Source organism: Hippopotamus amphibius, chromosome 1, assembly GCF_030028045.1.
Source record: "Hippopotamus amphibius kiboko isolate mHipAmp2 chromosome 1, mHipAmp2.hap2, whole genome shotgun sequence".
NCBI lineage: Eukaryota > Metazoa > Chordata > Mammalia > Artiodactyla > Hippopotamidae > Hippopotamus > Hippopotamus amphibius.
In genome coordinates, this window is record NC_080186.1 from 6,557,407 (window position 1) to 6,700,072 (window position 142,666).

At 49.1% G+C, this 142,666-nt stretch overlaps 3 protein-coding genes across 7 annotated transcripts; all 3 read right to left on the bottom strand.

Annotated features, from left to right (window-relative positions):
• Positions 1 to 20,139: 20,139 nt before the first annotated feature.
• SLC2A7 (solute carrier family 2 member 7) lies at positions 20,140 to 38,807 on the bottom strand. Its single transcript, XM_057730509.1, is given in 17 exon segments — positions 20,140 to 20,653; positions 21,219 to 21,296; positions 21,298 to 21,347; positions 23,188 to 23,279; positions 26,383 to 26,609; positions 27,476 to 27,583; positions 27,701 to 27,807; positions 28,540 to 28,627; positions 29,252 to 29,382; positions 29,385 to 29,444; positions 29,936 to 30,061; positions 31,619 to 31,771; positions 32,568 to 32,692; positions 34,971 to 35,131; positions 38,214 to 38,272; positions 38,348 to 38,464; positions 38,768 to 38,807. Coding segments are annotated over 17 exon segments (1,947 nt in total). The 3' UTR covers positions 20,140 to 20,428.
• Positions 38,808 to 47,041: 8,234 nt separating this feature from the next.
• Positions 47,042 to 81,044, bottom strand: SLC2A5 (solute carrier family 2 member 5). Of its 5 annotated transcripts, XM_057695512.1 has the most exons (13): positions 81,026 to 81,044; positions 80,745 to 80,909; positions 63,064 to 63,162; positions 62,122 to 62,282; positions 57,905 to 58,029; positions 52,915 to 53,067; positions 50,027 to 50,152; positions 49,716 to 49,903; positions 49,491 to 49,601; positions 48,864 to 48,965; positions 48,483 to 48,558; positions 47,883 to 48,010; positions 47,042 to 47,790 (listed from the first exon to the last, which is right to left on the bottom strand). In XM_057695512.1, the coding sequence occupies exons 2-13, from the start codon at positions 80,799 to 80,801 to the stop codon at positions 47,587 to 47,589; spliced, it is 1,530 nt and encodes a 509-aa protein (XP_057551495.1). In that variant the 5' UTR covers positions 80,802 to 80,909; positions 81,026 to 81,044; the 3' UTR covers positions 47,042 to 47,586. The 5 variants fall into 5 exon arrangements, with proteins under 5 accessions (XP_057551495.1, XP_057551488.1, XP_057551503.1 ...); XM_057695505.1 differs by lacking the exon at positions 81,026 to 81,044 and having other exon boundaries at positions 80,745 to 80,928; XM_057695520.1 differs by lacking the exons at positions 50,027 to 50,152; positions 81,026 to 81,044 and having other exon boundaries at positions 80,745 to 80,928.
• A 7,128-nt stretch (positions 81,045 to 88,172) lies between these two features.
• Positions 88,173 to 109,053, bottom strand: GPR157 (G protein-coupled receptor 157). Its single transcript, XM_057695553.1, has 4 exons — positions 108,565 to 109,053; positions 95,283 to 95,496; positions 91,444 to 91,638; positions 88,173 to 90,989 (listed from the first exon to the last, which is right to left on the bottom strand). The coding sequence occupies exons 1-4, from the start codon at positions 108,945 to 108,947 to the stop codon at positions 90,771 to 90,773; spliced, it is 1,011 nt and encodes a 336-aa protein (XP_057551536.1). The 5' UTR covers positions 108,948 to 109,053; the 3' UTR covers positions 88,173 to 90,770.
• Between the last annotated feature and the right edge of the window lie 33,613 nt (positions 109,054 to 142,666).

Genomic DNA, 142,666 nt, shown 5'->3' on the forward strand with positions numbered 1-142,666 from the left:
CTCTCCCATCTTCCCTATTGGTAAACTGGGGTCCACAGGACCCCTAAAGGTCTGTAAGTTACAGGATATCAGTGCATTCCCTGGACTGCCATCCTTTCTAACACAATAAGTCGTGGGGCTGCCTTGGGCTATGGTCCCTGTTGCCTCCACATCCTGCTTTCAGAATTTCAAAGCACTGTCACCCCTGGATGATAGATTCCCAACCCTTCCCATCTACCTTCTTGTCACCTGGGGGGCCACCTCCCCTTCCCCTGCTGAATGGACAGGCCAGCCACTCAGATGCCTCCTCTCAGGCCTGAGTTAGTGACTTGAGCCCAGCTGATATGAGGCTGTGCAGAAGGGCCCAGGACTGGCACCTGGCAACCCTGAACTTCACACAAGTGGATGTTGGAGGAGCAGATGCCCCGCCCTCCCAGGGACAGCTGCTGTCCAGAGAGAAGGAGGCCGGTGCTGGAGAGAAGCAGAGAAGGACCTCCAGGCCTCAGAGAGGGTGGCAGGTGATGACCTGCTGGTGACCGCTGGATCAGGCTGTACTTCCAGCCCTTGGAAACCCTCCCCAGGCCTCGACTGAGCAGGTATGATGGCATTTTTTGCCCTCCACAAACACACAATCCCCAATGAAGACACAACACACCTCTGATTTTGTTGGCATCTCAGAAGCAACCAGGGATGCTGGAGGGCCTGGTTTGATCATCTCCAGTTGAGGAAACTGGGACCAGAGAGTGTGCTCTGACACACAGCATCTTAGTGGGGAAGCAGGAACTCGACTCCAAGTCCTGTGCTGAAACCACTTTCTCGTTGACCCCTTGGACTGCTGGAACTGGCCTAAGGAACAAGTCAGGAAGAGGCAGGGGGTTCATTTTTGAGGGTGCAGCTCAGTAGCCTCAGCTCCACCAAGAAAGATCCCTGGGCTGAGTTTTAGGATGTCAGGACCCCAGCATCTTCCATAAGCATGGCAAATGTCCCACTGGCCCCTGCTCCAGAGTTCCTCACCACACCAACCTGGCAGCATAATAGGCTCCTGGGGGTGCAAGCTGAGAGAGAGGGCCCCAACTGCTCCAGGGTGGGCTGATGAAGCACTGGCCCCTCTTTCAGGGAGGACATGGGAAAAACCTGCTGATCACATCTCTCTTAGAGGCAGACACACATGGGCAAACAGAGCCATCACTAGGCCCTGGATCAAAAATACCAGACTAGGGCTTCCCTGGTGGCACAGTGGTTAAGAATCCGCCTGACAATGCAGGGGACATGGGTTCGAGCCCTGGTCTGAGAAGATCCTACATGCCGCAGAGCAAGTAAGCCCATGTGCCACAACTACTGAGCCCACCTGCCACAACTACTGAGCCCACGTGCCACAACTACTGAAGCCCATGTGCCTAGAGCCCGTGCTCCGAAACTAGAGAAGCCACAGCAATAAGAAGCCTGTGCACTACAATAAAGAGTAGCACCCCACTTCTGCAACTACAGAAAGCCTGTGCACAGCAACGAAGACCCAATGTGACCAAATAAACTAAAAGAAAAAGAAAAGAAGACCCAGACAAGACTACTAGCCTTTGTCAAGAATGAAAAGACCCACCATCCATTGAGGTGCCCCCCTAAGGCGGCACCCCCCCCCCCATGCAGAAGAAGGAAGGTGTCACATGTGCTGCTTGCTCTATCATCCCCTTCTCTTCACCTGGTGAGCTCCACTTCATCCTGCAGGATGCGGTATCCTTACCCATGAAACAGGGCACCCATGTGATGTACATTTAAGAGCAAGGAACAGAGGTGAGGAGGTTAAGTGACTTGCTCCAGGTGCCTTGGGTACCAAATGGCAGAGCAAGATTTAGAACCGGGTCTCCTATTTCTTACGTTAGTTATCTTTCTACCTATTTCCCATTTGAGGAAAACCGTAGGGCTCCTGTCAGAAGTTTATACCATCAGAGATTAAAAATCCTTTATGGTCAACAAGTGTCTCTTTGAAAATGAAAATACTATGGGGAAAGTTCATAGATTAGGCTATTACCAGTTATTTAAATCTTAGTGTGAATTAAATGGTACAGCTCAAGCCCAGGAGGTATTTGCAGGGTGGATTGTGACACCTTTCCTTTGGGTTTAGAATGGTGGTTTTGATGAGGAGGGACAGATAGGAGTAATTTGGAGTATCACAGGCTGCTGGAGGGCTAGGATTGATTGGGTGAGGGCCTGAGGTTGTTGGCTTGAGGGTTCACAAACACAGTGATGAAAGAGGGTCTGGAAGGTGAGAAGGTGCTGGAAACTATGTTTTCTGTGGTGGCCCATGGTCTATCAGTCAAGCCAAGGGTTTAGAGGACTTCAAAACTGAACTGAAGGGACCTCCACCCGAGCCTGGTGGGCAGTGAGGCCACCATCCTGAGCCTCATCTCCTTATTGGGCTCTGGATCTGAATCTAGGGACCTCTGGGGCCACAGAAGGTTTGCTAGGGCATCAGTTGGGCTGTTCCTGGAAGGATGGTGGGGGTAGGGGAGGTACAAAGTGAAATGGATGTGAAGACACAGCCAAGGTCAGACAGCTCAGGCATCAGGCTCTGTGGGCAGAAGCAGGGTTGTCTGTGGCTGAGGGGGCCTGGCGGGACCTCTGAGAGCCCTGAGGGCATGAACCAAGCTGTAGATCCTACCATCCCTCACAGGAAGAAGGAACCACATCTGGGATTTTGAGCACCTATGTGGGCCTCAGGGGCTCTGTGGGCATTGTTAGTAAAATAAAAAAAGGAAGTAAGACTTCCAAATTGTGGATATAAAAATGAAGCCAAGTTAATCAATATAGCAAAAGAATAGAAATTGAAAAAAGAAAATAGCAAGAACATACAAGAAGCAAAACATAAAATAAGATGCCAGAGAACAAAATATTGATTATAACAAATATAAATGGATTAAACTCTGATATTCAAGGACGAAGATTCTCAGATTAGATCAAAGAACAAAAAAATCCAGAGCATGTCTAAAACATAAGACACAGAGAGGTTAAAAATACAGGGGTGAGAGCTCACATACCAGGAAAATGCAAACAAAAAGCAGGTCTTGGTGGCAATATTCATGTAGAATTCAAAACTAAAAGTATTTTTTTTCCTAGTTAAAGTATATAATTCAATGGTTTTAGTATATTTACAGAGTTGTACAACCACCATCACAATCAACTTTAGAACATTTTCACCACCCCAAAAAGAAACTCTGTACCCATTAGCAGTCATTCCCCATACCCCCATTCCCCCCTCTCTCCAGCCCCTGGCAATCATTAATCTACTTTTTTCCCCATAGATTTGCCTATTCTGGACATTTCATTTATTTTTTAAATATTTTATTTTTTATTAGTTATGTATTTTATACATATTAGGGTATATATGTCAACCCCAATCTCCCAATTTATCCCTCCCCACCCCCCACCCCCCTGCTCTTCCCCCTTGGTGTCCATATGTTTATTCTCTACATCTGTGTCTCTATTTCTGCCTTGCAAAAAAGTATTAAATATAAGTTGAAAGAGTAGATATAGCATATATTTGAGATGCTGCGGTGTGATCAAGTTGGGTTTCAACAGCACTGGCTGAGGAATACCCAATCCCAGCCCAGAGTGCCCTTCCTTAGAGGTCTCTGTGGGGAGCAGCCCAGTGCTTTGGTTGGCGTGCTCAGTCAACGTGCTCTATCTTGTTGGCCATAAGGAATGTTTTCAGGGATAGATGGTTCCAAGTGGCCCAGACAAAGCCAATCCCAGAATCTTGGGGAAGCTCAACCACGACACACACAAAACTAAACTCATGGCTTTCCTCCACAAAACCCAGTGTTCTTCTTGTGACCCCAAACTCTAAATGGTAGCACAATCCATCCAATGAAGGATGTAAAACAAAAACAAAACAAAACAGCAAACATTTAAAATGTCTCCCTCTTCCTTACCCGCCATCCAATCCATTACTAAGTCCTGTTGATCTTATCTCCTAAATATCTCAACTCTCTCCGGTTACCTCTATTTTTCACTGACCCCTCTCAAGTCCATTGTCCCTCCCTGGGCTGATAGAGTAAACTCCTCATTACTAAAGTTGATTGTGATGGTGGTTGTACAACTCTGTAAATATACTAAAACCTTACATTCACACCTGATTGCTCAATTCCAATCCAGCTGCAGTCAAAACAACCTTTCTAAAATGGAACTCCTGGGACTTCCCTGGTGGCACAGTGATTATGAATCCGCCTGTCAATGCAGGGGACATGGGTTCAATCCCTGGTCTGGGAAGATCCCACATGCCATGGAGCAACAAAGCCCACATGCCAGAACTACTGCGCCTGCGCTCTAGAGCCCAAGAGCCACAACTACTGAGCCTGTGTGCTGCAACTACTGAAGCCCGAGAGCCTAGAGCCCATGCTCCACAGCAAGAGAGGCCACTGCAACGGGAAGACCATGCACCTCAACAGAGAGTAATCCCCACTTGCCACAACTAGAGGAAGACCGTGGGTAGCAAGGAAGACCCAACACAGACAAAAAGTAAATAAAATAAAAGAATTAAAAATGAAATAAAATAAAATAAATAAAATAAAGTGGAACTCCTAGGGTGAGATCTGAGTGAGGTCCTTGGGTTAGGTTAGGACCATCAGGAAGGCTTGTTAAGACACAGATTCCTGGGATCCGCTCCTGAGTTTCTGATTCAGTGGGTCAGAATCTGTATTCTAACCAGCTCCCAGGTCAAGCTGATGCTGCACTTGGGAATCGCTGGTGTCACTTACTCAGTTTACCAGAAGTCCGCGTTGGGGTGTGGGTCTAAATCTCTAGCGACCCATGAAGAATTTCTCTGACTTGCTTTGTTCCTTAAGAAACTATTTCATTTGAGACTTTTGTTTTCAGAGACAGAAAACCCAAATCAAGCAGGTTTCAGCAACAAAGGAAATCTATTGGTTCACTGAACTGAAAAATTCAGGTGAAGCACTAAAAAATTCAAGCTCAGTGGGATCCCGGCTCACACCATGTTGTCAGAACTGAGTTCCTCCATCCTCAGCCCTGCCCTCCTCCCTCTGGCCTTGCTCTCATGTAAGTGGTCCCTCTTGGTGGGTGCCGGAAGTGCCAGAATTCTGTCCTCTGGGCTCAGCAACCAAGAGGGAGAATTGGAATAGGGACCCCTGTCTGAAGTGGGATTCTGGGGAGAATACCTTCAGCAAAAGGGAGAGGGGGACAGAAGCCCACCCCATAAAGGGAATGACCAGGAAACCCAAGTGTCCAGGTCTCAGATCTAGGCAGAGGATGAGAAGGTGGACCTGGCCCTTCCTTGGCTTTAGGGTTCAAATTCATATTATCTGTATGTTAAAAGGATACAAAAATAAAAACAAAAGGGAAAAAAACACCCACAGCTAAACAAGCAACGAGAAAACGAAACTAAAAACTCAATGGCATCTCCTGCTGCCTGATAAGTGTAAACACAGAAATATTCTGGGGGCACTGCAGATATTTGAATATGGCAGGAATATGAGACTATACAAAGGAATTATTTAAAATTTTTTATGTAAAATAAAAGTATGTAATTTTTTTAAAAAGATCCATAATGAGATATTTGTAATTTTTGAGATATTTAGGGATGAAATGTCATGATGTCTGTAATTCACTTTATTTATTTATTTATTTATTTACTTATTTATTTTAAGCTCTTTATTGGAGTATAATTGCTTTACACTTGTGCCAATTTCTGCTGTACAACAAAGTGAATCAGCTGTATTTATACATATATCCCCACATCCCCTCCCTCCTGCGACTCCTTCCCACCCTCCCTATCCCATCCCTCTAAGTCACCACCAATCATTGAATTGATCTCCCTGTGTTATGCAGCAGCTTCCCACTAGCTATCTATTTTACAGTTGGTACTGTGTATATGTCAATGCTACTCTCTCACTTCGTCCCAGCTTCCGCTTCGCCCCCCACCCCATACCCATATTCTCTGCATCTGCATCTTTATTCTTGCCCTGTCACTGGGTTCATCAGTACCATTTTTTTTTAGATTCCATATATGTGAGTTAGCATACAATATTTGTTTTCTCTTTCTGGCTTACTTTGCTCTGTATGACAGACTCTAGGTCCATCCACCTCACTACAAATAACTCAGTTTCATTCCTTATGCACTTATATACAATAGAATAGAATAATATTCTATTGTATATAAGTGCCACATCTTCTTTATCCATTCATCTGTTGATGGGCATTTAGGTTGCTTCCATGTCCTGGGTATTGTAAATAGTCCTGCAGTGAACATTGTGGTACATGTTTCTTTCTGGATTATGGTTTTCTCAGGGTATGTGCCCGGGAGTGGGATTACTAGATCATACGGTAGTTCTACTTTTAGTTTTTTAAGGAACCTCCATACTGTTTTCCATAGTGGTTGTACCAGTTTACATTCCCACCAACAGTGCAGGAGGGTTCCCTTTTCTCCACACCCTCTCTAGCAGTTATTGTTTCTAGATTTTTTGATGATGGCCATTCTGACCGGTGTGAGGTGATACCTCATTGTGGCTTTGACTTGCATTTCTCTAATGATTAGTGACGTTGAGCATCTTTTCATGTGTTTGTTAGTCATCTGCATGTCTGTTTTGGAGAATTGTCTATTTCGGTCTTCTGCCCATTTGTGGATTGGGTTATTTGCTTTTTTGGTATTAAGCTGCATGAGATGCTTATATATTTTGGAGGTTAATCCTTTGTCAGTTGCTTCGTTGGCAAGTATTTTCTCCCATTCTGAGGTTGTCTTCTTGTCTTGTTTATGGTTTCTTTTGCTGTGCAAAAGCTTTTAAGTTTCATTAGGTCCCATTTGTTTATTTTTTTATTTTATTTCCATTATTCTAGGAGGTGGGTCAAAAAGGATCTTGCTTTGATGTATGTCATAGACTGTTCTGCCTATATTTTCCTCTAAGAGTTTTATAATGTCTGGCCTTACAGTTAGGTCTTTAATCCATTTTGAGTTTATTTTTGTGTATGGTGTTAGAAAGTGTTCTAATTTCATTCTTTTACATGTAGCTGTCCAGTTTCCCCAGCACCATTATTGAAGATGCTGTCTTTCTTCCATTGTATATTCTTGCCTCCTTTGTCAAAGACAAGATGCCCACATGTGCTTGGGTTTACCTCTGGGTTCTCTATTCTGTTTCATTGATCTATATTTCTGTTTTTGTGCCAGTACCGTACTGTCTTGATCACTGTAGCCTTTTAGTATTGTTTGAAGTCAGGGAGCCTGATTCCTCCAACTCCATTTTTTCCCCCTCAAGATTGTTTTGGCTATTTGGGGTCTTTTGTGTCTCCATACAGATTTTAGGATTTTTTCACTATGTTGATTCTTCCAATCCAAGAACATGGTATATCCCGCCATCTGTTTGTATCATCTTTGATTTCTTTCATCAGTGTCTTATAGTTTTCTACGTACAGGTCTTTTGCCTCCTTAGGCAGTTTTATTCCTAGGTATTTTATTCTTTTTCTTTCAATGGTAAATGGGAGAGTTTCCTTAATGTCTCTTTCTGCTTTTTCATGGTTAGTGTACAGGAATGCAAGAGATTTCTGTGCATTAATTGTGTATCCTGCTACTTTACTAAATTCATCAATTAGCGCTAGCAGTTTTCTGGTAGAATCTTTAGGGTTTTCTATGTATAATATCATGTCATCTGCAAAAAGTGACAATTTTGTTTCTTCTTTTCCAACTTGGATTCCTTTTATTTCATTTTCTTCTCTGATTGCTGTGGCTAAAACTTCCAAAACTATGTTGAATAGTAGTGGTGAGAGTGGGCACCCTTGTGTTGTCCCTTTTCTTAGAGAGAATGCTTTCAGTTTTTCACCATTTAGAATGATGCTGGCTCTTGGTTTGTCATATATGGCTTTTATTATGTTGAGGTAATTTCCTTCTATGTCCATTTTCTGGAGAGTTTTTATCATAAATGGATGTTGAACTTTGTCAAAAGCTTTTTCTACCTCTATTGAGATTATCATATGGTTTTTATCCTTCAGTTTGTTAATATGATGTATCACATTGATTGATTTGCTGAGACCAGCTCAGCAACTTTGGGCAAATGATGAGTGCCACAAAGCATAAAGAAACACACAGACAGACTTAAGAGAAAGATGGGACCAGGGGACTCAAGATCTCTAGGATCGAGAGCCCTGCTGATTTGTCCTACATCGCTTTTATTGACCTCTCGGCATCCAGGAAGTAATATAGCATAAGGTTCCCATGCTCCCAGTTATGTCCCACAATTAATGTTTTCTTTGAAGTAACCAATTTTCTCCTTGTACAAAGGGCCTCACATGACTGGGGGCAGTGGTCCTTGCAAGAACAGCAGAAGAACAATCAGTGTGTGCGCAAGCAGCATTCTAACTTGCGCTGACCTGGCATTCCTAAGTCCGCACCCCTTGCTCTTCTGCTGCACAAGCAAGACATCCTGACCCCAGTTGATCAGCCCAAGTACATTAACTACTTTTAGCCATATTTTCTGTTACATTCTCAAGGCTTCAGAAAAACATCTGAATGTTTTCCCACATTGATTTGTGTATATTGAAGAATGCTTTCATTCCAGGGATAAGCCCCACTTGATCATGGTGTATGATCTTTTTAATGTGCTGTTGGATTCTGTTTGCTAGTATTTTGTTGAGGATTTTTGCATCTATATTCATCAGTGATATTGACCTGTAATTTTATTTTTTTGTGACATCTTTGCCTGGTTTGGTTATCAGGGTGATGGTGGCCTCATAGAATGAGTGTGGGAGTGTTCCTCCTTCTGCTATATTTTGGAAGAGTTTGAGAAGGATAGGTGTTAGCTTTTCTCGAAATGTTTGCTAGAATTTGCCTGTGAACACATCTGGCTCTGGCTTTTGTTTGTTGGGAGATTTTTAATCACAGTCTCAATTTCAGTGCTTGTGATTGGTCTGTTCATATTTTCTGTTTCTTCCTGGTTCAATCTTGGAAGATTGTGCTTTTCTAAGAATTTATCCATTTCTTCCAGCTTATCCAATTTATTGGCACATAGTTGCTTGTAGTAGTCTCTCATGATCTTTTGTATTTCTGTGGTGTCAGTTGTTACTTCTCCTTTTTCATTTCTAATTCTTTTGATTTGCATCTTCTCCCTTTTTTTCCTGATGAGTCTGGCTAATGGTTTATCAATTTTGTTGATCTTCTCAAAGAACCAGCTTTTAGTTTCATTGATCTTTGCTATTGTTTCCTTCATTTCTTTTTCATTTATTTCTGATCTGATCTTTATGATTTCTTTCCTTCTGCTCACTTTGGGATTTTTTTGTTCTTCTTTCTCTAATTGTTTTAGGTGTAAGGTTAGGTTGTTTCTTTGAGTTTTGTTTTGTTTTGTTTTTTGTCTCTTGAGGTAGGATTGTATTGCTATAAACTTTTCACTTAGAACTGCTTTTGCTACATCCCATAGGTTTTTGCTTGTATTTTCATTGTCCTTTGTTTCTAAATATTTTTTGATTTCCTCTTTGATTTCTTCAGTGATTTGTTGGTTGTTTAATAGCATATTGTTTAGCCTCCAGCTGTTTGTATTTTTACAGTTTTTTTTTTCCTGTAATTGGTATCTAGTTTCATGGCATTGTGGTCAGAGAAGATGCTTGATATGATTTCAATTTTCTTGAATTTACTGAGGCTTGATTTGTGACCCAAGATGTGATCTATCCTGGAGAATGTTCCATGTGCACTTGAGAAGAAAGTGTATTTTGTAGTTTTTGGATGGAATGTTCTATAAATATCAATTAAGTTGAGATGATCTAATGTGTCCTTTAAATCTTGTGTTTTCTTATTTATTTTCTGTTTGGATGATCTGTCCATTGGTGTACATGCAGTGTTAAAGTCTCCTACTATTATTGTGTTACTGTTCATTTTACAGCTGTTAGCATTTGCATTATGTATTGAGGTGCTCCTATGTCGGATGCATAGATATTTACAATTGTTATATGTTCTTCTTGGATTGATCCCTTGATCATTATGTAGTGTCCTTCCTTGTATCTTGTAATAGTCTTTACTTTAAAGTCTAATTTGTCTGATATGAGCATTATTACTCCAGCTTTCTTTTGACTTCCATTTGCATGGAATATCTTTTTCCATCCCCTTACTTTCATTCTGTATGTGTCCCTCAGTCTGAAGTGGGTTTCTTGCAGACAGCATATATAAGGGTGTTGTTTTTGTATCCATTCAGCCAGTCTGTGTCTTTTGGTTGGAGCATTTAATCCTTTTACATTTAAGGTAATTATGGACATGTATGTTCCTATTACCATTCTCAGTTGTTTTGGGTTTGTTTTTGTAGGTTTTTTCCTTCTCTTGTGTTTCCTGCCTAGAGAAGTTCCTTTAGCAATTGTTGTAGGGTTGGTTTGGTGGTGCTGAATTCTCTTAACTTTTGCTTGTCTGTAAAGCTTTTGATCTCTCCATCAAATCTGAATGAGATTCTTGCTGGGAAGAGTATTCTTGGCTGTAGGTTTTTCTCTTTCAAGACTTTAAGAATATCCTGCCACTCCTTTCTGGCCTGAAGAGTTTCTTCACAAAGATCAGCTGTTATCCTTATGGGTTTTCCTTTATATGTCATTTGTTGTTTTTCTCTTGCTGCTTTTGATAGTTTTTCTTTGTGTTTAATTTTCATCAGTTTGATTAATATGCCTTTGTGTGTTTCTCCTTGCATTTATTCTGTATGGGACTCTCTGCACTTCTTGGACTTGGACTTGATTGGCTTGATTCCTTTCCCATGTTGAGAAAGTTTTTGACTATAATCTCTTCAAATATTTTCTCAAACCCTTTCTTTTTTTCTTGTTTTTTTGGGACACCTATGATACAAATGTTGGTGTGCTTAATGTTGTCCCTGAGGTCTCTGAGACTGTCTTCCATTCTTTTAATTCTTTTTTCTTTTTCCTGCTCTGTGGCAGTTATTTCTACCATTCTATCTTCCAGCTCACTTACTTGTTCTTATGCCTCAGTTATTCTGCTGTTGATTCCATCTAGAGTATTTTTAATTTCAGTTATTGTGTTTTCATTACTGTTTGTTTGCTCTTTGGTTCTTCTAGGTCCCTATTAAATGTTTCTTGTATTTTCTCTGTTTTGTTTTTGAGATTTTGGGTCATCTTTACTATCATTACTCTGAATTCTTTTTCAGGTAATTTGCCTATTTCTTCTTCATTTACTTGGTCTTGTGGATTTTTATCTTGTTCCTTTGCCTGCAGGGTATTTCTTTGTTTTCTCATTTTGTCTAATGTATAGTAGTTGATGTCTCCTTTCCCTATGCTGCCTATAGTAATTCCTCTTGTTTCTGTTCTCTGACCCCTGTGGTGGGGTTGGTCCAGTGTCTTGAGTAGGCTTGCTGATGGGAGGGTTTGTGTTCCTCTTTTGTTTGTAGTTTGGTGTGAGGTATCCAGTACTGGCAATTGCAGGCAGTCAGGTGGAGCCAGGTCTTTGACTGTAATAGAAGCCTCTGTGAGAGTTCTCTGCGATTAATATTCCCTGTGGCTGAGGACTCTCTCTAGTGGTCTAGCATACTGAACTCGGTGCTCCCTCCCCAGAGCCTCAGACTTGACTTCTGGTCGAGGAATCCAGACTCCACATGTCACTTATCCTGGAAATAAAGAAGATTAAAAAAGACTGCCAAAGCCCCAGACTAATGGTAAAAGTTTAGGTCAAACAAACATACTGAATCAAGGAAACACATACATGCACAAGAAAAACAAAAACAGAACCCAATAGAACAGAAAGCACTAGAACAATCTGACAGAAGAACCCCAGAATGAATCAAACAATTAAAGAGAAAACCAACAAAAATTCAAAACCAAACCAAACCAAACCAAACAAAAACATAACCTCAGCAAAGTGCCAACTAAAGACTGATGCAAATAAATAAACTGACAAGGATGGTAGGGATAAAAAAAGAAAAGAACAGAAAAGAAAGAAAAGAAAAAAACAAACCCAGAGGAATTGTGGAAATGAAGACCAGATATAACAGGGACCAAGTAGAAACAGGGACTAAATATAACAAAGAGCAAGAGAACAACCAGATAGACTGAAGATCCCCAAAACAAAGTCAAACAATTATAATTAGAACTAAGATAAAGACAAAACCTAATAACAAAAACCAAAGCAGCGTGTCACCTGAATAATAAAGCAAGGAAACAGAGCAGACCAATAACACTGATTAAAAGTATAATAAGATAAAATAAAATAAAATAAAATAAAATAAAAAGGGATAAAGCACAGAGCAACAGAAGAGCATAGTATAACTGGAAATATAAAAAGAAAAAGAAAAAAAATAGAAATGTATTTAAGAACAAAAGAAGATGGGGAGATAAACTCAGTACTACAGAAAAGCTAGCTAGAAATAGAAATGTAATTTACTTCGGAATATATCCACAAAGAAGGAGGAAAGGAAATATGGCAAATTTATGGTTCGTTTATATATATTTATTTATTTATTTATTTATTTATTTATTTATTTATATCAGTGTCTTGCAGCCAAGGGGTCTTTTATATTTTTTAAAAATTAATTAATTAATTGATTTAATTTTTTTGGGTTGCGTTGGGTCTTCATTGCTGCGCATGAGCTTTCTCTAATTGCAGCGAAGGGGGTTACTCTTGTCATGGTGCGCGGGCTTCTTGTGGAGCCTTCTCTTGATGCAGAGCATGAGCTCTAGGTGGGCAGGCTTCAGTAGTTGCAGCACATGGGCTCAGTAGTTGTGGCTCATGAGCTCTACAGTGCAGGCTCAGTAGTTGTGGCACATGGGCTTAGTTGCTCTGCGGCATGTGGGATCTTCCCGGACCAGGGGTAGAAATTGTCCCTACATTGGCAGGCAGATTCTCAACCACTGAGCCACCAGAGAGGTCCTGGTTTTTTATTTTTAAAATCATTACTGGGACGTGTCTAAGAGTTTGAAGAGACTGGACCCTTTTAAGACCTAAGAATGTGGAGTACGGGACTGTGACAGGCGGAGTGGGGAACAAGCACTGGAGTCTGGGACCCTCTTAGTTGGTCATATTCTCTGCCCTCACAGGGAAGCAAAGACTCTAATTGAAAAGTGAGAAAAATCAACAGGAGTCCTGACCCCTGTCCACTCCTGTTTCCAACTTTGGCCAATGGTGTTCACCTGTCCCTCTGAGAGACCAAAGCACACAGATCCTCCTTCAACTGGTGATCTGAACACAGGGCCAGGGTGCCAGCAGCCACCAGTCAGTGCAGGTACAGACTGCCTGCATTGCCCAAGAAAAGTCATTCAGCTCAAAGGCCTGGACCACTGTGAGGCTCCCATCAGGATGACGGGAATGGTGGTAAGAATGTTCTTGATCAGTGGGGCTCCTTTCTGGAGCAAGGGTGTGGCTTTGGGTCAGACTCTAGGTGGTTGTGATGGTGGTATCTCTTTAATTTAAAGAAAAAAACATTTATTTATTTATTTATTTATTTATTTATGGCTGTGCCAGGTCTTAATTGTGGCATGTGGGATCTTCATTGCAGCATTTGGGCTTCTTAGTTGAGGCATGTGGACTCTTAGTTGCAGCATGCAGGATCTAGTTCCCTGACCAGGGATGGAACCCAGGCCCCCAACATTGGTTCCACTGGACCACCAGCGAAGTCCCAGAGATGGTGGTATCTCTTTGACATAAAGAATGCAACGAACTGAATGACAAGGGGAAATATAATGGGTGAGCATCCTTATGGAGATGCTGGGAAGGTGTCCAGGAGAGGACAATGAATGGGGCAAATGCAAAAGTGAGGACCAAGGGGCCCAGCTGCAAGGAGGAAGGTATGGGATCAACGTATGAAGAACATTTTATGGGATGAAACTGCTGACATCAATCGATTACAATGAATACACATGCATTTCATGCCAGCCACTATGCAAAGTGCTTTCAATGTTGGCTTAGTTTGGCTTCCCAGAAGCAGAATCAAGGGCAAGTAGTTCATTTGGAAAGTGGAGGAAAACATGGCAAGGGAGTGGAGAAATGAGCCCGGAAAGAGAAAGGAGCCCATGAAGGGTGTGTGATGGGGCCAGCTACCAATGGGCATGTGTTGCTTTACCCCTAAAAGCTACAGGAGTAAATGGGTAGAACACACTCAGATTGATCCCGTTGTGGGGCAAGGAAACTAGAGCATCTACACACCACCTCCATCAGCCAGTGGTGTGGAAGTGTCTACTTCGCAGCTCTTCAGGCTCACCTGGGCTCAGAAAAATGCCTTCGGGTGAAAAGAAGGAGGGCGGGCACGGACATATAGAGACAGCCAGAGCACCTGGAAGGGTGTTTGTGCCACCCACACGTTGACACGCATAATACTCTCAACAATCCTACAGGGCTTCCCTGGTGGTGCAGTGGTTGAGAATTCGCCTGCCAATGCAGGGGACACAGGTTAAATCCCTGCTCCGGGAAGATCCCACATGCCGCGGAGCAACGAAGTCCGTGTGCCACAACTGCTGAGCCTGTGCTTTAGAGCCCGTGAGCCACAACTCTTGAGCCCATGTGCTGCAACTACTGAAGCCCACATACCTAGGGCCTGTACTGCACAACAAGAAGCCACAGCAATGACGAGCCCACACACCACAATGAAGATTAGCCCCCACTCACAGCAACTGAAAAGAAAGCCTATGCACAGCAAAAAAAGACCCAACACAGCCAATAAAATAAATAAATAAATTTATTAAAAACAAACAAACAAAAACAATCCTACAAGGCAGGTGCAAATACTGTTATTATCCCCATTTTTCAGATGGGAAAATGAGACAGAGAAGTTAAATAACTTACCCAAGTGCAGAGCCAGGCAGTCTGGCTCCAGTCCACCCTGGAATGGGCTGTCTTTGGAGGTGGTGAACTGCCTGTCAATGGAGGCATTCAAGCAAAGGCCTGGTAACAACTGTAGGGATGTTGAATGAGGGATTCCTGTTGGGGACAGGGACTAAGAGACAGCTAAGATCCCTTTCAATGTCAAAATTCAAGATCTCATGAAGAGGCAGGGGGAGTATCTCAAAATCTGGTCCAGGCAGTCAACCTAGGAGGCTCTGATGCCAGAAGATGGGGGTGGGTGGGAGGCCTGAAGAAATCTCTGTGAAGTGGGTTTTCTAGTGGCCACATGGCTCCACACCTTGAGGAGAGAACCCTGGGGCGCTGCTTAGCAGAGCCCAAGTCTTGCTAGCTGCGCAACCAGCCAGCTCTTTCTGATGACCAGGAGTGTGTTTGCCTCAGGCAAGCTCCAATCCCACTTGCACAAGGTTGGCTCCACCCCGTACCTGCTAGGCTCAGGGTCCTCATCTGCAAGATGATGGAGGTGATGGGACCCATCTCTGCCTTCTCCACCACCAAGGTTCCATGACTGTGGGTTCAGACAGGGAGGTGGGAGCCAACCTTCTAGATCAGTCCAGTCACTCTTGGTGTAGCTGAGAATGGCACAGTCTGAATTATAAAAAAGCCTGGATTATGGCATAATTGCAATACAGTGAATATTTCCCTAATTCAAATACACAAAGAATGGCAAATTAATTGTTAATCAAGTATCTATAAGAAAAGGTCCTATGAGTCCTGCTTTAAAAAATAATTAATATTCAATTGCCAATATTTTCTTTTATGCATGAAAACTGAATTGATGTGGTTCTTTAAGAGCTAGATTTCTTGAGAGGACTCCCCACTCCTCCCTACAGACTGCCAGCCATGGCACCTCCAGTCCACGTGTAACTGTGAATTCCAAAGAGTGGGATCCAGCCAAATGGAATTCTGCAGGGCCTCACCCTGAGACCCTGGCTCACTCCCTTCCTTCCTGGGAACCTTGAGCTGGGCATCCCTCCTTATCTGCAGAGTCACGTGTTTGAAGCAACTGGGTTTAGGCGTAAAGATTAGTGAGTCCGTGCAAACCAAGCAAAGTACAAGCACTATTCTTCATTCTCAGACAAGACTCGAGCCAGGGGCACGTGGAGTGACTCGGTGTGAACCCCAAACCTCAGAACAACATGGATGAGGCTGTAGCTGTTACAGCGTGGAGCCCCGGGTCACCTGGCCTTGAATTACACCCAATCAACAAGCATGTATTGAACACCTGCTAGAAGTGCTGACAAGGCCCCCCTGCTGAGCACCCTCCAGACTTTGCTGTCAGAGGCTGATCCCCCTCCCCCGGGTGGACCATGGAGGGGCTGCTGTTCCCATGCAGCTGACGAGGGGGAGAAATCCCAAGAAATTCAAGGACTTGCTTTAGGGTCAGGATGTCTATGGCAAAGTGGACTTTAGACCTCCTGGTTTTCAAGGTCACATGACTCCCTACCTCATGCACAATTGCCAAGAGAGCGCATGGTTTACTAAGGTGAGTTTTGAAATTATTTTTATTAGCCATTTTATTTCCTATGTAAAATGCACAATTTGATGTTTTGACATATGTACACATCCGTGATATTATCCCCATAATGAAGATAGTAACAATTTCCATCATTCTAAAAGTTTCCCCCAGGCAACCACTGACTGATCTGTTTCCTGTCACTATAGATTAATTTGCATTTCCTACAATCATACGTAATTGAAATAACAGAGTATATACTTTTTTGTCTGGCTTCTTTCATTCAGCCCAATTACTGTGGGATTCATGCATATTGTAGTACATGTCAACAGTCATAGCTTTTCATTGCTACTTAGTACTCTATCGTATTGATATACCACAGTTTGTTTATCCATTCACCTAGCAATGTGCTTTGATAGTGTGTCCAGTTTTGGGTGATTGCAAATAAACCTGCTATGCACATTCATGTAGAAGGCTTCGTATGGACATATGTTTTAATTTCTTTGGGTAAATACCTAGGAGGGAATGCTGCATCATATGGTAGATGTATGTTTAACTTTGGAAGAGACTGGCAAACTGTCTTTGAAAGTAGCTGTACTATTTGCATTCCTAACAGCAGTGTACCAGCAAGAGTTCCTCCACATCCCTGTCAACACTTGATGTAGCTGGTCTTTTTAATTTTAGCCATTCTAACAGGGGTGTAGTGGTACCTCATTGTGGTTTTAATTTGCATTTCCCTATTTACTAGTAATTTAAGCATCTTTTCATGTGCTTACTCACCATCACATGTATTCTTTGGTGAAGTATTTATTCAAATCTTCTGCCCATTTAAAAAAAATGGAGTTGTTTGCTTTCTTATTATTGAGTTTGGGAGTTCTTTATACATTCTACATCTAGATGTAAGTCTTTGTCAGAGATCTGGTTTGCAAATACTTTGTGCCAATCTGTGGCTTTTCTCTTTATTTTCATAACAGTGCCTTACAAATAGCAGAAGTTCTTAATTTTGTCCAAATCCAATTTATCAACATTTCCTTGTATGGATTGTGATTTTGGTGTTTTTCTGTGCAACTCAAGCTCACAAATATTTATCTCTTATGTTCTATTCTAAAATTTTTATAGTTTAAGGTTTTAATTTAAGCCTATCATCCATTTTGAATTAATTTTTATATATGATGTGAAGTATGGATAAAAGTTCTTCTTCTTCCTGTTCTTCTTCTTCTTCTTTTGCATGTGCATATACTTGCTCTAGAACATTTGTTAGAAATACTATCCTGTCACCATTCAATTGCTTTTGTCAAAGATCAGTTGTCTATATCTTAATTTGTTTTGATTACTGTAGCTTTATAACAATTCTGACATCAGGTAATGTTAGTCCTTCAACTTCATCTTTCTCAAAGTTGTTTTGGTTATTCTAGCTTCTTTGCATTTCCACATAAATTGTAGAATCAGCTTGTCAATTTCTGTCCGCCCAAGATATTCTGCTGGGATTCTGATTGGAATTGTGTTGAATGTATAGATCCACTTGGGGAGGATTAAGCCAACTTTGCATCCCTAAAATAACTCCCTCCTGCTCAAGATATATTATTGTCCTTATAACACATTATTGTATTCTATTTGCTAAAATTTGGTAATTAGTTTGTAATTTTCTGTCTCTAGTTTGGTTTCTAAAATGAGTTAAGAACTATTCCTTCCTCTTAATTCTCTGGAACAGTTAGTGTCAAATTGGTATTATTTCTTCTTTAAATGTTTGGTAAAATATTCACCAGTAAGTCCATCTGGACCTGGAGTTTCCTTTGTGGGAAGGTTTTTAACTACAAGTTCATTTCTTTAGTTGATGCAGGACTATACAGGTTATCTATTTCTTGAGTGACTTTTGGCACTCAGTGTCTTTTGGGGAGCTTGTCTATTTCATCTAAGCTGCCAAATTATTGGCATCAAACTCTTCATAATATTCCCTTCTTACCCTGTCACCTTGCTATATTCTATTGAGCAGAAGTGAGTCAGTTTTGTCCAGGCTCAGACTGTACATACACTCCCATCAATGACAAATGCACCAGACCATCTTATATTTCACTTCAGAGGCAGCGAATGTGTTTGGATGATCTTGGACTCACCTGGCCAACATCGTGGTGGGTGTCTCCTTTATGGTTTGAGTGTCTTGCATCACTAACTGGACCCAGCACCACGAGCCCTGGGCTTCCCCTTCAGGACAGGCTGATCTGTGGCTCATGGGAAAGGCTGGTGGAGAAGACCTCTAGATGGGGTATGTTATGTAGGAGGGAGGAATCCCCATTCTGGGGAAGAATTCTGGTGAGCTCCTGGAATTCCTGCATGAAATACCTGGGCTGGATGAGACACAGGACCTGTGGCGGCCACACCTTGAACCTCCTGAAGATTTGGTCACTGCCACAGGGCACTGAACACATCCTTGTAAAGAGAATGAGGCCTGGGGGGTGGAGCTCTGGGATGAGCGTGCTGGGGGGGCGGTCAGCTATCAGATAGGTTATAATAATAATCATAAAATAACTCCTGACATTTGTAGAATGCTTCTTAACTTACCAAGCATTTCCACCTGGTTTATATGAGGCAAGAATGATCAGCCTTGGGACTTCCCTGGTGGCACAGTGGTTAAGAATCCACCTGCCAATGCAGGGGACGTGGGTTCGAGCCCTGGCCCAGGAAGATCCCACATGCCACAGAGCAACTAAGCCCGTGCACCACAACTACTGAGCCTACGCTCTAGAGCCTGCAAGCCACAACTACTGAGCCCACGTGCTGCAACTACTGAAGCCTGTGCTCCACAACAAGAGAGGCCACCACAGTGAGAAGCCCACACCACAATGAAGAATAGCCCCACTCACTGCAACTAGAGAAAGCCCATACACAGCAACAGAGACCCAACACAGCCAAAAAAAAAAAAAGTTTTCTTAAAAAAAAAATGATCAGCCTTAACACAGAGATGCAGAAACTGAAGCTAAACAAGATTAACTTACTCTATGAAGGACCAGAATAGGCAAAAATGCTGGGGCCCAAAAAAGATCCTAAGATGGTTTTAAATGATTTCTGCACATTTTTTGACATGCCTCTGTGTAAAAGTTGCAGTCTGATTCCACCCACCCTCAGTGTGGGCTGGAATTAGTGACTGGTTTCTAAAGAACAGAATGTGGCAGAACTGATTTTATCTATGTGATGCCCAAAGCTAGGGGTGTGAGTGTGTATACAATTTTGTTTCTCTCTCTCCTTCCCCCGCACGCAGGAATCCAACTACCAAGGTATGAGGAAGCCCAGATCATGCCAGCGTCAACCCTCAATCATCAGAAATGCGAGTGAGCGACTCCTGCAATCTGTAAACACTGACCAGGGTTAGCTGTGCAACCCACAGCCACCGGGAGAGAGGAAGCCACCCCAGGAAGGCAAAGGAATCCAGAGCCTTTGGCTTCTAGTTCTTCAATTCTCTAACTTTGATCAGGATTCAGCCTCCACATCAAATGCTGAACTTGAAAAATTTTACTTTAAAAAAGTCTGTCGGGACTTCCTACATGGTGCAATGGTTAAGAATCCACCTGCCAATGCAGGGGACACGGGCTCGATCCCTGCTCCAGGAAGATCTCACATGCTGTGGAGCAACTAAGCCCAAGCGCCACAACTACTGAGCCTGCACTTTAGAGCCCGTGAGCCACAACTATTGAGCCCGTGTGCCCCAGTTACTGAAGCTCACGCGCCTAGAGCCCATGCTTTGGAACAAGAGAAGCCACGGCAATGAGGAGCCCGCGCACCACAACGAAGAGTAGCCCTTGCTCGCCCCAACTAGACAAAGCCTGTATGCAGCAACAGAGACTCAACACAGCCAATAAATAAATAAATAAATTTATTTAAAAAAATGTGTGTCCATCCATCATTTGCGTTTTGATGCTGATGTAGAATCGGAGAATCTACTCTTGCCAATCGATACTCAGGTACCTGCCCGTCCTCCTAGGTCACTCCTCCCAGGTCATTCCTCCCAGGGTTAGCGTTGGAAGCTACTTGCTTCTCAACTAAATCAGGGACCAAACTTTCCAAAGTCTTCCAGTTGCCACTGTGGGCACAGAAATCTTGCAGGGGTTATCCTCCCTCGAGATCCGGGGCAGGGAGTCCCTTCCTCAGAGAAGGAAGCCTTGAACACGGCGCCTGGGGGACGTGTGGAGCCCCTAAAAAAATGAAGTCTCCCTGGCAGGCAGAGATGGTACGTGAGGCCCAGCATCTGTGATTTCTTCTTTCTTCTCTGGAAGCTCCACTCTGTTTCTCTTGGCAAAACTTCTATTTATCTCCATAAATGTTCAGCCCTTGGTCTCGGGAATGACCATGTAGATGTAAATAGCAGTGAGGAGGCAGATTCCTGCAAAGATGATGAAACTGTAGGCACCAATGATCTCCTAGGCCAAGAGACAAGAAAACAGGGGGGACGGAGGAAGAAAGAAATGCCACGGACCGCTCTGGGTGAGGCCTTTGTGAGTCACACAGGAATTTCCCAGCGGCCAGTTCTACTTTACTCCCAGAGGAGTGGAATAGCTAGAATATTGGGTCCTGCCCTCACATCGGAAAGGACTCAGCCTTTTAACGACAGGGACAGAATGTCTAGACTTGACTGCACACCTTCAGAAAGAGAGGAAGCAGGTGGAGGCCGGGGACTTGCTCCCTCACCCTGGCTCTAGCTTGCTTTGCACTCTGCCCACCCGAGCCCCTCCGTAATTACGTTCATGGTCTGAGTGCGGGACCTCCCTTCAGGAAGTGGGAAACTGGCGCAGTTAGTTTGGCTGGTGTGGTACCATGTGTATTTCATGGACCTCGTCGAATTAGCAGATGTTCTTAGTAGAAGGGGGATCCCTGCCTATTTCCTGGAGCACTGCTGCCTGCGTGGGGGACAAGATGGAGCGGGGAGTGGGGGCAAGGGGCCGCCCCTCCCCCACCCCGTGCTCTCCACCGCACGTCCCCGCTCACCTGAATGGATGGGAACACGAAGCCCACGATGAGGATGGTGAGCCAATGCACAGCCCCGTCCACCAACAAAGGTGCCCGGCCGCGAGCACTGCAGGACGCTCTCGGTCCTCACCACGGAGGGGACGGGACCTCGGGGCAGAGAGCACAGGACCAGCAGAGCGGAGAGGGGCGCGGAGGGCCCTCGAGGGGCACAGTCTGTTCCGGAGGGATGGCCGAGGGAGGAAGCTCACATCTCCCCTCCCAGCCAGCTGCTTCCCCCGCCCCCGCCCCCCCCCCAGGGTGCACCCAAAGCTGAACTTTGAGCTGAGCCTCTGAGGGCCTCAAGGTCACACCAAGGCCACTCTACCCCATGTCGGTGTCATTTTTATATTCGCCGTCGGGGCAGGGGGAGCCGGGGGAGCCGAGCTTAGTGAGCGCTTGTGCCTGGGAAGTGCTGCCCCCTGTGGCAGGTCTGGGGAATGGCAAGCTCCTTGCCTTGGGGCAGTTTCTCAACCTTTTTTTCCTTGAGGAGATTTGTCTGAAATGCCTAAGGCCATTTTCTCCCCTTAATCACTATCCCTCATGCAATTTTAATACAACATGTATGTTGTATCTACGTCTATCTATGGCTTTATATATTAACATATTATCTATACTCTTTATAAAAAGAATAAGATTCTGTCTCTCTCTCCCCAGTTAATTTCCAACTCTTGGAGATGGGGAGGAACTCGGAGCCTCGGAATGAGCTGCCCTTGGGACGTCAAATGGGAAACTCCTACAATCTAGTGAGGAGGGGGCCCCTTCCTCAGGGCTTCGCGCCCCAAAGGGGGCAGAGGTGAGGGAAGTTATCCACGCCGCCCACCATGCCCTCCTCCCTCCTGCCCCCCCCCCCCCGGGCCAGGCGGCCACGCAGCCCTTTAGGAGCCGGCTCACATGTCATATCAGTCCGTGATCTGATCCGGTATCTGGTATCTGCCCGCACAGCTGATGACTCATCTTCCAGGAGGGGCCCGAGGCCCGGAGGAGCACAGTGGCTTGCTTCAGGGAACGCATGGACAGTAAGGGGCGGAAGGCCCAGAACCCAGGTCTCCTGACACAAACACCAGCAATGATCCCACCAGGCCCTCCTGCCTCCACATTGTGGGTGTGCCGGGAAGGCTTCCTGCCAAAAATCCCACTTAAATAGCCTTCAACACGACCATGTGGCTCTGGTTCACAGCTGCATCCCCGGTGCCTGGCGCAGCACAGATGAAGCAGGTGTTTGTTCCATCCCTGTGTGTTCAGTGCATCAATACCTGTAATTTGGTTTATGGACAGCTGTTTCAAAACCAAGATTCTGCAGGGAATATTCTAGTCTTAAGTCAGAGGGGTCTTTCCCCAGACAGTGAGAATGCATTTGATCCTCAGGAGGACACACAGGGCAGGGAGAGCCTGGAGTCTGGAGGGTGCCCCTGAGGAAGGTGGGGATGAAGGCCCAAGGCTGCCAGCACATGGACATGGAGATAAAGCAACATAGGACTGTAGCTGGAGGCCAGGGGACCAAAGACAATTGAGCCTGGGGGGAAGGGGGGGGGAGGAGGGAGGGGGCTGTGGGCTTCAAGGCTAAAGTGAACATGTAGAGGGTTTGAATGTGAACTGATGGGCCCCCAGTGGGGTCTGGCTGATAAGAGCTCCCTCTTTGCAGAAGCTCTTCTCCTTCTTGGGCACTGGACCTGAAGCTGGGCATCTCCGGAAGCCACAGGAGATTGGGGGGGGGGGGGGCAGCCTGGCCGTGGCACTGGTTGGCACTTAGTAAATGTTGAATGAAAGAACGTGAGCTGGAATGACCTTTCAAGAGACAAGCAAACTGAACTGAGAATCCCAGTGTGGGTGGGGCTCATGTAGGAACAGGGGGAGGGTGGAGAGAACATGACGGGAATCACCCACCGAGGGCGTCCATTCACTCAGCACATCCGGGCGCTTCCTATGTGCTGGCCCTGCAGGTGCTCACTGGACCCGCTGGACTGTCCCGCGACGTAGGTGAAGACGCAGATGATGCCAAGGTAAGACATGCTCAGTGACAAGAGGCAGGGCTGTCTGTGCCTGAGACGCCCGGACCTGGGACCTCTGAGAGCTTGAGGTCAAGAGCTCCACCTGCAGACGAGCCCAACTGCGGGCCCCACCTTCCTGCCACAGGAAGGAGCCACACCTGGATTTCTGAGCACCTGCATGGGCCTCCAGGGCTCTGAGAGCAAGAGAGGGAAGATGGGACCAGGAATGACACCTAGCATCCTAGTCGACAGGGGCCTTCAGGAGCTGCACCTGATCAAGAGAATGTAACAGGAGGAATGTGATCACGTATTTATTCTCTGCCCTTCGCAAACCTTAACCCACCGAATCTTCTCGGCACCCCTCTGAGTGAGGATACTATTGTTTCAATCCTACAAATGTAGAGTCAGAAGCACTGAAAGCCTGAACACAGACCAAGAGGACACCGGGTCCCTTAGGGGTCAAACAATGGCCCACCTTAGATGATCAGCAAGGATGGAGCTGGGACCCAGATTCTGCACTATCTGACAGAATCCTTCTAGAAGCCACCAGACCAGGAGAGCTGGAAGAACCCCATCTCTGCTCCCCACAACCAGGGCAACGGATGGCATAAACTCAGGGTGAACAGACTTCAACCAAACTATGCAGGTAAGTGTTTCACTACAGTTACGAAAAAATGCTGTAAAGATGGGGTTGGTGCAGGGCTGGTGGTGGAGGTGGGCCAGGAATGGCTCCTTCAATGAAGTTGTTGCCTCTGAGTGGCAAGGTGAGAGATGTGGGGCAGGGTGGGGGGAAGGGGCAGCCTCCTGGAATGGGTGACTTGGGGATGAAGAGCCAGGTGGGCTGCTAGCAGAGGCGTGACAAGCTCTGGTTCAAGCAGGCAGGCAGGGTGGGCTCCATGTCAATACTCGAAGCCAAAGAGAAGTTGGCTGCAGCTGGAGGGGCTATCCTTGGCCTCGTGTCACCTGGGCAGCTGCTGGATGTGTTTTCAGGCAGAGCCTATAGGACTGGCCAATGGGTTGGAAGGAGAGTGAGAGCAAAACAATTGCCGGGGATGCCACTGAGGTTTCCAAAAGGCAACCGGCAACTATCTCTGTAGACAATGTCCAGTTTTATGTACTTCTTTTCGCTTGTCTGAAGTCCCTAAATGTTCTAAGAACTTAGATTGGTTTTCAAATGAGAAAATAAGGTCTTTAAAAAGGAAACTTTGATTAAACTGAAAGAGGATTTCCTCGTCAGCGGCATCATCACCCTCCACCTCGCCTGTTCCTCCACAGCCCCCTCTTGCGCCCCCCCCTCCGCGGCTCCCCCCCCCCCCCCCCCCCCCGCCCGCCTTGCTGTTCCCTGAACACAACCAGCTTCATCCACCTGCAGGTCCTTGTGCTCACCCAGGAATTAAGGAGGGGGCCATGACGGAGAGGACAGCTTGGCAAAAAAGGCAAAGAATGAAGACATTGTCTCCGAATTACAAGAATAATCTCTCCGCATATTCTCACCCTCACATATGATTGCGTTTTCAACTACAGACGGTCCCCTGATTTAAGAAGGTCCGACTTACAATTTTTCAACTTTACGATGGTGTGAAAGTGATACACATTCACTAAAACTGTATTTTGAATTTTGGTCTTTTCCTTGGCTATCGACAGGCAGTAGGATCCTCTCTCGTGATGCGGGGCAGCTCCCAGTCAGCCACGTGATCACGAGGGTCAGTAACAATCACTCTGTTTTTCACTTTCTGGACAGTACTCCATACCTTACACGAGGTAGTCAACACTTCATTATAAAATACACTTTGTGTTAAATGATTTTGCCAGACAAATATAAGTTTTCTGACCCCATTAAATGTAGGCAAGGCTAAGGGATGATATTGAGCAGGTTAGATGTATTAAGTGTATTTTTGATTTACAATATTTTCAACTTATGATGGGTTTATTGGGGACATAATCCCATTGTAAGTCAAAGAAGATCTGTATATAGTTTTTTTTAAAAAAAAAACCAGAAGAAAATAAAAGTTTAATAATGTGTATATATGGCAGAGACCCAAGAAAACTAACTCACTCCATCTGTGTATTGTTTGTTTGTTTGTTTTGGCCATGCCATGCAGCATGTGGGATCTCGGTTCCGCGACCTGGGACCAAACCTGCACCCCCTGCAGTGGAAGCCTGACATCCCAACCATTGGACCACCAAGGAAGTCCCCATCTGTGTACAGTTTTAATTGTAAAGGCGCAGTTACTGCAAAAGCAACAACAGGGCAGAAACAGTAGAGGATATACAAAATGCTGGCTGTTTTCCGAATATTTCATACTATGGCCATCCTAAGCATTTTCAAAATTTTTGTAGAACACAGATAACAAATAGACACTAAGAAAATCACAAGTTAAAGTGATACATTTCTTGTTTGGGTGGTCTTTGTGTTTTAATCTTACTCTGCTGCTATTTCCAGTTTACTCCATAGCCTCTGTTTCTTTTCTTACTTCTTCCTGACCTGGGCTCCAAGACATTTTTAATAGCACAGACTGACATACATGTTGACCCATGTTAGGATTTCAAGATGAGAGCTCTGCCCCATTTTATACGCTGGGGGTTATTTCCGCAGCGCACTTATGAACCAGACCAACCTCACCTGTCACGAACCACGTCCTCCATCCTAACCTTCCGATTGGCCTGTGCGCGGTGTTCCTGCTTCAGTTAAGGGATCTTCCTCTCTGTCTTACCACATACACATACGTTTGGTCCCCGGTCATCACTAATCCTTACACTAGTGTCGTTGGCCGTCCACGCTGACCTCTGTTCTCACTTTCTTCTGCTTGTTGAACTGAATGACGTCTGATCTTCCGTCTCCTTGCTTTACTCCACATCACGGGTGCTGGGCACCTTCTAGTGCCGGGCGCTTAAATATTTGCATATTGAAATACGTTTTATGTAACGTCTCGCTTCTTTTTACTTTATGGTTAGGGTATTCGATTTAATTATTTCCTTGCACGTGCATAGGTAGGTAATTGAAGTCACCCACGAATTCTGCTTCAGGACCGGGCAGTACGTCGCTCACGAAGGGGGCGTGGAGTTTGACACGTGGAGTTTGAGACCCCCGGGTCCAGCGGTGCGGGTTCAGTTACAGGGACCTCCCACCCCCCGCTTGTCCCCCGTCCCCCCACCTCCCATCCCGTCGAGGGCGCGTCCGCGGGAGGCAGGCCGAGCCGCAGGTGCCGCAGCCGACCAGCAGGAGGCGCCGCCGCCCCAGCCGCTCCGCGGTGCCCGCGGGGAGGGGAAGGGAGGGCGGTGGGGAGCCGCGGCGCAGGGGGTGGGGGCGTGGGGAGAGGGTGGAATTCTCGGGCCTGGGCCCCCGCTCCCTCTTCAGCCTCTCCTGAAGTGCCGTCTTGCCCTGCCGCCCGCTCGGTGGAGCTTAGGCCCTTATCCCGACGTGAGCGTAGTGAACGTGATGATCGTGCAGCACACGCTGCACCGCTGCCCTTCCCTGGCTCAGGCATCTCAGAGCCCTATCTCGGCTCCCCCCCACCGCGCCGTAATAACTAGTTTTCTAGTTTCTGCGTTTGATGCTTTGACATCTGGGGGCCTTGCTGACGCTGGAGGGACTGCCCCTCCCAGCGTTAGCCAGTTTCTCAGCCGTGTGCGCGCCTTTCACGTGAAACCAACCCAGAGAGCTCCCCACCCCCACCCCCTGCGCCATCAGGCTCTCCCCACCCCCACCCCGCCCCTCCCCACCCCCACCCCTCCCCGCCAGTGTCCCGCTGCCCTACAGGGCACGCACCAGACAACCAGGACCGGCCCAGCACGGATGCCCTGGAACCCCTTGAGATCCTTCAAACCAGACAGCCCTAAACCTGCTTGCCCTGCCTTGCCTGTTCCTTCCCACGGAAACCACGAGAAAGGCTCTTCCCCACGTTCCCCCCCCCCCCCCCCAGTGCTTCTCCATGTGGCCCTGTGTGCCCCCTCTCTCTCCGGAACGGTGAGCAACACTGTCTTTTCAGTGGCAATCATCTCACCCCCCCCCCCAATAATAATAACACTTACATTTTAAAATAGCCTCTTCCCATTACCTGCTGCTTCAGTTCACATCCATGCCGCCCAGGACCTGGCCTCACATCACGAGGGCCCCTCTCCCTCCCCCACACTTCCCTTTCCAAGGCCTGGACACCACCTCCTGCGCAGCCTGTACCTTCTACATATCCCAGGCTCGGGCCATGCCTTCCTTCCTTGCGGTTCTAATGCCTTTTCATCCCACCCCACCCCCCGCAGCAGCAACCACAGCAGCGCCATCATCCAGGCCGCACCATCACTCCATGCCAGGCCCTGTAGGGTCATGGTACTCATGTTGCCTCTGTCCTCCCAGCGGCCCTACAGAGCGGGATTATCACTGCCACTCGGTAAGGGCCCAGCAGGAGCCAAACGGCAATCCCGGGACTGGATACACTAGTTAGAGGTGAGACCAGCGTTTCCTTCTATGCTTAGTACCCAGACGCTGCTCCTCAGGGAGAGAGAGGGAGGCGCCCCTGTCGTTCTGGCTTGGGTTTCTCCAGGTAGGACGATGGGGAAGAGGGTCCTAGGTGCGACGATGTAGCCTAGAAGAGGAGGGCTCGGAGGACAGAGGGTGGACCCTGCCCTAGAGGAAGCAGGAGGGGCTAAAGGAATCCGCGGGAGGAAGGGGTGCGCAGACTCCAGGAAAGTGGAGAATTGGGCCTAGGGGCCTCCCAGCTGCTCCCATTTCCGGCTCTTTTCCATCACGTGGCCCTCCCCACCCTGCTAAATCCTCTGAAAGTAGGTTGGGGCTTAAACCGGCTCTGGGGAAAGTACAGATTAGTAACAAATAATTTTCTAAAACACCTTTAAGTTCCAAGGCAACTCAAGAAACAGGAACCAAAATAATACTGAGCTAAGTTGGGAAAGTTCTAGAGAAAGGACCATCGTGGTCACTTGACCTTGTACATGAGCTCACCTCTGTTGATTCATATAGGCATAAGTGGTTCAGATTTTAAATACAAAACTCTGAAATAATAGTTTTATGCCAACAGTAAATAACACCTACATCGGTATACTGGGTATTGCAATCGTCGTAACCATTGTACAAAGGAAGAAACTTGAATTTGAAGGTGTTTCAGTGGCCTGGTCAAGGTCATGCAAGTAGTAAGTATGGGCACATTTGAAAGTCTGCGTCCCTCCAGTGACCCAGGACCAGTGCCATCAGCACCTCTCAGTGGACTCTGGAGGGGGCTCTTGTCTGCCTGTGGGGCACTGGCTCAGAGATGCCCAAATGGAAGGACGCTTCCAGGGGGCTCACCGAGATGACGGGCATCAGATGTTGACCACGCTGGCACCCACTGTTACACACTGGGCGTGGGCTGCCTCCATGCCAGCCGATGCGTAGATCACGTCCACACGTAGCTGACCTAAAACAAAAGCACAGGGGCTGTGAGGAGAGGCCCGAAGGCCCAGGCCATTGACAACTTTCCTGACTCTACAAACACACAGTCCTGAAAGCCTAGGGGACCCTTGGACAGGAAGGAGGCAGTAGGTGGGAGAAAAGAGCTGTGACCTGGAGACTTGAGACCTGGGATGGAGGCCAGCTCTGCCAGAGCCCAGGTTATAGCTCTTCCCCTCACAGGGCCTTGAGCTCTGCGTCTGTAACATGGGACCCTGAGATGTTCCCCTCTGTCGCTTTGTTAGTCTGAGATCTCAGGCCCCACAGAATAACCCCTCACCTCTCATTCCAGTCCTTGGCAACCCCAAGCTCAGCTTCTCTCCTGGCCCAGCCCCAAGGATGTGGGCGATGCAGCACTTCCGAAAGCCACCACATGCCGTGGCCCCTGCCTGGGCTGGGTACCACTCCCGTGTGCATCCATGAGTCCCTGAGGGCCTGATGCCACCTCTTCCTGACACTTTCCTTGAGCACCATCTGGGTTACCTATCCAGTCTCCCATGTTTCTGGAAGCATCCCCCAGCCCTGGTTTCACAGATCTCCACCCTCTGCCCACACCATCATAGATACAATTGTAGCAAAAGAACCACCCCTGCCGTGTTGACCCCTGAGAGCTGCTGGCTGGCCATGAGCACGACGAAGGAGACCAGCTGCCAGCGGACAGGCCGAAATGTGAAGAGGCTGAGCACAGACGGACAGCCCTCGGCCCTCTCGGCTGGTCCTCGACGTGCGTTTCTTCCACCTCATCTTCCACGTCTGTACAGCCTCTCAGTTTCCTCAGAGCTGCGCGGAGCAGAGCGGACCCCTCTTGTTGCTGACAGCACCTGACCCGAGGCTTAGGGAAACGCAGGGGGGACAGCTCCCCTGGAGCTTGGCCCATCCCAGCCACAGGCTCCCCGTTTTCCCTGGGCAGGATGCTCACTGGACCCCAGCGAGGTCCCCAACACTGTGACGGTGTCCCCAGTCACAGCCACACCCCGACCCCCACCCTGGGCAAGCCTGCAACGGTCAACACCTGACAGCCTTGATGCCAGCTCTGACCTGGACCGTGTTCTCTGCTGGACCACACCCCAGAGCTGTCCTGGACTCCCCAGCACCAACGGCACCTCTGCCCCATCTCACTGGCGCCTGCGTCTTGGAGGGCATCTCCCCACCCTGTCCCCTGCCCGTCCTCTGCTTTGGGCACGAGGGAGGAATGTTTGGCGGGCATGGGCAGCAGCTGGGAAGTGAATGGGGTGGGAGGGTCTTGACGGAGCAGCCTGTATCTCCAGTACCTTGCTGAGCTGTTTCTTCATCTCTTTTTTGAATCAAGGTGTACCTCAGGCTCTCAGGGAAGACGGGCAGAGAGAGGAGCTGAAACAGTGTGGGGACCCCCGTGAGTGCCAAGAGCACAGGCCAGCCTGGAAGGAACCGACACTGAGAACTTGAGACTGACTGGCTGGGGACTCCCTGGGGGCTCTGGGTGCCCTCCAGCCGACCCTCCCCATGTCCTGACTGTGTCCTGACTCTCTCCTCTTACAAACGCGCTCCCCCATGTGGTTCTAGCCCTCGGTGAGAGCCAGGGGCAGCAGGGACCTAGTCCTTGCCAAGATGTGGCTGCCCAGAAGCCACCCACAAAGGGGTTCCACATTTAAAAATGGAGAAAATAATGATAATTTTTAAAAGATCTGTTGTTAACTCATTCTGCAGGAAGAGTATTTCTCTTCTTAGAAACAGCATATGATTTAAAAGTGTGAGCCCTAGGAAAAATGAACCCATGGCTTGTTCCTAACTTTATGTCTGAAAATGGCATAATCTCTGCCTTGCTAGAGGCTGGGGTCGGGGAGGGGGCTGCAGCCAGCGCTGTGGCTGTGAGAGCTCCTTCTGGAAGATCTGGGTTAAGGAGGCAGCAATGAGATTCAACGAAGCCTCGCTAGCTTTGATGGGAACTGGAAGCATCGTTTCACTTCTCTAAGCCTCCGTTTTCTCATCAGTAAAATAAAGATGATGATGGTGATGATGGTGATAAAGTGCCCCCTAAAGAGCCGTGAGGGGTGAGATGTAGCACGCACAGGGCATCAGTACACGGCGGGCCCTGCGTGGCTTCCCCTTCAGCTGCACTGGGGCGGTTTGGGAATCGTTAAAACTAATGACCTGTTACTGAGCACGACTGCGTCCTGAGTCTCTTCAAGGTACTGGGGGGAATACAAAGACATAAAACCACCTATTAAGGAATTCCTGTGGAATTTAGATAATTTGAAAATGTTTATGAAAAAAAACCAGAAACAAACCCCACCGTGTTCTTGAGGGCCTTTGATGCTGACCTGCGTTCCAGCCACACTCTCGGGGCCATTCTCGCACCCCTTCCCCCAGATGGCCACTTCCCCCTCTCTCCTCTGTCCTAAAGCTTCCCTCCCGCCTCCCCAGGCCACCGGCTCTCAGGCAATGGCCTGGCCACCTTTCACTTGGAAAGTAGAAGCAACCAGAAGAAAACGTCTAGAAGTGCCACATCCACCCATGTGACAGTGACCGTGGCTGCATGCCTGCCCCCTTCTGCATCGATTACCCTCACGGCAGGACCATTCCTACAGCAGCCAAGTACATTGCTTTTTTTTCCCAGCTGAAAAAAAGAGAAAAAAAAACAAAACCCTTCTCTCCAGCCTGCTTCCCCTTCCAGCTCCCCCCACCAACTTCTCTCCATCCTTTACAGCAAAACTCCCAAGTGTCATGTGTGCCTCTAGTCTCCGATCTCCTCCTCCCAGTTTGTCTCCATCACTCGCCAAAACTGCCCTCGTCAAGGGCACCCGTGTCCATCAAAGCCATGCATTGCCCAACCTGAAGGGCCCTTCTTGGCCTCATCTGACTAGATCCACCAGACACATGGGCACAGCCGAACAGTGACCGGACCCTGCGCCTGAGGCCCCCACGTGGTCTCCATGCTCCCTCTTTCCCCCCAGACCTCGGTGAGGCTTGGGTACCTGTAAGGTTACCCAGGATGGCTTGCAGACTGAAGATCTGTGCCAGGAAGGTTCCCACAATGACAGAAACCTCTGTTATTGTTCCTAGAGCTCCCCTAAGGTTCTTGGGAGCTAACTCTCCCAGGTACATGGGAAGGGCGCTGTAGAAGATATCTGGATGGGGGGAAACAAAAACCAGGGCAGGAGAAAAGAAACAGTCTCAACCGCCAGGGCTGGGAGCTTGAGATTTAATTCATCTCACAGTCCCCGAGCTTCTCTGTGGTGTCAGCTGCCACTTACAGGCAGCCCTCCCACCACCACCACCCCGCCTCCCCTCCATGGAGATGGAAATTTGCCACGTGGACTGTTGAGCTTGCATTCAGACTCCCAGGACACGTGGCAGGGTACCCTCTCCTTCCTAGCTGCAGAGCTGGGGCCACTTGTTACAGGTGAGGACTGTGTCCCTGGGATGTGAGACTTAAAGACAAATCTTTGGCTTGGGATTATTTTCTGATTTTTCTGAAGCACAGGTTACTTGCTTTTCTTTTCTTTTAAACAGAAGAAACCACCATGGTTAAGAAACCTCACTCCCTTGCTGACCGAGGCCCCAATTCTGTATTCCTTTTGTTTGTAGCCCCTCATCCCCAGTGCGAACTGTACATCCTCCTTGGAAGATACCTTGTGAAGCCTTATCAGTTTATACTTCAAGGTAAAAGTATGTTTTTAAAGATCCTCCGCTGATAGATTTTTTTAAATAAGGGGAAGGGAAGAGAGAGCATGAGGTCTGCGAGAGTCTGGGGGTGGAGGCAAGGGGATGCCCCCAAAGGGAAAGAGCCATTCAGAGCCAGGAAGCCCCTTGCCGCCCCTGCTTCCAGCCTTGGCCGATGGTGCTGGGTGTGTCTGATGAAGACCCTTCCCCGATCGGTGACCCTGAGCACGGGCTTGGGGCTTCAGCCATCCCTGTAGGTACCTGCACAGACTCCCAGCACCCCTCGAGAAAGGGTGATCAGCTCGAAAGCTTTGGCCGCTTTGCTGAGTCCCATCAGGATGGCGGGGATGATGGCGAAGACATTGTTGATCAGCAGGGTTCCCTTTCTGCAAGGACAGCAGAGCCCAGAGGGCAGGGGGGCTGAGGTGGCAGAAGCTCTCCCAACACCAACTCCTGTTCTCCAGGGCGGCCATTATAGAAGGGCCGGGAATGTGCCTGAGAAAGGCCGATGGCTGGGAAGCACAGAATGCAAGGACAAGTGGGCAGAGGTGCCAGGAAGGGAGGTCTGGGGTCAGTGGGGGTGGGGTGAGGAGTGGGAGGATGCTAACCGTTGGGGCTGACTGAAAATAGCAGGGAGGGAGAGAGGAATGGGATGCCTCTGTAGGTAGCGAGCTTCCCATCACTGGTGGTATTCAAGCAGAGACTAGAATGGATGAAGGTTGTCAGGAATGTTGAACAGGGGAGCCCCCCAACAGGCAGGAGGCAGAGTTGGATTAGATGATCTCTAAGATTCCTCCTCAGGCTGACAAACCATGAGTCTATGAAGTGGGGGGAGTGTCTGAAAAATAGCACTACGCTGGATGCCCCCTCCTTCTCTCCGCCAGGATGCATCCTTACCTACCAGACCGTGTTCTGCGCCCCATGCTGACCTGCATCAGTGGCTCCTTTGCCCCCTCACCCCCACATGTGGCTTGGGTTTTGCCAAAAGAGAAAACAGCAGTGGATCAGGAAGGAGGACGGCGCCCCAACTGTCGGGTGGCTGCTGGCTGCACCAGCCTTGGTGATTTCTCCACACACTGCCCATCTTTGAGGACCATCAGGACCCTGACTGACACAGGTGCCTCAGCCAGGGGGGTCGGGCTCTGATGCCAGGAGTGAGGGAGGGGGTATCTCTAAACAGAAACCCTTCCTGGGGGGGATAGCCATAAGAGTTCTACAAAAGTCCCCTGCTGGGCAACACTGAGGACTCACCAGATACACAGACTGGTTTTCTCAGGCCACTTTTCTCTTCCTGGGGTGGGCGGAGCGCTGAGAGAGCTGTCCTCTGAGCCAAAACTCAGAGCAGAGGATCAGCCAGCCCTGATGACCAGGAAGCCTTAGCTTAGCTCAGGGCTTGTCCCGGCCCCACCAGGACAAGGCCAGCTCCACCACACCGGCTGGGCTCCGGGTCCTCATCTGCAAAATGAGGGCGATGGTGAAACCACTTCTGAGGTCCCAAGTTCTGTGACTCTGGGTTCAGACAAGGAGGTGGGGGCCAAGCTTCTAGAACAGCCCAGTCACTCTTGGTGTAGCTGAGAAAAGCACAGTCTGAATTACAAAAAAAGCTTGGATTATGACGTAATTGCAATATAGTGAATGTCTCCTGCATTCAAGTAGACAACGAATGACAAATTAATTGTTAATCAGGTATCCATAAAAAGAGGTTCTATGAGTTCTGCTTCAGTAAATAATTTTCAATTGCCAATATTTTCTTTGTTGTTTGTTTGTTTGTTTGTTTGTTTTGGCTGCGCCTGGCATCTGGTGGGATCTTAGATCCCCAACCAGGGATTGAACCTCGGCCTTTGGCAATGAGAGCTCGGAGTTCTAACCACTGAACCGCCAAGGAATTTCCCAATATTTTCTTTTATGCATGAATTGGTATGGTTCTTAAAGAGCCTGCTTTCTTGAGAGGACTCCCCACTCCTCCCTACAGACTGCCAGCCATGGCACCTCCAGTCCACGTGTAACTGTGAATTCCAAAGAATGGGATCCGGCCAAATGGAATTCTGCAGGGCCTCACCCTGAGACCTTGCCTCACTTCCTTTCTTCCTGGGAACCTTGATCTGGGCATCCCTCCTTATCTGCAGAGTCACATCTTTGCAGCAACTGGGCTTAGGCGTAAAGACTAGTGAGTCCATGCAAACCAAGCAAAGTACAAGCACTATTCTTCTTTCTCAAACAAGACTCGAGCCAGGGGCACGTGGAGTGACTCGGTGTGAACCCCAAACCTCAGAACAACACGGATGAGGCTGTAGCTGTTACAACGTAGAGCCCCAGGTCACCTGGCCTTGAATTACACCCAATCAACAAGCATGTATTGAACACCTGCTAGAAGTGCTGACAAGGCCCCCCTGCTGAGCACCCTCCAGACTTTGCTGTCAGAGGCTGATCCCCCTCCCCTGGGCGGACCACGGAGGGGCTGCTGTTCCCATGCAGCTGACGATGGGGGAGAAATCCCAAGAAATTCAAGGACTTGCTTTAGGGTCAGGATGTCTATGGCAAAGTGGACTTTAGACCTTCTGATTTTCAAGGTCACACGACTCCCCCACCACATGCACAATCGCCAAGAGACAGTGTGGTTTACTAAGCTGAGTTTTGGGTGAGAGCAGCACCCCTCCTCTTTACCTGCCACATTTGTCAACCAGCAGGCCAACAACCAGGGACCCCACCAAGCCACCCAGAGGGTGCATGGACACGGTGCAGGACCGCAGCAGCAGCATGACCTTCTCGTCCACGAAGGCTCCGTGTCACTTGAAGTAGGTTTCGTTATAAAAGGGCTTCAAGACCTGGAAGACACTGCCCCATCCACAGCCAAAACAGTGCACCTCATGGGAGACCAAGAGGTAATGTTCTCAGCTGCCTCTGGTCATTGTCCTGAAGGATGTTTCTACCAGGACGCAATTGACTCTCTGTTGTTACCTGGAGATTAAAAAAAAAAAAGCCTACCGTATGATGGGGTGAGATGAGGAACCAGAATGCACAAAACGCTGTTAAAAATTCACTGTTGGTAGATGAATGGATAAAGAAGATGTGGGACATATAAAATGGAATATTACTCAATCATAAAAAGGAATGAAATGGTTATTTGTAGTGAGGTGGATAGACCTAGAGTCTGTCGTACAGAGTGAAGTAAGCCAGAAAGAGAAAAACAAATACTGTATGCTGATGCATATATATGGAATCTAAAAAAAAAAATGGTACTGATGAACCCAGTGGCAGGGCAAGAATAAAGATGCAGATGTAGAGAACAGACTTGAGGACACGGGGAGGGAGGATGAAGGGGAAGCTGGGACGAAGTGAGAGAGCAGCACTGACATATATACACTACCAAATGTAGAATTGATGGCTAGTGGGAGGCTGCTGCATAACTCAGGGAGATCAACTCGATGATGGGTGACGACCTAGAGGGGTGGGATAGGGAAGGTGTGAAGGAGTCGCGGGAGGGAAGCAATATGGTGATATATGTATAAATACAGCTGATTCACTTTGTTGTACAGCAGAAATTGGCACAACAGTGTAAAGCAGGTATATTCCAATAAAGAGCTAAAAAAAAAAAGAAGTAGGATTTGTTCACTACCTTTGTACTAACTAACCTTCTGATTATGACCTACCTTATCTTTTAATATTTAACTACACTAAAGCAGTTCATTAGAATCACACATCTCCTCATTATATTCTAAAATTATTAAAAAGCATCATTCAAAAATAGCATTTCCTGCAAAAATTTTTATGCAAGCACAAGAAATGAATCTAGCAGACTTATTTTAAATCAAAATGCAAAAATGTCATTCTTTCACGTTAACTGTTCCTACATGGCTGAAGAGTTTTTAATCATGAGTGTTGGATCACATATCACAAGCTTTTTTTTTCTGCTTTTTTGAGGTAATCAAATATGACTTTTTTCATCGCTTAATGTTGTATATCACAATGACAGTGTCAAACTTTTCTTGCATTCCTGGGGTACACTAAACTTGGTGCAGTGGTTAAGAATCCACCTGCCAATGCAGGGGACACGGGTTCAAGCCCTGGTCTGGGAAGATCCCACATGCCTCGGAGCAACTAAGCCCGTGTGCCACAACCACTGAAGCCGACGCACATAGAGCCTGTGCTCCGCAACAAGAGTAGTCTTCAGTCTCCACAACTAGAGAAAGCCTGTGTGCCGCAGAAAAGACTCATTGCAGCCAAAAAAAAAAAAAAAAAATTATTGTTGAATTTAGTTACTAATACTTAGATTTTTTTTCCCTTAATGTTCATTACTGAGTTTGGCCTATTGTTTTTCCTTTCCTGTATTGTTCTTGAGAATAAAGCATATTTTAATATCAAAAATAAAATAAAAATAAACAAAAAACCCCAAAACCCTCACTGTTGGGAATTCCCTGGTGGTGCAGAAGTTAGGACTCCAAGATTCTAAGGCAGGGGGCCCAGATTTGATCCCTGTTGGGGAACTAAGATCCCACATGCCAGGCAGTGCAGCCAAAAAAAAAAAATTTCATTTTGTATAGCCTTACTGTGCAAGAGGCAACATAAGAAATATTGCTACTAATTGTGTGACTTTGGGCAAGTTCTACCTCTAGAAGCCTTAGTTTCCTCCTCGATTATAGAAATGATATGTATCTAATAGAGAATTCATGAGCATTCACTGTGATATAGTGATGGTACGTTGCTCGACTAAGAAAAAAACGTTCCTTCAATGGTAATAATAAGTATATTAATATAAGCCAGGAGCAACTACTGCAGTACCTCCTATAAAGCAGAATAAAGTGCAGCTATAAAGTAATCACAGTGATTTTTTAAAGTTGAGCAGGACTCATACACCCAAATAAATGGGAACAGGCACTGGGTCCTGTCCTTGCCCTTCCAGGGACCTTCTCCCTGTAACTGTTCCCTATCAGTCCTGCATCACTCTTTTCTTCTCTTTTCTTTTTTTTCTTTTCCTTTTCTTTCCTTTTCTTTTCTTTTCTTTTCTTTTCTTTTCTTTCCTTTTCTTTCTTTTTCTTTTCTTTCCTTCTTTTCCTTTCTTCCTTTCTTTCTCTCTCTCTCTCTCTCTTTTTTGCCAAACTGCATGGCTTGTGGAATATTAGCTCCCAACCAGGGATTGAACCTGGGCCCTCTGCAGCGGAAGTGCCAAGTCCTAACCACTGGACCGCCAGGGGATTTCTGGGCCATCTTTCTTTATTGCATCCTTCTCATCAGGATGCAGACATGACTCTTGCCCTGTAAAACCCTAACACAACCCTGTCATCTCTCTCCTTCCACTAAGCTTCATTTTCTTGTTCCCTTGTGCAGCAAAACTCCTTCAAAAAGCCGTCTCTCCTCCACCCCACCCATTCTCCCTGAATCCACTCCAATCAAGCTTTTGTCTCCAGCTCTCAACTCAGCTGCTCTTGTCAAGGTCACTCGTGCCCTCCATGCGGTCAAAGCCAGTGGTCAACTCTCAGCCTTCATCCTGACTCGACATCAGGGCCTGTCCCTCCTTCCTAACTCACAGGCCTTGAGGACACTCTTTTTCCTCTGCTTCCCCTCACCCCAGTCCCAACCCCTAAAGGGTTTAGTCCTTGACCCCATTCTCTTTGTCATTTGCAAGTGGCCTTCCCAGGGGAAAGGCAGTGGGGCTAAGGCCCAAAGCGACTGGGCAGGGAATCCAAGCCCATCCCCTCCCAGCCCCTTCCCAATGGGCCTGGAACGGATGACATGGGGGCAGGGGAGACAGCCCACAGCTCTACTCATGCCCTGGTCTCCAGAGGCCAGCCTCCAGGGAGGACTAGAGGAAGATTTCCTCTTCCGGAAAAACGCCGGTGGCTTCTGGAAGAAAGATGGCGGCCTCCACAGAGCAAGATGGCAGTCGCCTCCCGCCCACCTCGTGCCCACCTTGTGTGGCATGATAACCACGGCGATGTTGTAGCCGTACTGGAACGCCGAGCCAAAGTCTGCTCAGCATGGCCAGCACCAGCGTGGGCCAGAGGCTGGGCCGCAAGTGGGGGGTGGGGGACCCCAGGCCTTGCCCGGGGGAGTGGGGAAGGCGGACCGAGGCCGGTGGGGAGTGGATGCCATCATTTCCTGTTCCTCGGACGCATCCCCCTCCTTAAAGAGATGTCTGCGCATCTCCTCTGGGCCTGGCCCTGGATGAAGTGGGGGAAGATTCAGGAAAAAGGTCCAGCGGACTCTGCCCTTGCGGAGCTTGCATTCTAGTGAGGGAAGGCCAAATGAAACAAAATAAAAACACAAACAAATATGAGACTTCAAATAACGATAATGCTATGAGGGCAGTAAAACAGGTAATGGGATAGGAGCCAATGGGGGGCAGAGGAGGGAGCTCTCTGAGGAGGTGCCTTTAAGCTGAGACCTGAGTGGACGAGATGTGCCTGTGAGCATCTGGGGGAGTTTTCTAGATAGAGGGAGCCACGAACAGAGGCATGGCTTGCCTGTCACTCCAGGGCAGGCCCTGCGGAAAACCAAGGCCATCACGTTTCCATGGCTACCTGGGAACTGGCCACAGGGTAGCTCCTGGGAACTGGCCACAGGGCCAAAGTCTCAGGAGGGCAGCAGAACTGGGACAGGGGCTGTTGCTGCTTGACCCAGGGCTCCAAGCAGCCAGCTGGTGCAGAGCCACGGCCCTGGACCATTTCCCCACCCCCACCCCCGCCCCTCTGCTTGCCCTTCAGCTGCACCTCTGACCCCCACCCCCACCAGCCACTGCCTGACTGCCCACAGCCTCAGCCCTGTGCAGCCAGCAAAACAGCCAGGCAGAGAAAAGCAGGATTCGGGCAACTTCAGAGGCTGGGGGAACAGGATGGGGACGGGGATCTCCCACACTTCCCTAGAGGTGGACCCAACCCCTCCTCTCTTGTGTCTGAGAGAGGATGTTTGGGGAAGCTGCTTCCCCTCACTGCTCTCCTGGGGCGGGTGGCTCTCCAGGAAAAGCAGGGGCAGTGTTGTCCTTTCCTTGCTAAAAGCATTTCAGGGGACTTCCTCTCCGCCCATAGTCTGTCTCCTCACCTGGTGGCAAAGGGACAGTGACAGTGACAGTTTCCTAGACTTGGCACTTACCCCCTCCCCTGGTGGGGTGGGCAGAGGAGTCCCTGCCTCTTTTTTCTCCATCTTTGTTCGGCGGAGGAACAAGTGCACTCTGCCTCCCAAGTGACACCTGGGTCCTGCTCTGTGTTGACCACCTGGGGCCTGTGAGGCTGTATTACCCTTTCAGTCTCTGGACCCTGCTCACTTTCCCCAGGAGAATATTTTCCTTGGACGTGTTGATAAGATAAGGATTCACACTCAGCATGAGTTTTGTCTTTGCCTCCATCAAGCCTCAAACCAGAAACTCTCTGGTTGAACCAAGGAGAAGAAAGACATTATCTGCCCTGGGTCCCTAGAAATGAGGTGTCTCGGGAACCCAGGCGGGCCTGATTGCCTGAATCCTTTTTGCGGCTCCTGTGTCATCTCTCCACTGTGTTTCCTCCTACGAATTTGGACTAATTGTCCTTATGGGGGAAAGAGCAAACTAAATACTTTAAAAGAGATACAACTTAATTATTGCTACTTACACTTAGTATTAAATAAGTCAATAAAGTATTGAACAGAGGTGCTCATCTCAGAATTATCTCTATTACAAATATGATATTGCTTACATGCAGAATCTAAAAAGAAATGGTACAAATGGACTTATTTACAAAATAGAAACAGACTCACAGACTTAGGGAATGAACTTATGGTTACAGGGGTCGGGGGTGGGGAGGCTAGGGGAAAGGGATAGTTAGGGAGTTTGAGATTGACATGTACATACTGTTATTTAAAATGGGTAACCAGGACTTCCCTGGTGGCACAGTGGTTAAGAATCTGCCTGCCAATGCAGGGGGCACAGGTTCGATCCCTGCTCCAGGAAGATCCCACATGCCACGGAGCAACTAAGCCCGTGTGCCAAAAAAACAAAAATAAAATGGGTAACCAGGACTTCCCTGGTGGCACAGTGATTAAGAATCTGCCTGTCAATGCAGGGGACATGGGTTCAATCCCTGGTCTGGGAAGATCCCACATGCCGCAGAGCGACTAAGCCCATGTGTCACAACTACTGAGCCTGTGCTTTAGAGGCCATCAACCACAACTACTGAAGCCTGTGCACCTAGAGCCCATGCTCTGCAACGAGAGAAGCCACCGCAATGAGAAGCCTGTGCACCGCAGTGAAGAGTAACCCCCACTCTCCACAACTAGAGAAAGCCCATGCGCAGCAACGAAGACCCAGTGCAGCCAATAAATACATAAATTTATAACATAAAGTAAAATAAAATAAAATGGATAACCAACAAGGACCTACTGTATAGCACAGGGAACCCTGCTCAATGTTACATGGCAGCCTGGATGGGAGGGGAGTTTGGGGGAGAATGGATACATGTACATGTACGACTGAGTCCCTTTGCTGTGCACCTGAAACTGTCACAACATTGTTAATCGGCTATACTCCAATATAAAATAAGAAGTTAAAAAAAAAGTAAAAAAAAAAAAAAAAACAAAAAAGAATGATCTCTATTAGAAAAAAAAGAGTAGGGAATAACTGAATAAATTCTGACAAATCAAGTGATTGGAGTGCCAGGCTGCCATTTCAAGGGATAATTATGAAAATTACTTAGGGACATGGAGACATTTATGAATGTCATGTTGGGTGACTAAAGCAAGACGCACTCGTGTGCCTGGGTGAAAAGGTACTGGCACGTGGACAGCAGCGTGATGGCCACAGGGAGATGAGCACGTGGGGCCCATGTTCTCCTAACAGTCTGCTCATGACAATTCAGGTATTCTCCCGAGTGGTATATGTTTTGTCTGCTGTGCCCCTCATCCCTTCTGAGGCCTCAGTGGCAGAGTGTTAGCTCTTGGGAAAGGCCAGGACCCTGGACACTTCTGCCCTCCAGGGCTGTGGACCCACTGGCTGTGGGCACAGATGCTTTGCCAGGCGCGGGATCTGGCTCGCTCTCTCTCTCCTCTTGCAGTAAATAGACGCTGTACCACTTGAGCCTGGTGTGTGAGAGGTCTGTCCTCAGCGACCTTGAATCCTGCACTCATCTCTCCCCTGGGGGGCACTTCCCTGCCTTTTAACCTTGGCTGCACAGCCTGGTCACCCAGTGAGCAGTGAAATCTTAACATTTCTATTTGTATCAGGTGTGTCCGAGGCAATGTAGGCTTTTTCTATCATGCTGCTCAAAGTTCTTCCAGCCTCTTCCTGTTGCCCCAGGCCAAAGCCATTTCTATCTTTTTAGGTATTTGTTACATCTTCCCCTGCTTCTCAGTACCAAGGTCTGTATTAGTTTCCTGTGGCTGCTGTAACAAATTACCAAAAATGTTGTGGATTAAAACCACACAAACATATTACCTTACAATTCTGGAGCCCATGAGTCTGACAAGGGTCTCAATGGACTAAAATCAAGGTGTCGCCAGGAGCCATATTCCTTTCTGTAGGCTCTAAGGGTGAATCCATTTCTCTGCCTTTTCCAGCTTCTAGAAGCCTTCCTTCATCTTCAAGGCCAACAGCATCAGACGGAGTCTTTCTCATGCTGCCATCTTTCTGGTTCTTCCTGCCCCCTGTGAATACATGAGTCCCACTTGAACAATCCACAACAATCTCCCGTCTCAGGTTAGCAGACCAGTTACCTCTCAGTTTGTCCCTAAAGACTCTCAACTGCCAGCCCACTCGATATTTTCATTTTATCAGCTGAATTCTGTATTCACAATGCCTCGCCGCAATGCTCCTAGTCTGATAACACTGATGAAACACTGTACCTCCCCCTCCTTCCTCTGAGTCTATCACGGCAGCAAAGTCAAGCCGATGGCAAAACCAAGCTCCTTCCTGCTGTTGCTTCTGCTTGAAACATCCCTCCCCCAGCTCTCAGGTCAAATGTCACCTCCTTGAGAAGGTCCTCACTAGGACCACCCTTTGGAAAGCAAACCTCACCCCTCGCCTGGCACTCTCCACCGCTTTACCCTGAGCACTATCTGAAATGACCTCCAGGGTTTGCTTACTTGTACTTTTCACCCTTAGATCCACCACGTCCACTGCCTGGCACGTAGTAGGTGCTCAAGAAATATGTGTTGAATGAATGAATGTCCTTGATTCCTGATGCTCCCCACTCCACTACCCTCCAAACACCTTATCCTCCCTTCTTATATAAATCTCACCCATTCTTAGAGGCTCGGCTCACACCACCTTCTCCTTGAAGACCACTCCAGGTCATGCCCATTCAGTCAACGTTTATGAAGTGCCAACAAGTGTCAAGCTCCCTATCAGACATTGGAGCTGCTCGGATGGTTAAGACAATGCTCAGAGCGGACTCAAAATTAGATACAACAGTCTTCTGTGAATTCTCATTGCCCCATATTTCCTTTTTGCACTTGGTTTTTATATTCCTGGCTAGACTATAAGTTCCGTGAGGACAGAAGATGCCGTGTAGACATCTCTGTTATGTCCCAGTGCTGAGCTGAATGTTGGGTGACTGGAGAGCCCTCAGCAGCGCTCCATCAGCTGGTTAAGGAATAACAGGGTAGGGGAAGGACAGGGATATTCACGGGTAAGAGAACCAAAGCCCCATATACCTTCATGATGAAACCCATGCAAGTGAGGGTCAGGATGGCAGCTGCCTGCCTTATTCTTCCTCCAGGAACTGAGGAACCAGCTCTCGAGGAAGCAGATTGAAGACGGCAAGACTCTGTGTCACTTTCATTCCAAAGTGGGACTTCAGACTCTATGGAAGACTTCCAAGTTCTTGCATAACAAAACTGCCCATATCGCTGCCCTCCCGTTCCTGAAGCCTGTCTTCCATTGGCAAAGTGAAATCAGGATAGAGGGCAATGTAGTGAGGTTTCCACAAAGAAAAGTCTATTCAAAATAAGGGACTGAAATTTATTCTGTGGTCACATCCTTCCTACATAGCAAAATGCCCTTTCTTTTAAATCATCTACTGCTCATTATGATAGCAGTTGAGAATTATTATTATTATTACCATCAGTATTATTTTAGATTTTTACTTACAAAAGAAAAAGTAGGCAGTCCAATGTTAGTCCCCCAAATTTTGGTCTGTGCAATCCAGAAGTGTGGAAACCACTGGTGAAAGCCACCTGCCTCATAGGGTTATGAACCTGTTGGTTTGGGGCTGGCACCTCCTCCAGTCATGCTCTCTCTACATCAGCTCAGCCTCACACTGCTCTGCTCTTGGACTTAAGATCCTCCCGGCCAAGACTTAGCCATTTAAAGCAACACCCAGTGAGCCATGCTGTGTGCTGGCCACTGCTCTCGGCACTGGGGATACACAGCAGCGAACAGTCAGGGTCCGTAACCCCTCACCTCCACCTCTCTCACTTGCTAACTGTCCTGACCTTGACTGACCTTGATCAGCACCCACGGACCTCCCACCTTCTGACATTTGCTAATGGAATGACTCTTTAAATTGCGAATCAGATCAGGACAGTTCAACTCAAGTCAGCCTGTGACATCCCATCATGTTCAGAATAAAGTCCCCAATCCTCCCAGTGGCCTGCTAAGTCTCTGCCCGCTACCTCCTTCCTCTCCCTTTCTGCTCCAGCTCCACCGACCTCTCGCCACTCCCAGAACCTCAGCCAGCCCTCTCTCACTTCAGGATGTCTGCACCAAGCAGGTGCTCGTGCAGGTTCTCTCGTGGCTGGCCCCCTCTCTCACTCAGGGGGGTCTTCCTCCACCTCCCTGGAAAACAGCAGCTCCCCACCTATCACCCTCACACTACCCTATTTTTCTTTATCCCACCTCTCACTCCACGACATGGTTCTCTTCACTGTTGCAGCCTAGTGCCTGGAACACAGTAGGTGCTTGATAAGTGTGTGTGTTTCCCCCAAATCTACATCCCTGCTCTCCTGGCTCTGGAACCGTACGGCCAATTTCCTTCTAGACCTATGTTGTGTGTCCCATGAGCTCCCCATGAGGTCCAAAAGTGTTACTGTCTTCTTCCAAAACCCACCACTCAGCGCCCCAAACCACTCACCACTGGCCCCTGTTAGAAACCTGGCAGGGATGCCAGATGCCTCACCCACAGCGGCTGTGTAACCCCTTAATCCCACCAAGTCTCTGTCTCTCAATTCTCCCTCACATCTCAGCCCCACCACTGCTGGCTTTGCGGGGCCCTCGTTACTTCACACCAATCGGTCTCCCTCCCCAAGGCCCACTCGGTCTTGTTAACTGCGCGGTACTCTCTGAAACTCAACGGTCACATAATGCCAGGTTTATCTTGGGGACAAGGTTCAGGCTCCGTGTGGCTCACAGGGACCTGCAGGATCTCGTTCAGGCTCTCTGGCTTTGCGTTCACACCAAGCTATCTGGCGGTCCCCTCAACCCCTCTGCATCCCTCTGTGCTGTTCTTCGCCTGGAACAACCATCCTTCTCTCTCCTACTGCATCCTCTCCACCTGGAGAAATCCTTTTTGTCTTTCCTAATTCCCCACCCTCCTCGTGTGCAACCATAGCACCAAGCCCATCCCTTTCTCCTCCTGCTGTGTTTTACTAACCCATGCAAATCCACACAGCTATAAATATGTCTACGTGTAGCCATCTGTGTCTATATTCAGCTGAACAATATCTCCAACTCAAGTCTATTACCACGTGGATCATTCTATTTTTTTATTTTTTATTTTATTTTATTTTTTTTTACTGGGGTATAGTTGTTTTACAATGTTGTGTTAGTTTCTACTGTACAGAGAAGCGGAGTTCCTTGTGCTATACAGCAGGTTCTCATTAGTTATCTATTTTATACATATTAGTGTATATATGTCAATCCCAAACTCCCAGTTCATCCCACCCACCCCCTGTCCCCCTTGGTGTCCATACACTTGTTCTCTGCATCTGTTGTCTCTATTTCTTTTTTTTCTTTTTTAAAGCTCTTTATTGAAGTATAATTGCTTTACACTATTGTGCCAGTTTCTGCTGTACAACAAAGTGCATCAGCTGTATTTATACATATATCCCCATATCCCCACCATCTGGCAACTCATTCCCACCCTGTGTCTCTATTTCTGCTTTGCAAACTGGTTTATCTGTACCATTTTTCTAGATTTCGCATATATGCATTAATATACGATATTTGTTTTTCTCTTTCTGACTTACTTCACTCTCTATGACAGACTCTAGGTCCATCCCCATCTCTACAAATGACCCAATATCATTCCTTTTTATGGCTGAGTAATAGTCCGTTGTATATATGTGCCACATCTTCTTTATCCATTCATCTGTTGATCAGCATTTAGGCTGCTTCTCACGTGGACCATTCTAGACTCTCTCTCGGCTTACCTGTAATTTCCCACTGCAGCATTGAGATGGCTCCCAGCATCTGCCATCCCCTTACTTGTTTAATCCCAGCGCATGTGTATAGTGGTCTCTCACTGTATTTCACCTCTGGGTTTATTTGTCTTCAAGATCAACACTGATTCCCAAAATAACTTAAAAATTCCCAAAATTCCTTAAAAATAACTACGCACTTAATACACACCAGGTGCTGATATAAACATTACAGTGTATTATTTGATTCTTACAACCAACCATGTGAGACATTTATTATTAGCTCAACAAAAGAGGAAATTGAGGTACAGAAGAATCAAGTAAGTTGCCCAAGTTGCCCAGTTACTAAGTGGCAGAACCAAGGTTGACCCCAGAGAACAGGCCTATAGAATCATGAACTCCAGAGCCTCCCCTGGGTTAGGGGTGCTGTGGGTAACATGAGCTGAATTAATAATGCCACAGTCCCTTAATTCTGACATTCTGGCCCTACTGCTCCTCAGCATGGCGAGCTGTGCCCACCCCCGCCACCCCCAACACACACACTGTAGGTCCCTGTGGCAGAAGGTAAGGATGGTTCAATCACAGCACTGTGCTCTTTAATTCGTCTGGGCCCTCACTACTTTTGTAAGTTATGGAATTCACCACCTGTGGCATCCCCATTCCACCCCCACAAAAGCTTCTCCCAACCCTGCCTTTGTCCCACCTGGTCCCTGGCCTGTGATTCCCTAACTCCTGGGAGAGGATTTCACATCCTGCCAGAGGGCTTTCAGCAGATGGTCCCTCCACTTTTCTTTCCCATGCTTCAGTTTTCTCCACCTTTTTGTATACACCCTCTTCACACACACACACACACACACACACTCCTTTAAGAAATGCCTCTAGCTCTGCTGTGTATGTTGGGGGCTCTCCCTCCTCCCTACACATTCCCCCATCTCACCTTCAGGACCCCTCCATGTTCTCTATGCACCTGAAGACACACAGAGGCTTCCCCAATCTTTTTTTTTTAAATATTTATTTGGTTGCACCGGGTCTTAGTTGTGGCAGGTGCACTCCTTAGTTGTGGCATGCATGTAGGATCTAGTTCCCTGACCAGAGATCAAACCCGGGCCCCTTGCATTGGAAGTGCAGAGTCTTATCCACTGTGCCACTGGGGAGTCCCGAAGCTTCCCCAATCTTAGACTTTAAAAATCACAACTTTGCAACCACCTCATCTCTTGCTCCTCCCCTTCTTTCAGCAAATATTGTCCAAGGGCCTCCTCCATGCCAGGCCCTTCTAGGCAGTGAGGATTCCAGGATAAACAAAACTGGCCAAACCCCTGCCCTCAAGGGGCTGACACTCCAGTGCAGCCAAGCTACTGGAAGGAGCAGGGAATGCCCTCTGCCTTCCACCTGCTCACAGAAAAGCAGCACATCTTGGTGAAAAGTGATCATATCTGTTTTATTGAGTATACAAAGGCAATTCTATTGTCCTCTAATAATTTGGGAACAATAATCTCTGACTTGGTTAAAGTCTCCATAGGGACATGTTTCCCAGATTCCTAGACATCATTACTTGTGACACCATACTTTTCAAGAGTATGGATCTGACAAGAGGATGGATTCCACCCTGATCACGTGCCCATGGCCCCCAGAAGACTATGGGATTGGAGAAGAGTTAGTTTCTTTGGTCACATTTAATTCCTTCTATCTCAACACCATGGTAATGATTTTTGTTATAAGAGCTGGTGTTACCAGGAGCCACACAATGGCTGACCCAGCATGGTTGAGGGACTGCTGCCCACATGCCTTGGGGTTGGTGATGGGTCAATCTGGAAAAAGACAGCTTGGCTTCAAGAACTGCACAGGAGCACTTTGCACAGTCCCATCAGGGCCTGCCTTCCACACTGGACTTATCCTAGTTCTGGATTCATAGCCCAGGAGGGAAGCTCCACGCAGACCCAATTACTGGGCTCCTCCTCAAGAGTTACTGTCCCGCAAGAGAGGGTGGAAAGTCCTTTAGCTCCTGCTTTTCTGGGTACATCTCTGACACTTTGTTCTTCTTGGTGAAGATCTGATTGATTTCTATAAAGGTCTTGGACTTGGTCTCGGGGACAATCAGGAATGTGTAGATGGTGGTGAGAAGACATATCATGGCAAAAATGATGAAGCTGTAAGCTCCGAGGCCCACCTGTGGGAGCGAAGTGGGTTCACATTCTTGAAAATGTTCTCGATTTACTGCTTGAGTATTTTGTGCATCTGGGGCCCCTGGGTCACACTTACTTGAATGAATGGGAAGATCAAGCCCACAGTGAAGTTGGAGAGCCAGTGGACACTGCCCCCCACCATGTAGGCGGACGGCCGGGAGGACTGCAGGAAGATCTCCGTGATGAGAAGCGCAGGGATGGGACCTGGGGAGGAAGAGGAGGAGCTGTCTTCCCTGCCTGTGGAGCAAGCCCACAGAGCAGCCTGGAGCCTCTGCCTGTGCAAGGTTCCAGAGGCATCCAGCCCAAGGAGGAGCGGTGTATCTCCAGGACTCCTGGTCTTGTGGAGAAGCAGTGTGAGAAAGCACCTAGCAAGAATTGGGCACAACAGCTGACATCCTGGAATGTCCCTAAAGGGGTTCCATGACCACCTGTAAGGCTCTCTGTGCCAACCACACGGGCACCGTGTTCCAGCCTACACAGGCTGCTTTACTGTTCTCGCTCTAATTATGCTCCACCCAAACCCCTCTGCCACAAGAACATAGGCAGAGAAGCCAGTGGGGCCGAATCTGGCCCTCCTTGGAGCTGCTCTAAGGAGCTCAGGCCAGAGCTTTCTAGGGCTGGTGGTACAGGAGGGGAGTGAGCAGTGAAACCATAGAACCAGCTCTGGGGTACATACTGGGCCCAAGGGCATGTCCTATGACATAGCAGATGACGCAGGCGATGCTGACGTAGGGCATCCAGGATATTGTGTCCTGTGGGGAGAAAACAGAATTGGATCACACCTGGCAAAGCAGAGACAACCTGGGACGGGAGCGTCAGGACTCTTGGTTCCCAGAAGGTTAGTGGCTCTGCCTGGGTTGGGAAGGCGGGCGCCTGGCGCCTCCTTGAACAAGCAGTGCCACCTGGATGCCACGAGAATATCAGCTGGATGTGGGCAGTGGGCTGCTGGGGTGGGGGCGGGGCTGCACGTGGTCCCCAGGCAGCTGACTCCTCGTGATAATGCGCATGTGCCTGAGGGCGCAAGGCAGGCGCCTGTATCCCGGACCTCCATCCTCACCTGCAGAGCCAGCGCGGCTGTCAACACACAGCAGGCAGTGAAGCAGATGGAGAAGCCCAGGAGCAGCAGGACTCTCCTGCCCAGGAGCTCCACCACGAAAACCTGGAGGGAAAGGGCGAGGAAAAGCGGGAGGCTCAGCGGGCCCTGGCCGCCCCACCACACCCCTGCCTGGACCCGCCTTCCCGGGCTGACTCCTCCCCTTCCTCACAATCCCTTCTGAAGGGGCAACTGTAGGGAGAGCTGGGCAGGCTGTGCGTCCACCCGCCCGTGTGTGCGTGTGTGCATGTGTGTGTCCTTGAATGGCCAGCGGGCCACCACGCTTCCCAGTCCAGGGGCCCCATCTGTCACACGGTGGCCCCAATGCAAGACGTTGGAGAAGATCCACCTCTCACGGTGGTAGCTTCCCAGAGTGGAGGGTGGGGGGTGGGTCTCCATCTTGGGGGGCCACAGGCTGCCCCCCACAAGAGACAGGCTGTCATATGAGGAGAGCCCAGAGGCTAGAGATGAGGGGACCAAGGGGCACGTTGCCACCTAGATCCGGGCTCCTTCCTGGGCCAAGACCTCCCACTCTCCAGATGCCCTCCATCCTTGGTGGCAGACGGGGAGTTGGCTCCCGGAGAAACTCACGGCGCAGATGGTCATCAGCACGTTGACAGCGCCCGTGCCCGCCGTCACATACTGGACATCCTGTGTTCTCACCCCAGCGCTCAGGTAGATCTGGTCTGCGTAGTAGTAGATCTGGAAGGCAAACCCCGAGGCTGCTGGGGCCGGCCGCCGCCTGGACCCCTCCGGACGGCCCCCACCTCCGCGCGCCCTGCCCGCTGCCCCGGCCCCACCTGCGCCCGCCCTTACCGCGTTCACCCCCGAGAGCTGCTGGCCGGCCATGAGGACGACGATGCTGATGACCTGCCACCGCAGGGACCTCATTCTGAGCAGCTTCAGCACGGAGATGAAGCCCGCCGCCTTCTCGGCCTTGTCCTCCTCTCGGATCTCCTCAGTCTCGGCGTCCACGTCGTCCCAGCCGCGCAGCCTCCTCAGCGCTGGGGGAGGGAGCAGAGGGGCGTCGGGGGCTGGACCACAACGCCATCCCCCGCCCCACCGCGCGGCCAGATGCCGCAACCTCAACCTCCGTCCCTTCTCCTCGCCTCCTGGGAAAGCCGCACCTTTCTTGGCAGTTACTTCGTCTTTCTTCTGAATCAGCAGGTACCTGGGACTCTCGGGGAAGAAGGGCAGGAAAAGGAGCTGCAGCACCGCGGGGATCCCGGTCACCCCGAGGAGGATGGGCCAGCCTACGAGGAAACCCGTCTTACCGGAGAGCTGGTCCCAGCGGCCCAGCCTCCTCTCCTGCTTCCCTCCCCCTCCAGCCCCACGCAGCCCTGTTGGCCATTCTGGCCCATTATCCTGATTGGTTTTCTTTGGAGCTGAAACACAGGCTGGGGCGGGGTGGGGTAGGTGGGGGCAGGGCCTTTATCTTGCTCACTCCTCTGTCCCCAGCACCTAGGATGGTGCCTACGGAAGAGCGGACACTCTAAAAACTTAGAGAATAACCACTGCCCACCTACCAGATGAACAAAGTGAAAAAGTCTAACAATACCAAGTGCTGGGGAGAACGTGGGCAGATGGGACAGGTGGCATCTTTAGGGGACAGTCTGGCAGGAGTTAGTGGCACTGTTCTCTCTAACCCAGCAGTCCTGCTCAGGAACATGCCTGGGCCACCAGGACAGCAGCATGAGAACGGGCAGAGCAGCAGTGATTGGAGAAACAAAACCAAGAAACAGGGCAGATGTCCACACAGAATGGATGCATAAGTCATGGTTCCTTCCCAAGGTGGGATTTTATACTGTGATGAAAACAAAGCAAGTCAGGACAGGAGCCAATCCCACCAACATAAGGTTGGGTGCGATGTGGTCCCACCCAACGTGATTCCATTGTATTCAGTCTGGAAACAGGGAAAACTGACTCTATCTTCTAGAAAAGTGGGGAAACATAGGGAAGAGCAAGGAGGCAATGATCATAGATGTTGGCACAGCGGGTCCCTCAGGGGGCGGGAAGCCCGTGATTGAGGGGCACACAGGGGGCCGGCGTGGTTCTAGTTCTAGACCCTTATGTAAGTTACATCACACAATAAAAATGGTTAAATAAGTGGAGAGTGGTTCGGGCGCCTTCTAGGAGCTGTGAATGCCCGACTCGCCCCCTTTCCTCCTGTGACTTGCAGGAGGTGATAACCGCGGACGTCTGCGTGCCAGGCACTAGTCTAATGGCTTTTCATGTGTAGCTCTCTTCCCCGTCACAGCAATGTCAGCAGGCAGGTACCAGGAGCAGCCCCATTTTTATACCTGCAAACACGGAGGCGTGGAGGGTGTAGTTCCCTTGCCCAAGATCAGTTATTTAGGAGCAAAGCCGAGATTTGAACTCAGGCACATTGAACCCTGGATCCCCATCGTCCCCACCTCCTCCCACCTCTTGGCTCTGGATCCAGGGCCTGGCTGGTCCCAGTCCTGCTTCTGTCATCCTTGCACAGACCACTGCGAGTGTGGATGTGCCTGCCCTTCGGGCTGTTGCCGTCTGCCCTCCACACCCCCCCAACCCCCGACACCGAAACTCTTCTCATGAGGTCTCGTGACCCCTAACTGCCAAATGCAGACACTCTGTTCTGATCTTGACCACCCCCCGCCGACTCCTTTGCAGCCTTTGTGCTGTGACTGTCCACTTCCTGTGCCCCTCATTTCCAAGAAGGCTGACACTATTCTCTTCTGGTTTTCCTTCGCACCTTCCCTCCTTCCTTCCTTCCTTCTTCACTGAGCACCTAGTATATGCCATGAATTGTGCTGGAGATTCAAAGATGAGTAAGGCCAAGTGCTCGCCGCACTGTGTCTAGAGGAGGGTACCAATGGCCGAATAGTCACAATAAAGGATGAAAGGACAAAGCAAGAGTCCACCGCAACACCTGCAGCAGCTCCCTCAATGCACAAAGAACTTTACGTTCCTGTCCCCTCTGCCCACATCTGGAATGCTGGTCCTACCCACCCCCCCAGCCCAGGCCCTCTCTGAGACCCCGTCCATGGGTGGAACCATGGCTTCCTCCCACACACCACAGAGCACTTCGCAGGTGCCCAAAATCCATGAATGTTTCTGGGTCCTGCTGGTTGGTTACGTGCCATCACTGGGGGACAGGAACCTAGCTTCTCCACTCCCGGGCCCATCTCTTTACGAGGGTGATGGAAAGGTGGGAGAGATGGTAGTCAAAACTTGGTCCTAGGCCCGCACTGCCTGCATTTGTGTCCTAAGGAGACCTTGGACATGCGATCCAACCTCTCTTATGTCTCAGGTTCTGCATCTGTAAAATGGGTATAGTAACAGTACATGCTCCCTGGGTTGTCTGGAGGATTAAATGGATTCCATAAAAGACTTCGTGTCTGGCCCATGACAGCACTTAATACGCTTTGACTGGTGATTTGTTAGTGCCGATATCCCTTTCAGAGGTTTGAGACCCAAGACAAAGAAAAGTGACAGTTATGAGTTGCTGTGCACCTACTGTGTGACAGGGCCCGGACTCTGGGTGGGTGGGGGTGGGGCGGTGCAGCTCTGAAGTCCAGATTTAGGGTGGATACCGGCCCTGAGACTCACCACCTCACCTACGGGGGCTGGGTCTTGTGACCCTCTTTCCTGGTCTGTGATGGGATCATCACGGGCCCCGGGGCAGCTGCATTGCTGGGAGGCTCCAGTGCAGTGGGGCCGGAGGCCTTAAGCACAGAGCCTGGCACCCAAGCGGGCGTCCTTACCAGGCCCCGGGTCCCCGTGTGACAGCCACCAAGCAGCCAAGAGAAAGTCAGACAACAACGCCTCCTGCTCCCTCAAAGCTCCCTCATCTGTGTCCCAAGAGGGACTAGAGAACGTCAGTCTATCTGTCCCCGCCAAGTTGTTCAGGCCTCCTCTGTGCAACTACCACTGCAGCCCTGTGCGGTGAGGGCCGTGCGGGGGCCCCGTCGTTTAGAGAGAAAAGACCAGCTCAGAGGAACGGGCTGGGGGTCTGGAGGCATCCTGAGCTCACCTTCTTCATTTGCGAGGACATTCCGAAGACCAAAGATCTGGGCCACGAGGATGCCGACGGTGATGAAGAGCTGGGGCACCACCCCCAGGGCTCCCCTCAGGTTCTTTGGGGCCAGCTCCCCTAAGTACATAGGGACGACATTGGAAGACAGACCTGGCAAGGGGTTGAAATTAAGACACCATCAGGAAACACGAGTCTGGAAGGGACGAGCTTTGTCTTCAAATACATTTATTCTTTCTCAGTAATCACGTTAGTTGGGCTGAAACTTTCTCAAAACTACAGGAGTAAGCAAACAACACCTCTTGCAATTCTTAGTCCTTTAAAGTTTAAGAGAAAATAGTCGGACCAAAGAAGTGAATGGTCAGCGCCCTTGCTTCCTGGTGTCACCTGGGGACACAGGCCAGACCTCAGGTCTTCCCTCCTGACTGGCTTGGTCTCGGAGAGGAAGAGCCCAGATGTGGTCTAGACACTCTCTCCTCTCTTGCTCCTTGAGGGAAAAACCTGTTAATAAAAGGCCAAGGACCCTTGCCCAAAAGCGTTACCTTCTGAGACGGTGTGTTACATAATAAGCTTGATGCGTAGATACCTTCACAGACATTGAAGCACAAGCTTTATCCGTCTATAAGCATTAAAAAATTAAATATATATTGTGGACTAACTGGGATTTGTGTGATGACTGAACTACGTTTGAATCCTCAATATTTGAACTTGTTGGTTTTCCTGTCTTACTGATATCTGACCCCTTATGAACAGGTGAAACAATTTTATAGGCTCTAAAGTATTTTCATATGTATTATCTCATTTAATTCTTCTAAAAGTCCAATGAGAGGCTGGGGATCTGGGAGGAAGGTCAGATGGGTTGTTATTGGTCCAAGTATTGCACATGGAGTCAGAGGCAAGCTGATGCTCGGAAAGACATGGGGTTTGAAAAGGAGGTTCTGGCCATGGGGAACCCAAGGGAAACAGTGTGGGGGGAGGGGAGGCTGGACCTGCCAGTGATGGGAGGGTATTTAATAGTGCTGAGATAGGAGGAAACTGACCACCAAGTTTTCAAGCTTTGCAATTCTGCCCAAGGACATCTCTGCGTAGAATTTTAAAAGGGATGACATCGTTCATTAATTAATACTGATTCTTTCTGATTTTCAGAGCAAAGAGGGACAGTCTTTAGAGCAGCTCTTAGGTATCTTGTGCAGTGGCTGGCAGGGGGTTACCCGCAGGCCCAGTGCCCATAGTGCTGTGGAGAAAGCGAGGCCCCCGAGGTGCCTGGTCACTTTTCAGGCCCTGGTGGCAGCTTCTCAAGGCCAGGTGTTTCTGAACTTAAGCACTGGAGAGACAACCACCAGGAGGTTTGTGAAGAGATGGGATTCCCTCATGTTGCTGGAGACAGTCTCATTTTGTCTTTTTCTTTTTTTAATAAATTTATTTTATTTTTATTTATTGGCTGTGTTGGGTCTTCGTTACTGTGTGTGGGCTTTCTCTACTTGTGGCGAGCGGGAGCTACTCTTCATTGTGGTGCACAGGCTTCTCATTGCGGTGCTTTTCTTGTTGTGCGAGCATGGGCTCTAGGTGCTCGGGCTTCAGTAGTTGCAGCACATGGGCTCAGTAGTTGTGGCGTACGGGCTTAGCTGCTCCGAGGCACGTGGGATCTTCCTGGACCAGAGATTGAACCTGTGTCCCCTACATTGGCAGGCGGATTCTTAACCACTGTGCTACCAGGGAAGCCCTGCCCCCCCCTTTTTTAAGTAGGATCTCATTTTTTGTTGTTTTTAAAAATTAATTAATCACCTTTTTGGCTGCATTGTGTCTTCATTGCTGCATGAGGGCTTTCTTTAGTTTTGGTGAGTGGGGGGGGCTACTCTTCATTGTGGTGCGCAGGCTTCTTATTGAGGTGGCTTCTCTTGTTGTGGATCATAGACTCTAGGCTTGTGAGCTTCAGTAGTTGCAGCACACAGGCTCAGTAGGTGTGGCTTGAGGGCTCTAGAGTACAAGCTCAGTAGTTGTGGCACACGAGCTCAGTTGCTTCGAGACATTTGGGATCTTCCTGGCCCAGGGATTGAACCCACATCCCCTGTATCAGCAGGCAGATTCTTAACCACTGCACCATGAGAGAAGTCCCTCTCAGTTCGCTTTTTGTGTGTTACCTAAGTGCTACTGAGGATTCTACTACTTCCTGCCCCACCCCCCACAGCTGGATCCTCCCCTCTGCTTCCAGCGCCCCAGGCCCAGCTCCAGATGGAATAATCTCACACCTACCGTTGTTGGGCAGTCCCTATTGAGCAAGCATCTGCGAAATTTCTCATGACCATCATGTCATCCTGCTCTGACACTAAAGTCAGAGAAGCAGCTTTTAAAGTTTAAATTCCGTTAGTTGAAAGTCTGAAGCATTCTTACCAAAGATGTTGACTAACAGCAAACCAGCGCACTGAGCATCGGGGGTTCTAAGCCACACTGGCCCTGCACCCCCTTGGCCAGGGTGGCCGTTTCCTTTGTGTTTAGGGTGTCTAAGTACCACGGAGCTTGCTGACACCCTTTCCTGTCTTTTCAGGAAATACGTGAATGAATGAATGGTGAATAGATTAGGCTTCCGCTGGAGTTCTTCAAGGAAGACCTGAGGACGCTGGGGGTTCCTGACACCTTTCAGGCGGTCTGTGAGACCAAAACTATTTTCAGAACTGTCCTGAGATGTTATTTACCCTTTTCATTCTTGTTCCCTGACCACTTTTCCAGAGGTCACACGCCCTCTGACATCACACCAACAGAACAAAGAAGCACGTTTGCGAGCCTGGCTGTCTTCTGTTAAGCCAGACATTCAAGAGACTTGCAAACATGTAAAGCAATACTACTAAATTTTTGTTTTAGAAAATCAAGTTATTTTCAGAAAGACATGTAATGGGCTTATTGCTGCTATTTTAAAATGCATTAATACATTTCTTGGTGGCAGTTTCTAAGATGGTAGATATTGATCCTTATAACGCGTAGAGCAGACGCTCCTCAGGACCCTCAATAATTTTAAGAGTGTAAAGGGATCCTAAGGCCCAAAATTTGAGAATTGCTGACTTGAAGTCGTGCTTATTTAAAAGCAAACGTTGATTGGGAATTCCCTGGCGGTCCAGAGGTTAGGACTCTGTGCTTTCACTGCTGAGGGCCAAGTTCAATCCCTGGTCAGGGAACTAAGATCCCACAAGCTGCGCAGTGCGGCCCCCTCAAAAAAAGCAAAGGTTGGGATGTTAAACTGTGATTTGTTCTCTGTTAGATCCTAACATTGCTTTTTTGGAAACACCTCTGAATTGTTGGCTGTCAATACAAACGTGACAGCACCTGCCTACTGCCGACTACTTCCAGGGATTGTCTGTTTTTCATGAAGCTGAGCCTGGCTGCAGGAAAAGCCTGCAAGAGCGGGGCGGGGCGCCTGGGGACTCCTGCCCAGATGGTAGATAAATGTCCAGGTGCTCTCAGGGAAAGCCAGAATGAAGGAAGTTCGCCAGGGGGCCCGTCATTCCCTCCTTGAGGTGACCTCTTCTCTCTTTGGGAATGTTGTTTTCCTCTATGTCCACAGCCCTGCAGTTCCTCACCACTTCTCCCAGTACCAGGCTCCTTGCTATCTCCTCTATAGTCAGTAAACTCCAGGGAAGGGGTTTGCTGACATCCAGCCAAATTATACGATCCCCATGTTTGGAAGGAGAACGAGTCCCTTGGCGATGACAGAGCCTGGTTCGGGGCAAGTGAAGCACCCAGGATGCAGCATTTCCAGGGCCGCTCACCCTTGGGTGCCCACCCTGCAGTGCATGGCCCCGAGAGTGGGCACTTACCTCAACGGCCCTGGCCCTTCTGCTTACAGAGGAGGCCAACCTGAAGGAAGGCCACGGCACAGCTTAAACCATGTCTCTTCAGTCTGAAGCCGTCACGGGAGAGTTTTCTATACCCAGGGAAGCCCAGCCTGGGCAGAATGGCTTTGGAGAGGTTACTGTCATTAACTCTTTTCTGGTAGAGGGATTCCTACATCGGATTGTTTCTCAAGCTGTTTTGACCAGCACCCACAGTGCAAAATACAGAAATACATTTTACATTTGACTTGGTTCTCACATATGTATAAAGATAAAGAACTGAAATAAAGTCTCAAAAGATAATCCTTATCTTTACTACATGTGACACAGTCTACACTAGTTAAAAAAGAAAAAGAAAATGCTGCTCGCTAAGGAGATGTCACCAGCCACCAACTTGTCTTGAGACAGGCTGGGACCTGGGACCCTGTGCTGCAGTGCTGCAGTGCTTGCACCACCACAAACCTCTGCTCGAGCAACAAAATACAAAGAAATGCTAGGAGACTGAAAGGAACTGTGTGAATAAAAAAAGATAAAAAAAACCCAACTCTTACTCCTGAAGAGCCGGGAGCAAAAACTGGGTGTCTGGAGCAAAAGCAGGGTACTGCGAGTGCCCCCTGCACACAGTACCACCAGAGGGGTGGGCAAAACACCTAAGTCACCCCTCCAACCCGACCCCTGAACACATCCCTACCCTCACCCCATATAAGGAACCAGCTCACCCCACCCTTGGGGAGCGAGCAAGGGAACATGTTACTTGTTTTTGCTCCCTCCTGTGGTCTCAGGGGCTCGAATAAAACCTTGCCTGAATTTCTTGTCTGGCCTCTAGTCAATTTCTGTTGCCTGGGGAAGGCCAGGAACCCTGGTTGGTATCTGTGTTGACCTCCAGTTTAGAAAACATTGAGATAAAGCACTGGTTGGAAGGACCGTTCCGGTCCTAAGACCCTGTAGCTCAGTCTTTCAAAGAACAGCTTTCTTCACAGGAAACTGCACAGTGAGGATCTGCCTGCAGTCCGCATGCATCCCTATAACGCGGGGACTTAAGCGTCTATCCACAGTAGAAGTGTAGGAATAGCTTGAACCTATATGCTTCGGATACCCCAGATTGGTTCAGACCCAGGTGGCTCTTCTCCGTCCCCTTGACTATCCCAAATCACAGAATGGTTTACCTGCACAGATTCCCACCAAAACTCTGGCCACAATTATCATCTCATATGACCTGGCAACCTTACTGCATCCCATTAAGATCGCGGGCACGATAGAAAAGATGTTGTTGAACAGCAAGGTTCCTTTCCTGCAGAGGACAAAATACCAATTAGTTTGGTTTAAGGATTCTCTCACTCCTTTAACAAAAGTTTGCTGAGCATCTACTCAGAGCAGCTGCTGTTGTGTTGTACCCTTTGCTGTTGCCCTAAGATGGATACAGTTCAAGTGCATGGCTTGGTGTGGGAATATTCTCTGTGGGAGCAAATGCAAATGACCGCCACACAGAGGGCATCAGGGATGGGGAACAGAGGGAAAGGCTCCAATATTACAATATGGCAAAGGGTTTTGCAACCATAAACTAATATGATTTTAGCGTAATTTTGAAACCCAGACTGGATAAGGACATTAAAGGAAAGGTTTAGGCCAACTTCACTTATCAACATAGATGTGAAAATCCTAAGTGAAATATTAGCCAATTGAATTCAACAGCATAGATAAGAATCTTTCAAGGTTAAAAACACCATATTAAAGATTATACTGGGGGAAAATATAGGATTATCAATTGAGTGGCAAAAGAAGTCAATAAAATTTGATACCCATTATGATTTTTTAAAAAAACCTTAAGAAACTATAAAAATGAGGGAACTTAGGTAAGCTGACAAAGGCTATCTCCTAAAAACCTATAAAAAACCATCAAACTTAAAACTTAGAAAGCAGTCCCATTTAAGTCAAGACTGGAGTTGGACTTGGGCCCTGGAGAGCCAGACAAAGGCAAAGGGAAAGCTCCTCTGGAGAGGCTCCTCCCTTTGGGCTCCCCAGGAGTCCCCCAACCAGGCACCGTTCCTGCCGCCTGCAATGGAGCAGAACCATGACAGGACACACAGAGCAATCCACCACATGCAAGAGGCTGCGCTTACAAGAGCACAGCTTCAGACAATGGGATTAGATAGAAGCTATAAAATCCGTTTTAAAGGAGTAGTGTCATAAAATAAGGAATCAAAAGGGTACTACAGAAAGTACAAGAAAATATGTAAAACAAAACTATCCAAAAACAATAGCAAAAAAAGATAGATTTTAAAAACAAATGAATACCTTAGAGGACTGGGGCGGGGAGGGTGGGGGGGACTCGAGGGGGGGGTCAAGGAAGGGAGGGAATACGGGGATATGTGTATAAAAAACAGATGATTGAACCAGGTGTACCCCCCAAAAAAATAATAAAAAACAAAACAAAACAAAACAAAACAAAAAAGCAAATGAATAGGGCTTCCCTGGTGTTGCAGTGGTTAAGAATCTGCCCGGGACTTCCCTGGTGGCGCAGTGGTTAAGACTCTGCCTGCCAGTGCAGAGGACAAGGGTTCGAGCTCTGATCCAGGAAGATCCCACATGCCACGGAGCAACAAAGCCCGTGCGCCACAAATACTGAGCCTGTGCTCTAGGGCCTGCATGCCACAACTACAGAAGCCCTCGAGCCTAGAGCCCATGCTCCACAACAAGAGAAGCCACCACAATGAGAAGCCTGCACATCACAACGAAGAGTAGCCCCCACTCGCTGCAACTAGAAAAAACCCGCGTGCAGCAACGAAGACCCAACACAGCCAATAAATAAATAAATTTATGTCTAAAAAAAAAAAAAAAGAATCCACCTGCCAATGCAGGGGACATGGGTTCAAGCCCTGGTCCAGGAAGATCCCGCATGTCTTGGAGCTACTAAGCCTGCGAGCCGCAACTATTGAGCCCACGTGCCACAACTACTGAAGCCCGCACGCCTACAGCCCATGCTCCACAACAAAAGAAACCACTGCAATGAGAAGCCCGTGCACTGCAATGAAGAGTAGCCCCCACTCTGCAACTAGAGAAAGCCCACACGCAGCAATGAAGACCCAACATAGCCAATAAATAAATAAATAAATTTATAAACAAACAAACAAACATAGTCATTGAGGGACTTCCCTGGTGGCATAGTGGTTAAGAATCCACCTGCTGGGGACACTGGTTTTAATCCCTGGTCCAGGAAGATCCCACATGCCACTGGGCAAATAAGCCTGTGTGCCACAACTTCTGAAGCCCATGAGCCTAGAGCCTGTACTCTACAATGAGAAGCCACTACAATGAGAAGCCCACACACCACAATGAAGAGTAGCCCCCATTCACCACAACTAGGGAAAGCCCATGTGCAGCAACAAAAACCCAACACAGCCAATAAATAAATAAGTAAATATTTAAAAAATATAGTCATTGAAATAAAAATGTAGTAGGTGAATTGAAGCTAAGGAGAGAATTAATGAACAGGAAGGCAGACTTGAGGAAGTTACGTAGAAAGCAATACACAGAGAGAGAGAGAAGATGGGAAGTATGACAGATTAACATAGGGAGGATTATAATATCATTAGTCACAGTAGCCAGAAGGTGTAAGCAACCCAGATGTCCATCACAGATGAATGGATAAACTTGCAAATATTCATACAACAGAGTATTATTCAGCCTTAAAAAGGAAAGGAATTCTGACACATGCTACAAGGTGAATGTACCTTGAGGGCATTAAGCTAAGTGAGATAACCCAGTCACAAAAGGACAAATCTTGTATATTCCATTCATATGAGGTCCCTAGAGACAGAAATTTGATTGGTGACCTAGGGGAAGATGAGAAAGGGGAGTTATTGTTTAAAGGGTACATGGTGTCCATTTTTCCAAGATGAGAAGTTATAGAGATGGGTGGTTGTGATGGTTGCACAACAATGTGAGTGTATCTAATGCCAATAACCTGTACACATAAAGACTGGTTAAAATGGTAAATTTTATGTTATGTATATATTTTACCACAATTCTTTTTTTTTTTTTTTGCCGCACCATACAACTTGTGGGATTAGTTCCCTGACCAGGGATCGAACCTGTGCCCGGCAGTAAGGATTAGTGGAATTAATATCCCCTAAGAGCACTTACAATAGAGCCTGGCACATAAGAACCCATCAATAAATTGTTAGCTGCTACTGATATTTAAGGAACATTGACAAATCTTTAAGAAAACCACGAACAACTGAATAACATTTATCACATTTTCACACAGACAGTGGGACTCGCAATTGTCAGCTCATCTGCAGACCAGACGGCGAGTCCTCCACTCAAGGAGAAGCGTCCTGCAGCTCTGACTGTGACCTGACTGATGTCCTGCCCCTGCTCCCCCTGCCCCTGGCGGTCCACAGGAAGAACTGTGAGTTCAACACCAGCCTCCCAAGAAGACATCAGGATTTTAGATCCTGAATTATAGCTTGTATGTTTCTAGTCTCAGGTTCTTTTGGAAAAAGACCGGAGAAGGAACCAAGGTCTGGGATCTGGCCTTGACTCTTGAGCTCACTAGATCTGTGGCTGAGAAGGGGGACTTGACCTCAACCCGCCTCCTGTGTGCCCATCCTGGAAGGGAGGGGTTGGAAGGAGGAACTCTTAATTACTCTTCAATAACAAGGCTACTTGCTCTCTCATGCCCATGGAATTAACCAGGGGCGTGGGAGAGCTCAAGGACCTTTCTTGGAATCAAACACAGAATCTCTAATGCTTCTGGAAGTGGAGGCAAAGATTTAAACTCTGCTCTTGGCATTGATGACACCCACAGTGAGGGTTGCCCAGGGACCACACGGTTTCACACTGGAGGGCTTGACATTCATCTCAGCCGTTTCAGAGTTTTACAGGAATTTAATTTGGGCTACATTTTTCACATGACTGGATCCCAAGGTAAAAGAACAGAGCAGTTAGCTTGCGTTCATTTAGGAGGCAGAGTTCAGGAATATGAGGCTATGGTCCACACGGGGCCTGACAGCTTGGCCATGCCACCTGGCATTTGACGTGTCTAAAGCCCAAAAGGAAGTTTCGGTAAGGACGATTTCAAGGCAAGAGAGAGTGAGAGCGGGAGTGAGTCCTGATCTCTGAAGCACTCTCTGCTCTTTCCATGTGCACCCCAGGGCCTGAGACCCATCACCCACAGCCACCTCCAGCCCTGAGGCCTTCAGTGCCCAAGTGCCCAAACACTTGGCCGATGTCTGGTCTTCTTCTTCCCCACATTAGGAAACAAAAATCATCACAGCAGCCATTACCTGGTTTTAGAATAAAGATTTCTGCTTTAGGCCCAGGTTTTAAACTCTGATGGGGTCTATGAGCTTCAGGGAGTTGAAAATTCACCTTCCCTTACCTGCCTAATTTATTCACCAAGGGGCCGACCATGAGGGAGCCGAGGAAGCCTCCGAAGGGAAACATGGACACAGAAACTGACCACAGCAAGGTCAAGGAAAATTCACTCATGTATTCACCGATCCTGTCATAGTAGGTCTCGTTATAAAATGCTTTCATGAGCTGGAAAGCGAAGCAAAACAGAACGGGAAAATAATTGAGCTGGTTTTGCAGAAAGAACGTTAGCTGTCGGACCACCCGATGGGCTGGGCTGGGCACATGGACATCGACGTGATGAAGTGGAGGAGAGGGAACCAGGGTTAACAGCAAGGAGCAGGGGGCCCCCATGGCGGGGTGGCTGTGAGCCTCTGATGGCAAGCTGCCTGGGATTTTTTTTTTAACCCATTTTGGGGAAGAATTTGGTTGGTTCTCTTTATTTATTTGACCACACCCCACGGCATGTGGGATCTGAGTTCCCTGACCAGGGGTCGACCCCACGCCCCCTTGCACTGGATGCTTGGGGTCTTAACCACTGGACCACGAGGGACGTCCCTGCCCGGGATGTTTCTAAGGAAAGGAATGACTCCAGGCTCCCAGTCACGGAATCAATGTTGGATGAGCCCTGCCCCTCCAGACTCCGTTGGATAACTAGGATGCAGAAGATCAGAGGCCCTCCATATACCTCCCCACCACCTCCCCAACCCCCCACACCGGAGGCCAGCCCGCCGTGTGTCCAGCCAGGCCTGGCTCTCCACGAGAACCTGGTGCGTCCCCACAGCCCTGTGCCTGCAAGTCCCTTGGGCCTGCACTGTGTATCTCATGGGGGCCCCCCCTTCACTTGAGGCCCCACTGTTTGCCCTTAGGGTGTGTGGGGTCCCACCCTAGTGGCCACCCAGGCGCCAGGTGCTCCAAACCCGCCTCCCTGTTCCCTGGGGGCTGCGTCTCACCCACCACAGCAACCTACCTCGGCAGGGGAGTTAATAGCGGCCACGTTGTACCCATACTGGAAGGATGACCCAAAGGCAGCTATCAGCGTCGCCAAAGCAAGTACAGGTGTCAGCCTCTGTGGGGGAGAGATCATGGCTTTAGGCCAGGAAGCAGCCCAGGGGTGGGGCGGGGGGTGGGGGCGGTTCCAGGGAACTCCTGATTTACTCAGAGTCTTGTAGAAAGATAGATGTCATGGGATCTGAAGACTTGTGGTCTTTCAACCACTTGCTGCCTGGAAACCTACCCTCCACTCATCTTGGGTGAAGCAGGTTTCCTCAACTGTAACACATAAGCCTGGATAATCCTTTGTTATGGGGGGCTGTCTGGTTTGCACTGTAGGGACACCCCTCCCCCATCTGTGACAACCTAGATGTCTGCAGACATTGTTAAACGGCCCCCGGGCAGCTGGGGAATCGCCCCTTGTTGAGAATCACCGAGTCAGAACAAAACTGAAGGGTCACCCGCTCTAACACTCCATCTAATGTCTGAGTTGCTTCTGTGACATTCCTGTGTGAGGCTGCCTTTGCCAACTGCAGCAAATGCGCTCAAGCACTGCCTCAAACACAAACTCCCCTAAAAAATCAAAGGGAAAAAAGTGCAAAAATTTTTCATGATTTAGGGCCACTGATTAATCTCTTTTAGTCTCTGGACTTTTGCTGTAAGAGGCAGAAGGCACAGTGAAAAAAATATTTAAGTATAGATTTCTGGGGACTCTTAATTACACACATTTTGTGACAATATACCCTTTGACACTTGGGAAACTGAACACTCATTTGAGACAATCTTTAATGACAAGTGGGGATTCATCAGTAAAGGGATGAAAATCGGGAGAAAAATAAATGTGACAAGAGCTTCGCTTTTAGCATCTACAGATCTGTCTGAATTTGCTCACTGCCACTTTCTGGCTTAATTTCTATTATCTTCAGTTTCCTCAACTTTAGCATGAGGATAAAACCCACGCGGAGTTACTGCAAGGGTTAATTATGGAAGCGTCTAGCTGTGGAGGTAAGTCCGCTGACTAGGGTGGGCCTGGGCTCTCTGAACCCACCACTGACGCACTTCATCCTGTACTACGACTGAGGTCCCCATCGCATGGGACTCAGCTGCCCCAGTGGCTGGCAAGCTGAGGTCCTCGTTTCCTTCCTAATCTAAGCGGGAACCTCTTGAGAGAGGCAGGTAGGAGCAGGACAGGCAGAGAAACAGCGGTCACTCTGATCTTGCCTGGTGCCCAGGAGGGGACAGCTGAGCTGGTGACCCCCATCCCAGGACAGGTGCAGGACTCGCAGGTCAAGAGCAGAACCTCAAGTGAAACATCGCCCATCTCCTCCTCTGCCAAATAAATTCAAAATGCTTAATCCACAGGAAGTTTCTGGTAAGGACGATAAGAGTCACAGATGAAGCAGCCTATCAAGGAGCCGTGGGCTCTGGTTTCCAGTCTCTCCTCAGGCCCCACCGCCCCCTCGGCCAGTGGGGGCAGCAGGTTACAGAAGTGGGGGGAGCAGGTGATGGTGCCCAGGAGGGAAGACGGGTTCCAGGCCTGTTGCTGCACTGTGTTCTCTAAAGGCAGGGGGTGCACGAGGAGGCACACCCCCACACCCCCAAAACCCCACCCAGGATGTAGCATAGGGCCAACTGAGCTCACCTCCTGAAGTGCTCTGGGTGTTCAATTCACTCATTCATTCCCTCACTCATTCAACTGATTGAGCATCCACTGTGAGCGAAGCATGCTTCTAGGTTCTAAGTACTAGAGATATAGTGGAGAAGCAATCAAAGACCCCTCCCCTAAAGCTGTCCTATTGCTTGATTTGGTGGAAGGAGGAAGGAAGGGAGGGAAGGAGGCCAGGTGGGAGGGAGGAGAGAAGGGAGGAAGGGAGGGAGCGAGGGAGGAAGGGAAGGAGGGAGGAAGGAAAAAAATGTTGATTAAAACTTCTCCTCTCCTAATTCTCTTCCCAGTAAATGATAAACTAGAAATGCACCAGGCTTCATTCATACTGCAGGTGCAACTCTGACATTCTGCTTTGATGGGTCCTAAGGTTTGAAGTCCTTAGCAAAGCTCAGCTGGGGAGGTGGCGGGTGCCCAGGGGTTCCTGTCCCAGACTTGGGGGGGCGGTCCTGGCAGGCACGTGGACAGCCATCTCCCTGACTGTTTTTATGGGATCCCAGCAAAAATGATCAGAAAGCCCTCAGGCTGTAGAGTCTCTAAGCCCAGAGCACATAAGTCAACTTCTATTCCTCGGCTTCCTCCTTGAAGTCAAGCCATAGGCACATTCTAAGGACCTGTAGGAATCAGAGTTCACCCTTTGTGGAAATAGCAAGACATTCTGGGTGAGTTCTCAAGCTCTCGCTGACCTTGCTGGTTCAAATGCCTTCATTTTGATGAAACAACATTATTTTTAAGGCAGGAAAAGAAAAGTTTAACATAAAATTTTCTCTGCTGCTTGAGCCACTCTCCCCACCCCACCCCCCCCCTTTAGTGTGCATTATGTATCTGCATTACACATTAACTAAATCCCCTTAGAAGACACAGGAATGCCTATTCCTCTCCCACCCCCCAAAAGCAATTTCCTTCTGGCACCAGCAGCAAGATAAATCCTTAGGAGATAACATTCCTTCCCTAATCCTGTAAGGGGTCACAATAACCCACTACTCACCTTGTTAGACTATGTAAACTGTCAGTATGTATTGCCCTTTGTCTCAAAAACTTATGTAACTGTGCTGTGACTTTTTTTTTTTAATTTGAGTATAATTGCTTTACAATGTTGTGTTAGTTTCTGCTGTACAATGAAGTGAATCAGCTATACGTAGACCTATACCCCCTCCCTCTTGGACCTCCCTCCCACCCCACCCCCCATCCCACCCATCTAGGTCGTCACAGAGCGCAGAGCTGAGCTTCCTGTGCTTTACAGCATGTTCCCGCTAGCTATCTGTTCTGCACAGCAGTGTGTATACGTCAATCCCAATCTCCCAATTTGTCCCACTCTCCTCTTCCCCGCCTGCGTCCACATGTCTGTCCTCTACGTCTACATCTCTATTCCTGCCCTGCAAATTGGTTCATCTGTACCATTTAGGAACAGTCCTCAGAGTTTTCTGAAAAGCTGCCTCCCAGGTTATAATCCTCAAGTTGGCTCGAATAAAAATGTCCACTTCTTTCTTAGACTGACTGTTAATTTTTCATGGGCAGTGCATTAAACAAATATTTATTGGCACCTGTGTATGATCTGGGTACCACGCTACAGTCTGGCGAGCAAAACAGCTGCCCTCAAGAAGATTGTGATCCAATGGGGAAGACAAGACATTTTTTAAACACTACATAATAATTTAATAATGAAACTAGGACTGTAGTTAGTTCTGGGAAGAAAATCCATGGAAATGGTCAAAAAGAGGAGTCAGGAAAGTGACTGAGAGAGGATGGGGGTTTGGTTAGGGGAGTGGCTGAGGCAGGGGGGCAAGAGGTGCCAGCTTTGAGGACTAATTAGGAAGCAAAACCAAAGGATTTGGTACCCGGTGAGAAAAAATGGAAATCAAAACCACAACGTGATACCACTTCTCACTCATTAGGATGATTAAAACCAACGAGACCGATCATACATGTTGACGAGGATGCTGAGAAAATTGGAAGCCTCTCACACTGCTTATGGGATTGTAACATGGTGCAGCCACTTTGGAAAACAGTCTGGCAGTTCCCCCAAAAGTTAAACACAGAGTAAACATATGATCCAGCAATTCCACTCCTAGCTATATACCCAAGAGAATGAAAACATACATTCACGCGAACTTAATCATAAATGTTCACAGCAGCATTTTCATCATAACCAAAAAGTGGGAACAACCCAAATGTCCATGAGCTGATGAATTGATAAGCAAAATGTGAAATATTCATACAATGGAAACATTATTTGGTCATGAAAAGGAATGAATCACTGATACTCGCTGCGAAGTGCATGAACCTTGAAAACAGGCTACTTGAAAGAAGCCAGTCCCCAGAAGACCACCTGGTTCCATCTACGTGAAGTGTCCAGAACAGAGAGATCCACAGAGACAGAGATAAATCAGTGATTATCCAGGGCTGGGGGAGAAGAGGAGGAGATGGGAGAAATGCAGAGTGACTGTCAGTGGGTAAGGGGTTTCTTTTAGGGGTGATTAAAATGTTCTAAAATTGATGGTGGTGATGGTTATATGACTCTGAGAATATATATTGAATTGTATACTTTAAAGGGGTGAATTGTATGGTTTGGGAGTTATATTCTCAATAAGGTTACTATATAAAAAAGGCATGTAAGAGAACTTCAGGGCTTAAGCTTTTTGTTTTTGTTTTTGTTTTTGTTTTGGCCACACTGCGTGGCATGCAAGAGCTTAGTTCCTCAACCTGGGATTGAAACCATGCCTCTTGCAGTGGAAGCTTGGTGTCTTAACCACTAGACCTCCAAGGAAGCCCCTCTTTCTTTTTTTTTCTCTTCTTTCCTCCTTTCCTTCCTTCCTTCCTTCCTTCCTTCCTTCCTTCCTTCCTTCTTTCTTTCTTTCTTTTTCTTTTTTCTTTATTCTTTTTAACTTTCTGGGAGGGGAAAAAAAGAACTTGGTATACTGGGCTGAATTAGGGCATGAGGGAGAGGAAGGGGCCAAAGAGGATGTCCAGGTCTCTGACCAGTTTGTTAAAATGACTAGTGGCTCAGTGAAGAGCCATGAGAGGGGTCTCTCCTCAGAGGCCAAGGGGATGACTTCCCTGGTGGTGCGGTGCTTAAGAATCCACCTGCCAATGCAGGGGACACAGGTTCAACCCCTGGTCCCAGAAGATCCCACATGCCGCAGAGCAACTAAGCCTGTGTGCCACAACTACTGGGCACAGGCACGGAGACTACTGAAGCCCGCACACCTAGAGCCCGTGCTCCACAACAAGAGAAGCCACCGCAATGAGAAGCCCGCACACTGCAACGAAGAGTAGCCCCCACTCGTCGTAACTAGAGAAAGCCTGTGCGCAGCAACGAAGACCCAACACCGCCAATAAGTAAATAAATAAAATTAAAAAAATAAAAAAGCATAGTGAGAAAATTAAAAAAATAAAAAGAGAGGCCAAGGGGAGCAGGGACTATGAGTTGTGCTTTTGGGAGAAATTAGGAGCCCCGTCCCTCAGGCCCACAGTAAACTGGCTTCCTGTTTCTCACAATGCTGAGAGTTTAGTCAAACAACCACCTTCAGAGCTAGCCTTCTGACAGAGCGTGATTCAAGTTCTCTGGGAAGAAAGCCGCACCCAAACCATCTCTCTTAGGAATTTGTCTCCAATCTCCCTTTCTACCACCACAGAGACCCTCTCAGGCTGACGCTTCTCCTTGTCAGGCATCTCCAGTCAGAAAGCAAATATCCCTGGAAAAGCAAGTCCCTGTGAATTAGTAACACTTAATATTATTAACACTTTATCACACTATGGGATGAACCCAAAGTTTCACAAACATTCCTTAAGGTTTGAACGCCGAGGGGAGAGAGCAGAGACACATGTCATAACATTTTAGAGCCGGAGGTGCCTTGTCTTGTCCTTGTGGCTGTTTAGAGCATGCCGATCACAGCGCAAGAGCAAGGGATCGAATCCTGCCTCTCCTGCTGCTGGCTATGTGGCTTTGGGCCAGCTACTAAACTTCTCTGTGTCTCGGTTCCTTCATCCATAAAATGGGGACAACGATACTGCCTTCCTCACAGGACTGGTGTGGGGACTAAATGCGTTCATACATGTGAAACAGGCCCATGGCTGCCTTGTGGTTGTACACGCGACAAGCGTTACACATTACATCACGGGTTTGCTACCAATATTAATTACTAACAATGAGGACCCAGAGGGGAAGTATCGACCCTCATCTAGTTGGTGGCGGGGGAACGCCACAAAAAAATTCCGTTTTCATTTTCCAAAGCATTTTGGAAATTTTTTTTCTAATCCACTTAATTTTTTTCTCTTAGGCCAAGAGTCCTTTCTCCCGGCAGAAAGTCCTTGATGCACACCAGATTCGTGTCTTTTTTCTTTACATACGAGGACCCCAAAGGCCAGTGAGGCCGTGGTCACACAGCCACCAGAGGACAGAGCCGGGTCCTTCCCACCAGCCTGAGTAGCCCCTGGCAGCCCAGCCTCTGCAGCCTGAGCTGCACACCGCGCCCCCCTGCTTCCTTCTCCTCGGCTCCTTAATGCCCCCTTAGCTTCACTCTGTGATTTGAAAGTTCTCACAGTCACCACTGGAAGAGCTCTGTTTTGATATCTCCCAGCACATATTCACCCAAAGGGCCAGGTCCGCCCCCAGGCACCCGGGAAGGGGCAGCCTGCACGCCCTGGACGCATCCCTGGAGGAGGCCTCCCTCCTTGGGGGAACTGCAGGAGCAGGTGGCTGTGATTAGCCCATGTCTTCTGCATGTGACCGTTTAATCATCTCCTTTCCAAATGTATCCTTCATTTTCAGGGACAACCACGCAGGGTGCGTCTGTTCTTTTGCAGCCGCACTTAGGGGCACAGCTGGTCAGTGCATTTCTTTTTCAAGAGACGGCACAGACCAGACCAGGGCCTCTCCTGACCCCCAAATCCCTAAGTTTTTTTTTACCTCACAGTTCCTTTTCTATAAAATAGAGGAGAAAACATTTGACCTGACACATTCTTGTTGTCATGAAGTAGACAAGGTAATCCCTGTGAAGTGATGCAGTAATCTCTAAAGCAGTTAATCTCCCGGGCAAGAATGCCACTGGATCCACTGAGTAGACACCAGGAATGCTGCTAAACATCCTCCAACACCCAGGCCAGCACCCCCTAGCAAAGAGCTATCCAGCCCCAAATGTCAGTAGTGCCCTGCTCTAAAGAATAATCAAAAAATAATAACATTTATGGGGAACCACTCTGCACCAAGTAACGTACATACATGATCTCATTTACTTCTTCCAGCAGCCCTCCGAGGTGGTATGGTTATTATCCCCATTTTATAGATGAGAAAACCGAGGCACAGAGCAATTAAATAACTTGCCCGAGTTCCCACAACTAGAATAGGATGGAGCAGGAATGAATCCCAGGTACTTCCACCTTCCAATCCTGCTCTTAACTTATTAACTACAGAGCAAGTGCCCAACCTGCCTACGGCAAGGGTCTCATAGCCATGACTGAATAAATAATAATTTGCACAAATATTTTCCTCCCCCATCAATATAAGCAGATGCCATTGTGAGGAATAAAATGCAGACTTCTTAAAAGCGTTAATAAAGTTGTTACCTTTCTGTCCTTATGCATTTTCCTCAATCAAAAGACTCTAAAAGTACAACAGCAAATCATAGGGAGGGCAAAGGCGGGTAGGGAGACGTCCAGAAAAATCTTTTGTCTCTAAAGAAAAAGGAGTCTCATTATCTCAAAGGTGGGGAATCTCTGCTACAAATCTGAGTTCAATTCAAATCCTGCAACACCTTTTCTCCCTTCTTTTCATGCTGGTTTAGCTGTTCACCGGCTGAAAAGGTTCACGAACATGCCCTGAAGCCAAAATCAAAACAAATCAAAAAACCTCTCAGAGGCCACATGTAAGAATTTTGTTGCCGGTTTCAGAAGCCTTTCACCTCAAGTTCTTACGGTTAAAGAAGCTGTGACAGTCCGTTGAGTCTCATCAATTCAGTTTCAGTGACTTTTAAAAGCTGTTCCAGTAAAATGATTCCCAAAGAACCTCAAAACCTAAATGTCTCTAAATCTCTCTTCTCTCTAGTCCCTGTAAAAGTCCAGCTGCTGGGTGAACTCTGAGGGGCAGGTGCCCCTGTGGTCCTCCCCGTGCACAGAGCTCCTAAGAGCATCCCCCAGCAATGCTGCAACGGGGTTGCTTCTCGCTGCCTCCCTGGACAGCACACTTACCCCTTCCCTCTTGACTGCATCCTGTTGCTCCATCTTTGCTCTGGAAGCGCAGAGTTCTGCTTATTTCCTTTCAGCCAAAATAACAAATGCACTGAATGGCGAGAGAAGACATTCCGGCTGTACTTTGGCCGAGCCAGGTAACAGCCAATAGCATTTTTATAGGCGGGCTAAGGCAGAATAACCCTTTCGGGAACCCAGACATGTGTCTTGTTTTCGCTTCTTCTTTTAAAGGAGATGTCTGGGGTCCAGTTCAGCAAGTGGGCACCCCCCAGGGACTGCAGGCACAGTGCCTTCCTGATTGGGACAGTCTGTGGTATTTCCTTACTGCTAAAGTCAGGCTCGTGGTGAATGACTGAGAGGGTTATTTCTGTCACAAACACATGGAAAGGAACAGGTACCACTGACCGTACAACACACCAGGTAACATGGGGCAAGACATGGGGTCTTTAGGGGCTTCTCAGAAGTGGTCCTTGCCAGAAACGCCTGCAGCCAAGTCTCTCCACTTGAAAGTCGGCTTTCGCCCAAATCACCATGCAACGCTTTTCTCGGAAAATTTCTTATTTTCCTTTTTAAGGAACTCAGAGTCGCCTAGAGATGCGATTTTCTGTGTAATCATCGCTATTGCAAAAGCAGTAAATATTTCAATTCCCCGTATCTGCAGGGCAGGGAAAGTGAGTCACAGCTGCTTGACTGGGTCCTCCACGCATGGCCAGGCCACTATGCTCAGCACATGTTTGGGAACCATGCGGCCACCCCACCAGTTCAAGTGGCCAAAACCCGGAGCACAGTCTCACAAGGCTGAGAGGCTTTCCTCTTTACAGGGCATGTTGCCTGTTTTATTCGCTGTGGCACAAATCCAGTTAATGCAGTCACACCTTCCCCTTGTTCTCCCTGAAATAACAGTTAACTGGGGTCCACCACGTGTCAGGCACTGGTCTTGGCATTGGTGGCAAACTTGGGAATTGCCATCAGGTGCCTCTGTGTGGGAGGCTGCGAGGAAGGTGACTGTGTGTGTGTGTGTGTGTGTGTGTGTGTGTGTGTGTGTTGGTCTCTGCTTCCCCATTCACGTGGGGGGAGTGGAAGGGAGTAGGGAGGTGCTGGGGGGCAATGGGGGTGGGGATTGACCATTTCTTTTCTCTAATTTCACTTCGTGTCCTTTACCTTCTGGGTCACAGCCCTAATACAATGATTTCCAACTAAGGTTTGGCAGGATCAGAGCTTTCCAATTATTTCAAAGAGTTTTCAAAAATGCTCCAAAGAAAATGCGCTTTAGTAGCAGGGAGATGGGGGTGGGGGTGGGGGATCCGCTATTGGGGGAGGTGAAGGGAAGGGGCCAGGTTGGGAAAACAAAAAGAGATGTCAGAAGTTTGCCGTCATGGCTCATTGCCAGGCCCAGAGGAGATCAAGAGAACCATTTTTTGGTCCAGAGCTTCCACTTCGCTCCCTGGGGAGCTGAAAAGTGAGGGCCGAGGGGATTCAGACTTCCCTTCCTCCTGGCCTCGCCCTCCCTCCTGGAGTGGGGGTGGGGGAGGAGCCGGCGGCCCCGCCCTGGGCCGCAGGGGCGCTCCTGTCCCGGGGATGGGGCGTGGGAGCCGCAGTACCTGGCTCGACGGCCCCAGGCCACCGCAGGCACAGCCTTGGCGTCACCAACGCCTCAGCGGCGGGAGCGCAGCGCGAGCGGGGAGAACGCGGCGGGGAGGCCGCCGGGATGCTGGGCGGGGGGAGGCCGCCGCCGGGATGCTGGGCCGCGGGGCGCTGTCCCCTCCTCTCTGCCCTGGGTCCCCCTCACCCCTGCCCGCGGGCTCCTCAGCCCGGCACCCTCGAGCCCTCCGGCAGCCTGTAGGCACCGAGGGCACCTGGGAGCCCCGGAAGGTCTGGAACAGTGGGAAATGGGCCCAGAGCTCAGGGACTGTTCCTGTCCAGGTCCTCTGTGTCCCCTGCCGGGTCCTTCCCGGGCCCCCTCGCCCCAGGCACAGCAGCCTCAGGGCCTCAGTCCGCCTTTAGGCCCATGGAGGGAGGGGGTCGTTTGGGCGCCCATGGATCTGGGGGCTCAGAATGGGGAATGGCCCACTGGTTCCAGGCAGGGACTGTCCCTGCTGGCATCCTGCAGGACCCTAGCCTCAGGGCGACCTGAGGTGTGTGGCTCGCCCACTGCAAGTGTCTTTTTGGTTTTCTGGACTTTCCATGTTTATTTGTTACCCGTGGGACCTGAAAACGGGGATGGGGCAGATGTGGGGGTGGGGGGGAGTGTCCCATCACTGGCCCTCATCCTGCCTGCCTTGCCTTCGTCTCTGTCCTGTCTGGACTAGGAAGAGACCCTGTCAGTTGAAACCTATTTTTGCCTTGCGGTTTAAACTGACAGTCATAAAGAACGCTGATTAACCCGAGGACATTTTGGCTAATTGCGCATAGCAGGCCAAGGCGTGTCACAGGAACACGTACCAGTGCTTCCAAGAAACTGCCCTGTGCCTGAAGCTACCTCTTTGAGAGCCAAAGAATCACTTTTAACATAAAAGGAAAGTGGCCAGATCCCGATTCTGCCAGGGCCTTCCTGACATTCTCTTCCCCACCTTCCATACAGTTTAATTCATTACAGGGAAATTATATTAGGATTTTACCATCCAGGGAGAAAAGGACCCAAAGCTAATTTTCCTTTTTCTCAGAGGGCCGTGTGTTAGGTCCTCTCTAACCTCTTGCAGTGGGGAAAGTGCTTGCTAAGAATCCTTGCTTGTCAAGGATTCCGACATGAGGATTTTGGTACCAGATCTCAATTCCCAAATCATTATTAGGGACATATATTATTATTATTAAATATTATTATTAACATAAAATGTAAATATGTTAGCACACAATTTTAGAGGACTTATGAGAATCTGAAAGCAGTGGTTATTCTGGGGTGTGAGACAATGAATGATTTCAATCCTAGCATATATTTATGTTTACATTTACTGAGTCTACTTCTGTACTAAAGGGTGCAAAAATAAAAATAACTTTGTCTTCGTGTGGCTTAGACTCTAGCTGAGAAAGCAGAATTTAGTCAGATAAATACATTGATGAATTTATAACCTTAAAAGAGCTCTAAAGAAGGGGGTTGGGGGACTGGTCGGGGAAGGCGTCCCAAAAAAAGTGAGTTTGAGCTGAGAAGGGAAGGAAGGATTAATAGAGCTTACGTAAGCAAAGGGGGGTGTGGTGGGGATGGGGTGGTGGAGAGAGCCGTCCAGAGAGGGAACAGTACGTGACAGGGCCCATGGTAGAAGAGAAACTGCAAGGTCACTGTAGCTGAAGAGCACAAAGCAGAGAGGAAGAGTGGATGGAGAAGGAGGCGGGGGAGGTGGGGAGGGCCAGACTATATTTAGCACTTATAGACCGTGTGAAAGAGCTTGATTTTCGTTCTAGGAGCAGAAAGAAGGCATTAGAGGGTGGAGGGTGATCAGATTTGTGTTTTTAAAAGTTCACTGTGGCTGCCTAAAGAGAACTGATGAGGGGACAAGAGACCAGTGGATTTGGGGAAGAGGAGAGAGAGCTGTTCTTTGCTGTAGAGCAGGTGAAATATGTTGGTGACTTGGACCCATGTGGTGGCAGAGATTAGAGAAGTAAATGCATCTGAGAGATATTTAGGATGTAAAATTGACAAAACTTGGTGATTGACACTAAAGGGAATTAAGGGGATTTTTGTATTACTGTTGTAATAAAACAAAGAATAAAAATGATCTTTCTGAAAATGAAGCTTTTCAGAATTAAAAAAAACCTTTTGGGCTTCCTAGGTGGCGCAGTGGTTGAGAATCCGCCTGCCAGTGCAAGGGACACGGGTTTGTTCTCTCTTCCAGGAAGATCCCACATGCCGTGGAGCAACTAAGTCCGTGCAACACAACTATTGAGCCTGCGCTTTAGAGCCTGTGAGTCACAACTATTGAGCCCATGTGCTGCAACTACTGAAGCCCACGTGCCTAGAGCCCATGATCCACAGCAAGAGAAGCCATGGAAATGAGGAGCCCACGCACCGCCATGAAGAGTAGCCCCCATTCACTGCAACTAAAAAGAAAGCCCGTGCACAGCAAAAAAAAGATCCAACACAGCCAATAAAATAAATAAATAAATAATAAATAAATAAATAAATAAAATTTTTAAAAAAAACTTTTATATAGGAAAATCTAACCAGGATGTTAGATGTTGAATTAGCATCACATAGCAGGTTGGCAAATCCCTGGGCTGTTCTTGAAACCAAGCAGGACCCTGTGGGGTTCCTGGGCATGGAAGCCTTTCCATGTCCCCTGTTTCTTACTTCTAGGGAATAGACTCCAGCCTCCACGACCTTCCCTGAGTTCCAAAGGGCAGGTTCAAACAGTTGCCAATCAGGGATGGGAGGGAATGCAGAGACAAGGGAGGAACAGCCAAAAAACAGTAGTGCAGCCTTGGGGCAGGGTCCTGGTTCCACCTCAAGGGATACGCACAGGTAATATCTTTAAGCTGTTTATGGAACTAAAACCCCCAACAAATGGAAGGTGTCAGCATTCTTCATTCCAGAGAAGCTCTTCAAGAAGACCACATGAGGCCAGATTAAAGGAACCACAGAAACTCATCAGATTACTTGAGGCCAGATTAAAGGAGTGCAGGCCCTGCACACACCCTAATCTTATCAGCAACCCCACCCTTGAACTATATCTATAAAACTCCTCACCAAATCCTCCCGGGTTGGGGCACATAGTTTGTGAGCAGCACAAGCCTACTGTGTCCCTCTTTGCCTGGCAAAGCAATAAAGCTATTCTTTTCTACTTCATCCAAAACTCTGAGATTTGGCACTACTGCCCAGAGGCCAAGTTTTTGGCATCATTCTGAGGCCAGACAATGATACCAAGACTTTAGGTCACTGTTGCTCTCATCTCTACTAGGAATGTTATGGAATTTTAAAGTTTTATCATGGGCCTCTGTTGTATAGACTGCTGTGGCTCCCCCAACCCATCACCAAATCCACTGGCCCTGTCCTTCTTCAACAGTAATAGAATTAGGGGCAGGACCTGAGGCTGCCCAAAGGAAAGACTATGTTTCCCTTCACCCTTGCAGTTGGCAGGGGTATATGACAAGTTCTGTCTAAAACAATGCATGAGAAGTTGTCATGTATTGGCTTGTAAGAACCTTGCTCTCTTCTTTGTCCCTTTCGCCACCCTGCTGCCTGGAACACGGATGCCACCAGCTTGGGCCAGGAGGTTGAGGCCACACAGGACAGAGCAACAAGATGGAAGGAGCTTGGGTCTCTTATCCTTTGGAGTGCTACTCCAGCCCAGAACACTGCCTGGACTTTCCATGAAAAAAAAACACTCCTCTTGTTTCCATTTTCTGTCACTTGCAGCCGAAGCCAATTCTTACTGATATAACCATCAAACATGTGCCTGAACGTCTGTTAGGGCAGAAACTGGGAAGAGACTCTTACCCTTGAAGAAGCTGTGAAAACACGTTTATATGTGTGTGTGTGTGTGTGTGTGTGTGTGTGTGTGTGTCTTGACTACAGCCTAAAGCAGATTTTAAAATTCTGATGACACGGCTATCTACTGGAAGCGAATGGCCTAAGGACCCTCATTTTAAAGGAGAAAGTGAGAACCCCCTAGCCTGCTGGGTAGAAATATCAGTGGAGATTTACCCAGGCTGCTGTTTTCATTAGGACTGCATTTGTTTTTGTTTGCGTTCAGATTTTCAAATCGCCTGGTGGTATGCCCCAACCCTATTCTCCCCTTAAGCCCTGTTATTTATTTACATGCCGCCTGACAGCTGAGGGGCGCTTTAGGAACATGTGTGTCACATCATAGCAGGAGGGCCTGCGCGCCCCTCCAAGGGCACAAAATCAGGCTGCTACCAAGGCGCAGTGTGTGTGCAGGGGTTGCTTGATTGGAGGGAGAGGCAGGAAGGCGGGAAGCAGCTCTGGGTCATTCCCATTCCAGGTGTAAATAAGGAAGAAGTCATTAGCAGGTCCTGGCACGTACCCAGCTCTGCACATAGGCAGCGCTCCTGGTGCGGGGGTCCAGTGGGATGACACAAGACTTCCCAAGCCCAGTGTCCAGTGGGGGCCAGCGGCACCTCGCCCAGGCCTGCCTGGGTTCTGGCCATCAGAACCCAACTATGCCATGTGGGTGGAAGGAAGAGGGAGAAAACATGTCTTGCTCCACAAGGCCAAGTTTTTATCAGATGCTCCCAAGGCAGGAAGGCTGCTGACACACCTGGTGAGTAAACTTCAGAGGGATACAAGGTTCCTAAGTTTTCTTTCCAAGAATAGAATTTGACCTCACCTATCAGAGTGCCCAGGCACTAAAGACTCTTGGGAATTATGGCCAGAATGGGTGAACACCAGGGAGTCGTGAGGCTTCTCAGGGACTCAGTGGCTTCATTGGTTACACATTACCCTGTGCAGACAACTCTTTTTTTTTTTTTCAAACTGTGGTTAAAAACCATATAACAAAATTTTGCATTCTTACGTGTACGGTTCAGTAGCGCTAAGTATATTCACTGTTGTACAACCGATCTCCAGAACTTACTTCTTTTGCCAAACTAAGGCTCTGTGTCCATTAAACAATAACTCCCCCCAACTCAGGCAACCTCTGTTCTACTTTTTGTTTCTATGAACCTGACTATTTTAGTTGTGTCATATGAGTGGAATCACAGAGTATTGGTCTTTTTGACTGTCTTATTTCACTTAGCATAAGGTCCTCAAGGTTTAGCCATGTCATGAGCAAGGATGTAGAGAAATTGGAACCATTGTATGTTGCCAGTGGGAACGTAAAAGGGTGCAACTGCTGCGGAAAACAGCTTGGTGTTTCCTTAAGAAGTTAAACATAGAATTACCATATGACTCAGCAATTCTACTCCTACATATATTTTAATTCCAAAAGAATAAGAAAAAACTGGCACTCAAGCAAATATATGTATATACATATTCATAACAACGCTCTTCACAATAGCCAGAAGGTGGAAACAGCACACAGGTCCACCATTGGATGAATGGATAAACAAATTGTGTTATATACACACAACGGATTATGCAGCTATAAAAAGAAATGAAGTACTGACACATGCTACGTGAGCCTCAGAAACATTATGCTAGGTGAAAGAAGTCAGGCACAAAAAGGTCACATATTGTATGATTCTATTTATATGAGAAATCCAGAAAAGGTCAATCCATAGAGAAGAAAATCAGATTGGTGGTTGCCAGGGGCTGGGGGGCGGGGGAATGGGAAGTGACTGCTTCATGGATGTGGAGTTTCCTTTGGGGGTGATGAAAATATTTTGGAACTAGGTAGAGTGATGATTGTACAACAGTGTGAAGGCACTAAATGCCACTGCATTGTACACTTTAAAAAGGTTAATTTTTTTTTTAAACAAACATAGTTTATTTCTCTTTTTCACTGAGAAGTTCTGGAAGTAGGCAACCCAGGGGGAAGATGGCTATGCCTATGGTGTCATAAAAAGGTTAATTTTAATTGAAGTTCTCCTTAATGAAAGCAAGGGAGTACATGCTGAAATACTCTAGTATGCCACTGCCCATCTCTTTTTCTGACTCTGGGGTTAGTGACCTCACATTAATAGTGTTAAAGGATAATTTTCCAAAAAGAAGGTAAAAATTATGACTTTTTTCCTTCCAGTTTTATTGAGATGTAATTGACATGCAGACAGCACTGTTTGAGTTTACGGTGTACAGCATAATGCTTGGACTTACATACATCATGAAATGATTACCACAGTAAACTTAGTGAACGTCCATCGTCTCCTATAGATACAAAAGAAAAGAAAACAAAATCTTTTCCTTGTGATAAGAACGCCTAGGATTTACTCTCTTAGCGACGTCCATATATGACATAGTGTGCTAATTATCTTTGTCATGTTGTACTTTACATCCCTAGCACGTATTTATCTTCCCACTGGAAGTTTCTACCTTTGGACCGCCTTCATCCAATTCCGCCTCCCCCTCCCCCGGCAACCACTAACCTGATCTCTTTTTCTGTGAGTTTTGTTTGCTTGCTGTTTATGAAGTATAATTGAACTACAGCACTACGTTAGTTCCTGGTGCACAACACAGTAATTCTATGTTTCTATCCTTTTCAAAGTGATCACCTCGATAAGTCTAGTTACATGAAATATGTCACCATACAAAGACATTACATAGGTATTGATGGTAGTCCCACACTGTGCATTTCATGCCGGTGACTCATTTATTTTGTAACTGGAAGTTTGTGCCTCTTCCTCTCCCTCACCTATGTCTCTCCTCCTCCCTCCCACCTCCCTCCCCTCTGGCAACTGCCTGTTTTTTCTCTGTATCTATGACTCTAAATCTCTTTTGTTATGTTTGTTCATTTGTTCTGTCTTTTAGATTCCACACGTAAGTGAGATCACAGAGTATTTGTCTTTCTCTGTCTGACCTGTTTCACTTAGTATAATACCCTCTCGTTCCATTGGCAAGATTCCATTCTTTTTTTATGGCTGAGTAGTATTCCATTGTGTGTGTGTGTGTGTGTGTGTGTACACCACCTCTGTTTTTCGGTCGTGCCTTGCAGCTTGTGGGATCTTGGTTCCCCAACCAGAAATTGAATCCGTGCCCTTGGCAGTGAAAGTGTGGAGTCTTAACCACTGGACAGCCAGGGAATTCCCACCACCTCTTCTTTATTCATATTTTGATGGATATTTAGGTTGCTTCCATATCTTGGCTATTATAAATAATGCTGCAATGAACATAGGGGTTCATATATCTTTTCAAATTAGTGTTTTCCTTTTCTTTGGATAAATACCCAGGAGTGGGACGGCTGGGTCATATGGTAGTGCTATTTTTAATTTTTTAAGGAAGCTCCATACTGTTTTCCATAGTGGCTGCACCAGTTTACATTTCCACCAACAGTGTGAGGGTTCTCTTTTCCCCACATCCTCATCAACACTTATTTTTTTGTCTTTTTGGTAACAGCCACTCTGAAAGATGTGAGGTGGTATCTCATTGTGGTTTTGATTTGCAGTTCCCTGATGATTAGTAATACTGTGTATCTTTACATGTGCCTGTTGGCCACCTGTATGTCTTTGGAAAAATGTCTACTCAGATCCTCTGCCCGTTTTAAAATTGGGTTGTTTGGGGGGGTTTTGATGTTGAATTGTGTGAGTTCCAGCATCAGTTACCTACAACTTGCAGAACTGTAAACTCAACGGTAGTAAGTACAGGGGCAGAGCCCTGTGCCAGGGGGAGGTAAGCTGTAAGCAACGCATGACTTTCCCCTGAAGCACACACTTCTTCCTACAGTCATTTGAAATCAGCCTTGGTGGGAGCATCACAGATATCAGCAAAGGCTATAAATCAATGCCACCCCCACCTCTAAGTGGTCTACAGTTGAGCAGTTACAGCACTCCCCTGGAATCTTACGCTACCTGACGCCCCAGGACCGGAGAACACATTTTACATTTCCAACCTGTGATCTTGAGGAACGTATTATGGAAGCCAGCAGCCCAGTGGGTGCTGCCCGGACACTCAAGTTCCCCTCGAAGCCAAACCCAGCAAGCATCCGCCCACGCCCTTGAGGCTCCCCCCCGGAACCAGAGTTCCCCCAGGTCTCCCAGGTCTGCAGCAGGCGCCTCACCTGGGAGTTTGTGAGAAATACCAACTCTCAAGCTCCTCCCCAGACCTGCTCAATCAGAACCTGCATTTTAACCAGAACCCCGGGTGGTCCCGGATCTCATGAAAGTCAGAAGCACTGCTCCGTGCTTGTCCTGAATGCAACATCGTTGACTCTCCCTAGACACCCAGCCCCGAGGTCTCCCGGCTCTGTGCCCAGCCAGGGTGGACTTACCCCCAAGGCTGACACAGTGTCCCCAATGCTCTCGTCATCACTCATGTCACTCATCATGATGCTGGTTGATTAACTTCAGACAGCACCTGCCCTCTGACTCCCGAGGCTCCGCGTCTGCTTTCCCTCCTGGGGTGGTGGCGCCGAGACAGGGAAGAGTGCTGGCTGCTGTTATTTGAGAAGCTCTCCCAGTCAACAGGTCCAGGCAAATCCAGGGATTCGCTGTGTGCCAGGAAGATGAAAAGCTACAGAAAAGGTTAGAGGAAGGCAGAGTCTGCTCCCACCTCTGACATGATGGTCATGAGAAACTCCCCAGAGACTTGTTCAATAGGGACTGCCCAACAGGAGTCAGCGTGAGATTATTCCTTGTGGAGCTGGGCCTGGGGCACTGGAAGCAGAGGGGAGGATCCAGCTGTGGGGGGTGGGGCAGGAAGTAGTAGAATCCTCAGTGGCACTTAGGTAACACATGAAAAGCTAACCCAGAGGGACTTCCCTGGTGGCGCAGTGGTTAAGAATCTGCCTGCCAATGCATGGGACCCAGGTTCGATACTTGGTCCGGGAAGATCCCACATACTGCAGAGCAACTAAGCCTGTGTGCCACAACTACTGAGCCTGCACTCTAGAGCCCTCAAGTCACAACTACTGAGCCCGTGTGCTGCAACTATGGAAGCCCATGCACCTAGAGCGCATGCTCTGCAACAAGAGAAGCCAACTTGTTGAGAAACCTGTGCACTGCAACGAAGAGTAGACCCCGCTCTCTGCAACTAGAGATAAGCCTGAGCTCAGCAACAAAGACCTAACACAGCCAAAAAGTAAAAAAAGTAAATAAATAAAATAAAAATAAAGTTTCTAAAGAAAAAAAAGCTAACTGAGAATAATGACAGCTGTGGCTTCTAGAGCTTTCCTCTGGCTCAGCCACTGTATTAAGTACTGGGTTTCATGCTAGTTTCATTATTACCTCCTTTGTACATGAAACTGAGATTAAGAGAGGTCACAATTATTTGCCCAGAGTAACGCCATTAGGAAAGGCAGAGCCCTGCTTGACCCAGTATCTCCCCTTCCAGAGCCTCACCGTTCACGCACCTGTCTCTCCTGACCCCTTTCCTTGGACCACGGCTTGCCTGCCAAGACGTGGCTGGGTGAAGACGTGGCTGCCCTCCTACGACTCCCAGGAGCCTGGCCCAGAAAGATATGTCGCAAGTGTCTACCGGAAAAAAACATAAAAGCAAAAAAACCCCCACAAAAAACAAAATCGCTCAATGTAAGAGCTGTGAGTTGAGTTTTATTCAGCACCTTACTGAGGACTATAGCCGGGGAGACAACCGTTCAGATAGCTCTGAGAAACTGCTCTGAAAGAGGTATTGGAGGAGCATATATGTGAAATTTTCTGACTGGGAAGTACATGTAGTCAAGCCTACATCTTGATAAAAAGATTACTGCTAATCACACACACACACACACAAACACATACACACGCACACACACCCCCTCCACCTCAGATATCTCCAGTTAATGATTTTAGTGCTTTGCTATACATGGGAAGGTGCGTAGAGTCTGGGGCCATCAAAATTCTTCCTTGGATACACATCTTAACTATCTAGAGGCCCATGTACCCAAAACACAGTGTGCTTCATCCTGAATTCCCTTCAGGGTGTGCTATAGGTCAGGGGCTGATGACTTCATCCTTGTAGAACTGGAATTGTGGGCAACATTCTTTCGTTTCCACAAGTAACTTCTACTTCCCTCCAAGAACTTTTAAGAGACATTTAACATTCTTTAACAGCGAGCAGCGTGACAGTTTACACCCGAAACTCTTTAAACTCCTCGCATGCAGATCCTCATCTCACTGTGCCCACGGATGCAAAACAGTGATGTCATGACCCTTGCCCAATCCCCAGCACACTAAAAGACCCACCTCAAACCACACTTCAAAAATGCAACTAAAGGGAATTTCCTGGCGGTCCAGTGGTTAGGGCTCCGTGCTTCCACCTCAGGGGGCACGGGTTCGACCCCTGGTCGGGGAACTAAGATCCTGCAAGCCATGCTGTGTGGCCAAAAAAAAAGTCACTAAATATCCCACTAAATATCCCTTCTACTCTGGGACCCTACTAAGGCCCTATTGGAAGTGCTTTTCCTCACCCTCTAAGCAATGTATGGCTTTGTCTTAACAGGCTGGGCCAACTCGACAGCAGGCCTGCAACCCATGTGGTCACTCAGGGCTCTGCTGAGAAGGGAGACCTTATTTGGCACCAAACGCAATAAGAGCTCAGTAAACATTAGCTGTTAGCTACTGTCAGTGTCCTAACCCCATAACACCAGGCAAACCTTTTCTTCATGGAGCCTGGATTCTGCTCTAATGAGTGATTCTGAGTTTTGGGATTTTTTTGTGGGGGGCAACCCACATGCTTCATTCAGAAAATTATTCACCTCTTCCCCCCAAACTTCTAACTTTTCGGATGTGAAAGGCTTAAGCCTCACATGCATGCTGGGCTGGGCCCAGGGTCCTCACTCTGTGCCCAGAACCAAGCAGGCTCTGGGGCAACAGGCTTGGGAGAGTGGTCCCTGGAACTTCTGGTCTCTATGGAAACCAGGGCATCTCAGAGGTCTGCTTAGAAGGCTGTGGAGCAGAGGGAGGTGCCCTTCAGGGTGTCTGCTGGTTAAGAGCAGAAGCAGGGAGCCAAGCAAGGAGGAGAAAAGAGGGCTTTCTAGGGAGAGGGAACAGCATGGGACAGTACGGAACAGCACTGTGATACTGTGATTTACAGGCAGAAATATGTATTTGGTCTTCAACAGTTCCTGGCACAAAGATCCTAAAATCCTGGAATTTCCTCGGCTTTGAGAGTGTCTTTGTTATGCCAATGAGGTGACTTTTGGAAAAGCCCCTAGGTAAGCAAAGGATAGGGCTAGTTGCCAGGGAACCAACCCTGTGATTAGGGAGTTGGAACTTTCAGTCCCACCCCACCAGCCTCCTGGGAGGAGAGAGGGGTTGGAGATTGAATCAATCATCAATAGCCAATGATTTAATCAATCATATAATGAAGTCTCCATAAAAACCCAAAAGGACAGGAGAACACAGAGGTTCGGGGAGAGTAGGACTTGGAGGGCATGGAATTTCCATGGCCTTTCCCCACACCTTACCCTGTGCATCTCTGCCATTGGGCTGTTCTTGAATTATATCCTCGGGAATAACCAGTGATCTAATAAGTAAAATGTTTCTCTGACTTCTGCGAGTTAATCTAGCAAATCAGTCGAATCCAAAGAGGGGGCTGTGGGAGTATCCAATCTACAGATGGTTGGTGAGAAGCACAGGTGACAACCTGGATTTTCAATTGGTATCTGAAGTGGGGAGGCAGTCTTTAGGACTCAGTCCTTCACCTGCGAGATGTGATGTTATCTCCAGGTAGATCATGTCAGAACTGAACTGTAGGACACCCAGCTGGTCCTACAGCTGGTGTCAGGGAATTGCTTGTTGGGATTGCGAGAAACCACACACATCACCAGCATGGAAGGGTGTGCTCTTTGCTGGGGTGAGGAGGATGGAGGGAACTCTGGAGATGGGGACACGTACAGGTCAGAGGAGGCCTGAGAGCTTGGACTGTTCCCTGCATCCCCTGCAGTCCTACAGGATGGGTTGCTTGGCCAGACTGTGCCTTGGGTGGTGCTCAGAGCCTCCTTAAGCAGGACGAGGGAAGAGGTGATGAAGGGTCACCGAGGCGAGATGGGATGGACGGGAAGAGGCACACAGCACTTAATGAGGCATGGAGGGTCTCTGGAAGGTTTCTTAGCACCAGGAAAGGCTTCCTCCATTTTCTCACAGATAAGCACATAGCATCTGGTTCAGGATATGGGGACCAAGGCAAGAGAGAGTAGCTAAAAAGCCCTCCAAAGTGGTGGCCTGAACCTAAATGCCCATCAACAGATGAATGGATAAAGAAGATGTGGCACATATATACAATGGAATATTACTCAGCCATAAAAAGGAAGGAAATTGAACTATATATAATTAGGTGGATAGACCTAGAGACTGTCATACAGAGCAAAGTAACCCAGAAAGAGAAAAACAAATACCATATGCTAACTCATATATATGGAATCTTATAAAATGGTACTGATGAACCCAGTGACAGGGGAAGAATAAAGATGCAGATGTAGAGAATGGATTTGAGGACACGGGGCTGAGGGGCGGGGGGCAAAGGGGAAGCTGGGACAAAGTGAGAGAGTAGCATAGACATAGATACACTACCAACTGTAAATAGCTAGTGGGAAGTTGCTGTATAACAAAGGGAGATCAACTCGATGATGGGTGATGCTTTAGAAGGCCAGGACAGGGAGGGAGGGGATATGGGGATATATGTATAAATACAGCTGATTCACTTTGGTGTACCTCAAAAACTGGTATAAGAGTGTAAAGCAATTATAGTCCAATAAAGAGCTTAAAAACAAACAAAAAACAAACCAGTTGCCTGGAAGAAATAGGACGGGACACTGCTAATTTTGCATTGTTTAAGTTTGGGAGTGTTGTAACTTTTTTTAAAAAATCATTTTATTTCTTTTATTAAAAGATTTTTAAAAATTTTGTTTTATTTTATTTTTTAAATTTTATTTATTTACTTACTTATTTCTGGCTGTGTTGGATCTTTGTTGCTGCACGTGGGCTTCAGTAGTTGTGGTGAGTGGGCTTCAGTAGTTGTGGTGAGTGGGCTTCAGTAGTTGTGGCGCACAGGCTTAGTTGCTCCATGGCATGTGGGATCTACCCAGACCAGGAATCGAACCCAAGTCCCCTGCATTGGCAGGAAGATTCTTAACCACTGTGCCACCAGGGAAGTCCCAAAATTTTTATTTTCTATTGGAGCATAAATGATTAACAATGTTGTGTTAGGTTCAGGTATACAGCAATGTGATTCGGTTACACATATACATGTATCTATTCTTTTTTTTAAAATAGAATCTATTTTTTTAATAAATTTATTTATTTATTGGCTGTGTTGGGTCTTTGTTGCTGCACACATGCTCTCTTTAGTTGCGGCGAGCAGGGGCTATTCTTCTTTGCAGTGCTCGGGCTCCTCATTGCCATGACTTCTCTTGTTGTGGAGCATGGGCTCTAGGCATGTGGGCTTCAATAGTTGCAGGACATGGGCTCAGTAGTTGTGGCTCACGGGCTCCAAAGCACAGGCTCAATAGTTGTGGTGCACGGGCCCAGTTACTCCATGGCATGTGGGATCCTCCCGGAGCAGGGATTGAACCCTGGTCCCCTGCATTGGCAGGTGGATTCTTAACCACTGCGCTACCTAGGAAGCCCTACATGTATCTACTCTTTTTCAAATTCTTTCCCATTCAGGTTATTATAGAATATTGAGCTGAGTTCCCTGTGCTATACAGTAGGTCCTTGTTGGTTATCTGTTTTAAATATAGCAGTGTGTACATGTCAATCCCAGACTCCCAATCTATCCCTCCCCTCATGTTGCATCTTAATAACAAAATTAATATTAAAAAGATGCAAGCCATTTCTAGGGGCTAGTCAATGTATTTTTAAACTAATTAACTATATTAAGACTAATTTTTAGAGCGGTTTTAGGTTTATAGCAAAATTGAAGGGAAGCACAGATTTCCCACATGCCCCTGCTCCCACACCTGCACAGCCCTCCACATCACCAACACCCCCACCAGTGGTACACGTGTCACCTGGGATGAACCTGCACGGACACATCATCATCACCCAGAGTCCACAGTTTACAGTAGGGCTCACTCTTGGTGTTGGACCTTCTGTGTGTTTGGACAAATGTGTATTGACAAGTATCCATCGTCATAGGTCATACAGAGTGGTTTCACAGCCCTAAAAGTCCCCTGTGCTCCACCTCCCTCCTGCAATCCCTGGCAACCACTGATCCTTCTACTGTCTCCATAGTTTTGCCTTTTCCAGAATGTCTGATAGTTGGAATCCTACCGCATGTAGCTTTCTCAGATTGGCCTCTTTCACTTAGTAATGCATGTAAGTTTCCTCCGTGTCTTTTCATGGCTTGATATCTCCTTTCTGTTGAGCGCTGAGTGGTCTCCCATGTCTGGATGCAGCACGGTTTACTTATCCACCTGCTGAAGGACATCTTGACTGCTTCCAGGTTTGGGGCAGGTATGGATAAAGCTGCTACAAACATCTATGGGCAGGTTTTTGTGTGGACATAAGTTTTCCACTCATTGGGTGAATAGCAAGGAGCAGGATTGCTGGATCATATGTTTAGTTTTGTAAGAACTCGCCCAGCTGTCTTCCAAAGTGGCTGCACCATTTTGCATTCCCACAGCAATGAAAGAGAGTTCCCATGGCTCCACATCGCCACCAGCATTTGGTGGTGTCGGTGCTCTGGATCTTGGCCGTTCTAATAGGCGTGTAGAGGTATCTTGTTTTAGTTTGTGTCATCTGGTGAGACATGATGTGGAGCATCTTTTCATATGCTTATTTGCTATCTGTGTGTCTTATTTGGTGATGTGCCTGTTAAGATCTTTGGCCCATTCCTTTACTGGGTTGTTTGTTTTCTTATTGCTTAGTGTTAAGAGTCCACTGTATATTTCAGTAACAGTCCTTTATCAGATGTGTCTTCCCCCCTCCTTTCACTGAGAAATAATTGACACTCACCGCTGTATAAATTCAAGGTGTGCAGCGTGATGGTAGCTCATGTTCATTGTGACATGATGACAATAGGTTAGCATCCACCATCTCGTACAGATACACAGGTGTGTCTTTTGCAAATATCTTCTTCCAGTCTGTGGCTTGTCCTCTTGTTTTCTCGATAGTTAATGTATTTTTAGCTTTACAGAATCCACCAAGGAGAACAAATAAACAAGCAGCACTCTTGGGAGCAACGTTCCCATGATGTAGCAGTTAAAGAAAAAAAATAAAAAAAGAGGCAGGGGACTACACGGGCTGTGAAGGTAAGCACAGAACGAGGCAGTCGGCCCCAGTGGCTGGTTTTGGAAGGCTGCTCCCTTCAGACTAGTGCCCCTGTGGCCCAGCAGTCCCCAGCCCCCAGCTGCCACTGCAGGAGGTCACCGGGTGTCAGGATAAAATCGTGCAAGAAGGGAGACGTGGTTGTTAGTTTGGTGTCTGGAGTGTCTGACTCATGAGGGTTTAGCCTTAAGCTGTGGGTGCTTGGAACTTGGACCTGTTGATCCTCACAGGGGACAGGGCCTGGGAATCTGTATTCTAAACACCTCCAACCCTGCCCCACTACCCATACCTGTGATTCTATCAGGCACACTCAGGAGAAGCTGGCTCTGCCAACCAGGTGGCCGCCTACTTGACTGCATTTGCCCACAGAGAAGGACCCAGATGTGGTGTCCAGGGCCCAACCATGTGGGAGGCTCTGGATCTGCCCCCATAGCACAGGCCAGGCTGAACCACCCTGCCCAATGGCAATCAGTTTACCAAATACACAAGAGAAAAATATTTTATTTAATTTAAAATAGCAAGACTTTGGCCTTGACCTCAGACAGTCAGGGTTTTCATTACAATGTTGCACGTGCAAAAAACCTCCCTCCATGTCATGACGCCAAGATCGGAAGTCTGCAAAAATGTTTTTTTCTTGTCGGGGACACACGCAGAGCTCCGTCTGCACCCTCGGCCCGGGCCAAATCATAATCTTTATTAAAAAACAAAATCAGATAGGCGCAACTCAGATGCACAAAGAGGCAGAAAGTGCTTAGTAAACCTGAGGAAAAGACCAAGGTTCAGAAAGTGCCCGATAAAAGAGGGGCTGGGGGCTGAGACCATGGGCCCTGTTCAGGCCGAGGTAGCGCAGCTATGCCTGGGGGATAAGGGTGGGTAAACATTAATTACAGTGACAGAGAGAGAGCCCACGGGGGCCCAGCACAGGTAAAAGGAACGCACTTCTGTCTTGCTCGGATCCAAGCAGGAACCCCTCCTGGGCTTTAGGATGTGACTATTCCTACACGTCCTTCTGCTCTGAACTCCACCCATCCCGCTAGACTGATCCGAGAAAGAGGCTATGCTGCCGTTTGCAAGGCTCTGGGCACTGGGACGAGCCCCTCCCCTGCCCGCACAGGCCCACCGCTCGCAGTAACACGTTCACCCGTCTGCAGAGGCGGGTAGGGAGCACAGGGGGAAGGAAATAGGAATACTCAGGTGCATCTTTGGGGCAGTTTTTACAAGAGCTGACAGCACAGCAGCACCACACAAGTGCAATGAGAATGTGAGGGAGGCCCAGGCACGTGGAGATGCTCTTCTCTGAGCCCGACTCCTTCTGCAGGTATTTTCTGGCTGCAGCCAGTCTGGGGAAACAGGTCACACCCTGTGGGCACCGATGTTCCACCGTCTGACCCAAGGCCTCTGGGGCCCCCTTCAGGACAAGATGTATTCTAGCATCATTCCTCTGGGGCCCCTGCTATAACTCAGCCGTGAGTCATTTTCTCATTTGCAGCAAGCAACTTCCTGCATTTCTGCTCCATTCTAGAAGCTAACGTGAGGCTCTTTACCAGCTAGGAGCCCATGATGTGCGGTAACATCTTTAGGGGAACCCCAGACTCCCCTCACATGGGCCGTTTCCGTACAGAGAACGCCCTCCTGTAGGGCAGCCCAGAGCTTTCTTTGAATCCTAAAGGGCTGTTCACCTCTTGCTGATTTTCACAAAACCTTTTTTTTGAAAGGAAACCCCAAATGACCATTGTCGACCTAGTGCTGTAGAGACCTATTCAGAGTTTCTTCCTGTTATGGATTCTGCTTTTGGGAGTAAGAGGAATCAACAGGAAGGTGTGGCTTTAATTTTAATCCAGAACCGCTTTACAGGTTCAGAAAATCGCTTCAGTTTTGCAGAGTTCTCATGGGACCCAAGGGAGGGGCACCTACTGGGTTACGGTGTACTTTTCCTCACCAAGGCCCCCCATGGTGACAGTTTCACCTCCCATTCTCAGCCAGTGACTTCTGTGACTTAGAGACATTGTTTTCTGACCTAAGAAGAAAGGGTTGGTGGCAGAGCCATAGATTGTAGAGATACGGATGCTTCTTTTAAATCCATTTTCTTTTAAATCACCCCATGACGCATGTGTCATCCCCCCAACTCCAGCTCCCCAAACCTTCCCCTTCAAGGAGGAATCAGTATTTGGGTGATTCCCTAACTCTCTGGTCACCTTTCCTATAAAAAATTAACCTAGAAAATGAATAAGCCAGATCCTTCCCCCAGCTCACCCCTATCTCGGTCTTTGGGAGAACAGACCCGAGGGACAGTGGGGCGTCTGCAGGGATTCCCTGCGGTGGCCTCTTCCTGTCCTGTTCCAGTCCTTGCATTGGAGGAGGGACCTGTATTTGAAGTGCCTGGTGGAGGCAGGAGTCTGGATCCTAGCCTGTGCTTGAAACTCAAACACAATTTACCTCAAGGGCTGGCAGCCCATGGACAGAATTCCGGGGGCCCCGGGAGACCGGCTGCCGTGAGCAGCTGTGTGCGGCTGTGCTCATGCCGGTCACTAGGGAACCTCCTGCTTAAAGGTAACTGGCCCTTTCGTTGACCAGCAAAGCCATCCAAGAAAAGCCAGGCTCTTGGGAATCTCAATGCCCTGAAAAACCAGGAATCTGCTCCGTGATATCTCGGTGGGGACCACATCTCTGGTACCACTCCCCCCATTTTATTGAGGTTGGATGCACAGTGTACATATATCTCTTCGTGCTTTTCCCACCGGTGTGGGTCCCTCCAAGTGTAAACAGTGCTGTGTGGTCACGAGGCCGATGACCCCTGGACCACAAGGCAGCCTGGCAGTGATCAGGTACCACTGGTTTCCCTGACTCTCAGTGCAGCCCTCCTGCTGAGGAATCCTGCCGAGTGCAGAAGGATGCGTTGTGAGGAGGAGGTGCCTGAGGGTCGAGGAGGTAAACAAGCTGAGTTTGTGCTGCTCCCCAAGGGGCAGCAAGAGCTTCAACAGCGGAAGGCTTACAGCGCAGCCGACATCCCCTCCTGCTCCCTGCAGAGGGGACTTAGCCGCCTGCCCCAGATGGGCAGTACCCACCCATGCAACCAGGAGGGGAGCAGTTCAGGTGCTTGAAAGTCCGTCTGGGGCCCACCTGGGCCCCTGAGACTCGCCAGTCTTGGAGGGCGCAGGGGCCTTGGGGGGGCCCCCTGGGCTCTCGGTGGCCGTGGGCGGCTCAGAGGAGAAGCAGCAGCAGAGAGAGAGGAGCCGGGTCCGGACGGCACGGGTGCAGAGGACAAACATGATGCAGTTGGCGCCCCCCTGAAAGCTGTTCCCGATGCCCTGGCAAGGAGAGAGGAGGAGGCGTGAGTGCCGGGCGGGAGCAGGTCTGAACAACACACGCCGGGTGGCTGGGCTGGGGGCCCCGGCCCTCGTCCTCCACCCCCTGAGGCTGGTCTGCGGGGACGCTGGCCCCGTGGGGCTTGCGCAGAGCACCGGGCAGGCCTGAACTTGCAGGCGTGTCCCTGGGCCTTCTGGGCTGGGAAGGACTCAGGGTCAGTCCCCTTTCCTGGACCACTGGACAGCAACTCAACACCCTGGGCTGAACCAGAGGCTCGCTGACCTTCCACCTTCTCCCTGTGGCGCAGGGAGCAAGGCGCCGCGGAGCAGAGCCCCCGGCCGGCCCACGCCGCCAGCGCCAGCGCGTTGGGACCCGCCCGCCCTGCGGAGGGCGGGGACCTGGCCCTGCTGACTCTGCAGCCGTGGGGGCGGCGAGGGCGGGGGCGGGCAGACCTACGTGCAGAACCACCAGCACCGGCGTCCGCACCGCCGGGGAGCCGCAGACGGTCAGGAAGAACCGCACGGTGCTCCAGACCCGGAGGCAGATGAAGATGAGGGGGATGAGGATCAGCTTCTTGTCGGCCACGGAGGGGTGGTGCTGCAGCTGGTGCGCCTGGGACATGATGGGCCGGTACTCGGAGAGAGCCTCGTGCTGTGCGAGGAAGGCGCAGAGCAGCCGTGAAGCCAGACCGGCGCCCTCCCGCCCCTCCCCCGCCCCTCCCCCGCCCCACCGGCTGCCCGCCCCCCGCCCCCACCAGGCGGACTAGTAGGGGCAGGAGGACGTGAGGTGTGCAGTGCCTGCCGCTGCCAGCCCAGGTTCCCATCTCTGCCCCAGGCTGCTCCATCCACTGCTGCTCCGCATCCCCACGCGGGTGTCTAAAGCACGATGGGAACTTCTCGTGTCCAAAACAGATGCCTGATCTCCACCCAAGCCTACTGCTTCCCCATCTCAGCTAACTGGAGCTCTGTCCTTCCAGCTGCCCAGGCCCCAAACTTGGGCGTGGTCTGTGGTCCCTCTCTCTGTGCGACAGCTCACGTCCAATCCACAGGCAAGCCCCGCAGGCTCTGCCTTCAAAACAGACCCAGGGGGCTTCCCCGGTGGTCCAGTGGTTAGGAATCTGCCTGCCAATGCAGGGGACACGGGTTCAATCCCTGGTCCGGGAACTAAGATCCCACATGCTGTGGGGCAACTAAACCCGTGGGCAGCAACTGCTGAGCCTGTGCACTCTGGAGCCCAAGCACTGCAACTAGAGAAGCTCGAGTGCTGCAAGAATGAGCCCACATGCCACAACTAAGACGCAACACAGCCAAATAAATAAATAAATTTAAGAAAACAAAAACAAAACAACAGACCCAGACCTGGATGTTCTGTCCACTGCCACCAGCCTGGTCCAGCACCAGCACCACGTCTCTGGATGGCTGCCACTGCCTCTTCACTGGTCTCCCACCATCGCCCTGACCACCCCAACCCCCTCCCCTCTGCAGTCTTACTCTCAACACAGAAGCAATGCAGTTCCTTGAAAACCTAAGTCGGATCAAGCCAGCCTTCCACTCAAAGCTCTCGGTGTCTCCCCATTTCACACGTCCCTTACAATGTCCCCAACCCCGGTCTAGCTCTGGCCTCATTCCTGCTACGTTCCCCGTTTACTCTACTCCAGCCACACAGGCCTCCTAATGCTCCAGGCGTGCCGGGCACACCCCGCTCCAGGGCCTTTGCACAAGCTGCTCCCTCTATGTGGAATGCTCTTCCCCAACCGTCTACGTGGCTCACTCCCGCACTCTCTTCAAGTCTTTGCTCCAGTGTCGCCTACGGGAGAAGGTCCATCCTGACAACCTATTTAAACGGCAACGGCGTTTCCCAGGTGGTCCCGTCCCCGCCTCCAGCTCTTTATCCGTGTCTGCTTTTCATAGCTCTCATGTCCTCCTTCCTGGAGGCCATTCACCCTCGTTTATCAGACCTATCGCTCCTGATCATCCTCCCCCTCTGGAATGCAGGCCCCGCCCCCTGGCTCTGCTGTGTGTCCCCCCCCCACTGTCCCCACCCCTGTCGGCCTGCCTGCAGCAGGGGCTCTGTCCAAAGCGGAGGCAGAAAGAAAAGATGAGCAGCCACCACCTTTGACTTCCCTGCTCCTCAAGATGCCCTTCGGTGAGAAAGGGATTTCCAGGTCACAACCGATTTTGTAAAAATAGATGAAAAAAACAATACTGCATAACAAAGAGGCGTTTTTGAACCTGGTCCTCCGTGGAGGACACTGAAGGCCCAGGTGAGAAGACCCCCACACCTTGGCATCTCTGGGCACCCAAGCTGCTGCAGCTCATCTGCTCAGAGCACCGGCCTCCTCCCCCGGGGCCTTCAGCACCCGTAGAGCTGCACACCTTCTGCCGCCAACCACCCCGGGACCACACGGGTGGGCGGGGGGAGCCAGGTACCAGCCAGGGCTGCTGGTCTGCTCCTCCTCAGAGCAAAGCTTGCCCAGTTGGTTTATTTTTAGCTCTCCCTCCTAGCTAGAGGCAGGGAACAACCCGTACAACTCCCCGCTCACTATTATCCCTTCTTTCTGGAAACACTGGCAGAGTTGTAAGAGAGGACCATTCTCAAATGTTGGGGGGGGGGGGGTCAGCCTCACAGGCAGGGCCCCAGGCTTCCTGACCCCGCTACAGGAAGGGCAGGGAAGAAGAAAGACACACAAGGACTTCCTTGGCAGTCCAGTGGTTAAGACTCCGTGCTTCCATTGAGGGGGGCACGGGTTTGATCCCTGGTTAGCGAGCTAAGTTCCTGCATGTCCCACGGCAAGGCCAAAAAAGAAAACAAACAAACAACAAAAACTGGGCAGCTGGGGGAAGGGATGGGGGGGTCCTGGGCTGAGCCTGGTGCAGCTCCCGGGAGCTTTCACTGGGGAGCCTGGAACTTTCCCAGGGCAGCCGAAAAGAGGAGGTGAAAGGGCACTCCTTGGCCCAGGCAGGAGAGCAACTAAAAAGCCCTAAGAAGACAAGAGGATCTCAGACCCACTGGTGAGCCCCGCCAGCATCTCTGTCAACGACTCCAAGCTGAGCCAGAAGAGGGCGGCAGGGAGGGGTGAGGATCAGGTAAATTTCTGAGTAAAAAGGGAACCTGAAGTGTGCATCCCAGGAGATACAGACGGGAGTACAGGGTGGGGATCAGGTGTCAGGCAGCTGCGAGGAGCACCCTACACACTTAGAAATGGCCGCTGGGCCAGCAGCACACCTGAAAGACAGGGACATTCCCTCCTACAGTTCCAGCCCTGAAAACTCAGAGCAAAAAAGAAACACAGGCACCACACCAGCAGGATGAGCTTGGAAGTCTGTCCCCAGAGCTTTCACTATGCTGACTGCTCCAGCCTCGTGTCCCATTTTATCTTCCATCGGAATTACACTTCTGCCTCCTCCTAGGAGGGAGGGACCCATGCCTGAGTTCTCATCAGAAACTCCCACTGCCACACAGAGCTTCTGTGCATAGCTGATGCTCAATAAAAACGCACTGAATGAATGGGTGAGCAGATTAACAGACGGGCTACTCTGAGGCTTTGGGGGTAGCTGTTTGCCTGTGGCTAGGAGAAAGCCCGTACTTTACATCTGCAGAACCGGGAATCCAGAACAAGGAACAATATGGCCAGAGTAACAGAGGGAAACCCTTCTTTTCTAGAATTTCTGGCCAGAAGTCTAGGAGACTTCTGATCAGCCCAGCCTACTGCTACATGAATTCCTGAGAAGTTATGAATTCCTGGAAAGTCTACCGCTTATGATATTTCAACCACCAAGGATAAAGACGTGAGTTGTTTGCATCGTTGATGATGAAAGTCCGTGACCTCCCCTCCCTTCCCCTTCCCGGGGGCCTGCCAGTTCAGTTCTTACTTGACCACTGCTCATCTTTCATCCAAATTCCTCTCAAGTTTAAGCAACCGTGGTGGTCTGTCCAGGAGGGAGCAGTAGAGAGCCGTGGCCCAGAACACAGGCGGAGCTCGCAGCCTCCTTGGTTCCACAGCTGCTCGCTCAGAGCTGGGCGCGTCTGGGGAGCCCCTTAACCTCGGGGAGCCCCTGTTTCCCCATCCACAAGTGGAGGAATAATAAGACCCACCCCTGAGAGGGCTGTGTAATTAGCAAACCAGACAACCAACCCAGGATGCTTGTAACTCAGTGCACGTCCCGGTGCCTGATAGAGAGCAAACCCTCCGTCACTCTGGCCGGTCACTCGTCCTGTCCCCTAAGGTGGCCAGCCCGATGCCGGGACACAGGGGCCACACAGGGCTCTGGGCCGGGGCCCCGTGGGGCACCTACCGCTCTGTTGATGTGCTTCCGGATGAGGAGGTAGAGCACGGGCAGCGTGATGTAGGCCAGCAGCTCCCACAGCTTCCCAGTCAGCAGCAACCACAGCAAGCGGTCGTCCGCCTCCAGGGCGATCCAGCACCAGCCCACGGACACGTCCGAGGCGTCGTAGCCGATCTTATTGAGAGCTACAGCCGTCGCGGTGATGACCAGCGGGACCCCCCAGCTGAGGAAGAAGGAGCAAAGGGGAGGCGGCAAGGTCAGACCCGGCTCCCGGCAAAGCCAGCAGGGGCGAAGCGACCAGGACACTGTGTAGACGAGGGGGATGGTGCTCTCTCGAGCCTGCAGCAGACAGTGTCCCCGGAGAAAGGACGGGCAGGAGGCCTCACACCCCCCAGCCCAGCCCTGCTCTGCCCACGCCCTGCCGAGCCTGGAGAAGGAGACACAGGGGATGCCCTGGCCTCCCGTCCAGACACACCCTCCCGAGCCCTCGGAGGCCGGATTCTATTTCAGAATTGCCAGGCTCCTCGGAGACTGGCGCTGGGATGCTGTGGCATCAGGACGGCCAGCTCCTTCCTGCCCTGTCTGAGGGGCCTGGGCACCAGTCTGCAGACACCAGCCTGCGTGGCCAAGCCTCGTCCACACACCCCACCCACAATCAGCCCTGTTGGCCAGCCTGGGTCCAGGGGTGCACACACGGGTGGCTCGGTGTTGCCCGGGTCCCTTGCACCTGCAGCAGGAACTAGAAGGGGGCCCTGGGCTCTGGGCAGACACAGCTCCTTGGTCCTGCGGCCTCCTTGCTCTACGGGAAGGGGCAGGCCCTGGCAAGGGTCCAAGGGGACCCTCTAAAGCATAAAGCCCAGGACAGGGGCCCCCTCTAAGGGCAGTGCTGTTCTAGAGTTTACTGCAACGACAACGCAGCCGGGATTAGGGCCGAGCCCCAAAGCCCCTCCCCAGGGGTCCCTGCACAAGTCTCCTTGCAAAGTCTTTTAAATCAGTCAGAGGGACACAGAGAAGCTACGTGGTGGCCTGGCAGAGTGGTTAAGAGCTTGGACTGCAATGCAACAGGAAGGGTCCGAGTCTCAGGCCTGCCCCACGTGGCTGCAACACGTCAGTGTTTTTCTCCACAAAGTGTGGATGATCACAGAGCCTGGAGCAGAGGATTGTTGTTGGTTGTTACAAGAATAAACCGATCAGGGACTTCCCAGGTGGCACAGTGCTTAAGAATCCGCCTGCCAATGCAGGGACACAGGTTTAAGCCCTGGTCCGGGAAGATCCCACATGATGTGAAGCAATTAAGCCCGTGGGCCACAATTACTGAGACTGAGCTCTAGAGCCCACGAGCCACAACTACTGAGCCTGCCTGCTGCAACTACTGAAGCCTGTGCACCTAGAGCCTGTGCTGCACAAGAGAAGCCACTGCAATAAGAAGTCCGTGCACCGCAACAAAGAGTAGCCCCCACTCACTACAACTAGAGAAAAGCCCAAGCGCAGCAACTTAGACCCAACACAGCCAAAAAAATAAATTAAGAAAAAAAAAAGAATAAACCAATCAGCATTAGGTCTGGCGCTGGGGACAGGGTAAGTGAGTCTGTGTTTACAATCAGTGTTGTCAGTGAGGCTCATCCCCAGGTCCCAGTGTAATAGGGAAGAACATTTTGTATTCTATTATGTTAATCACTAAAGAGATGTTGCCTAGGAGTTTAAATTATACATAATGGCCCATCTCTAGGAACCCTGCTTTGCAGGTAATGAGCATTAAGCTAAAATACCTTTGTTTAGCTCACAGGAAACATCCTGACCAGGCCCACCTGTGAACGACTACAAGGAGGAAGAAATTAACACATTCACTCTGGAGGCTGATGGGAACCAGGAAGTGTCTGAGTTTATGCCCTCCCCTTTTAATATAAAAGAAGCCTGAATTCTAACTCAGGCAAGAAGGTTCTTTGGGGCGTGAGTCCACCCTCTTCTTGGTTAGCTGTCTTTCTGAATAAAGTCATTATTCCTCACTCCAACAATTGTCTCTCTTGATTACTGGCCTGTCGTGCAGTGAGCAGTCCAAGCTTAGACTCGGTGACACCAGGACCCAGGCCTGCTGTGCAGCCACCAGGGATGCATGAGGCCTGTGTGGTCTCTGCCCCCAGGAGGACACGCGAGCCTATGTGGTAGGTCAGCTGCCCAGAGGACAAGCAGTAAGTAAACAGGACATGTCACCAGGAAAACATTTAGTTCAGAAACTGGTTCTGTCTTGAGGGCACTGCGTAAGGAACACCGGCTTTTTCTGAAAGAAGGTCAGAGAACAATGATGAGGTCACAGTTGCACTTAGTCTGTTACCGAAACAAGGCTAGAAGGGCTGTGTTTCTATACATTTCTCCAAATGCTGCAGGGCTGGGGAGGAGGCAGGGCAGGGATGGTGAGGAAAGGGAGAACGTCCGCTTCCTGGGCCTGGGAAAGACTTGGTGCCCCCTCCCCTCACTGGCCTCTGCAGGAGGGACCGGAGCCCGGGGTGCCACTGGGTGCCACCCTCAGCTCTGTTGCCCCAGTGGCAGAAGTAGCACGTCCTCCTCAAAGTCGGAAAGGTGCAGAAGGGACCAAAATCCCATGGAAATTAAAGGATTATGAGAAAGGTACCAAGTTACACTTAAAATAGATGGAGTGTGTCTATTTTAGATGCTTGTTCTATGCAAAGTTATTGATCTGGTAAGTTCGTATATATTAGCAGCAAATTATTTTGTCTTAATAAAGGGTTGCTGTTTTAAGACTCATGCCCTCCTGAGATTTTTAGGACAACATATGTCAGCTATGCGCTCCATGAGGCATGGGCCATGGGGGTTCACTGCTCTATCGTGGCATCTACACTAGTGCCTGGCACGTGGCAGGAACAAAACCAGGACCTGCTGAATGAATGAATGAGTGAATTAATGAAGTTTGAACCAAGCGACTGAGACAGCGTTCCCCAAGTTACTCCTTACATATTCAGCGCAAGGACTTTACTGAAAGGAGGTGAAAGGCTTGTAAAGGGCTGAACCAGAAACCCTGATGTTAGAGGTGGGAGAGCAGTGTGTAGGGACTGTCACCCGGCAGGACTGAAGCTGAGGACCTCCCCCCTGGCAGGAAAGGAGAGCACAGGCCTGATGGATAGAGGCAGCTTCTTTCCCTCCTCAGCACCCCTAGGGCCCCTAAAGGAAACCTGGGGACCACAGGGTGACCATCCCACATTCTGCAACTTTAGGTTTTTTGTACAAAAGCTACAAAGCGATGTATTTCCTCTGCGTTACTGGGGTGTGCCTGGAGCTGAGTCTGTGCTGGAAAATACCCAGAGGGAAGACCAAATAGAGGGCTCTGAAAGGGCTGAGAATGTGGGTTCATCAATCAGAGTTGCTGTTTGAACTCAAGCACAGGCAGCAGCTCTGCTGGAGCCAGAAGCTGCCTGGGGAGGCACCTGAGCGGAGGTTGGAAGAAGAGGTGACCTAGGGAATGGTGAGAAAGGAGTGGGAGGGATGGTCTAATAACCCCGCCAAGCAGGCTCCACCTGACTCGTAATTTATGGGTACAGACGATGGTGTGCTGGTGATGTTTTAACATCAGAAAGACACCTAGGTACATGCGTGTGTGTGTGTGTGTGGATGTACACACACACAAACCGATTATGAATTTTACCGATATAAAGGATGCGAGGCACACAACTTGCCAGTAATAATAAAATACACAATACTCCCTACTGTACATTCACACAGGCAACTGATTCGCATTAAATGCTTCTGTTGATTTTTGCTGAACTCTAGTATCTGTGGCCAACCTATGGTTGCAGCTAGCCAGTGAGAGTAGTTCCATGACGAGAAGGTGGCTGATATTCTCATCCTCAACGACTACGATGGAAGTGAAATGAGGAAGACCGGGGGGAACCAGACGAGAGCCGGGACTGCACTGGGTCGACCTGCTGTCAGCGACCTCTCTGCGGATCAGAGGCTACTTTTCCGGCACTGGAAGAATATTTCTTCTATTTCTCTGCTCTGGGACATGGCCCCTCCTCATCCCCGATGTGGCTGCCACCCAGGCTTAAGGTCAGAGACAAGAAACAATTTTATGCTTAATCTTTACTACTAGCATTTTCTCTAGCACTTTCTTAAGTCTAGATCAGAGGTCCAGCAAACCAGGGCCCTCAGGCCAAATATGGCCCAAAGTCTGTTTTTTATTTATTTTTTCCTTTGATTTAGTTTTTTTTTGGCGCACGGGCTTAGTTGCTCCGTGGCATGTGGGATCTTCCTGGAGCAGGGATCGAACCCGTGTCCTCTGCATTGGCAGGTGGATTCTCAACCACTGCGCCACCTAGGAAGCCCTTTTATTTAGTTTTTAATTGGAGTATAGTGGATTTACCATGTTATGCTATTTTCTTCCATACAGCAAAATGAATAACTTATACATATACACATATCCACTCTTTTTTAGATTCTTTTCCCATATGGGTCATTACCAAGTATTGAGAAGAGTTCCCTGTGCTACACAGTGGGAACTTATTAGTTATTATTAGCTTATTAGTTATCTGTTTCATATACAGTAGTGCCTATATGTCCATCCCAATCTCTCACTTCAAAGTCTGTTTTTTAAAATAAAGTTTTCCTGGCACAAGGCACACTCACTGGATACATGTCATCTATGGCTGCTTCCAAGCCACCAGAGCTGAGCTGAGCAGTTGCGTCGGGGATCACATGACCTGCAGAGCTGAAAATACTACCCGGTCCTGCACAGGAAAAGTTTGCTGACATCTGCTCTACAAATCAACAAAACTATAATTAGGACCTAAGGAGTTTTGAGTTTGTGTCACTTTTGTTTTTCATGTAATCAGTTTAATTTTAAGTTTATATAATTTAATTTTTAATGATGCTTCTATCTAACAATCAGCCCACAAAATGCCCTGAAATTTAACAATCGGGTCCCACAAGCTGGCTCCCGGCCACCGCCAGACAGAGGATGATGATAGGGGCTGAAGCTGCCCCGGGTTCTCGCCTCTAGAGCCAGGAGACAGTCTCTTTGGTGACCGCAGATAAGCCGAGCTGTTCTCTGGCCAAGTGGCCACTCTGAGCCGTAGGTGGTATGTGACTCTGGAAGGGACTCCAGAGTCACGTGTGACCTAATTTCCACTTTCCAGAAATGTCTACTGCTAATTTCTGACACATACCACACAACACTTTTTTACCCCTCCAAAAAAAAAAAAAAAAAAAAAGAAAAGAAAGAAAGAAAAGAAGCCATCAATTAGAAAATAAAGAAAATCAGAACAAGTAAGATACGGCTTAACAGCAGCACACATGAAACCGATCAAGGGCTGTAGCTGACTACGACCCAGAAGGTCGTGTGGTCAGAAGGTTGCCCTGATGCCCAGACAGCCAGTGAACTGTCCTGCCTACAGGTGGACACCTGGGACCCACATTCTAAACCTGAGACTGGGAAGCTGGCACCAGAGCAGGCATGTGAGTAGGTGCTGGGCCTTGAGTGTTGGAAGGCTTTTTTTTTTTGTTGTTGGAAGACTTTTGAGGAGGTCCTGCTAGTGGAGCAGACGTCAGGCGGCCGGAGGGAAGGACAGGCGTCCCGCTCAGTCCCAAAGCTGGGGCTGAACTGGCAGCTTCCCCCTGAGAGAAGGAAGCCGTGGGACCACATGCAGGGGACGCTGTGAAAGGTGCTGAGGAGGGACATGGTTAGAGCAGGTGACCGATGAGGCCCCTTCTCTCCAAACCTGTGACGCAGGCTGAGGAGAAGCAGGGCTGGGGTCACCAAGATGGATGGGACCTGAAGACCATTCTCTGAGCAGAGTCCCCCACTTTGAGGGGCACCAAGAGCTTCTCCCAGAGGTGCCCAGGCCCCAGCTCTCACTTGTGTTTGCCTGGAAACCGAGGCCAGACTCCAAGTTGGTTTCCTCCCACTTCAGAGGTAGTTACAGGCTAAGAATGTCCCCTGCTTCAAATTCCTGTGTTGAAGTCCTAACCCCCAGTACCTCGGGATGGGACTGTATCCGGAGACAGGGTCTTTAAAGAGGTGATTGGGTTAAAATGAGGTTATTGGGAGGGTCCTAGTCCAATGGGACCGGTGTCTTTGTTAGAAGAGGAGATTAGGATGCAGACACTCACTAAGGGATCACCATGTGAGGATAGAGGGTGCAGACGGCATCTGCAAGCCAAGGAGAGAGGCCTCAGCGGAACCCAACCCTGCCCACACCTGGATCCCAGACTTCCAGCCTCCAGGACCAGGAGAGAAAGGATGTTTGTGGTTTAAGTGCCCCACCCTCTGCAGGCTTCGTTAGGGTGGTCCGAGCAGACTAAGTCAGAGACTCTCTACCAACTATGGGGGAGAGACATGCCGGGGCAGGGGATGGGGCAGGGGTCCACACCTGGACCCTCAGTAACCTTAGGGGAGGGGTAAACTGACAGAAGCCCTCCAGGGGGTCACGAGCTTGGCTTTTGGAACACAACATTCACTTTGTTCTTCAATTGCCCCGTGAGAAGCTGAACCACTGTGGGATCAGCTGCGGTGAACAGGACACATCTCACATCTGGATTCCATGGCATGCGTCAGAGGACGGCCAGTGCCCACAAGAGCAATGCTCTGGGTTTCCCTCAAAGTTCCCAGTCTACCCAGCTGGGGATCTTCTGAAACCTGTCCCACCAGTCAGGGCGGGGGACATCTGTGGTGACAGAGTGCATTCACGTCAGGGATGGGAATATCCTTCCCACTCTGCACTGAGGGCGCAAGTTCTGCTCAATCCTCTGCTGGATTCCTGCACATCCCCCTCACCCCAAACCTCCCCCCTCCTACAGATCTTTGGTGGGGGGAGGGGGTGGCACCTGCTGGGAAGGCCACAAGAGGGTCTTCTCCCACAAACAGCAGAGCCTGGGGCCCATGGAAAGCCTTGAATATGAACATGACCCCCAGATGCTCTGAGAAGGAAACTATCAGGCAACAATGTGGCGATTTAGAAAGCTCTTGGGAGCAGGACAGAGCCGGATGGGAGGGGCACAGCTGCAGGGAGCAGCGCCTGGTGGAAGGGATCCAGGCCCGAGGAGGCTGCCTGGAGGTTTCTGCACCAACAATGGGCTTTTATTGTTAAGCGCGGAGCAGAGGGGCAGAACGTGGGAGTTCAGGGTGTGAGCCACTGGCCAGGCCACCACGAGGTCGAGGTCGCTGTGCAGCTCTGGCTGCAGAGGTGGGGCGGGGCGTCCAAGGGAACCATCTTTCACTAACCGCTGAGCCCCTGGCACTGGCCTCTGCAGCCCTGGTTCTGTGGCCCCTGAGGAGCGCTCTGCAGTGGGCAGGGATGCTTTCCTGCCCACCTGGTCCCGGGGTTGGCCGGCAGAATCTGACTCCGCTCTGGCACGGTCCAGGGGCAGCCTCTGGTGCCACTGCGTCCACCCCCCATTCAGACACTGCCTGCCTGGGGCCTGGGCACTGGGCCCCACGCTGAGTGAGCCAGTGTCTGACTAGAGAGCTCACAGGCTCTCGTCTTCAGGGCCCATGGTTCCTCTTTTCTCTGTGCTGGAACTTCCCACTCCCCAAAGCAGGGGTTTTCTTGGCGAACTTGGGGTGCCACAGACTTCTCTCTTCCTCCAGAAGCCCCAGCAAATGCCAGAGGGTGGGTGGGCACATGGGCCAGGGGTCGTGCCCACACCCACCCCCACCTCAGTGAAGCCAGAAGCAATCCTAAGGCTGCCCGAGGCGGCCAGCTTAGCCCAGGCACCCCTTCCTCTGACACGGCGAGATGAGGCACCCTGGCCCGACCGCCCCCCACAATCACAGGACACACTGGTGGGTGCCTGGCACAGCAGTGGCTGGGGACACGCGGGTGGGGGCGGACAGTTAATGACCCTGCCAGCCGGGTTCAGAAGGAGCCCACCGTCTTGCGGGGGAAGAGGGGCTGAAGACTGCCTTTGATAGGCAGGTCACCTTCTACAGGGGCACAGAGATGGTTTCACGCTTATCTTATCGGAAAGGAAATGACCCCACCCGCAGCCTCTGCAGGCCGAGCTGCCCAGCACTTTCTTAGGTGAGAACCGCAAACACATAGTCACTGATGCTTATCCACATGCATGTAAAATACAGGCAAAGACATAGAAAATAAACTTATGGTTACCCAAGGGAACAGGGGGTGGTATATCAGGAGTTTGGGATTTACATATACATACTACAATATATAAAACAGATAAACAAGGACCTACTGTAAAGCACAGAGAACTATACTCAGTATTTTGTGATAACCTATAAGGGAAAAGAATCTGAAAGAGAATATAGGTATATAACTGAATCACTGTGTTGTACACCTGGAACTAACACAACATTGTAAATCAACTGTACTTCAATCAACCAATCAACCAAATATGTGGTGTCGGTATCATGCCACCTCCACAGCTAAGACACAGTAGAAAGGGACTTAATACAGGGCTTTCCCTTGAAAGCAGAATATTCTCACACCTTAAAAATGCACAACAGGGCTTCCCTGGTGGCACAGTGGTTAAGAATCTGCCTGCCAATGCAGGGGACACGGGTTTCATCCCTGGTCCGAGAAGATCGCACATGTGGCGGAGCAACTAAGCCCATGCACCACAACTACTGAGCCTGTGCTCTAGAGCCCGTGAGCCACAACTGCTGAGCCCATGTGTCACAACTACTGAAGTCCACGAGCCTAGAGCCTGTGCTCTGCAACAAGAGACGCCACCACAATGAGAAGCCTGCGCACTGCAATGAAGAGTAACCCGTTGGCCGCAACTAGAGAAAGCCCGTGCACAGCAATGAAGACCCAACATAGCCAAAAACAAACACACACACACACAAATAATTAAAAAAAAGAAAACACAGCAACAACCAAAAGATTTACCTCAGAATGCTGTTGGAATCAATGGATGTGAAACCTTTGGGTGAGACTTTGAGGAGTTCCAGGAGGTTTATCTCAACAAGATTCTTATGAATTACAAAAAGGAAAAAGAGAAACTACAGTGGAGAACTGGCAGATAACACCTTGACCAAGGGATCCAAGTGAACATCACTAGGAAAGGAACAAATCGAAGTCACTGGCGACCACCAGGTAGGAAGCCAGAACAGGTTTCTGTGAGGCTCCAGCCCAAAGTGCAGATCCTGAATCCACTCTCAACGAAGCACCAGACAACCCTGGCTAGGGGAACATCCTACAGAATAAGAGGCCTGCACTCTTCAAAAAGACCAGTCGTAAAACACAAGGAAGACGGAAGAACTGTTCCCGATTTAAGGAAGATAAAGAGATATGAAAATGAAGTCCCTTTGCTATCGGGGACCTTATTAGACGACTGGCAAAACCTCAATAAATCCACAATCAGATTTTTTTTTTTTGACAGACACACAAGCACGTATTTATTTTTTTCTTTTTAGTTGCTTTGCCTTTTTCCTTCGTTACATGACACGATCAGATACTGGCCCTGCTCCATGTTACTCTCCTGCTTTTCCGGAGAGTATATATGTGGTCACGCAAGAGACTGTCCTTGCCTTTTGGAAGTAAATACACCCTGGAGGATTTAGAAGTTGGGGGGCATTAGGTGTGTAACTTACTATTACATGGTTCCAGAAAAAAAATACTTGGAGAGGATAAATAAAGCTAACATGGTGAATTGTTAGTAACAGGGGAAACCTGGAAAGTTAAAAATAAGTGATTGTGCAAAACTACAATGAGGTATCACCTCACACCCGTCAGAATGGGCATCATCAGAAAATTTACAAACAGTAAATGCTGGAGAAGGTGTGGAGAAAAGGGAATGCTCTTGCACTGTTGGAATGTAAATTGATACAGCGACTATGGAGAACAGTATGGAGGTTCCTTGAAAAACTAAAAATAGAGTTACCATATGACCCAGCAATCCCACTGCTGGGCATATACCCGGAGAACACCATAATGCAAAAAGACACATGCACCCCAATGTTCATCACAGCACTATTTACAATAGCCAGGACATGGAAGCAACCTAAATGTCCATCAACAGATGAATGGATAAAGAAAATGTGGTACATATCTACAATGGAATATTACTGAGCTGTAAAAAGGAATGAAACTGGGACATTTGTAGAGACGTGGATGGACCTAGAAACTGTCATACAGAGTGAAGTGAGTCAGAAAGAGAAAAACAAATATCATGTATTAACATATATATGCGGAATGTAGAAAAATGGTACAAATCAACCAGTTTGCAAGGCAGAAAGAGAGACACAGATGTAAAGAACAAACATATGGACACCAAGTGGGGAAAGCGGGGAGGGCTGGGGGGGAATGAATTGGGAGATTGGGATACCAAATTGTACACTCTAAATATATGCAGTTTATTGTATGTTAAATGTATCTCAATAAAAGTTCTTAAAAAACTCATATTGTACACTTTATATGCAACTTATTGTATGTCAGTTGTAACTCAATAAAAGTTCTTAAAGGAAAAAAAAAGTGATTGTCAAATTCTCAGTTTAAAAAATTATCAAGACCAGGAGACAAGATGGAATCCCACAAGGGGCACTGACCTTGACATTCTAACCCTGAGCCTCCCGCTAAGAGCTCTGTGGCCTTGCGAAGGTCTCATCAGCTGTGGCTGGAGGGTGATCGTCCCTAGGTGAGTCTGGGTTATGGGGGATCAAAGCGCGATCCTTGCAAGACCTCAGGAGGCTGATGCAGCTCGTGATGACAGGCAATTTCTCTGAGGATAAAGTCTAAGCTGCCCTCCTTGCCCAGTGAGATAAAGTCTTTCTCTAAAGGAAACTATGTCAGGCATTATGATAGGGCCCCATGGGGCCAGGCAGGTGTTTCGTGGGAACTTGCCTGCGTGCAGGGCTGCCTTCAGTTTTACAGATGGCTTTTCCTACTTATCGTATCACATCGTTTAAAAATATATGCCTTACAGAGTTCACGGCCAGTATTAAACAGCAGCATAAGACTTTCGGGGTGTAGTCTACAACTTACTGATCCCCTATTTTTTGGACATTTTGGTTGCTTTCAAATTCTCATCACTGTTCTGGCTAACAGTGCCACACAAACTCCTTTGTACATCCGGCTTTGCATGTAACCTGGTTTATCTCCTTAGACTAGATCCCTATAAACAGGATTACTGGGATCAAGGGGTATGAACCAAATACTTTCTACATGGATTATTCCAATTTACATGGCCAATAATAATGTAGGAAAACACCAGTTTTGTCTGCATTTATCACATTAGTATCCAGACTTACTATTTTTGTCCTGCTAAATTAATGACAAAATGGTACCTCGAGGTTATCACTTGTTTTGAGTATTCATGCTTTTACTATTTTGTCAGAACGTCATCTGTTTCTCAAGATATTTGTCAACTCATCATAAGAACTCTTTACAGAATAGAGAGATCGACCTTTTGTGTTGTCCTATTTTAAAACATTTTCCAAGACTCCATGGTTTGAAGAAGAGGACTGATTTGAAGTCATTTGAAATGGTTAGCGAGTGGGTGACCATGCAGCCCGGGCCTGAAGATGAGATTTCCCACACCAAGAGGCCCTTCAGCAGCAACAAACTAATCCTTCAAAGAAAGACACCAAAGGGTCCTTAGCAATACAGTCTGGGAAGATCTAGGTCAATACACGAACCTGTTGGACGGGTCTTACCAAGTCTTAGACTAGCAACATGAGTGCTAACTTCTGAAAGGGAATCAACTGTCAAAGCCCCTTTCTAGCTTGGATACAGGTAATTTTCTTTCTTTTTTTCTTTTAAGAAGCAGGTGGATCACATTCAACAGACAAGAGGAAAAATATGCTTCCTGTTTATGGCCAGAGAAAGACACATGGGCTTTCTGAAGAGGCCTTCCCTAAGCATCACAGAAAACAGAAGTGAAAAGAAAGGTTTCTTAGGAAATGTGTCTTTTCTATAGAAGCTGCACCAGGTTCTCTTTATCACTTAAAAAATATGTTGTATTCAGGATTTTTTAAAAAGAGATGAGAATCTTGCAAAGAAAGTCTTGGGCTCCTTCTCAAGTACATGTGAGCTCCACACTGCCTACAGCCAACCAGCCTGCCAAAGATGGGGTCTCCAAAACGGATGCAGAGATCAGGTGGGATGCAGGGGGGGGGAGGTAGCCCCGCTCTCTGTGGGTCTCTGCGGTACCGAAGGCACGTCTGAACGACTCTTGCAAACATTTTGACTTGAACAGCTGAGAAGCAGGCCATTTAGTTTCCCAGGGACCAGCTGGCCTCCATCCAACAGCTCTGAGACCTGGTGTCAAGTGACTCTTGCAGGCTTGTGACCCCACTGTTGTGACACCCAGGTGACCTGTCTCTACCAAAGTGCTGACTATCCTCAGTCCCTTGGAAAGAACTCAAGTATTTAACACAGAGGACCTATAATTAGGGCAGCATTTGGTGCTCTTATCTGGAGGAGGGAGAAGAGGAAAGAAGCTCTATAAAATTCCTGCCTTGGGTTCAGCACAGGACACCACCCGATGTTTGAATCTTGAAATTACACCAGGAAGGGGTCAATCTTCCACAGGTGAGGGTTACTTGGATGAGACCCTTCAATGCCAGGGCAGGACAAGACCTTGGTTTTCTCTGCCCTCAGATACTCCAGGCCTCTGGCGGCCCTCTTCCAGACCAGCCTCTGCCTCTGACCTCAATTTCAGAGCTGCTGAACTCTGGAAAGAAAGGTTATCTAGAACAGAGATAACAAGAGATTGGGGCCTGAGGTTTACAGATGAACAAGATAAAATAAACAAGATTGTCCTTCCTAAATTTTACAGCTGAAGCACTACATCTGGCAGAAGCTGGGTGGTGAGCAGCCTGAGAGAGGCTGAATGCACCACCCCTACCTCTCCTGCCTGGGGCCTTCACCTAACTCATCTCCCAGCCCGGTTCCCAGGTGCTTCTCCCCATCCCCGAAGGCAGCAGAGACATCAGGAAAGCAGGGAAGCAGGAGGCCAAGGGCCCAGAGGGGCCTCGACAGCTCTCCGGGTGCTTCCAGGTTTCCAGGGCCGGGCTCTGAGGGCGAGCCCTGGCCCCCCACCCTCCAGGGCCTGCGCTGAGGCGCCCACCTCACTGGGAGGCTCGGGCTGGGGCCGCCTCCAAGGGCGATGTTCAGGACAAGTTCATCTCCCGGGCAAGCCGAGCATCATTCCGCTGGCCCAGGGCTGTCCCAGTTCAGGAACAGACACTGCCCGCTGGGCGCCTGGCCACGGGTCCGACCAAGATGTGGGGCCCAGAGGGTGGCGAGGGCCACAGGGATAGCAGACAGGATCCAGGCAGGGGTCAGGGGACCCAAGGGAAAGCAGCGTCGCCGCCACCCACCTGACGATGTGGAAAACCCACAGCAGGCGGCCGACCCCTGGGCCGCGCGCGGTGCGGACGATGCTAAGATACAGGTAGAGGGCGATGGCCACCGTCCAGAAGAAGGAGCTGGTGTTGGCGAAGGTGGACAACGCGCCCTGCAGCACGCAGTCCCACGAGGTGTCCTGGAAGTCCTGCAGCACCCCGTAGAAGTAGGAGGCGGCCGACAGCAGGTCGGCCAGCGACAGGAAGAGCAGCAGGCGCCGCGCCCGGGTGCGCAGGTCCGGCCACAGAGCGTGCGTGGCCACCAGCAGGACCGAGCCGAGGGCGGAGAGCGCGCACGACAGCAGCACCACCGCGCGCTCCGACGGCATCAGCTGGGTGGACGGCGCGGGAGGGGGCATGGCCGGGCGCGGAGGGGGCCGGGGCCGGGGCGCCGCGTGCGATCCCCGCCGCCGCCGTCTGGGTACCGACCCGCCAGCGGCTGGCGTCCCGGCGCCAGCCCCGCCCGTGTCCCTGCCCCTCCCGGCCCCGCGGCCCCCGCCCTGCCCCTGTTCCTAGGCCCCGCCCCGGCCCCGCCCCGGCCCCGCGTCCTCCACGCTTCACCCGAAGGCGCCCACTTCCCGCCCGCGGCCGCGCCCCGCCCCTGTGCCCGCCCCCTCGCCCGCCCCCGCTCTCACACTACGCCCCTGCGTCCTCCACGCTCCACCCCGTGGCCCCCAGGTCCCAACTGCGGACCCGCGCCTGGCTCCTGAGCCCTTCCGGAGAGCCCCACCCACGGCCCGGCGCCGCGCCCCTGTGCCCTCAGGCACCCCCACCAACGCCCCAGCACCATCCCCAAGTCCCCGCCCCTGCCTTCACACCACACCCCTGGTGCCCTCCACGCTCCACTCTGCAGTCCCCACATCTTTTCCGCAGCGCCGCACTCCTTCCCCGCTCCATCCTCCAGAACCCCCTGCTCTTGCCAGACAGTGAGGACGTCCAGTCCTGGGGAGGGATGGACTGGCGTTTTTTAGGGCTAATGTTACCTTCCTTCTTAGAGCCAGCATATCTGGCGCGGGGGGAGTAGGTTGGGGAGACGGGTGGAGGCATTCTTTCCACTGGTAACAAAAGCGACTTTCCCAGTGGTCCTCTTCCTTTATTAAGCAGTGGTACCCGAGGTGTTCACAGGGTGGTGGTAGTTACTTCCTGAAGGGGGCGTTTCCAACTTTTCTTACAATGAGCAGGCTATTTTTTTTCTTTTTTTTTAGATTAAGCTTTTGGGTGAATTTTTTTAAATTGAAACGTTAATTCCCAATTTATTGGGTTTTTTTCTGTTTTGAAATTTTCTTTTTTTAAAAATGGGATACCATTCACATACCATAAAGTTGGCCCTTTTAATTGTACAATCAGTGACATATGGTATATACACAAGTTTGTGCAACCGTCCTCATTATCTAATTCCACAATATTTTCATCACCTCAAAAAGAAACACAGTAGTGTCAAAAGAGAAGTAACAGGTCCAAAGTGGGGTCACTTGTGCTAAGCTCGTGTCACCAAACCCAGACTTCATACCTAACCTAGTTGCAGTTTCAAGGTCTCCTAGGAATGTAATCTTAACCAGTCAGTCTGGAATTTCCTGGTTAGCACCAGTGAAGTATTGCATCTGATAGCCCCTGCCATCCCCCAAAGGAAGGCGACCTTGCCTGAAATAATCACTCTTTGCTACACTCATTTCCTTGTCCCATCTCTTTCTGTCTATAATAAGGTTTCCATTTTGTAGGGCTCCTCAACGCTCCTTCCTGTTTGCTAGATGGGATGCTGAGTGATTCATGCTTGGTGAATAAAGCCAGTAGGACAATTTACTTGGTCAATTTTGTTTTTTAACAGCAGTCCCTCCCCCATTTCTCCCTCCCCCCAGCTCCTGGCAACTACCAATCCACCTTCGGTGTCTAGGGATTTGCCTATTCTGGACATTTCACAGAGATGGAGTCAAATAACGGGTGGTCTTCTGTGACTGGCTTCTTTCACTTAGCTTGTTTTCAGGGTTCATCCACATTGTGGCATATGTCCATGCTTCGTTCCTTTTATGGCTGAATAATATTCCATTGCATGAATAGCCCACATTTGTTTTTCCATTTATCAACTGATAGCCATACTTCGGCTATTACAAATAATACTGCTGTGAGCATTCACATACAAGTTTTTGTGCGGACATATGCTTTCAATTCTCTTGGGTATGTACCTAGGAGTGGAATTGCTGGTTCATATGGTTCCTCCATTTTTAACTTTTTTTGAGGAACTGCCAGCCTTTTTCCCAAAGTGGCTGCACCATTTTTTGTTCCTACAGCAATGGATGAAAGCTCTAATTTCTCCACATTCTCCTAACACTATTTATTATCTGCTTTTTGATTCTCGCCATCCTCGTGGTGTGGTGTTTCATTGTGGTTTTGATTGACATTTCTCTAGTTAATAATGATGTGGAGTACCTTTTCCTATGCTTATTGTCCATCTGCATATCCCCTTTGGAGAAATGCCTGTTCAAATCCCTTGCCTATTTTTTAAATGAGTTGTATTTTTGTTATTGAGCGGCAAGAGTTCTTTATATATTCTGGATACTAGACTTATCAGTATCCAGATTTACAAAAATTTACAAAAATTTTCTCCCATCCTGTGGGTTGTCTTTTCATTTTCTTGATCATATACTAGGAAGCACAAAAGTTTTTATTTTGACAATGTCCCATTTATCTATTTTCCCCCTCTGGTTTTTGTGCTTTTGGTGTATTATCTTTGGTGTCGTATGTAAGGAGCCAGTGCCTGACCCAAGCTCATGAAGATTTACACCTACATTTTCTTTCTTCCCAGCATGACACAGCTTTGGGTGCTGTAGCTTCATAGTAAATTTTGAAATGGGGAAGTGTGAGTCCTACCACGTTGTTTTTCTTTTTCAATGTTATTTTAGCTATTTGGTGCCCTTTTGCAATTCAGTATCAATTTGAGAATCAGCTTTTCCATTTCTGAAAAAAAAAAAATCCAGCTGGGATTTTGGGAGGCATTGCATTGAATCTGTATATAAACTTTGGGGGATAATGCTATGTTAATAATATTAAATGTTCTTATCTATGTCCAAGGGATGTATTTCCATTTATTTAGGTCATCTTTAATTTCATTCAATGATGTTTTGTAGCTTTCAGTTTACATTAGACCTGATTTCACATGTGACTCATAAAAGGCAAAGATTATCATCTGCATGGATTTTTTTGTTTCTAACTTTTAAAAACATTGTGCATACTGACAAGTACCTAAAGCACAAGTCTACAATCTGATACATAATTGTGAAGCAAACTTCCACCCAGAGCAAGAAATACATTACTAGCACACCAGAAACCTCCTCCCTAGACTTTCTTCCCCCTCAGTCATTGTCTTGCTCTTTCAAAACCATTCATGTATGCATCCCCAAACAAAATAGTATAGTTTGCCTGTCATTGAATTTTTTTTTGGTCACACCACGTGGCTTGTGGGATCTTAGTTCAGTGAAAGTGTGGAGTCCTAACCACTGGACAGCCAGGGAACTTCCTGAACTTTATATAAGTGGAATCACACCCTATGTTTCCTTTTGTATCTTTTTTTTTACATGTATTTTTAAATTTTTTAATTGAAATAGAATTGATTTGCAATGCTGTGTTAGTTTCAGGTGTACAGCAAAGTGATTAATACACACACACATACACACACACACATACATATTCTTTTTTTACATTCTCTTCCATTATAGGTTATTACAAGATATTGAGTATAGTTCCTGTGCTATACAGTAGGCCCTTGTTGGTTATCTATTATATATGTATATAGTGTGTATATTTTGATCCCAAGCTCCTAATTTATCCCTCCCCCCTCTTCCCTTTGGTAACTGTAACATTTTTTATGTCTTCGAGTCTATTTCTGTTTTGTAAATAAGTTCATTTGTATCATTGTGTCTCCTATTTTTTTGCTCAACTTCTTTTTGTGAGATTATCTATGTTCTCACACAAAAGCTGCAATGCTTTCATTTTCATTGCCGTATAGTATTCCATCATATAAATAAAATATTTATCCATTCTACTGTTTTGGAACATGTTGGGTTGTTGGACAAGCAATGCTAGAATGAGCATATATTCTTTTTTAATCAGGAAAAAACTTAGTAAGAACAATTCTCAGCAGCTGGAGCAAGCGTATTCGTGGACTTTGCTCTGCATGGGTCGAAGAGCAGCTGCTTTCTTTCTGAGTCACTTAGGAAGCCCCTGACCTCCTCTTGAGAGGACCCCAGTGGGTGAACAGACCCGGGCTGTCAACAAAGACTCTCAGCTTGTTACTGGCCTGAATAGTTCTAAGCTCGGATTGTGTAACCAGCCTCGGCTTTGGCATACGGCCACACAAGAGCCAGGAATGGACTCTCCCCAGATCATAGTCATTTAATCTTTCGGGTATTGAGGGGACAGCAGGGGACAGGAGAGGACTTCTGGCAACCATCTCTGTCACAGATCAAGCCAGACCATATCTTTCCTGCTTTACTGAAATGAAAGCCTTTTGCCCGCCTTCGCAGGTGAGTGGTTGGTTATTTTACAAATTAGTTTGATCTAGAGAGTGCTTGGTTTTCTCTGCACTGGAAAACAACATTGAAAGAATGGTCACATTTCCCACTGTAGGGAAAGAATGGGAAAGACATGCAATGATATAGCTTCAAATCGCTTAGATTTAAGCTTGAAGCTAATGTTCCACAGTCCAATCGCACCGATGTTGCCTGGATGGGTCCAGGGACGAAGCAGCTGGTGAGGATCCCGACTCCCAGTTGCTGGGTGCTCTTAAGCCACCTAGTGTGGTCTCCACCAAAGGGAGCCAGGGACTCCAGACGCCATGCCCCTCAACAGAGTTCCTGGGCTCCGCTTTTCCCATCCTGGGGCTGCTGGTCCTCCAGGGAGGCATGACCCAAACAGCAGACCTAGAGAAACCCCAGGCTCCAAGCTTCCGCTGACGGCTCCCACCCATGTGGAATGCGATGTCCTATCAGCCATATTTTAAGTTTCTCGTGTCTCAGAAGCTCTCCCTTTCATTGGAGGAATTGGTAACAAACCCAGATGGATTCTTCTTTTGACCCTGAGTCACCTCTCTCGTGTCTGCACCAGGCCAGCCGGCAGTTGTCTGCGGCTCCACGTCCAATGTCCCAAGGGGCTGTGTCCAAAGGTCCTGGCACATCATGCAGCCCCCCCTTGCCCTGCAGTTGTCTGGCTGCAGAACTCGGGGCCCAGACCCAGAGAGGCCCCATGGCCATGGCCAGCCGCCCAGGAGCAGACTGGCTTGGGTTAGCTTCTCCCGTCCTCCCACCCCAGTAACTGGCACAAGAGTCTTCTCCTCTGACAACTGCAAAAGCGATGACAGTTTGGAGTCTCTAAATTGGAGGAGCCCTAAACCATTTTCTGAGCTTAACTCTGACCTAAGTAACAAGCCACATATGTGATTTTTAACACTAGAACAGAAGAGGGACTTTTCCCCGTGTCACTGGTATTAATGTGGGATGGCCATCTTTCTCATTTCCCTCTTTGAAGGTGACTGTGGCTCAGCTTGCCCTTTTTTAGATAGGTTCCACAGCAAGCAACGGCCATGGAAGAGGAACCTGGTTCACGTGGGCCCCTCTCCGTACTCCTCCGCTCCCAGCATCTGCAAAGGAGGTGTTGAACTCCTGGCATGTTCGTGTGACCATGGGGCCACACAGATGGAAAGCCAGGACAAGCTGACCAGCCACATTTACACAGTTGTTACCGATCAGAGTTCTTGGTCTCCTTAATCAATAGAAATTGATCAGAGGCCAGACAAGAAATTCAGGCAAGGCTTTACTGGGCCCCTGCTGCAGTCGGGGGTTGTGAAAACAAGCAACAGGTTCCCTCATTTGCTGGCTCCCTGGTGAGCTGGTTCCTTATAGAGGGTGAGGGTAGGGGCGTGTCCAGGGGCCCAGCCAGAGGGGTGGCTTAGGTGGTTTGCCCACCCCTTTGGTGGTGTCATGTGCAGGGGGCATGCACAGGACCCTTTTTGCTCCAGGCTCTTCAGAAATGGCAGTTGGGTTTTTGGTCTTTTGTATCTTGTTCTCCATAACTGTGAGCACACAGTTATTTTTAATTCCTTATAGTTTCTTTGTATTCTGTTGCTCTGAGGAGATGTTTGTCCAGGTGCAAACACTGCGGCAAAGGGTCCCAGGTCCCAGGTCCCAGCCTGTCTCACAGTCAGGGGCCTCCTCTTTAAAGGTCACAGCTGGTGGGTGTATTTTCCTACAGGAGAAAACCTCAGGTCTCAGTGAGATGTGATTAAACCCTCCCCTCTCCTTCCCCATCACCTTGAGCCTTTCCCCTCCCTACTCCAAAGGTCTTCAGCTTGCTGTGTACCCAGACCTCCTGCCTGCAGAAACCCTGAAGATCCTGCTTCTGCCTGGCTCTTACATTGCAGCAGCTCCCGGGGTGGCCACCACTGCAGCTCCCAGCTGCCTGGACCAAATTAAAGAGTAGTTGAGCCACTAAAGGGAAAAGCTACTTTCTTCTATACCTCTACTTGGGGACTACACTGTGCAGGTGAGACTGGCTGAAAGTATGTTGTTGGTGCCAGGAGAACATGGAAGACCCAGGTTCTAGTCTTGCATCTCTGTCATGGCCATGTTGGTGGGCAGAATTTTAAAGATCCCCCCACTCAAGATTCCTGTGCCCTGGTCATCTCATCAAATGCTAATCTAGGTACTGCTGTAAGGGGATTTTGAAGCTGGAATTAAAGGCTTGTTATGGTCTGAATGTTCGCACTCCCTGCCACTCCCACCCCTCACCAAATTCGTATGTTGAAATCCTAACCCTCAATGTGATGGTATTAGAAGGTGGAGTCTTTGGGAGGTAATTAGGCTTAGATGCGGTGTGAGGATGGACCCCCCATGATGGGACTGGTGCTTCTGTAAGAAGAGGAAGAAACTCCAGAGCATCCTCTCTTGGCCATGTGAGGATACAGCAAGAAGGCAGCCGTCTACAAGCTAAGAAGAAGGCTCTCTCCAGGAACCGAATCTGCCAGCATCTTGATCTTGGTCTTCAGGCCTCTGGCACTGTGAGAAATAAATATCTACTATTTAAGCCACTCAGTCTGAAGTATTTTGTTATAGCAGCCTGAGCTAAGTCAGGTCCCATGTCAGTGGCCCCTTACATACAGAGATGATCCAGGGTGGTCCAAATCCTATACAAGCAGAAAGTTTGCTTTGGCCAGTAGCAGAAAGAGGATGTCGGAGAACATTGAGGTGTGAGGGAGATTCCATATGAGGGGATTCGGTGTGGGCACCCAGCTGCCAGCAGTGATGTTGTGAGGGGGTGAGAGAGACCCGAACCCTGCCAACTGCCTGAAGGAGCTGAGAACACGGCCACCAGCGCTGGGGTGTGGGGCCCTGAGCAGAAGACCCAGCTAAACCATGACAGACTTCTGACCTGCAGGGCCTGTGAGATAGTAACCGGGTGCTGTTCTATAAGCCACCAGGTTGGTGTCATTTGTTACAAAGAAATAGAAAACTAATATACCACATGACTGGAAGGCGCTACTTAACCTTCCTAAGCCCCTCCTGCCTCATCCAGAAAATAAGGACAGAAAATCCACAGGGTTGTTCTGAATAAGGGACTTTTAGGCTTGTAGACAGAGCCCTGGACTTGGGGCTAAAAGGCCCAAAGTTGCTAGCTGTGTCACTTTGAGCGAGTTACTTAACTTCTCCTAGTCTCAGTTTCCACACCTCTAAAATGGAGCCAACGCAGCTATTTCCTTAGTAACTGAGTGGTAGCTGGGCTCATGGCCACCCAACCAGGGACTACATTTCCCAGAACCCCTTGCAAGTAGGTGTGGTCACCTGACCAAGGCCTCACCAAATGAGAGTGAGGCATGTGGGCTGCTTCTAGGGTGGACCTTCAAACATGGCATCTCCAGCTCCTGCCCCCTCCTATGGCTGGAACACTGAGGTGACAGCCACGCAGCTTCAACAAGCAGACAAGGAACATGACCTCCAGGACGGTGGAGAAAGAAGACGGAAAGAACCCAGGTCCCTGAACGAGGGGGTTGCTGAGTAACCCACGGACCTGGCATGTCAGAGAGAAATAAATAAACATCTGTTTCCTTGGAGGCCTGCGGGCCAACTTGCTATAACAGCCTGGTCTCTGCCTTTTCAAGCAGCTAATGCAGGGAAAATACGTCCAAGGGTGGCAGTGACGACTTGCGGCTGCCACAAAAATGTTAATTAGCCCAGAGTCCCCTTTCCACCCAGGATTTCGTTTTGTAAAATGGAGCTATTACACAAATCTCAAGTGATTTATTAGTGCTTCTAAATAAGTATTATTTGAAGAATATTCTAGAAGTTCAGTGAACAGAGGGATTCTCGTAGTTTACTCATTCCACAAATATCTATTAAGCCCCACAAATATCTGTTAATATCTAATTGCCTGAAGATATAACATTGAACAGAACAAAATGCCCGCCTTTGAGGAGTTTTCCTGCTGGTCAGGAAAGAGACCGTAAGCAACCAACAAATATAAAATGTGTCAAATGGTGATAAGTACGGGAGAGAAGAGTAGATCATGGGGCGAGGGTATGCTGGTGGGGGTGAGGGGAGTGCTCTATACAGGTGTCCAGAGAAGACCTCCCTGATGGCATGGCATTTGAACAAGATCCTGAAGTGAGGGAGTGAGTCCCAGGACACCCGGGGAAGAACATTTGAGGCAGAGGAAAGAGCACGTGCAAAGGCCCTGGGGAGAAGTAGAGCCCACGTGTTCAGGGAACAGCAGGGAGCCTCTTCAGAGGCAACAGAGGGCAGAGAGGCAGGGAGATCAAGAGGGGCCCACAGTCAACGTGAGGACTTCAGCTTTTGCACACTGAGTGACACGGGAGCCACTGGAGGGCTGAGCAGAAGTGTGCTGTGAGCTCCTTGTGAAGAGTAAAGCCTGGGGACTATCCTGGTGGCCCAGTGGCTAAGACTCTGTGCTCCCAATGCAGGGGGCCTGGGTTCAATCCCTGGTCAGAGAACTAGGTCCCGCATGCATGCCACAGCTAAAAAAGATCCTGCATGCTGCAACAAAGACCCTGGTCTCGGGTGGCCTTGGCCTGCAGCAGCTTGAAGTGGGGTTTCAGTTCCTGGCCAGTGATTGAGGTTGGGTCGTGGCGGTGAGAGCACCAAATCCTAGCCACTAGACCAGTGGTCAGTGACAAGGCCCTGGCCCTACGGCTTTGCAGAAAAGAATTCTCACAATAACAGAAAGTAGTGAAACAAGTAAAGTATTTACTAGGAAAAAAAGAGAAGAATACGTGTGGATAGACACACAGGCAGGCTCAGAGAGAGTCGTGCCCTCGTGGCAGTTTGAATCACTTTTATGGGGCATTTCTTCCGTGTTTCCTCTGACCAATCATTTTGAGTTGCCTGGTTCAGAGTCCGTATTTGGTGTATCTCAGGGTTTTCCCGTGTGTGCGCGCATCTCTTAGCCAAGATGGATTCCACCGAAGAGGCCTATGGGTAGGTTTGGCCACTTGGCATCACTCCCCCTTTGACCTCCAAGGAGGCTTTCTGCACATGTGTAGTCGGAGGAGGTCTGCTGACTTTGAGAATGAGGAATATGTGGTCTCTTATCTTCTATCTGGGCAGGGTCCAGCCTCCTCTCCCAATTGTGCTGTTATTCCTGTCTGAGAGTATCAGTCCACAGGGAATGAACTCAGACCTGTTTGCCCTGGGGGCCCATCTGTCTCCTGCCTCAACCTGGTGCAGCTAAATAAATAAATAATTTTTTTTTTAAATTTGTTTTTAAAGGATAAAGCCTGGCTTAGTGGCTACTGCATCATCGAGGTGGAATGATGGAGGCAGAGGTCACGGATATGTTCTAGATGCAAAGATGATAATGTTTACGGAGGGGTTGGATGTGTGAGCACATGAGGAGTCAAGGAAGATTCCAGACCTCTAAGATGAAAGACAGAGTTGCTCTTCCCTGGAGGGAGCAGGCTTGTGGGGAGACAGCAGCAGGGGCTCAGTTCTGGATGCATTTGATTCCTATTGGACAAGTCACATGGGGGGAGGTCCTACCTGGAGACAGAAATTTGTAGACTGTCAGCATAAAGATGGTGTAAGTCATGAGATGTGAGAGCTCCTAGGGACCAAGTGAGGAAAGAGACACCTGTGGAGGGAACCCCGGGCACCCCCAACTAGGGGTGGGGGGATGAGCCAGTGTGACCAGAAAGCTGTCTTTAGGCAGGGACTATTTTTTTTGTGGCGAAATATATGTCATAAAATTTGCCATTTTTGTTTATTTTTTCTTTTTGGCACATGGGCTTAGTTGCTCCGTGGCATGTGGGATCTTCCTGGAGCAGGGATCAAACCCATGTCCTCTGCATTGGCAAGCGGATTCTTAACCACTGCGCCACCTAGGAAGCCCATAAAATTTGCCATTTTAACTACACTGAAGTATACAATTCAGTAGCACTGATGACCTTCACAAGATTGTGTAACCATCGCCACTATTTCCAAAACTTTTTCATCACCCCAAACAGAAACTTTGTACCCCTTAAGCAATAACTCCCCATTGCCTCTCCTCCCCGGCCCTGGCAACGTCTACTTTCTGTCTCTACGGTTTTCCCTTTTCTGGACATTTCACATCAATAGACTCAGACAACAGGTGGTCTTTTCTATACGGCTTCTTTCACTTACTATAACGTCTTCAAGGTTTATACAGGTGGTAGCATGCAATGGCACCTCATTTCCTTTTATGGCCAAATAATACCCCAGTGGATGGATATTTTGTTTTTCCACTCATCTGTGGATGAACACCTGGTTGTTTCCCCTTTCTGGCTATTGTGAATAATGCTCCAATATATAAGCAGTGACTCTTTTTTTTTTTTTGGCCATGCCACGCTTCTTGTGGGATCTTAGTTCCCCAACCTGGGATCGAACCCAGGGCCCTAGCAGTGGCAGCACGGAGTCCTAACCACTGGACCAACAGGGAAGTCCCAAGCAGTGACTCCTAATATGGATTTGGGGAGGAAATAAAGGCTATGAGCACCTCTCCTTTCCAAAAGCCCTTCAGAATCTTCCAGATTTCTTTTGCTCTATAAAGAAGGACTACGGAGAACTTGGCTTTAAAGCAAACGGAATTAAAAGAAAACGTTCAATAAGAAACATTATGCCTCAATCAGGCAGGAAACGTTGTTCTATATAAAATATTCCACAGGAACATGGGGCCTAAATGTTGAGCGTGTAGAAGCTGTGCTGTGTCTTCCTCACCACCTGTCTCTCTCTAGAACACACGCTGGATAAAGGCAGGGACCTGGTCTGCATAGAGCACGGTGTCTGTGGCACAGTAGGTCTTCAGTCAGTGTTTGTGGGACGAATGATGGGCGTATGGAGCAGCCAAGCGACAGTCACTGCAGTCCTGGTGAGGGAAGCACAGTGGCCCCAACTGCCTTTCTTTTATTTATTTATTTATTGGTTACATTGGGTCTTCGTTGCTGCACGCATGGTGAGTGGGGGCTACTCTTCATTGCAGTGCACAGGCTTCTCATTGCAGTGGCTTCTCTTTTTGCAGAGCACGGGCTCTAAGCATACGGTCTTCAGTAGTTGTGGCACGTGGGCTCAACAGTTGTGGCTCGTGGGCTCTAGAGTGCAGGCTCAGTAGTTGTGGCGCACAGGTTTAGTTGCTCCATGGTATGTGGGATCTTCCTGGGCCAGGGATCGAACCCACACCCCCTGCATTGGCAGGCGGATTCTTAACCACTGCGCCACCAGGGAAGTCCCCCCAACTGCCTTTCTAAGGCAGGGTTCTTACCTGCATGCGGGCAGGTCACCTAAAGGGTGACCAGGTGTGTCTGTTTTCACCAACTTCCCACAGGAAGCGAGCAGTTCTTTTGCTTCCCAATGTGGAAAACAAGTCCCAGGAGTTTGCGTTTTTCTTTTTCTTTTTTTAAAGCAGTGCCCATGATTCTGTCAACAATAGAAATTACAAATATTTTCATATCACATTACAGGTTTCTCAAAATACCACTCATCCTCATCACTTTTAAATTATGCTCGTTATTAGACCAGCTGCTGCTGGATCTTATTTAATGTGCTAATAAGAGCACATGTACCACTCTAACAAATTTGGTTTTATCAACTATTTTGATAATTATATTACACTATATTTATTCTGCTTTGTAATCCATGGGGTTTTTTTTGTTTTTCTTTTTGTTTTTGCATATATCTTTTGGGTCTATAGGCATTGGTAGATGGGCAGAAGGGTCACAGTAAACCAAGGTCAAAAGCCTGCTCCGAGGGTTTGCCTCGCTTCCCCCTGTACGGTCATCCCTGGGTTACACGTGGTCCTGGTTCCAGATTCACACCCAGGCTCCAGGTCCTGACCCGACTGTTAGTGCTGCCTCTCGCCACCAGGAGGCGCTGCTTCCCCCGCGTCAGAAGCAGCCCAGGAACAGATACAGGGCTTCCTCCTTCCATCTTTGTCCTAACCAGGGCCGTTAACGGAACCTCCTGGCAGCTTTTTTCCTATTCTCATTCTCTCTTCCCCCATGTCCCTCTCTTTCCCTCCCCCGTCCACTCTCTCTTAAAAAAAAAGAAAAAGAAAAAAACAACTTTCTGTTATGGAAAATTTCAAAATGCACAAAAGTATATGAACCCCCAGGGAGCTGTGAGCCGACTTCAACAATCTTGTTTCACCTACATCCTACCTGGGGAACTAAGTGTGTAGATGCTCAGGCCCACTCAAGATGGGGGAATGAGAGTCTCAGGGCTTACAAAGCTCCCAGGCCGTTTGGGAACCACTGTTGCAAACCTGGCCCTGCCTCCGGGATGCTCCGCCCCGCCCTTCCCCGCCCGCCCCCATCACTTCGGGGTTTCAACCCCGACCTCCCACTCCTCCCCCACTCCCATCCCCAAGCCTGACCGTCTTTCCCCATCTCTGACCCAAATCTCTGGCTCACGGCATTCCTCTTGCGCAGGCCCCGCAGGACTCGGGCACAGCTGGCCCCTGTCCTCCGTACGGTCACTCTTCCTGTGTCTGTCTGGAAGCCAGTATTAAGTAACCACGCCTCACACCCTTGAGCAACCTCCCCCAGCCACGTTCTGCTGCCTGCCGGGTCTTTCGCTGCCTCTTCCTGTGGAGGGAGAACAGATCCCAGGGTGGATCATTTCTTGGCTGGAAAGATACTGTTAACTACTAAAACTTGATTTTGAAGTGCCCAGAAAAATTCCAGTGATGGGCTGAACTGTGTCATACCCCCTCCCCCACAAATCCATACTTGAAGTCCGAAACGCCAGGACCTCAGGATGTGACTGCATTTGGAGATAGGGTCTTTAAAGAGGTAATTAGGTTAAAATGAAGTTGTGAGGGTGGGTTCTAATCCAATAGAACTGGTGTCCTTATTAACAGGGAAAATGTGGGGACTTCCTTGGTAGTCCAGGGGCTGGGACGTCGCCTTCCAATGCGAAGGTGCGTGTTTGATCCCTGGGTGGGCGGGAGGGGGCGGGGGGGGGGGAGGAGCGGGCGGTAAGATCCCACATGCCTTGCAGCCAAAAAACCAAAACAGAAAACAGAAGCAATATTGTAACAAATTCAATAAAGACTTTAAAAATGGTCCACAGCAAAAAAAAATCTTGAAAAAAATAAGGGGAGAAACGTGGACACACAGGCACAGAGGGCAGACCACGTGAGGACACAGGGAGGGGTGGCCGACGAGAGAGGCTGCAGGAGGCACCAGCCCTGCCGACACCTTGATCTCGAACTTCCAGCCTCCAGAACTGTGAGAAAACAAATTTTCTATGGTACTTTGTGAGGGCAGCCCTAGCGGACTAATACAGTCCCCAAGTGGATACAATTCACAGAACCAAGCAAGTCCCTCCCTGAATGCTGAGGAACCAGTTTCTGATGACCACCGGAGGCAGCCCCGAGCACTGGACCCGGGTTCTCTGTTGTGTGTGTCCCTGGACGGCCCTGGGTTCAGCAGGAGGGAGGATCCCGGCCCCACTCGCTCCAACCTTCTGGGTGAGTCGGTCACCATCTGCTGCCATGGGGCCCCGCTCTGTACCCAGCCCTCTCGGGAAGTGGGCACCAAGTCCTGACCCCACATCGGGTCACGAGTTCGATGTGGGATGACCAAGTCCTCGTGACCTGCAGCCTGAAGCCCCGTGGCAGCTGTTAAGCAGAAGTGGCTACACAATCTCATGGGGCCTGGTGCAAAATGAAAATGCGGGCCCTTGGGGATGTTCCTGGTGGCATAGCGGGTAAGACTCTGCGCACCCAATGCAGGGGGCCCGGGTTCGATCCCTGGTCAGGGAACTAGATCCCACATGCATGCCGCAACTAAGGAGCCCATGTGCTGCAACTAAGACCCGATGCAACCAAATTAATTAATTTTTAAAAAAATGTGGACCCTTGTTCAGGAGTCTTTACCAAATCCACTTTGGCGACAGCTAGGCACAGGGCCCCGGGTGCCTGTACAGGCTGCACACCCACGAAGCCAGCTCTGCTGTTAGGGAGCAGCAAAGGGAGGAGTGAGAAGGCATGTCCAGGGCACAGCGACGTCACCAGGAGTCACTGACATCATGAGGGCCGCAAATCAGCCACCTGCCCCTTTGGATCTGAGCCTCTGAGAAGCTTCCAGACCATGACCCAGGGGGAGACGGCTTCTATGCCACTCCGACGCTAAGTTTCATCTCTTCTCTCCTATCTGGATTCCATGTTTTAGGAGTGACTTGAAATAGAAAATCCTCAAAGTTCATCATCTAGAAACAGGGTAATCTGTGATTTCACGTGTCACGGAAATTAGACTAAGGCTGATGCTTGGTTGTGGGATGATGCCTCAGGGATCCTGGGGATGGGGAGAGGTGGTACCAGCCTGAACAATTACTGCAGAAGTACTTCAGGGGCACAGAGCACATCTTGGCTAAAGAGTACAAGGGCCTTCGTGTTTGGTAGTTTACTTTGACGTTTCCAGTTCCAACGAAGAAGGATGGAGGTGTTTGTCCAAAGTGGCCCCAGGTAACGTCCAGCGAGAGGCACGCAGGATGAAGAGTGAGGGTCTCCCCCTCCTTCCTGCATGTAGGCATGTGGTTTAACATTTGTGAGTTTCAAACAATAAATGGGACTCTGGTGAACTCATGACTCTGGAAAATAAGGCAGCTCCTAGGTCGGCGGGAACACTAAGGCCCAGGATGGGCCCAGGGAGCTTGGGGGACCCAGGAAGCCAAAGTGACAGGATGCCCCTTTGAAGTGTGCAGCCGGACCAGTGAAGGGCAAGCGTGTCCCATCTGCACCCCGAGCTCACGATGACTCACACTGGCCAGGGGAGCCCCTGAACTGCACGTAGCGGGGAGAGTGGTTTTCCCAAGGACCCGGCAGGTGCTGCTAGAAGAGGATGCTGGGCAGCAAAAACCCCCAATGCCCACTAGTCCTTGGGCATCCTTGGTAGCACCCTGTTAAGTCTAGGGCATGGACTCGGTGCTGAATTAATATTTTCACTTTGGATTCCCCACCACACTCACCAATTTTTAAAAAAAAAAATTGATTTTATTTCTGGCTGCATTGGGTCTTTGTTGCTGTGCACGGGCTTTCTCTAGTTGTGGCGAGCGGGGGCTGTTATTTGTCGCGGTGCACAGGCTTCTCAGTGCGGTGGCTTCTCTTGTTGTGGAGCATGGGATCTAGGCACACGGGCTTTAGTAGTTGCGGCACATGGGCTTCAGTAGTTGTGACTCAGGGGCTCTAGAGTGCAGGCTCAGTAGTTGTGGCACACGGCCTTAGTTGCTCTTTGGCATGTGGGATCTTCCCGGACCAGGGCTAGAACCCGTGTCCCCTGCATTGGCAGGTGGATTCCTAACCACTGCGCCACCAGGGAAGCCCATATACCCACCAATTTTCACCACTGATCCTGAGGAGAGCCCCAGAAAAGAGTGGCAATAGTCATTTCCCTTTTCCCCCCTTAAATGTATAACAGCTACAGTTTATAGACTATTTTGTACATGTGCAAGCACAAGCTTGAAAAGCAGAAAAGAACTCGGTTTTAAATATTCCAGGAAATCTCAATCCAAATTACATCAGTTCTTGTCTGTGCCTGTTTCTGATCTGGAAAATGGGATTGTATTACAATGAACTCTCCCTAATGTGTGATTCAGACAGGGGAGAATTCAGGGTTCCTACTGGGTTTTAAGAGCTCTGTAGGGTACCTCTGGCCAGACAAATCAGGAAACAAAAAATGATTCTGCAGTTCATTTGTCGAAAGGGTCCTTAATTATTGACTCATCTCAGAGGCACCATCTGATGCCTCGTCTAAAGAAAGCGTATTTTTAAGGGTGCTGGTTGCATAGGTGTGTTTAAATGTAAATGTAATATGCGTGTGTATACATATATACATATTTTTCTTCTTAATAAATCTTTTATTTTGGCATAATTTTAGATTTACAGAAAAGTTGCAAAAGATAGCACAGAGAATTCCCTCATTTCCTTTACCCAGTTTCTTTTATTTATTTATTTATTTATTTATTTATTTTTGGCACACGGGCTTAGTTGCTCTGCGGCATGTGGGATCTTCCTGGAGCTAGGATCAAACCCGTGACGTCTGCATTGGCAGGCGGATTCTTAACCACTGCACCACCTAGGAAGCCCTACCCAGTTTCTTTTAAACGCTGTTTTACACAACCATGGTACAGTTGTTAAAACTAAGAAATTAACACTGGCAAATGTTAACGATCTTTCTTGGGTTTTACCAGTTTTTCTACTCATTTCTTGCTTCTGTTCCAGGATCCAATCGAGTATACCACACAGCAGTTTGTCAAATATAAATATATACGTTGTTAACTTTTTATTTTGAAATAATCATAGATTTACAGAAAATTGAAAAAAAAAAAGTACAGAGAGATCCTGTGTACCTTTCAGCCAGTCTCTCCCGGAAGCAACACCTTGTGTAACTATAGGACAACACTGAAACCAGGAAATTGATTTTAGTATGATCCACAGAGCTTACTAAATATATAATGCATATATATTTTAATCAAGTACATATTTTTAACCCCCACTTTGCTTCACAGTCAAGAAGATCAAATAATTTCCCCCAAGGCATAAAATTTGCATCTAATTCCACCTGCCTCCAAACTCAAGTCCAACCATGAAATTCTTGATCCCTCTCTCTGACCCACCAATTACAAACTAGAATCTGCCCATTTGTTCCCCAAAGCAGAAGTGCACTCTGCCCTGGGTCTGGGTAGCCTCAACTTACTAGACCTTGAACCCCCCAAATTCAAAACCAGTGTGCATGCGTGCGTGTGCATGTGTGTGTGTGAGAGAGAGAGAGATGGAGAGAGAGGAGCCCTCTTTGTCCCAATCTATTCTTTTTTTTGTTAATTAATTAATTAATTTTTATTGGCTGCATTCGGTCTTCGTTGCTGTACACGGGCGTTCTCTAGTTGTGGAGAGCAGGGGCTACTCTTCGTTTTGTGGCACATGGGCTTAGTTACTCCGAGGCATGTGGGATCTTCCCAGACCAGGGATCGAACCTGTGTCCCCTGCATTGGCAGGTGGATTCTTAACCACTGTGACACCAGGGAAGTCCTGTCCCAATCTATTCTAAACTCACACCCATGGAGCCAACACTGCCCCTCCCATCTCCACAGGAGTGAAGCTAAAGAGCTAGATGCATGTCTAGTATATTTCTTCTATTACCATCAGTTAGAAAGATGACAGAAATATCCTATCCATCCGCTCTAGAGGCTCCATAAGTAAACTCAATTGCCACAAAGACATCAGTTTTATCCCAGACCCGAATGGAAGCAAAGACTGTCTGCTGTTTCTGTTTCCTGACTGATTTTCCAGAAACATCTACAGGTGACCTCTATCTGAGAAGGATCATTTTTCTTGTTTCTGTGTTGACATAACTAAAAGCAAAGCTAGGTAGGAAAAGAGGTTACTTTGCAAATGGTTCTACCTGAACTCAAATTCATAGGTGTGTTATATCATAATCCAAGCACATGGTCCCTTTATTTTAGAACTTCAAGCCCCTGAATCGGTTGGTGGTTGGAGAAGGCAGGCATTCTCTACTTCAGCCTAAAACTGGGAAAAATGTAAAGACTTCGGCTCCTAATAGATCACAAATGTGGCCTTGGTCAAAACCCCCGTGAGGGACCCGAGCCCTCTCGGCATCCCAGGCATTTGGTGGCCCCGCTGCAGCCCACGGACAGACGGACGGCCTGGGAGGAAGCAGAGGGGAGCTGTGGCCAGGCGGCCGTGGGCGTGGCCAATGCAATGTGCATGACAAAGGGACCCTCTCTGAAGCCAGCCCTCTGCTAGCAGAGGAGGAACAGAACAATTCCCACAGGAATCTGCTTTGGCTGCCTGCTTTGCTCTCCAGCAATAAGGGAAAGATGACTGGCTCAGGCTGGAGGAGGGGCCTATCCATCGGAGTGTGTCAAGGACGAGGGTCGACTCCAAACCCCAGAAAATCTCTCCGAGGGCTTCTGACTCTTACAAAGTGGGCAAAATGGAAATAGCCTCCTCTCCCCTCCAGCGTTTGGAAGCCCTGAGAAAGGCAAGACAGACCCAAGAGATGGGGTCCAGGCGGGTGGGCTCGAGCAGGGGAGATGCCCTGGGCAGTGGCTGGAAGAGGAGCAGCAGGGGACATGCAGAGGTTGCGGGGGGTGGGCAGGAGTGTCACAGCATGTGCTGCCTTCGGTCTGCATGAAAGGTACCCATCGCCTCATGGACCCTGGAGGCTTGTCTCGGTCAGTGGGGTCAGAGGTGTCAGCCGCTGGCTCATGGCTTCGCCTCTGTGACTTTGGTGAAGTCCTATAAGCACCAGATTAGAGAACGATGGAGAAAATCAGCGGGACAGAGAACCAGGGAACTCACAGCTCAGTGTCAACGAGCACAGACACCAACAGCAGAAAGGAAAGGGCCCAAGACTGGTTTAGCAGACCCTGGGGAAGTGCAGGGCCTGCCGATGGGTAACCCCGGGCTTGCTGGAGGCCATGGGCGTGCCCCGCTGTCCAAGACCCGAAAAAGCCACCACTGTGTCTTGGCTCTCCATCCTCTGGTGGCTTGGGTCCAGTTCCTGATGCCATGGTAATCCAGCTGGCCTCACAGCTCACTGGACCCAAAGCTGGTATCAGCAGATGGACCTGGTAGGACCTGGAGAACTGAACTGTCATCTCAGCTGAGCTCTCTTGGAGGAGCCTTTCTCATCAGCCACCAGAGCAGAAAACACCACCAGCTTCTCTTCCCCGTCAACTTCCTGGGCCTGGCTTCAGCTGAAAAGAAAAACTCTCCCCAAGGCAGACAATCTCCTAATGCCCACACAGGCACATTCTCCAAAGCATATGACTGCATTTGAAATTTGTCTCATGCGGGGGAGAGAGCGAGTGGAGGGTGTTCATGTTCAAATCACTTGGCAAAGCCGGTCCACAGGGACACCATCCTAGGCCCATCTCTAAGGACACGAGCCCGTGGTTAAGAGTACAGAGTCTGGAGCGAGACTGTTTGGCCCCTCTTTCTATCAACTGCATCCTTTGTTACTTTTTTTAAAGAAAATCTATTATTGTTATTTTTGGCCACACTGCATGGCATGTGGGATCTTAGTTCCTCAACCAGGGATCGAACCTGTACCCCTGCAATGGAAGCGCAGAGCCCTAACCACTAGACTACCAGGAGATTCCCATCCTTTGTTACTTTCGCTGTTTGTACTTCTGTTTCTTCTCCGTAAGGTGGGGATAGCAACAGACTCTTGCCCCTGACATGATACAATTAGGATGCGGAGGACTGGCCTTCATACACAGTAAGTGCCCCAGTGTTTACTGGAGATTGTCATTCTTACGTGCAAACTTCTCCCAACCAGAAACCACCCGTGGCCGAGCCTGTGCACCTTTTCCCTCCAACCCCATGAGCAGGCCAGCTGTGGGGGCCCGACAGCTTGCCTCCCCGGCAGCCCCTACCGGCCGACACGGCAGGGTAGAGCCTCCGAAGTCCTGTCCCGGCGGCTCACGATGGTTTGAGTGTCTGGTCCGCTTCTTCCCTCTTGGGCTCAATAACGTGCAGCACTTCTAGGGCAGTATACTTGCTGATTGCTTCCTTCACTCTAACTCACAACAACCAGCTAAGACACTGCCAAAGAAACACTCACAGCTGGCCCTGCCGGAGACAGGGGGCAGGCCTGTCCTGCCTCCGCCTGAGACCTGAGGATAAAGAAACGTGGGGAGGAAAGAAGGGACGGAGGGGAAAGCTGAGACCGGCAACCGATCCCAGCAGGGCTGGCCCTCGACCCGCTGACCAGGAGGAAAAGACAAGTCAGCGCTTGCCTGGAAGAAAAGAAGTTAGAAAGTGACAGTAAGACTAGTGTATATATGTGAAATCTAGAAGAACGGTACTGATGAACCTAGTGGCAGGGCAGGAATAAAGACACGGACATAGAGGACAGACTTGAGGACACAGGCGGGGAAGGGGAGGCTGGGACAAAGTGAGAGAGTAGCATCGACATATATACACCACCAAATGTAAAATGGAGGGCTAGTGGGAAGCTGCTGCAGAGCGCAGGGAGATCAACTCGATGCTTGGTGACGACCTAGAGGGGTGGGATAGGGAGGATGGGAGGAGGCTCAAGAGGGAGGGGATGTGTGGGGATATACGTATACATTCAGCGGATTCACTTCATTGTACAGCAGAAACTAACAACATTGTAAAGCAATTATTCTCCAATAAAGATGCGGAGAAAAACCCAACCGAACAAAAAAAAAGACTGACAAAAAAAAAAAAAAGAAGAAAATGATGGTAGTTTAAAATCCACCTGTCTACATGAGAAGCAAACAACAGAATAAAGCAGCACTGACTGCTCCCCGATCCCGGGCACCGTGTAGAGAGTGGATCAGTGAAAGAAGACATGGATGAAGAGATTTATGTCAAGGATTGGGCTCACGTGACTGCAGGGGCCGGTAGGCCAGGCTGAAATCCACAGGCTGGAGACTCCCGGGCCGGAGCCGGTGCTGCTGTCCACACGCGGAATTTCTTCTTCCTCGGGAACCCCGGGCTGTGCTCGTAAGGCCTTTGACTGACTGGACGAGGCCCACCCAATCCTCCAGGACGATCCTCACTCAAGGTCAGTGGATGGTGGCTGACGACCTCACAGCAGCACCTAGATTAGTGTCTGGTTGGGTTCCTGGGTCCTACAGCCTGGCCACGTGGACGCCTCGAGCTGAACATCACAGAGAGGCGGGCTGAAGATCTCATGACTCACGGCTTTGGATGCAGACCACCCATGGGACACAGTGTGGGTGTGGGGACAGGCAGGGGGTGTTCTCAGCGGGACCTCTACCCCAGAAACCTGCGTTGCGGGTAAGGGGGTACAGATGAAAGCAGCTCCCGAGCCAGCACAAGCTCTCTGCCCGAGAGGAGAAAGCCCCCGGGGGGGTGTCCCACCCACACACGCCCCGGGAGGAGGGTGCAGGCGCATCCTTTCTTGGCTACAAAATGTCCAGTGGGGGCCGATGGGAGAGCCCGCTTACCTCCGTCCTCTGCCCCCAAGCAGGTGAACGCGTAATGCTTTGTCTAAAAAGCAAGCCGGGGGACTTCCCTGGCGGTCCAGTGGTTAAGACTCTGCGCTTCCACTGTAGGGGGTTTGGGTTTGCTCCCTGGTCAGGGAACTAAGATCCCACATGGCACGTGGTGCAGTGCCCCCCCCCCCTCCAATTTTTTTTAAATTAAAAAAATAAAATAAAAAGCAAGCCAGGTGAGACCTTAATTATTATCTTTTAGTGTGGAAAAAAAAAAAATGCCCCAATATGTCCAATTTTACCCCCAAGGTAAGTTCTGGCAGAGGACATTTATCAGGTTAGAGCATCGGCTCACAGCTTTCCTATGCATAAGTCACTGTGGAGCTTGGGAACGGGGCAGATTCCCGGCCCCACAGCGAAGCTTCTGATCCAGCAGGTCTGCGAAGGGGCCAAAGGCACTTTCTGCAGTGACTGTGTCCTCCAGTAAGCACAGGGGCAAGAGGAGCTCGAGTCAAGGCTCCCCCTCCCTCGATTCCCAGCCTAGGCCGGCCCAGGCGGAGGACCCTGGAAACTGCAAACAGAGGCAGGCTCCCCAAGGTAAAGACAGCTACGTGGAAACAAAGGGGCAGTGGCACGCCCGGCCGGTGTGAGTGCTCTCCAGCCACGGAGCCGCCTGTGGCCCTGCTGCTGCTGAGGGTGGGAGGGCTGGGGCGTTTCACAGGGCCGGGGCACATCCTGAACCCCGGCACCGGGCTGGAGCAGGTGTCAGTGCCGGATGGAGACAAGGGACCTGCCACGTCCTGGTCCAGCCCACCCTCAGGTTCAGAAACAGTCTCGAAAGAAAAGATGGGGACTTCCCTGGCGGTCCAGTGGTTAGGACTTGGCGCTTTCACTGCCTGGGCCGGGGTTTGATCCCTGGTCAGGGAACTAAGATCCTGCAAGCCACGCTAAGCGGCCAAAAAAAAAGATGGCTCAGAAAAGCAAGACAGGCCAGACGCACCTTCCACTGCAGAGCAGCCTCTGCCCCTGATTTCCACGTGGAACCCCATTTGCTGAATCTAGGCAGTGACCTGGATGCAGGGGTCTGCCTAAGGTGGCTGCCGGCTCCCCACCCTGTCCCAGGCACCAGGGCTCATGTGGCACCAGGGCTCATGTGGCACCAGGGCTGATCAGCCAGGACCCTCAGATGGAGAGGTCAATCTTCCAGCCAGAGGGAAGAGGCCAGGACTTCAGGAGCAATCTTTTCAGTCACAGAGAGGAGGCTAGCGTGTATAATCAGTCAATGCCCCCAATTTGACTGTGTTCCGTGAAATACAAAACACGTCAAGTTAGCAGTCTTTCACCAAATCAGACTTTCCGAACATACTTCTTTAATGCGCTTTCCTTTCTACTGACAGGCCTTTGGTCCAGTTACTAGGCGAGCTTCTGCTGAATTAACACAAGACGATTAAAAGACCTGGAGATTAGTTCAGAGCTGTGATGTTGCTTTCCCTTCTCTTCTCCTTACAGGGCCCTTTTGAGTCCCAAGCCCAACATATCTTGCTGCAGAGCCAGCGCTGCTGGGCCAGGAAACCAGGAGGAACACAAGAAAACCAGAAGTCATCTTTACCAGGGATGTTTTAAGTTCCTAGCACCCAAATTTTAAGCATTAAAGACAAAGTGGATTCTGGGAACAAGGCTCTTGAATGTGATGATTCCTGGGAAAGCAGGATCCCTCTCTATCCACGGAGATGTGGAAATTCACTCAGGAAGCCTTCCTATTCCACAGCACATCTTTCAGAAAGCACGAGTGTCCCTTTCATGCACCCATCACATACTGACTTGAGCACATGTGATGTCCTGGGTGCTGAGAACTCCATGGGGACGATGTCCTGGGCCTTGGGGGACCCATGGAGAGCAAGACGGGCAGGAAATCACAGACGTGCAAAATCATAACTGTGAGCAGTTCTAAACCATAAGAACAAGTGCTTTGGAAGTGCCTGTCCTGGCGGAAGCAGCTCAGTACTCAGAAAGAGTCACAGTTTTGCATCACACTCCCCCACGAGGCTTTGAAAGGAATCTGTGATGTTTAATACCAGCCCTAAGTGTTGCATTTCACAGTGATGTCAAAAGTTGGAAGAAGGGACTCCCCTGGTGGCGCAGTGGTTAAGAATCCTCCTGCCAATGCAGGGGAAACAGGTCTAGGAAGATCCCACATGCCTCGGAACAACTAGGCCCATGCACCGCAACAACTGAGCCTGCGCTCTAGAGCCTGTGAGCCACTACTATTGAGCCCTCATGGCAAACTTACTGAAGCTTGAGCACCTAGAGCCCATGCTCCACAACAAGAGAAGCCACAGCAATGAGAAGCCTGTGCACCACAATGAAGAGTAGCCCCGGCTCTCCACAACTAGAGAAAGCCCGCGCACAGCAACGAAGACCCAATACAGCCAATAAATAGATTAATTTTTTAAAAATCTTAAAAAAAAAAGTTGGAAGAAATTGTTCTGCCCTTGCCTCGATCTCATCCAGAAAACCTGACCCAGGGGCAGGAAGGTGATGGTGGGTCAGAGGAGATCAGATCCAGAGATCTGTCCAGATTGGCAGGTGACCTCTGCCCAGGTTAAAGTGGAGGCAGAGAGAAACCTGCCTTAAGAGTGGGGTCTCAGGGATGGGTCAAAAAAAAGACCCGCAAAATTACTGTCAGGTCCATATCCATTGGAACCAGCTTTCCCAGCACTGCAGCCACCACCTCTATCTCCCCTGAGGCTCCCTGTGCCTGCCCCTAAAAGAAAACTCCAGCAAGTTCCTGCGAGGTGATGCTGGTGTAGGCCTGTCCCTTGCGGATCCCACAGTGTTGCTGGCGAATGGCAGATGGCTCTGGGGAGCTGCCAGCCAGAACGCTGTGGCCGCTGCTCTTTGCAGAGCCGGAGACGTGTTCCTCTAACACCTCTGAATATTTAGACATCTTACTTTTTCCTCCTCCGGTTCTTGGAACTGTAAGCAGCCGACTCTGGAAGGCAACAGGTTCATCAAGAAGGAGAAAAGCTCAAACTCTTAAAAAGTACCAGCCCAGATGCTGAAGGGAGAGGGCCTCCTGGGAGGTGAAAGTCTAAGAGTGGACACCACAATTATCTAAATCTGCTCTTGCATTAAGAATCGAGTATTAAAAAAAAACGTATTTTTTTTAGCTAGAGTTGATGTATTGCCCCCAAATCAGTTAGAAATCTGAATAAATGTAAATTTCCGATGTAGCAGATATCACCCCAAAGCCACACCCTCTCTCCTCCTACTCCCAGGCCGTGATTTGGTGCGGGTCATCCACCCTCCTTCCCCTTGATGGGCCTCACGAATTCCATCACAATAACCCCCTCCCTTGCCACTGATTGGTTGGGGCTGGACACAAGGCATAATTCTGGCCAATGAGAAGCGTGGGAAAGTCAGCGGGGGCAGGGTGGGTGGGGCCTGGGGAAGGGCTTCCTCACTAATCATGAGAGACCCCAGGAAAAGCCAAGCGGGAGGTGAATTGGTGGGAGGCAGGTCACTACGTGGAGGACGGCACAGCAAAAATAGGGACAAAGCCTAACTCCTTGACCTCGCTGAGCCCTGAATATAACCCATCACAAAGCTGCCCGACCTCCACACTTCACGTTTCATAAAAATTTTAATGTTCTGATTATTTAAGTCATTTTGAGTAGAGTTTTCTCCTACTTGCAGAGGAAGGAATCCTAATCAGTATATTGCATAATGTAAGCAATTGGGGCACACCACAAATTACCCTGGAATTAAAATTTTAAGAAAAGCAAACCATTTAACAAAAAATGCCTCTGTCACAAAAGATTCAAGGGCAGAAACAGCGTTCCTGTCCTCTCCCTGCCAAGTGCAAGGGCAGTTTGAGACAATCATGGCATCTGCCTTGAGCATCTGGGTGATGTTCCGGGATGCTGTAAGAAAGGGGAGGGCACGGATTGCAGAGAGGAAGTGGTACATACGGTTCAATGATGCCTAGCAGGATAAAACCAGTCCCTGTTTCGGGTGGGGAGTGCTGGGTTTGTTCTTCAGACCTGTGCGCTTTCCTTCCTGTCTTCAGGCCAGAATACCACCCCCACCCCTGCACCCCCCCCTAAAGAGGGGTACCAAGGGAACAATTCCCTGGCTAAATAAAATGTGGGTGAGGACGCTGGAGACTGGCTTTCACAAGTCTTGTCACCTTAACTGGAGAGGTGATTTGAAACTTCAATTTCAAAATAAAACCCAGCCCAAGGGCTGTAATACAAATTTGGGTTTTGGAAGAAGCCCAACACTCCCCATGCTTCTGTGAGTGGGGATTGAGGGTGAGGCAGCCCTCAGCCCAAATCCTTCCTATGGAAAAGGAAAACAGCCCACCTAACCAGGACAAAGTCTTCCACAGGCTTTCCATCTGCAGTTACAAAAATACTCATTGTTTCTGGACCTTGCCTTCCTGACCTGCCATTCAGCATCCAGGCTCCGTAAGAAATTTGCTTTTCAGAACCAAGGACCGGACAGTTAGACTTGTTTTTCTAACATCAAGGCCAAGCTCCCCACACATAAACACAGCACATTCTCTCCAAACACACTCATGATTTCCTCCGAAAATCCCAAAGGCCTTTTTCTCAGGTTGTTAAGTGTTGCCTGAAGTTGACAGTGAACTAAACCAGCAGAAAAGATAAGAAGGTGGGTTACCTGGTTTGTGGGCTGAGGGAGGACTGGGAATGGGACCCTCAGCTGTGGCTCCTGCAGCCGCAGGGCTGGCTCCACCTGTCCGACCTGCCAGGCTCACTGCCACCTCCGGGCCTGGGCTCGCTGCCAGCGCCCGGGCCCCGTCATAGGTGTGCGTTCACCTGCAGAGAGGTACCGGCCCACGGGTCCCGTGCCCTCTCTGCTCCCAACCTGTGACCTGCTCCCCCCCCCCACCCGCAGCCAATCAGGAAGAAAAGAACAAAAGGGAAGAGGAAGAAGGGAGGGGGAGAGGGGAAAAAAAACCAGCCCCCACACCCACCAACGGTGCCCTGGTGATGGTCAAAGGTGGAGCCAGGTGGGACCAGGAGCCTGGGCAAGGTATTCACGGTGATTGTCAGGGTCAAATTCCAGGGCTGCTCCTTCCCTCTGGGTGGCTATTTTGGGAAAGCAGCTTTAGACAGACTGGCTACCGCGGAAGACGCTGGAATCCGGAAGACTCAGCGCTCTGCCAGCCCCTACACAGGTGAAGGCAGGGAGAACAGCCCCAGAGAACAAAGGGCAAGTTCTGGGCGGCCCCGAAACTCCGCTATGAGCGCACATAGGCCCACCCGTCCCTCTTGACCCCAGCCCTTTAGTAAGCATCTCCGGGCACCTGGAGTACTGACCGGTTTGTGAGAGGAGGTCCTGGCTTGGTGTGTTAATCAGGGGCTGATGGGCATGGCCAGTCGGGCTGGTGGCATCGGGTCCAGCAGCATCACTGGCTATTATTGTCCTGCCAATCCAGGATGAAGTGCACTTGGCGGCCAGATCTAGCTTCTGTTCCCTTCTGTACCCTTGGACTGTTCTCTGGCCCATCCAGCGCAAGTCGACAGCAAGCATGGAGCTCTCTGCACCGGCTGAATGTGAGGCCACAGGCGGTGCCTGGGAGCCGGGCCTGGGCATCCCAACCGCTGCTCAAGTTCAATTGCGTCCTTCCAAGGCAGCCAATTAAGTCAAGCCTCTGGGAGCCACTGCAGAATAGAAGCAGCGATGCCCTAGAGGAGAGCTGTAGGCACACTGAGATCTTCCGATAACTCGAGTTTTCGAGTGCAAGGCAGGTGCCAAGATCTAAAGCCTTCACCAGGAAACCAGAACCCATTTCCCTACGGAGTCTGTAAGGAACAGAGCTTAACTCCTTGACCTTGCTGAGCCCTGGATATAACCCATCACAAAGCAGCCCGACCTCTGTACTTACGTTTTATAAAAATTCATAAAAATTGGGGCAGGAAAAGGAGCCCAAGAGAGGACCAGTGGCGGAATTCACACAGAACCCAGCTCACCAAATGTGGGTAGGAGAAGGCGTGGCCTCGACCTCAGGGTTGCATCAGTCCTCGGGGCTACACTGTGCTTTGTGAAGCCCCATCTCAAAGCCAGCAGCTTTCTCTGAGGCCCCAAGAGGGGCCACAAACAGGCCAGGCCTTGCTCAGGGGCCTGATGCACAGCAGTGCGGCGTGACTCTGGGTGGGTCCACCCAGAACCTGACTCTTCCTCCCCCTCTTCCTCCCCATCCTCCCTCTCCTCCTCCTCCTCTTTCTCAGCCAGTCCTATGTCTTCTTCCCCCACCAGTCCTAGGTCAGAGGCCTTAAGAAAAATCCCCCAAGCACTGGCCAACTTCAGACCGCCCTGACCCTTAGATCACCTGCTAGTCACTGGGCTAAGACCCAAACTAATAAGAGAGAAATGCTTGGCGACTTCAGAGAACTGAACCGCAAGGGTGCTCACAATCAAATTGTTCACAGGAGCCCCCCATGCCCTTGGAATGCTCGAGGCAAGGACTTCCCAAGTAGAGATAAAAAGAAATGTCTGCCTTCAATTTAGTAGACAAGAATCTTTTAAATTTACGTACAAAGTCCCATGATAAGTCATTTGGGATCCCCCAAAGTAAGAAGGCTGCTTGTGGTTAGAGCTGGGTGAGTCAACGAAATAAACAAATGAGCTCGATGAGGTCAGCCTTTTGGAAAAGGAACAAAGAAAACTGCACCCAAGTGAGAAGCAGCTCACCATGCCAAGGCAGTGGTCACTGAAAGACCATTCTGAATCTTCGAGTCCGGTGGCTGTCAATGGGGGCGACTTTGTCCCCGGGGGACATCTGGCAATGTCTGGAGGCCTCTTTGGTAGTCACAGGTGGGGGTGGGGATGCTACTGGCAGCTAGTGGGCACAGGCCAGGTGTGCTGATAACATCTCAGGGCGCACAGGACAGACCCACAGCACAGTGTGATCCGCCCCAAGTGTCAACAGTACTGCGATTGGGAAATGGCTCTAATACCATGAAAGAGATTTTCCTCTCTTTAAAAGTCCTGAACAAATGGTCACCTTTAATCATCGGACATGTCCCTCAGCCCAGAGGGCCACCTGCTACCTGCCAGGCCAGGCGATCACAGGTTAGTATCTTTGCAGGGGCCTCTGGGAACAGACCCCAGCTTGGGCGAGCTGCCAGCTGCCCCCGGCCAAGGGTCCCAATCCTCAGAACTGACCACCCCGGCTGTCCAACTGCAGAGAGCTCCCAGTGAAGCCATGGAGAGAGACTGGTGACAGTTTCCATCGTCCCAGCAGATGACCTCACCTGTGGCAGGTGCTTCCTGGGCGTCAACAATCTTTTATATACTTTGTCTCACTCGAATAAATAAGAGCCTCGCCCATTAAAGCCGTCTTTCTGGGTTCCTGACCCGCCAGGCCAGTGGGACACACAGGAGCCACGTGTCCAAGTGTGCAGGGGGCTGGGGTAGGGAGAGCGTGTGCCCACTTTCACATCACATGAAGGCAAAAGGCACCGAGGGAAGCTGGGAGCTGACCGAGACCCCTGAGCTGAGTCCAGCCGGGCTCCATTCCCTGTCTCCTGAGTGTGGGGGGCACCCGAGTAACAGGATTCAGAGTCACTCCTGCCTGGTGAGACCCCCGGGACTGGAGCTGGGCTGATGGAACAGCATCTGGGGGTCACCCCGGCTCTCTGCTGCAGACCCTGCAGTCGAGGATCTGGGTGTGAGTCCCACAGAGACGGAGGCTCTGGAAGAACATGGAGCACATCACGCTCCTGGAGGGTTTTCCGCCAAAGGCTCAGTCAGCAGTCAACAGAAACCACCCTGAGAGCTGGGCGGACGGGAAGGACCCACGCCCAGGCTGACGGCTGCCGCCTCTGGGGAGTTGGGAGTAAGGGAGAGGCAGGCCAGAATGGGCCCAACCCATTAACTTCATCTACCTCTGAGCTGTTTGACTTTTTATGAACATCGCTCCTAATTTTATAATTTTAAAAGAACATTAAGGACCAGTGGTTGGGAACCCACCTCCCAATGCAGGGGATGCAGGTTCGATCCCTGGTCAGGGAACTGGGATCCCACATACCATGGGACAACTATTAAGCCCGTGTGCTGCAACTATTGAGCCCATGCGCCACAACTAGAGAGACGCCCACATGCTGCAAGGAGGAGCACCACAACGAAAGATCCTGTGGGCTGCAGCTAAGACCCGACGTGGCCAAAAATTACATAATAAATTTTTTTTTTTTTTTGAAAAGAACATTGGACTTCCCTGGTGGCACAGCGGTTAAAAATCCACCTGCCAATGCAGAGGACACAAGTTCGATCCCTGAGCCAGGAAGATCCCGCATGTTGCGAAGCAACTAAGCCCGTGTGCCACAACTACTGAGCCCTGTGCTGCAGCTACCAAAGCCCACAGGCCTAGAGGCCATGCCCTGCAACAAGAGACGCCTCCGCAATGAGAAGCCCATGCACCACAACGAAGAGTAGCCCCCCACTCGCCACAACTAGAGAAAGCCCGTGCGCAGCAAAGAAGATCCAAAGCAGCCAAAAATAAAAGAAATTAATTAAAAAGTAATAATAAATAAAAATAATAATAAAAGAACATTAAGAAAGATGAAGAACGAGGGCAGAATATCTCATATCCACGCCCTCTTTCCTGGGAACACACTTCACCTGCTCGGGAATCTCTGCCCTGGGAATCTCTGCCCTGCCGTCTCGCATGGCCTGCTGATCCTGGACTCTAGACCCCAGAAAATGGCCCCAGGGAGACTCTGCAAAGGCCAGAGAGAAAGGCATGAGACAGAGCAGCTCTCTCCCGCTAACCTCAGGAAATGAGAAAAGTCCAGGCCAAGCCAGCCGCCCCTGAGGGGAGGGAGGCTGCAGGCCTGACACCCCCACGTCTCCCGCCAACATCCCCTGAGCAGCTGGCTGTCGCCACGATGGCCTCTCAGACCAAGATGAAGTTCTGGACCCATCGCTGGCCCAGAGATTCACAAGGTGGAGGAAAGTTGTGCTTGGCTAAACTGTGGCCCCCCTCACCCCCCCACCGCGCTGTGAGGCTCAGTGCCTTCTCCCCACCCACTCGGCTCGCAATTGGAACAAGGCCCCGCCTCCTTGAACTGCACCCCTCTTCGGACCCGCGGAACCGAAATCTGGTTTTCCACATACAATCAGCTTCTGGGCTGGAGCCCAGCATCGTCACCATGGCTCAACCTCTCACTTCTCTCTGCTCCCAGGAGTTCTGGGTGCCTCTCTGCTGATTCTGTTACCCACAGCCTGGTGAATAACTCACACACAGGCGTCCCCAAGACTGTTCACCTTCCCAGGTTCCCCTGTCCTGCAAGGGGGACCCAGACACCCAGAGACAGGGCTGGAGCTGGGGGGACGGGGGTGATCCAGTAGGACAACTGACATGCACTCACATTCTTATGGGCATCTTCTCACTAACATGAAAGGAAGATTAGAAATACAATGTTTGGGACTTCCCTGGTGGCACAGTGGTTAAGAATCCGCCTGCCAATGCCGGGGATATGGGTTCCATCCCTGGTCCGGGAAGATCCCATATGCTACGGAGCAACTAAGCCTGTGCACCACAACTACTGAGCCTGTGCTCTAGAGCCGGTGAGCCACAACTATTGAGCCCGTGCACCACAACTACTGAAGCCTGCATGCCCTAGAGCCCGTGCTCTGCAACAAGAGAAACCCGTGCGCCTCAACAAAGAGTAGCCCCCACCCACCACAACTAGAGAAAACTGGCGGGTAGGAACAAAGACCCAACACAGCCAAAAAAAAAAAGGCAGCGTTTTGTAATAGGGAAAGGTAAATTGTACTCCACATTGAATTTGTCTCTTTGGGTCTTGCTTTTTGTTACTTTTGTTATTATAATTATACACAATGGACTGCCCCAGGGAACCCTACCCACCTGAGAATGGCTACAGAAAAGAAGAAATTAACACATGCTTTCCCCAAGGCTAGTCATCCCAGGAGATGTTTTACAAGACTGATAACAAAGGCTTGTTACTTTACTTCCCGCCCCTCCCTCTCTGATACTATTTAAAAAAAACTGGCACCCAGACCCTGGCAAGATGGTTTTTTGGAGACACTAGTCTGCCATCTTCTCGGTCTGCTGGCTTTCCAAGTAAAGTCACGTTCCTTGCCTCAACACCTCATCTCCAATTCATTGGCCTGCCATGTGGTGAGCAGAGCGAGCTTGGACTAGGTAACCGTTTGGCCATAACAACACCACATTTTAACAGTATGGTGTACATTGCAAAATGTTGTAAATAAAAGTGGATAGGTTGATAAACTAATATTCAACATAATGATCTAAAGCTTGTGTATGTGTGTGTGTGTGTGTCTGTGTGTGTGTGTGGTGTGTGTGCGTAAGTGTATACAATAACCAAGATATGGAAGCAACCTAAGTGTCCATCAACACATGAATGGATAAAGAAGATGTGGTACATATATACAATGGAATATCACTCAGCCGTAAAAAAGAATGAAATTTTTGCCATTTGCAACAACGTGGATGGACCTAGAGGGTACTATGCTTAGTGAAGTAAGTCAGACTGAGAAAGACAAATATTGTATGTTATTACTTACATGTGGAATCTAAAAAATAAAATAAACAAATGAATATAACAAAAAAGAAGCTGACTTACAGATACAGAGAACAAACTAGTGGTTACCAGTGGGGAGAGAGAAGAGAGAAGGGGCAAGATAGGGGAAGGGGAATAAAAGGTACAAACAACTATGTAAAAATAAGTAAGTTATAAGAATATATTGTACAGCACAGAGAATATAGCCAATATTTTACAATAACTTTAAATGGAATATAATCTATGAAAGTTTTGAATCACTATACTGTACACTGGAAACTAATATAATATTGTAAATTAACTCTACCTCAATAAAAAAATAATTTAAGAAACTAAAAAAAGAATATACAGGTACAAAGGCAAACAAAGCCAGCATTCCCAGTGGGCTAAACGGGAAAGTCACTTGGATGCTACAGAGATGCTGCCCTCCTGCTTCCCACAAGAAGGGAGCAGCTCCCAGAAGCCCCAGTCTGGGGTCTGGGCCCTGGGCATTAACTGGGGGTCTGGGATATAGGGAGGGAGAGCGGAAGAGATACAGAAGCCACAAGACATGAGTTCACTGCACTGGGCAGTAAAGTAATGGGAGAACCTACTCCCTGCCCCCCAAAGGGAGGCTCGAGCATCTAGTTTGTTTACAAGGCAGGGCAGTGGGACCCAATGTCCCAACGTGGTCATGGCTGGCCCGACAGGAATTATAAAGGAGGGATGTTTGTGGACCCAAGTGCCGTCGGCTCTGCTCCGATCCCCGCGTACGGATGACTCACTTTCCACCTACACCTGGAAGTGTATGACGTCCTCAAACCCTGCCTGACCCCCGATCCACTGAGCAAAGCCTGTCCTCCAAAGAACCGGATACCCCACCCCGCAAACTGGCTGGCTGAGCTGGAGTCTGGGCCTGTTCGGGATTTTGCATCTGAGTATAGAATAAATTTGCTGTCAGGCTTAAGCCAGAAGAATGAAGCTCCAATTTGTAAATTTCAGCCACAAACCAGCTCACTGAAGGAGACTTGGGGGGTTGGGGGGGGGGGCAGTGGAAGGGAAGATTTCCCCGAGATCACAGGCCAGAACCTTCTGCTCACTCGGATGCTGGCTCTCTGTCTCTCCCCCCTTGCGGGCCCGTCTCTGTCTTGAGCACCCTCTTTCCAGCTTCAACAAATATCATCCAAGTCTCGGTCAGCCCTCCTCTCCTGGGGGAAGCACGGTACATGCCCTGGCTGTGGGGTCCTGTGCCCACCCCAAGCACCACCCGGCATCCACATCTGACCAGCCTGCAGTCAGAGTCAGGAAGCCCCAGTTCACATCCTCCGCTTGCTAATGACCAGCTGAGCTGCAGGTGTATGGTCTGTACAAGAGGATGCCAACACAGGTGAGGCAGGAGATGGGAAGTGTTTCAAACACTGTAAATGTAAGGAATTACGTTCGCATGTTAGACTCTCTTGAGCACACCTAATTTGTAAGTTAGCAGTGATTTGGACTCTTCATAAGTTTGTTAGTTGGGTGCCGGGAACCAGGAATGCTGCAGCCCAAAGGGACAACACTGTCCGCGTGGGCAGGTGCGCTGACCCAGCGGGCGGAGTCCGGTTAGCTGAGAGCCTGTTCTTACAGCAGACCTCAGACATCCGGAAATGCCTCCGGGACTGGGAGAGAATATATTTCTGTTGTTTTAAGCCATCCAGTTTGTGGTCACTTCTTACAGCAGCCACAGGACCTTCATATACCCCTGGGGGCATCAGTGAACTCACTGCAACAGGAAGAGGGAGGGGGCAGGGGCTTGCGGGGGGAGGAGTGAGAAGAGGCCTCTGAGCAGCCTGAACTTCTGCCCTTCCACGGAATGTACTGTTACCCCTAATTCTGTGCTCTGTTAATATTCTCACTTTCTGTTAATCAATACTCTTCTTGGATAAACCTAGTCGCGCCAACTTTATAGTTAGATGAAATTTGAAATCAAGTAAACGACATAACTAACATTAAACAAAAGCAACGAATCAAAGCTTCATTTTCAAATGACACCCACTCCCTTACTCTGATGTTGGGCTGGGCGTA

Excerpts from the sequence above, each read along its gene's own strand:
- SLC2A5 (XM_057695512.1), bottom strand. The coding sequence starts at position 80,801 with ATGATGAGTGACATGAGTGATGACGAGAGCATTGGGGACACTGTGTCA. Across the intron at positions 63,163-80,744 it reads ACACTGTGTCAGCCTTGGGG|AGGCTGACACCTGTACTTGC; the intron begins GTAAGTCCACCC and ends TCTCCCCCACAG. Across the intron at positions 48,966-49,490 it reads TGCTGATGACCATCTGCGCC|GTTTTCGTGGTGGAGCTCCT; the intron begins GTGAGTTTCTCC and ends CTTTCCCTCCAG.
- GPR157 (XM_057695553.1), bottom strand. The coding sequence starts at position 108,947 with ATGCCCCCTCCCGCGCCGTCCACCCAGCTGATGCCGTCGGAGCGCGCG. Across the intron at positions 95,497-108,564 it reads TGGGTTTTCCACATCGTCAG|CTGGGGGGTCCCGCTGGTCA; the intron begins GTGGGTGGCGGC and ends CTTCTTCCTCAG. Across the intron at positions 90,990-91,443 it reads CGGTGCTGGTGGTTCTGCAC|GGCATCGGGAACAGCTTTCA; the intron begins GTAGGTCTGCCC and ends TCTCCTTGCCAG.